Below are 142887 nucleotides of genomic sequence, written 5' to 3' on the forward strand. Positions count from 1 at the left end.
CCTGTCGGGTCTGAGTAACTGTTTTGCAACTAAAGTACAGAGGAAGAGTTCCGACCCGGCTGTGAAGAAAGAAACAGGCAAAGCTATCAAAACAAATGTGGTTATTCTAATGATATGGGAGCTGATAAAACAAGGATGAAGAGAGATTCTAGTACTTACCTCCACTTGCATAATAGACACGCGACTCGTTGGGTCTGCTCCTGTGCATATGCATGTGGCTTCCCGAATGACAAGCTCCACCCAGAGCTCGCCGGCCACCGCCCCCTCCTACGGCTGGTGGGCGGTGGGTGGTAATCTTGTGATGGCAAATAGGCGGTCGTGCCGCGGTCGTGCGGCCATTGTGCGGCAATCGTGCAACCGTCGTGCTGCGGTCGTGCCACGGTCGTGCGGCGATCATGCGACAGTTGTGCCACAGTCATGTCGCGCTCATCCAGCAGTCGGTGGCGAAGATCAGTGGTCGTGCAGCAATCGTGCCGCCGTCGTGCGGCGGTTGTGCCGCGGTCGTGCAGCGATCGTACGACAATCGTGCACCAATCGTGCAACGGTCGTGCCGCAGTCATGCGGCATTCGGCGGCGAAGATCAACGATCGTGCAGCAATCCTTCCGCGGTCATGCAACGGTCATGCAGCAGTCACCGATCGGTGAGTAATTAGAAAATGAATATATAAAAATTTTAAAAATTTATTAAACGCATTTCTATTCTTTTTCTATTCCAAAAATAAAAATTTTATATAATTACCAAATATCTTATTTTACTCAAAAATTATTCTAGGAGTAAAAATGGCAAAAAATTATTTCTAAAAAAAATTGTTTCACGAAATAGAAATGTTGCTATGTGCGTCCAAAGCTTCTGAATTTTGGGAAATTGCACAATTCGCTATCATTAAATCAATCCAAGAATCTTAGACTTAAAAGCCCAAAGGCCCGTCCACACGCATATATAGGTTAAATCGGACGCTGTTGCGGGATTCTATGCATGATCAAGGACTAAGAGCCTTAAAAAGTAACAAGACCATATGTTAAGAATGGAAAGAGAGTCTCAGAAAACTCTTCTTCTTGAAAAATCGCTTCTTTAGGGGCCATTTCCATACCGGGAAGGAGGAGCTAAAAAATTAAATAACGATTAGCTTGTTTTCAAGACCAACAAACCATATAATAAAATTGACAAAAATAGAAATGAAACTTAACAAGAACGAACTATTAAAAAAAGAACCGGACTCTCGAACCAACATTAAAGAAAAAAAAACAAAAACAAAAACAATCTGACTGGATGAAATGTTTGGTCGCAGGTTCCGAACCCTTCTTGCGCGATGGATTTCTGCTTCAATGGAAGCCCGCAAAGTAGCACGGATCGAATCGACGGTTCCTGAGATGATCTTCTGGACCCCATCAGCTACATGACGAGGGAGGTTATTACTTTGCACTCTTGCGGACACGTCCATAATTTGAAACGCAACAGTCAAGAGACTCCTGCGGCTATCTCCTCCGGGCACGGTTGGCTTCTCAGGTAGGATTGCGAAACCCGAAGGCAAGATCACCACCGAACTGGGGTTTCCCCCGCTTAGGAGTGAGGCCACCGCTCCAAGGTCGATTGGGTGTAAACAATATAAGAGCCTGTCAGGTCTGAGTAACTATTTTGCAAGTAAAGGACAGAGGAAGAGTTCGAACCCGGCTATGAAGAAAGAAACAGGCAAAGCTATCAAAACAAATGTGGTTATTCTAATGATATGGGAGCTGATAAAACGAGGATGAAGAGAGATTCTAGTACTTACTTCCAGTTGCATAATAGACACGTGACTCGCTGGGTCTGCTCCTGTGCATATGCAAGTGGCTTCCCGAATGAGAAGCTCCACCCAGAGCTCACCGGCCACCGCCCCCTCCTACGGCTGGTGGGCTGTGGGTGGTAATCTTGTGATGGCAAATAGGTGATCGTGCCGCGGTCGTGCGGCCATTGTGCGGCAGTCGTGCAACCGTCATGCGGCAATCGTGCGACGGTCGTGCCGCGGTCGTGCCACGGTCGTGCGGCGATCATGCGACATTTGTGCCACAGTCATGTCGCGCTCATGCAGCAGTCGGTGGTGAAGATCAGCGGTCGTGCGGCAATCGTGCCGCCGTCGTGCGGCGGTTGTGCCGCGGTCGTGCGGCGATCGTTCGACAGTCGTGCCCCAATCGTGCAACGGTCGTGCCGCAGTCATGCGACAGATAAACGATCGTGCAGCAATCCTGCCGCGGTCATGCCACGGTCATGCAGCAGTCAGCGATCGGTGAGTAATTAGGAAAAGAATATATATAAAAAATTTAAAAATTTATTAAACGCATTTCTATTCTTTTTCTAATCCAAAAATAAAAATTTTATATAATTACCAAATATCTTATTTTACTCAAAAATTGTTCGGGAGTAAAAATAGCAAAAAATTATTTCTAAAAAAAATTGTTTCACGAAATAGAAATGTTGCTATGTGCGTCCAAAGCTTCTGAATTTTGGGAAATTGCACAATTCGCCATCATTAAATCAATCCAAGAATCTTAGACTTAAAAGCCCAAAGGACCGTCCACACGCATATATAGGTTAAATCGGATGGTGTTGCGGGATTCTGTGCATGATCAAGGGCTAAGAGCCTTAAAAATGAACAAGACCATCTCTTAAGAACGGAAAGAGAGTCTCGTAAAACTCTTCTTCTTGAAAAATCGCTTCTTTAGGGGCCATTTCCATACCGGGAAGGAGGAGCTAAAAAAATTAAATGACGATTAGCTTGTTTTCAAGACCAACAAACCATATAATAAAATTGACAAAAATAGAAATGAAACTTAACAAGAACGAACTATTAAAAAAAGAACCGGACTCTCGAAGCAAGATCAAAGAAAAAAAACAAAAACAAAAACAATCTTACTGGATAAAATGTTTGGTCGCAGGTTCCAAACACTTCTTGCGCGAAGGATTTCTGCTTCAATGGAAGCCCGCAAAGTAGCACGGATGGATCGACGGTTGCTGAGATGATCTTCTGGACCCCATCAGCTACATGACGAGGGAGGATATTACTTTGCACTCTTGCGGACACATCCATAATTTGAAATGCAACAGTCAAGAGACTCTTACGGCTATCTCCTCCAGGCACGGTTGGCTTCTCAGGTAGGATCGCGAAACCCGAAGGCAACATCACCACCGAACCGGGGTTTCCCCTGCTTAGGAGTCAGGCCATCGCTCCCAGGTCGATTGGAGCGTAAACAATATAAGAGCCTGTCGAGTCTGAGTAACAGTTTTGCAAGTAAAGGACATAGGAAGAGTTCGGACTCGGCTGTGAAGAAAGAAACAGGCAAACCTATCCAAACAAATGCGGTCATTCTAATGATATGGGATCTGATAAAAAGAGGATGAAGAGAGATTTTAGTACTTACCTCCACTTGCATAAAAGACACGCGACTCGCTGGGACAAGCTCCACCCAGAGCTCACCGGCCACCGCCCCCTCCTACGGTTGGTGGGCTGTGGGTGGTAATCTTGTTATGGCAAATAGGCGGTCGTGCCGCGGTCGTGCGGCCATTGTGCGGCAATCGTGCAACCGTCATGCGGCAATCGTGCGACGGTCGTGCTGCGGTCGTGCCACGGTCGTGCGGCGATCATGCGACAGTTGTGCCACAATCATGTCGCGGTCATGCAGCAGTCGGTGGCGAAGATCAGTGGTCGTGCGGCAATCGTGCCGCCGTCGTGCGGCGGTTGTGCTGCGGTCGTGCGGCGATCGTACGATAGTCGTGCCCCAATCGTGCAACAGTCGTGCCGCAGTCATGCGGCAGTCGGCGGCGAAGATCAACTATCGTGCGGCAATCCTGCTGCGGTCATGCCACGGTCATGCAGCAATCAGCGATCGGTGAGTAATTAGAAAATGAATATATAAAAAATTTTAAAAATTTATTAAACGCATTTCTATTCTTTTTCTATTCCAAAAATAAAAATTTTATATAATTACCAAATATCTTATTTTACTCAAAAATTATTCCGGGAGTAAAAATAGCAAAAAATTATTTCTAAAAAAAAATTGTTTCACGAAATAGAAATGTTGCTATGTGCGTCCAAACCTTCTGAATTTTGGGAAATTGCACAATTCGCCATCATTAAATCAATCCAAGAATCTTAGACTTAGAAGCCCATAGGCCCGTCCACACGCATATAAAGGTTAATTCGGACGGTGTTGCGGGATTCTGTACATGATCAAGGGCCAAGAGCCTTAAAAATGAACAAGACCATCTGTTAAGAATGGAAAGAGAGTCTCAGAAAACTCTTCTTCTTGAAAAATCGCTTCTTTAGGGGCCATTTCCATACTAGGAAGGAGGAGCTAAAAAATTAAATAACGATTAGCTTGTGTTCAAGACCAACAAACCATATAATAAAATTGACAAAAATAGAAATGAAACTTAACAAGAACGAACTATTAAAGAAAGAACCGGAGTCTCGAAGCAAGATTAAAGAAAAAAAAAACAAAAACAAAAACAATCTTACTGGATAAAATGTTTGGTCGCAAGTTCCAAACCCTTCTTGCGTGAAGGATTTCTGCTTCAATGGAAGCCCGCAAAGTAGCACGGATCGAATCGACGGTTGCTGAGATGATCTTCTGGACCCCATCAGCTACATGAGGAGGGAGGATATTACTTTGCACTCTTGCGGACACGTCCATAATTTGAAATGCAACAGTCAAGAGACTCCTATGGCTATCTCCTCCGGGCACGGTTGGCTTCTCAGGTAGGATCGCGAAACCCGAAGGCAACATCACCACCGCACCGAGGTTTCCCCCGCTTAGGAGTAAGGCCATCGGTTCAAGGTCGATTGGAGCATAAACAATATAAGAGCCTGTCGAGTCTGAGTAACTGTTTTACAAGTAAAGGACATTAGGAAGAGTTTGGACTCGGCTGTGAAGAAAGAAACAGGCAAACCTATCAAAACAAATGCGGTTATTCTAATGATATGGGATCTCATAAAACGAGGATGAAGAGAGATTCTACTACTTACCTCCACTTCCATAATGGACACGCGAGTGGCTGGGTCTGCTCCTGTGCATATGCATGTGGCTTCCCGAATGACAAGCTCCACCCAGAGCTCACCGGCCACCGCCCCCTCCTACGGCTAGTGGCCTGGGGGTGGCAATCTTGAGATGGCAAATAGGCGGTCGTGCCGCGGTCGTGCGACCGTTGTGTGGCAATCGTGCAACCGTCATGCGGCAACCGTGTGATGGTCGTGCCGCGATCGTGCCACGGTCGTGCGGCGATCATGCGACAGTTGTGCCACAGTCTTGTCGCGGTCATGCAGCAGTCGGTGGCGAAGATCAGCGGTCATGCGGCAATCATGCCGCCGTCATGCGGCGGTTGTGCCGCTAGTCGTCCGGCGATCGTGCGACAATCATGCCCAAATCGTGCAACGGTCGTGCCGCAGTCATGCGGCACTCGGCGGCAAAGATCAACGATCGTGCGGCAATCGTGCGCGGTCATGCCATGGTCATGCAGCAGTTAGCGATCGGTGAGTAATTAGAAAAAGAATATATAAAAATTTATAAAAATTTGTTAAACGCATTTCTATTCTTTTTCTGTTTCAAAAATAAAAATTGTATATAATTACCAAATATCTTATTTTACTCAAAAATTATTCTGGGAGTAAAAAATAGCAAAAAATTATTTCTAGAAAGAAATTGTTTCACGAAATAGAAATGTTGCTATGTGCGTCCAAAGCTTCTGAATTTTGGGAAATTGCACAATTCGCTATCATTAAATAATTCCAAGAATCTTAGACTTAAAAGCCCAAAGGCCGGTCCACACGCATATATAGGTTAAATCGGACGCTGTTGCGGGATTCTGTGCATGATCAAGGGCTAAGAGCCTTAAAAAGGAACAAGACCATCTGTTAAGAATGGAAAGAGAGTCTCGGAAAGCTCTTCTTCTTGAAAAATCGCTTCTTTAGGGGCCATTTCCATACCAGGAAGGAGGAGCTAAAAAAATTAAATAACGATTAGCTTGTTTTCAAGACCAACAAACCATATAATAAAATTGACAAAAATAGAAATGAAACTTAACAAGAACGAACTATTAAAAAAAGAACCGGACTCTCGAACCAAGATTAAAGAAAAAAAAACAAAAACAATCTTACTGGATAAAATGTTTGGTCGCAGGTTCCAAACCCTTCTTGCGCGAAGGATTTCTGCTTCAATGGAAGCCCGCAAAGTAGCATGGATCAAATCGACGGTTGCTGAGATGATCTTCTGGACCCCATCAGCTACATGACGAGGGAGGATATTACTTGGCACTCTTGCGGACACGTCCATAATTTGAAATGCAACAGTCAAGAGACTCCTACGGCTATCTCCTCCAGGCACGGTTGGCTTCTCAGGTAGGATCGTGAAACCCGAAGGCAACATCACCACCGAACCGAGGTTTCCCCCACTTAGGAGTGAGGCCATCGCTCCAAGGTCGATTGGAGCGTAAACAATATAAGAGCCTGTCGGGTCTGAGTAACTGTTTTGCAGGTAAAGGACATAGGAAGAGTTCGGACTCGGCTGTGAAGAAAGAAACAGGCAAACCTATCAAAACAAATGCGGTTATTCTAATGATATGGGATCTGATAAAACGAGGATGAAGAGAGATTCTAGTACTTACCTCCACTTGCATAATGGAGACGCGAGTCGCTGGGTCTGCTCCTGTGCATATGCATGTGGCTTCTCGAATGACAAGCTCCACCCAGAGCTCACCGGCCACCGCCCCCTCCTACGGCCGGTGCGCTGGGGGTGGCAATCTTGAGATGGCAAATAGGCGGTCGTGCCGCGGTCTTGCGGCCGTTGTGCGGCAATCGTGCAACCGTCATGCGGCAATCGTGCGACGGTCGTGCCGCGGTCATGCCACTGTCGTGCGACGATCATGCGACAGTTGTGCCACAGTCATGTCGCGGACATGCAGTAGTCGGTGGCGAAGATCAGCGCTCGTGCGGCAATCGTGCCGCCATCATGCGGCGGTTGTGCCGCGGTCGTGCGGCGATCGTGCGACAATCGTGCCCAAATCGTGCCACGGTCGTGCCGCAATCATGCGGCAATCGGCGGCGAAGATCAACGATCGTGCGGCAATCGTGCCGGGGTCATGCCATGGTCATGCAGCAGTCAGCGATCGGTGAGTAATTAGAAAAAGAATATATAAAAATTTATTAAACGCATTTCTATTCTTTTTTTTCTGTTCCAAAAATAAAAATTTTATATAATTACCAAATATCTTATTTTACTCAAACATTATTCTGGGAGTAAAAATAGCAAAAAATTATTTCTAAAAAGAAATTGTTTCACGAAATAGAAATCTTGCTATGTGCGTCCAAAGCTTCTAAATTTTGGGAAATTGCACAATTCGCTATCATTAAATCAAGCCAAGAATCTTAGACTTAAAAGCCCAAAGGCCCGTCGACACGCATATATAGGTTAAATCGGACGCTGTTGCGGGATTCTGTGCATGATCAAGGGCTAAGAGCCTTAAAAAGGAACAAGACCATCTGTTAAGAATGGAAAGAGAGTCTCAGAAAACTCTTCTTCTTGAAAAATCGCTTATTTAGGGCCCATTTCCATACCAGGAAGGAGGAGCTAAAAAAATTAAATAACGATTAGCTTGTTTTCAAGACCAACAAACCATATAATAAAATTGACAAAAATAGAAATGAAACTGAACAAGAACGAACTATTAAAAAAAGAACCGAACTCTCGAACCATCATTAAAGAAAAAAAAACAAAAACAAAAACAATCTTACTGGATAAAATATTTGGTCACAGGTTCCAAACCCTTCTTGCGCGAAGGATTTCTGCTTCAATGGAAGCCCGCAAAGTAGCACGGATCGAATCGACGGTTCCTGAGATGATCTTCTAGACAACATCGATACATGACGAGGAAGGATATTACTTTCCACTCTTGTGGACACGTCCATAATTTGAAACGCAACAGTCAAGAGACTCCTGCGGCTATCTCCTCCGGGCACGGTTGGCTTCTCAGGTAGGATCGCGAAACCCGAAGGCAACATCACCACCGAACCGGGGTTTCCCCCGCTTAGGAGTGAGGCCACCGCTCCAAGGTCGATTGGAGCGTAAACAATATAAGAGCCAGTCGGGTCTGAGTAACTGTTTTGCAAGTAAAGGACAGAGGAAGAGTTCGGACCCGGCTGTGAAGAAAGAAACGGGCAAAGCTATCAAAACAAATGTGGTTATTCTATTTATATGGGATCTGATAAAACGAGGATGAAGAGAGATTCTAGTACTTACATCCACTTGCATAATAGACACGCGACTCGCTGGGTCTGCTCCTGTGCATATGCATGTGGCTTCCCGAATGACAAGCTCCACCCAGAGCTCACCGGCCACCGCCCCCTCCTACGGCTGGTGGGCTGTGGGTGGTAATCTTGTGATGGCAAATAGGCGGTCGTGCCGCGGTCGTGCGGCCATTGTGCGGCAATCGTGCAACCGTCATGCGGCAATCGTGCGACGGTCGTGCTGCGGTCGTGCCACGATCGTGTGGCGATCATGCGACAGTTGTGCCACAGTCATGTCGCGGTCATGCAGCAGTCGGTGGCGAAGATCAGCGGTCGTGCGGCAATCGTGCCGCCGTCGTGCGGCGATTTTGCCGCGCTCGGGCGGCGATCGTACGACAGTCGTGCCCCAATCGTGCAACGGTCGTGCCGCAGTCATGCGGTAGTCGGCGACAAAGATCAACGATCGTGCGGCAATCCTGCCGCGGTCATGCCACGGTCATGCAGTAGTCAGCGATCGGTGAGTAATTAGAAAAAGAATATATAAAAAATTTTAAAAATTTATTAAACGCATTTCTATTTTTTTTCTATTCCAAAAATAAAAATTTTATATAATTACCAAATATCTTATTTTACTCAAAAATTATTCCAGGAGTAAAATAGCAAAAATTATTTCTAAAAAAAAATTGTTTCACGAAATAGAAATGTTGCTATGTGCGTCCAAAGCTTCTGAATTTTGGGATATTGCACAATTCGCTATCATTAAATAATTCCAAGAATCTTAGACTTAAAAGCCCAAAGGCCCGTCCACACGCATGTATAGGTTAAATCGGACGGTATTGCGGGATTTTGTGCATGATCGAGGGCTAAGAGCCTTAAAAAGGAACAAGACCATCTGTTAAGAACGGAAAGAGAGTCTCAGAAAACTCTTCTTCTTGAAAAATCGCATCTTTAGGGGCCATTTCCATACCGGGAAGGAGGAGCTAAAAAAATTAAATAACGATTAGCTTGTTTTCAAGACCAACAAACCATATAATAAAATTGACAAAAATAGAAATAAAACTTAACAAGAACGAACTATTAAAAAAAGAACCGGACTCTCGAAGCAAGATCAAAGAAAAAAAAAACAAAAACAAAAACAATCTTACAGGATAAAATGTTTGGTGGCAGGTGCCAAACCCTTCTTGCGCGAAGGATTTCTGCTTCAATGGAAGCCCGCAAAGTAGCACGGATCGAATCGACGGTTCCTGAGATGATCTTCTGGACCCCATCAGCTACATGACGAGGAAGGATATTACTTTCCACTCTTGTGGACACGTCCATAATTTGAAACGTAACAGTCAAGAGACTCCTGCGGCTATCTCCTCCGGGCACGGTTGGCTTCTCAGGTAGGATCGCGAAACCGGAAGGCAACATCACCACCGAACCGGGGTTTCCCCCGCTTAGGAGTGAGGCCACCGCTCCAAGGTCGATTGGAGCGTAAACAATATAAGAGCCTGTCGGGTCTGAGTAACTGTTTTGCAAGTAAAGGACAGAGGAAGAGTTCGGACCCGGCTGTGAAGAAAGAAACAGGCAAAGCTATCAAAACAAATGTGGTTATTCTAATTATATGGGATCTGATAAAACGAGGATGAAGAGACATTCTAGTACTTACCTCCACTTGCATAATGGACACGCGAGTCGCTGGGTCTGCTTTTGTGCATATTCATGTGGCTTCCCGAATGACAAGCTCCACCCAGAGCGCACCGGCCACCGCCCCCTCCTACGGCTAGTGGGCTAGGGGTGGCAATCTTGAGATGGCAAATAGGCGGTCGTGCGGCCATTGTGCGGCAATCGTGCAACCGTCATGCGGCAATCGTGCGACGGTCGTGCTGCGGTCGTGCCACAGTCGTGCGGCGATCATGCGACAGTTGTGCCACAGTCATGTCGCGGTCATGCAGCAGTCGATGGCGAAGATCAGCGGTCGTGCGGCAATCGTGCCGCCGTCCTGCGGCGGTTGTGCCACGGTCGTGCGGCGATCGTGCAACAGTCGTGCCCAAATCGTGCAACGGTCGTACCGCAGTCATGCGGCAGCAGGCGACGAAGATCAACGACCATGCGGCAATCGTGCCGCGGTCATGCCATGGTCATGCAGCAGTCAGCGATCGGTGACTAATTAGAAAAAGAATATAAAAAAATTTATAAAAATTTATTAAACGCATCTATATTCTTTTTTTCTATTCCAAAAATAAAAATTGTATATAATTACCAAATATCTTATTTTACTCAAAAATTATTCCAAGAGTAAAAATAGCAAAAAATTATTTCTAAAAAGAAATTGTTTCACGAAATAGAAATCTTGCTATGTGCGTCCAAAGCTTCTAAATTTTGGGAAATTGCACAATTCGCTATCATTAAATCAATCCAAGAATCTTAGACTTAAAAGCCCAAAGGCCCGTCCACACGCATATATAGGTTAAATCGGACGCCTGTTGTGGGATTCTCGTGCATGATCAAGGGCTAAGAGCCTTAAAAAGGAACAAGACCATCTGTTAAGAATGGAAAGAGAGTCTCGAGAAAACTCTTCTTCTTGAAAATCGCTTCTTTAGGGGCCATTTCCATACCGGGGAAGGAGGAGCTAAAAAAATTAAATAACGATTAGCTTGTTTTCAAGACCAACAAACCATATAATAAAATTGACAAAAATAGAAATGAAACTTAACAAGAACGAACTATTAAAAAAAGAACCGGACTCTCGAACCATCATTAAAGAAAAAAAAAAACAAAAACAAAAACAAGCTTACTGGATAAAATGTTTGGTCGCAGGTTCCCAACCCTTCTTGCGCGAAGGATTTCTGCTTCAATGGAAGCCCGCAAAGTAGCACGGATCGAATCGACGGTTCCTGAGATGATCTTCTCGACAACATCAGCTACATGACGAGGAAGGATATTACTTTGCACTCTTGCGGAAACGTCCATAATTTGAAACGCAACAGTCAAGAGACTCCTGCGGCTATCTCCTCCGGGCACGGTTGGCTTCTCAGGTAGGATCGCGAAACCCGAAGGCAACATCACCACCGAACCGGGGTTTCCCTCGCTTAGGAGTGAGGCCACCGCTCCAAGGTCGATTGGAGCGTAAACAATATAAGAGCCAGTCGGGTCTGAGTAAATCATTTTGCAAGTAAAGGACAGAGGAAGAGTTCGGACCCGGCTGTGAAGAAAGAAACAGGCAAAGCTATCAAAACAAATGTGGTTATTCTAATGATATGGGATCTGATAAAACGAGGATGAAGAGAGATTCTAGTACTTACATCCACTTGCATAATAGACACGCGACTCGCTGGGTCTGCCTGTGCATATGCATGTGGCTTCCCGAATGACAAGCTCCACCCGAGCTCACCGGCCACCGCCCCTCCTATGGCTGGTGGGGTGGGTGGTAATCTTGTGATGGCAAATAGGCGGTCATGCCGCGGTCGTGCGGCCGTTGTACGGCAATCGTGCAACCGTCATGCGGCAATCGTGCGATGGTCGTGCCGCGGTCGTGCCACGGTCGTGCGGCGATCATGCAACAGTTGTGCCACAGTCATGTCGTGGCCATGCAGTAGTTGGTGGCGAAGATCAGCGGTCGTGCGGCATTCGTGCCGCCGTCCTGCGGCGGTTGTGCCGCGGTCGTGTGGCGATCGTGCGACAGTCGTGCCCAAATCGTGCAACGGTCGTGCCGCAGTCATGCGGCAGCAGGCGGCGAAGATCAACGATCGTGCGGCAATCGTGCCGCGGTCATGCCATGGTCATGCAGCAGTCAGCAATCGGTGAGTAATTAGAAAAAGAATATAAAAAAATTTATAAAAATTTATTAAACGCATTTCTATTCCTTTTCTATTCCAAAAATGAAAATTTTATATAATTACCAAATATCTTATTTTACTCAAAAATTATTCCAGGAGTAAAAATAGCAAAAAATTATTTCTAAAAAAAATTGTTTCACGAAATAGAAATGTTGCTATGTGCGTCCAAAGCTTCTGAATTTTGGGAAATTGCACAATTCGCTATCATTAAATCAATCCAAGAATCTTAGACTTAAAATCCCAAAGGCCCGTCCACACGCATATATAGGTTAAATCGAACGCTGTTGCGGGATTCTGTGCATGATCAAGGGCTAAGAGCCTTAAAAAGGAACAAGACCATCTGTTAAGAATGGAAAGAGAGTCTCGGAAAGCTCTTCTTCTTGAAAAATCGCTTCTTTAGGGGCCATTTCCATACCAGGAAGGAGGAGCTAAAAAAATTAAATAACGATTAACTTGTTTTCAAGACCAACAAACCATATAATAAAATTGACAAAAATAGAAATGAAACTTAACAAGAACGAAGTATTAAAAAAAGAACCGGACTCTCGAAGCAAGATTAAAGAAAAAAAAAAACAAAAACAATCTTACTGGATAAAATGTTTGGTCGCAGGTTCCAAACCCTTCTTGCGCGAAGGATGGAAAGAGAGTCTCAGAAAACTCTTCTTCTTGAAAAATCGCTTCTTTAGGGGCCATTTCCATACCAGGAAGGAGTAGCTAAAAAAATTAAATAACGATTAGCTTGTTTTCAAGACCAACAAACCATATCATAAAATTGACAAAAATAGAAATGAAACTTAACAAGAACGAACTATTAAAAAAAGAACCGGACTCTCGAAGCAAGATTAAAGAAAAAAAAAAACAAAAACAAAAACAATCTTCTTGGATAAAATGTTTGGTCGCAGGTTCCAAACCCTTCTTGCGCAAAGGATTTTTGCTTCAATGGAATCCCGCAAAGTAGCACGGATCGAATCGACGAATCCTGAGATGATCTTCTGGACCCCATCAGCTACATCACGAACAAGCATATTACTTTGCACTCTTTCGGACACGTCCATAATTTGAAACGCAACAGTCAAGAGACTCCTGCGGCTATCTCCTCGGGCACGATTGGCTTTTCAGGTAGGATCGCAAAACCCGAAGGCAAGATCACCACCGAACCGGGTTTCCCCGCTTAGGAGTGAGGCCACCGCTCCAAGGTCGATTGGAGTGTAAACAATATAAGAGCCTGTCAGGTCTGAGTAACTATTTTGCAAGTAAAGGATGGAGGAAGAGTTCGGACTCGGCTGTGAAGAAAGAAACAGGCAAACCTATCCAAACAAATGCGGTTATTCTAATGATATGGGATCTCATAAAACGAGGATGAAGAGAGATTCTAGTACTTACCTCCACTTGCATAATGGACACGCGAGTCGCTGGGTCTGCTCCTGTGCATATGTATGTGGCTTCCCGAATGACAAGCTCCACCCAGAGCTCACCGGCCACCGCACCCTCCTACGGCCGGTAGGCTGGGGGTGGCAATCTTGTGATGGCAAATAGGCTGTCGTGCCGCAGTCGTGCGGCCGTTGTGCGGCCATCGTGCAACCGTCATGCGGCAATCGTGCGACGGTCGTGCCGCGTTCGTGCCACGGTCGTGCGGCGATCATGCGACAGTTGTGCCTAAGTCATGTCGCGGTCTTGCAGCAGTCGGTGGCGAAGATCAGCGGTCGTGCGGCAATCGTGCCGCCGTCGTGTGGCGGTTGTGCCGCGGTCGTGCGACGATCGTACGACAGTCGTGCCCCAATCGTGCAACGATCGTGCCGCACTCATGCGGCAGTCGGCGCGAAGATCAACGATCATGCGGCAATCCTGCCGCGGTCATGCCACGGTCATGCAGCAGTCAGCGATCGGTGAGTAATTAGAAAAAGAATATATAAAAAAATTTAAAAATTCATGAAACGTATTTCTATTCTTTTTCTATTCCAAAAATAAAAATTTTATATGATTACCAAATATCTTATTTTACTCAGACATTATTCTGGGAGTAAAAATAGCAAAAAATTATTTCTAAAAAGAAATTGTTTCACGAAATAGAAATGTTGCTATGTGCGTCCAAAGCTTCTAAATTTTGGGAAATTGCACAATTCGCTATCATTAAATCAATCCAAGAATCTTAGACTTAAAAGCCCAAAGGCCCGTCCACACACATATATAGGTTAAATCGGACGCTGTTTGTTGATCAAGGGATTTTGTGCATGATCAAGGGCTAAGAGCCTTAAAAAGGAACAAGACCATCTGTTAAGAATGGAAAGAGAGTCTCGAGAAAACTCTTCTTCTTCAAAAATCGCTTCTTTAGGGGCCATTTCCATACCGGAAGGAGGAGCTAAAAAATTAAATAACGATTAGCTTGTTTTCAAGACCAACAAATCATATAATAAAATTGACAAAAATAGAAATGAAACTTAACAAGAACGAACTATTAAAAAAAGAACCGGACTCTCGAACCAACATTAAAGAAAAAAAAAAACAAAAACAAAAACAATCTTACTCGATGAAATGTTTGGTCGCAGGTTCTGAACCCTTCTTCCGCAATGGATTTCTGCTTCAATGGAAGCCCGCAAAGTAGCACGGATCGAATCGACGGTTCCTGAGATGATCCTCTGGACCCCATCAGCTACATGACGAGGGAGGATATTACTTTGCACTCTTGCGGACACGTCCATAATTTGAAACGCAACAGTCAAGAGACTCCTGCGGCTATCTCCTCCGGGCACGATTGGCTTCTCAGGTAAGATCGCGAAACCCGAAGGCAACATCACCACCGAACCGGGGTTTCCCCTGCTTAGGAATGAGGCCACCGCTCCAAGGTCGATTGGAGCATAAACAATATAAGAGCCTGTCGGGTCTGAGTAACTATTTTGCAAGTAAAGGACAGAGGAAGAGTTCGGACCCGGCTGTGAAGAAAGAAACATGCAAAGCTATCAAAACAAATGTGGTTATTCTAATGATATGGGATCTGATAAAACGAGGATGAAGAGAGATTCTAGTACTTACATCCACTTGCATAATAGGCACTCGACTCGCTGGGTCTGCTCCTTTGCATATGCATGTGGCTTCCCGAATGACAAGCTCCACCCAGAGCTCACCGGCCACCGCCCCCTCCTACGGCTGGTGGGCTGTGGGTGGCAATCTTATGATGGCAAATAGGCGGTCGTGCCGTGGTCGTGCGCCCATTGTGCGGCAATCATGCAACCGTCATGCGGCAATCCTGTGACGGTCATGCCGCGGTCGTGCCACGGTCGTGCGGCGATCATGCGACAGTTGTGCCACAGTTATGTCGCGCTCATGCAGCAGTCGATGGCGAAGATCAGCGGTCGTGCGGCAATCGTGCCGCCGTCATGCGGCGGTTGTGCCGCAGTCGTGCGGCGATCGTACGACAGTCGTGCCCCAATCGTGCAACGGTCGTGCCGCACTCATGCGGCAGTCGGCGACGAAGATCAACGATCGTGCGGCAATCGTGCCGCGGTCATGCCACGGTCATGCAGCAATCAGCGATCGGTGAGTAATTAGAAAAAGAATATATAAAAAATTTATAAAAATTTATTCAACGCATTTCTATTCTTTTTCTATTCCAAAAATAAAAATTTTATATAATTACCAAATATCTTATTTTACTCAAAAATTATTCTAGGAGTAAAAATAGCAAAAAATTATTTCTAAAAAAAATTGTTTCGCGAAATAGAAATGTTGCTATGTGCGTCCAAACCTTCTGAATTTTGGGAAATTGCACAATTCGCTATCATTAAATCAATCCAAGAATCTTAGACTTAAAAGCCCAAAGGCCCGTCCACACGCATATATAGGTTAAATCGGACGCTGTTGCGGGATTCTGTGCATGATCAAGGGCTAAGAGCCTTAAAAAGGAACAAGACCATCTCTTAAGAACGGAAAGAGAGTCTCAGAAAACTCTTCTTCTTGAAAAATCGCTTCTTTAGGGGCCATTTCCATACCAGGAAGGAGGAGCTAAAAAAATTAAATAACGATTAGCTTGTTTTCAAGACCAACAAACCATATAATAAAATTGACAAAAATAGAAATGAAACTTAACAAGAACGAACTATTAAAAAAAGAACCGGACTCTCGAACCATCATGAAAGAAAAAAAAAAAAAACAAAAACAATCTTCTTGGATGCAATGTTTGGTCGCAGGTTCCAAACCCTTCTTGCGCGAAGGATTTCTGCTTCAATGGAAGCCCGCAAAGTAGCACGGATCGTATCGACGGTTCCTGAGATGATCTTCTGGACCCCATCAGCTACATGATGAGGGAGGATATTACTTTGCACTCTTGCGGACACGTCGATAATGTGAAACGCAACAGTCAAGAGACTCCTGTGGCTATCTCCTCCTGGCACTGTTGGCTTCTCAGGTAGGATCGCGAAACCCGAAGGCAACATCACCACCGAACCGAGGTTTCCCCCGCTTTGGCGTGAGGCCATCGCTCCAAGGTCGATTGGAGCGTAAACAATATAAGAGCCTGTCGGGTCTGAGTAACTGTTTTGCAAGTAAAGGACAGAGGAAGAGTTCGGACTCGGCTGTGAAGAAAGAAATTGGCAAACCTATCAAAACAAATGCGGTTATTCTAATGATATGGGATCTCATAAAACGAGGATGAAGAGAGATTCTAGTACTTACCTCCACTTGCATAATGGACACGCGAGTCACTAGGTCTGCTCCTGTGCATATGCATGTGGCTTCCCGAATGACAAGCACCACCCAGAGCTCACCGGCCACTGCCCCCTCCTACGGCCGTTGGGCTGGGGGTGGCAATCTTGTGATGGCAAATAGGCGGTTGTGCAGCGGTCGTGCGGCCGTTGTGCGGCAATCGTGCAACCATCATGCGGCAATCGTGCGACGGTCGTGCCGCGTTCGTGCCACGGTCGTGCGGCGATCATGCGACAGTTGTGCCAAAGTCATGTCGTGGTCTTGCAGCAGTCGGTGGCGAAGATCAGCGGTCGTGCAGCAATCGCGCCACCGTCGTGCGGCGGTTGTGCTGCGGTCGTGCGGCGATCGTACGACAGTCGTGCCCCAATCGTGCAACGGTCGTGCCGCAGTCATGCGGCAGTCGGCGGCAAAGATCAACGATCGTGCGGCAATCCTGCCACGGTCATGCCACGGTCATGCAGCAGTCAGCGATCGATGAGTAATTAGAAAAAGAATATATAAAAAAATTTAAAAATTTATTAAACGCATTTCTATTCTTTTTCTATTCCAAAAATAAAAATTTTATATAATTACCGAATATCTTATTTTACTCAAAAATTATTCTAGGAGTAAAAATAGCAAAAAGTTATTTCTAAAAAAAATTGTTTCACAAAATGGAAATGTTGCTATGTGCGTCCAAAGCTTCTGAATTTTGGGAAATTGCACAATTCGCTATCATTAAATCAATCCACGAATCTTAGACTTAAAAGCCCAAATGCCCGTCCACACGCATATATAGGTTAAATCGAACGCTGTTGCGGGATTCTGTGCATGATCAAGGGCTAAGAGCCTTAAAAAGGAACAAGACCATCTGTTAAGAATGGAAAGAGAGTCTGAGAAAACTCTTCTTCTTCAAAAATCGCTTCTTTAGGGGCCATTTCCATACCAGGAAGGAGGAGCTAAAAAAATTAAATAACGATTAGCTTGTTTTCAAGACCAACAAATCATATAATAAAATTGACAAAAAGAGAAATGAAACTTAACAAGAACGAACTATTAAAAAAAGAACCGGACTCTCGAACCAACATTAAAGAAAAAAAAACAAAAACAAAAACAATCTTACTGGATAAAATGTTTGGTCGCAGGTTCCAAACCCTTCTTGCGCGAAGGATGTCTGCTTCAATGGAAGCCCGCAAAGTAGCACGGATCGAATCGACAATTCCTGAGATGATCTACTGGACCCCATCAGCTACATGACGAGGGAGGATATTACTTTGCACTCTTGCGGACACGTCCATAATGTGAAACGCAACAGTCAAGAGACTCCTGCGGCTATCTCCTCCGGGCACGGTTGGCTTCTCAGGTAGGATCGCGAAACCCGAAGGCAACATCACCACCGAACCGGGGTTTCCCCCGCTTAGGAGTGAGGCTATCGCTCCAAGGTCGATTGGAGCGTAAACAATATAAGAGCCTGTCGGGTCTGAGTAACTATTTTGCAAGTAAAGGACAGAGGAAGAGTTTGGACCCGGCTGTGAAGAAAGAAACAGGCAAAGCTATCAAAACAAATGTGGTTATTCTAATGATATGGAATATGATAAAACGAGGATGAAGAGAGATTCTAGTACTTTCCTCCACTTGCGTAATGGACACGCGAGTCGCTGGGTCTGCTCCTGTGCATATGCATGTGGCTTCCCGAATAACAAGCTCCACCCAGAGCTCACCGGCCACCGCCCCCTCCTACGGCTGGTGGGCTGTGGGTGGAAATCTTGTGATGGTAAATAGGCGGTCGTGCCGCGGTCGTGCGGCCGTTGTGTGGCAATCGTGCAACCGTCATGTGGCAATCGTGCGACGGTCGTGCCACGGTCGTGCGGCGATCATGCGACAGTTGTGCCACAATCATGTCGCGCTCATGCAGCAGTCGGTGGCGAAGATCAGCGGTCGTGCGGCAATCGTGCCGCGGTCGTGCGACGGTTGTGCCGCGGTCGTGCGGCGATTGTGCGACAGTCGTGCCCCAATCGTGCAACGGTCATGCTGCAGTCATGCGGCAGTCGGTGGCGAAGATCAACGATCATGCGACAATCGTGTCGCGGTCATGCAGCAGTCAGCGATCGGTGAGTAATTAGAAAAAAAATATATAAAAATTTATTAACCGCATTTCTATTCTTTTTCTATTCCAAAAATAAAAATTTTATATAATTACCAAATATCTTATTTTACTCAAAAATTAATCTTGGAGTAAAAATAGCAAAAAATTATTTCTAAAAAGAAATTGTTTCACGAAATAGAAATGTTGCTATGTGCGTCCAAAGCTTCTGAATTTTGGGAAATTGCACAATTCGCTATCATTAAATCAATCCAAGAATCTTAGACTTAAAAGCCCAAAGGCCCGTCCACACACATATATAGGTTAAATCGGACGGTGTTGCGGGATTCTGTTCATGATCAAGGGCTAAGAGCCTTAAAAAAGGAACAAGACCATCGGTTAAGAATTGAAAGAGAGTCTCAGAAAACTCTTCTTCTTAAAAATTCGCTTCTTTAGGGGCCATTTCCATACCCGGAAGGAGGAGCTAAAATCAGATGAGGGGTTACGTGGTTCTGCATCATCAGCAACATCAAGGGCGTTGATGATCCGAGAAAGTCCTCGTTTACCTCCAACTGTGGTAGTGTTGCTCGCGGAAGGCATCCGGATTTGTCAAGCCTCAACTGAATCGCACTGCCGGAAGTGGAAACTTGGTCCCCAAGCGGTGAAGATGAAGGATTCAATCTGCTTCCGCATTCACGATACCGAAACATTTTCTCCATTGGAGCTCCTCCTTCCTCCTTCCTCCTCGTCTTCGTGTTATCTCTTCGACAACGAGCTCCAGCCACTCTTCAAATACGTGAGCCCTCTTTATTCCTTTCTCATTCTCCCTTGGGGATGAATGTGTTTCCTTTCTCTTTCTCCCTTGGGGATGAATGTGTTGTTTGAAGCTTTGCCCGATTGAAAAATCGAAACCCTTGGATGGGATTTAGTGGCTCGACACATTCAATTTCGGTATTTTGAATAGATGTAGTAGACTAAGCAGTGGCAAATATGGGAGAGACAGCATACAGCTTTGGACTGCTTATGGTTTAAGACAAGTGTTATTGGGGATTTAGTGGTTGAGTACGTTATTGTTTTAATCGGCTGATATCCAGAGGCGTATTTGTCATTTCGGTATGCTTCTGTCAAGATTCAAAGTATCGGTGCAGTTTCATGTTTTAATAGTGTGGGCAATATCAATTGTTGGGTTTGCTTTTACTGATGTCTATGCAAATGAATAAGCATACGTTGCTAGAGAAGAAAGAAAATGAACACAAAGGAAATGCATTTTCGATATTGATGCGAGATTCGGGATATTCCCTTCTGGACTCACTGATTATTTTTTCTTTGGCGCTCATGTATGAAGCATGTTCTCTTAGATTTGTATAGGTGACCACAAGGGGATCATCTTTTCGAGATCGAGCTCCAGCTACTCTGCAGATACGTAAGCCCTCTTTATCTCTCTCTCTCCCTATGGTTGAGTGTGTTGTTTGAAGCTCAGGGTCTTTACACCCAATGCATCGCCATGCCCAATTGGGCTTGGCTAGGGCTGCGGTTGAGTTGGAATGACTCTCTCCAGTCGAGTTTTGACCGAGTTAGAATTGGTGCAATTGACAAGTTTGGTTGACGCTCCTTGTTCAGCCTTGATATGCATAATCATTGCGAAGTGGAGAATGCATTTTCTGCCTCCTCATTGTCATTGTTGGTGGGAATTGGGATTTCGCGATCTTGTTTATGTCTCTGTTGTTGTTCGATTCAGCTAGTGCTTCATGGTTGCTGAGAAGAGACAGCTGAAGAAACTCTGGCTATTTCGCATTTGGCTGGATTGGGTCTTACAAGTAATCAAAATGTGAATAGTCAAACCCTTGGATAGGATTTCATGGCTAGACACATTCATTTTCTGAATTATGAATAGATATGGGAGACGAGTAGTGGCAAAATGGGAGACATAGCATCCTGCTTTGGACAACTTATGGTTTAGGACATGTGTTATCATTATGGATTTAGTTGTTGGGTGCATTATTGTTTTAATTGGCGGATATTCAGAGGCATATTTGTCATTTCAGTATGCTTATGTCAAGATTCAAAGTATCTTTTCATGGTGCAGTTTCTTGTTTTAATTTTGGGCAATATCAATTGTTGGGCTTGCTTTTACTGATGTCTATGCACACGAATAAGCATGTGTTGCAAGAGAAGAAAGAAAATGAACACGAAGGAACTGCATGACTTTTCAATTTTGATGCGAGATTTGGGATATATCCTTCTGAACTCAGTGATTATTTTGTCCTTGGTGCTCATATATGCAGCATGTTCTCTTACTCTTGTTTAGGTGACTACAAGGACAGCCATTGGAATTCACATCTTGCATATCTTCTTCACCTATTTCAAGTTTTGAAAACCCATCCAAGGTTGGGTTTTTTGTGGGGAGAACACTTGGCCAGTGGGAAAAGGGGGCTCACTTGAGGGAGAGATACAGAGGTATGGATTGTCTCCAAATTTTGGCGGGCCATCGCCCTCGTCCTCCTACAATGAAGAAGATGATGTCGATTATTGTGGGGCTTGCGATGGGGATTATGTTCGTGGTTTGGGTGTCCACTTATTCTCCCAGTCGCACTGCCGCCTGCTTGTCTCCTTCCATCAATTGCCTTCGCAATCCACATTGGCATCCTGCAAGGGAGTACACTGATGAAGAGAGGGCATCACTTGTTGTGACCAAGGAGATACTAAACACAGTTCCCCTTAAATCAAAGAATCAGAAAGTTGCATTTATGTTCTTGAATCCTGGCTCGCTTCCTTTTGAGAAGCTCTGGGATAAGTTTTTCCAGAAGCTCTGGAATAAGTCGCTGCCGAACACCGCCGCAGGACCGCCACCCACAGCTCACCGGCTACCGCCCCCTCCCTCGGCCAATGGGCTGTGGGTGGCAATCTTGTGGCGGCGGTCAGCGGTGACGGTTAGCGGTCGTGCAACGGTCGTGTGGTGGTCGTGCGGTAGTCGTTCAACAATTGTGCGGTGGTCGTGTGATGATCATGCGGCAACGGGCAACGGTTGGCGATCCGTGAGTAAGAAGAAAAAATAAATAAATATAAAAATTTATAAATTTCTACCAAACGCATTTTTATATTTTTTCTATTTCAAAAATAAAAATTTTGTATAATTACCAAACACCTTATTTTACTTAAAAATTGTTCCCGAAGTAAAAATAGAAAAAGACTATTTCTAGAAAAAAAAAATTCCGGAAAAGAAACATTGCCACGAACACCTAAAGTTTTTGAATTTTGGTAAATTGCACAATTTGCCATCATTAAATCAATCCAAGAATCTTAGGCTTAAAAGCCCAAAGGCCCGTCCACACGCATATATATCGGACTTGGCCCACAAACCTAAACAGAGGTTAAATCAGAGGGTGTTGCGGGATTCCGCGGTTCAAGATAAGGCGTCGAGGGTTGCTAGCGAAGAGCCTTAAAAAGGAACAAGAGCATCCGTGAAGAATGGAAAGAGAGAGTCTCAAAAAACTCTTCTTCTTCTTCTTTTTTGAGCAAACAGAAAACTCTTCTTCTTGAAAAATCGCTTCTTTAGGGCCATTTCCATACCAGGAAGGAAGGAGCTAAAATTAGATGGGGGGTTACGAGGTTCTGCATCATCAGCAACATCAAGGGCGTTGATGATCCGAGAAAGTCCTCATTTACTTCCAACTGTGGTAGTGTTTTTCGCGGAAGGCATCCGGATTTGTCAAGCCTCAACTGAATCCCACTGCCGGAAGTGGAAACTCGGTCCCCGAGTGGTGACGATGAAGGATTCAATTTGCTTCCGCATTCGCGATACCGAAACATTTTCTGCATTGGAGCCAAATCTGGCTGCTGCTTGCTTGCTTGCTTTCACACTTTGCTTCTCACGTTGTCGATTTCTTCTTTGACTTGCTTCATCAGCTGGTGTAAACTTGCTGCTCTCATCCGGCTACTTCTTGATGAAGAAAATGTGCTTTTTGCTGAAAATGGATCACCAATTTCCAACACTATACTTGCTGGCATCTCAAGCCTTTGAACCTTCAAAGATTGATAGATTCTTCCTTTTGTGTCTCTAACAATCACTGCTTGCATGCTATTAATCGAATAAGAGATGATGCTTCTTGCAACGATTATCACTATTGTTTCAGTGGATGCATTTAGTTTGTGCATTCTGAAGTCTTTGGAACTCCCATCGGTGGAAAATATATTTCTAAGGGTATGTATAACAACGTTTCTATTCAAGAAAACTATTTCTTTTCAGAAATAGTTTCTTTCTATTTCTACTTGGGAACAATTTCTACAGAAAAATAAGGTGTGTAGTAATTATACAAAATTTATATTCTTGAAATAGAAAAATGATAGAATTGCATTTAGTAAAAATTTATAAATTTTTGTATTTATTTGTTTTTTCTAATTACTCATGGACTGCTGTCGCCCACTGCCGCACGACTGCGACACGACCGTCGCACGACCGTAGCACAACCACGGCACGACCGTCACACAACTGTCGCACGACCGCTGATCGTCGCCACCAACCGCTGTCATAGGATTGTCGCCCATAGCCCACCGGCCGCAGGAGGGCGGTGGCCAGTGAGTTGTGGGTGGTAGTTGACAGCGACGATCAACGGTCGTGCAGCGGCAAGCGACGATCGTGCAACAATTGGCGATGGTAGGCTGCCGACGGACGATGGCAGTCATAGGCCGGTGGGCTGCAAGCGACAACCAATGGGTTGCAGGCAACGCCAACCATCGCCAATGGTCGGCTGCCAACAATGGCCGCGAGCGACAAGAGGTGGCCGACGGTTGATAGGCGGCCGGCAGTGGCCGCAACAAGGAAGAAGAACAAAAGAAAAAAAATAAAAAAAAAAAAAAACTTATTTCTAGAAATTATTCCCGAGAACAAAAAGCTACTTTTATTTTGTTTCTTGTTACTATTCCAAATCTATTCCCCAGCCACTTTTCTATTTCGGGAAATAGAAAAATAAGTTAGCGTTACTAAACAGATTTCTATTCTTTAGATAGTTGGTTTCCTTTTTATCTCTAATTGCCCTTTTTTATTGTCAAAGTTGGCCTATTTATTGATACTTGAATTTTGGTTATCCACTTAATTATTCATTGCATAGAAAATTAAGGACCTAATCCGGCCCCTAAATAAAACTATTAATTAATTTGCATATAATTTTTAGGAGCATTTAGCATATAGGTAAATTTAAATTTAAATGGATTGAAATGAGCCCATGAGAGATGACAATATCGGCCAGCCCATAAGACCACAATGACCGAATGTCATAAAGGAGGAGGAGCCTTGTTAAGCTTAGCTTAGTTGAATCTAATTTAGCCATTAAAGTTTGATTGTTAAAAGGCCTTGTGTCATTAGAGCCCATCACTTTAGTAAGGCCTAAATTAAGGCCGGATAATTAGGAATAAACCTAAGTTTTTCACTATATAAAGACATGAGGTCTCACAATTCAAAGGGTAGGCATTTCTCAACTTGAGAACATAGCATAGAGAAGAAAGCGAGAGAGAACGCGGTCGAGAGGAATCGGCCACAAGAGAAAAAAGAGAGATACACGGAGAGAGCGAGTGAGAAAAACACATTCAGGTTTGACAAGATTTTTCAGAGAACGCTCACAATAAACACAAAGTCGGCAAGAAAATAAAACGGGTTGAGAGCAGGGAAGCATGAGTGCACGAGCGAGCCCCCGCTATCCAGGTCATATCTGCACATTCCTGCCTTACCTCACTTGAGAACGCCCTGGCGGTTCATCATATCGGTCAAGCATAGGGGTGTCAGTTCCCGAACCGAAAACCGAACCGAACCGAACCGAACCGAAAAATTCGGCTTTTTCGGTTCGGTTTCCATTCGGTTCGGTTTTCATTAAAAACCGAAAATTTTCGGTTCGGTTCGGTTTTTATCGGTTAACCGAACCGAACCGAACCAACAAATAAAAATGGAGAAATCTAAGTTTAACAGAAAAAAAAAACAAAAACCGAAACCAAAGGCTAAAAACCGAAAACCGAAAAAACCGAACCGAACCGAACCGAACCGAACCGAAATTTCGGTTCGGTTCGTATTCGGTTCGGTTCGGTTTTTCGGTTCGGTTCGGAAGATTTTCTAACGGTTCGGTTCGGTTCGGTTTTCAAAAAAACCGAACCAAACCGAACCGTTTACACCCCTAGTCAAGCATGTTACTTGTTTGTGATGAAGTTCTACCCGGAAACTTTGGACAATCTATTGCATCTCTTCTCCAATTACACGGCATTCTGAGCAGGATCTCCAATTGTCGTCAAATTTATCCACAACCTTTGGAAGAGATCTTGGAATATCATACATGATTTCTATGAGTCGAGTCTTCAGTTTAGGATCTCCAGTAGTCGTCAAATTTATCTTTGAAAAGTCCACGTTGGCACAATCTGACCAATTGCAGAATTACACTAAGATCCACATCCTTCCTTCTGCAGGCTTTCAAACTTAGCAGAAACTCACCGATAATACAAATTTTTGCGACACTTAAACAAAGCCGCTAAAAACGAAGAATCATATGTTATCATCACAATCATATAGTATAAATTCCAAAAGGAAATTGGTTCTCCGCCTCGGGGATTTGCTTCGAGGAGGAAAAAAGAGAAAGTCCTTTTATCCCAAGCTTGTTAATTTATGCTGATGATGAGATGTGTTTTGACGTTTTGACCATCAATTGGATTGGATACGTTGGTGGTGAATGAATGAAGTTATTCTTACAAATAAAAGAAATATCAAATAGCAATTATAAAATTTAAAATTTCAAACAGTGTTTTGGATGTGTTCAGTTCAATGATGAAGGAAAATAACTAAATCAAGAGCCTAGTTAATGCGTCAAATGATGAGTAGTCATTCAACCTGATTGAATTCAATTAGGATTGTTTCAACATCAACATAAAAAGTGACATAAACAGAAAATATCTGCTCATCTAATATCTTTCAATTAGAAATAGAAAGATCAAATCATATAATCATCAAAAAAAAAATTCAAATGGAATCTCGATATATCAACCGAACTTGATATTAAATCACGCGCACATCAAGATTCCACAATGGTATTAGATTTAGGCTTAGCCTTACAAGTATCAATCATCCGAGAACGGAAGTTGGGCTTGAACCTGGATCTGTCCAGGATAATGGGCTTGACTTGGGTCACTTTTACTCTCATCTGAGCACGGTGGTCTTTGTGTGACTCGCGCGCACTTGTGCAACTGTACATCAAGATTCCACAATGGTGTTGTGTTTGTATCTCGTAGGTTTTCATTTGACAATTATTTAGATGGCGGCTATCATATACCATATGCGCACAAGGGCCCAACGTCTGGTCTAAAGCTTGATTATTGCTCCACCACGTTATGACTACGCGCAAACTGTACACTTTCATAATGCCAATTCCATATGTTTAAGCATCGTTTCTGCATTTCCCTGGAATCATCCTCATCATGTTTTATAGTATAAATCTTATTATATGATGGTCACTTAATATCTGCAATTGTTTATGGTTTTCATTTTAGTAATTGCTTCTTACTAAATACATGAAAAAGTAAGTCTACAAATATGTGAAGATGGATTAACCGACGATGCAGATGATTTTGACTGACTTGGAGCGAAAGGTCTTTATGCTTTCATTCATCCCAATTTCATGATAAATAGGCAATAACTCACTCATCCGATTTTAGTATCGATGAAGCAGTTTATATGACTTCACTTCTCTAGCTGAGGGTTTACTGCTTCTATAGGTACGGAGCATGGATAGACACAAATCTTATACTGCCTCTGGGACCAAGGAAGTGCCGCGTAATATTCGACTATTTTCTGAAAGATTACCTAGGGGTTGTGAATGCCAATAAGTCTCTGTTTTATAAAAAAAAACTGACTGCAACCACTAATCACCTCTTAGCAACTTGTGAATGGTCTTTCAGAATTTTCCAGAATCGATGCAGGGGAAAAAAGGTATAATGCGCACATAGCAAACCCATAATATCTATGAAAAGTAGTAACCTCATCAAACTAGAATATTAATCTCGTACATGAACTCATATCACAGGATACAGCATTTAATATGCATGCCTTAAGCTCTTTGGATGATAGTTATTACCACAGAAGGTTAGCGGCATTCCATATATATGTGTTAGATCATTGAAAGTCAAAGGCAAACACGGCATTGACAATAGCATGAATAACTTCTTTTCAACAAGAAAAATTAACTTTTTAGCGCCTTTTATCTATGAAACACATGGTAATTATGGGAGATTTACAAAAAAAACAAAGTTGCTCTCTAAGAATTTATAACAAAAAAATTTACAAATCATGTTTATAATTGTATAATTAGAGTCTCGTTGTGTTGTACATTATCTTGTAGGTCATATTTCAGCTATTTTGTATTGACTGACAAATTGATGTTTTTTAATGATATAGTATTGCCTAATTTTTTAAATCTTAATCTTTTTAGAGTTTTGAATTTCAAAAGGAAATTCGAACCTAAGGAAAAATCTTATATGCAAACTTCAAATTTGTTCTCAGAATAATCATTATTTGGCTTGTTGGGAAGAAGCAGAAAACTTTATTGTAACTAGGGATATTAAAAATCGAGATATGCATTCGGTCTAATCTATTAATTTGCCAAGGTCAAGTTAAGATTTGTAGCATACAAAATAAGCATTCGAAAGACCCCTTTTTTTGTCTCTACTTTTAAACAAATTCGAAGAACATGTATATGTATTTTTATAAACTCATTTCCTATGTTCAATCGATTCCTATGAATTAGATTCCAGTAGGGGTAGAAGATAATATATAAAAGAAAGACTCGTGGACTTTATACAGTACCAGTCAGCGTGCCCCACAGAGATACCTCAAAAATCGTTAAGAACAACGTGGGGAGTCAATGTGAGTCCCGAATATCCGGCAACCGCACCCAGGAAGCAACCGAAAACGACGTCGATGGCGACGAGGATGCTCGCCATCAAACCCCTCTCCTCTCCAGTCTCCACGCACCCATCATCGATCTGGAGGTGCCAATCGAAGGGGGCCTGACTCCGCCCAGCTCCTGGTACACCGACCCCTTCTTTCCTCGACCTCGCGCTCGATCGCGTCTTCTACTGAGGCTGGCGGGCTGTTGCGGTTCGTCTTCTTCGGTTTCATTTCCTCTCCCTAAAGCTCGACGCTTTCGACTCAATTTTGTTCTAAAGGAAGTGAATTGGCTTTGTCCCTCAGGTTTCTGTCCGACCCAGATCGCGACGAAGATTCTCATGACCCGCCGGATTTAAGTTCTTCTGTTTCCTGACTTTTGGTAATCTCGCTTTGACTTTCTTTTTAATCGTTGGCCTGGATTAAGTGTTTCCTGAGATGTTCTATTTTCACTGGTTCTTGATTGTCAGGATACACGGATCAGGTTAAATCGCCCCAAGACTTCTTCACTGGCAGGTGGTGAGGAGCGTCCGTAAGCAATTACTATCCGCTTGTGGCACAGAGTTACCACTTGACTTAATCATAGTCATAGTGTTGATAATTTTCTTCCTTTTTCCTAGTTATTTATTCTAGGAACAATTTATATATAGTAGTGAGAAACTTAGAAACAGAACCTTTTCTAGTTAAAACGACCGTTTTGTTTCTCTCTTTATGCATGACTTCCTAGGACCCATTTATCGTTTAAATGCTGCAGATTGGGAAATGTAGAATTTGTCGTGTGTCAAGATGATAATGGAAAAATCCTTGCCTTTCATAATGTCTGTCGCCATCATGCTTCTCTTCTTGCATCAGGAAGTGGCAATAAGTCGTGCTTTGTGTGCCCATATCATTAGTTCATTTCCACTTTCATGCTAATGATAAGAAGTCAAGAATTATATGGTTGTTCTTCCATTTTCTTGTAATTTTTGTTCCTTGATGACGCTTAAATGAAGCCGATAGTTTTGCAATCCGATCCACTGCATTCTTAAATGGATAAAGCAAAAGGCTCCTCTCAAGCAAAGCTTTAGTCTATCATGTTTGGAATGCATCCCATTGTGCTGCAACTCATGTGATAAATGCTTACAGAGTAGCATAGTTGAAGATTGCTTCAAATATTTTACAAACTAATAGCACATTAGAATACCGAATTTTCCTATTATGATCTCTATCTTGAGATTTAAAAGCAATATTAAATCATTTTTCATCTTGACTTGATTATTGATGAACACATACTTAGCAATTGAGTTTAAGTGAAAACGTGCTGGGTGAAGGTAATAGATTGAGAAGCAGATTCTTTTCATTATCATACTATTAAAACAATTGGAATGTATTTAAATCTACCCATGAATATAGTATTTAAAGCTTTTGTAGATTGTTTATGCAGATATACTGCGGGAATGCTTCTAAGTTTACGTTGGCACTTAATGTTTCTTGTCGAACCTCTCTTTGAAGTCTGAATTCCTTGCATCGTTCAGGGGACTAACAACTAAATGCAGGCTTTGTGATGGTAAATCTATTTATATCATGCAATATGCACCCCGGCTTATCTTGCTTTTTTCTGCAGGGGCAAACTTATGCACTGAACGGAGCCCTTCTCAGAGCAACTAGATCAAAGGAATCCAGAACTTTGTTGTGAAGGCAGGCAATTGTTACTTCTATCTCATTCCTCTTGTTGTGCAGCATTTTCAAATGATATAATAGTGAGATTTCTTGTGGCTGTATGATGCAGGAGTTTGGGCTCATACCACTAAAAGTAGCTACTGGGGCCCATTTGTTCTTCTCAATTTTGAGAAAGATGTTTCTCCCGATCAGCAAGTTGAAAGTGACATAGCAGCAAATGAATGGACTGGCAGCTGTGTAAATATTATGGGCAATTACTGCATTGATCCATCACTAACTCATCTTTGTAAGACGTGAATACATCCTTGAGTGTGACTGGAAGGTCCGTAGCTCCTTGTTTTGATTTTAATATGCTGCCTCTTATCATGTTTTAATTAGTATCCTTGGCTCTGGTCTTTATAGTGTAATTTTTTTGCTGCTTTTTGCTTCTCTGACTGTCAAATGCTTGAACGAAGATCATATTATCAGCTTTCAAAGTCATTTGATCCTAGATTAAGATTTTCAAATCTTGACAAGAAATTCCCCATCCATGTCTCAATGACAATTCTCAGGCAGCTGATGGAAATAGTTCATTCTCGTAGGTTTTCTGTGACAGTTATTTAGATGGTGGCTATCATGTACCATATGCACACAAGGGCCAAGCGTCTGGTCTAAAGTTTGACTCTACTCCACCAAGGTATGACTGGGCACAAATTTTACATTTTCATAATGCCTATTCCATATAGTCAAGCATTATTTCTGCATTTTCTTGGAATCATCCTCATCATGTTTTACAGAGTAAATCTTATTATATTATTGTTACTTAGTATCTGCAACTGTTTATGGTTTTCATTTTAGTAATTGCTTCTTACTAGATACATGATAAAGTAAATCTATAAATATGCGGAAGGTGGATCAACCAACAATGCTGATGATTTTGACTGACTTGGAGCGAAAGCTCTTTATGTTTTGATTTATCCCAATTTCATGATAAACAAATGATAACTCACTCATCAGATTTTGGTTGACTTCTCTTCTCTAGCTGAGGATTTTCTGTTTTCATAGGTACGGACAATGGATGGGAGCAAATCTTGTACTGCCCCTGGGACCATTTGGAAATGCCACGTAATATTTGACTATTTTCTGAAAGACTCTCTCAAGGTGATCTGAATTCCAGTTAGTTCCTGTAGTATTAAAAACTGATTGCAACCACCAATTACCTATTAGCAGCAGTTTGTGAATGTTCTTTCAAAATTTTCCAGAATTGATGCAAGGAAAGAAAAAAAAAAAAAAGGAATGGCGTGCACATAGCAAACCCAGAATATCCACGGAAAGTAGTAACCTCATCAAACTAAAACATTAATATACGAACTCATATCACAAGATGCAGCATTTAATACACAGGCCTTCAGCCCTTTGGTGATAGTTATTACCCTGGAAGGTTAGCAGCAATAGTGTACGTGATAGTGCAGCATGCCTTTATAAAGTAGAGCTAAGTAGCTAAAGACAAGGATCTGTACATGTTCTAATCCATTCTACTCTCATATCCTGTAAAACAACCAATTTTCACTGTCCTCCAGAACTTCTGTTTTCTTATTTTAGTTCATCCTTCGTCACTTTAGACACTACTCACAACCACACTCGTCCTGTGGGATATGGTTCAAGTCATTGTTCCACACATTTAACGCTTTATCATGATGCTGACTCCTTTGATGGTGTTCTAGTTCATAGGAACTAATCATGTAAGTTTTCTCAACATGGTCGACTTAGATGTCTTTAGATATTCAGGTTCAAGCCTTTTACTCTTTCAAATTACTTATCGTTTGCGGTAATTCATCTAGTCCTCTTCCTTTGATTACAGGATGACAAGATTTTCGTGGAGAGAAGTCTGTAGGATGGTGAAAGACTACAGGTATTAGAAAGTAAAACACATACGTAAGCCGGAGGACCAACAATGGGCACCACGATCCTCACGTATTTGGTTTATTGCAGATGGAAGATATTATTTTGTGTGAAGGTGTTCAGAAAGGCCTCGAATCTCCAGCCTATTGCAGTGGAAGATATGCGCCAACAGTTGAAAATGCCATGTACCATTTCCATGGTTTGCTCTATCACAATCTCAGAGGGTGAACTACAGGTAGAAACCAAGTCCTTGCTTTTCTTACTTTCCATTTCCGGACTATAGAGATATAAACCCCTCCGTGCTTATTGAACCTACCTTGTTTGGCTAACAAAACCCTTAGGCTTTAGAAGTAACTCGTAACCCATGGCCTTCTAATTTTCCTCTATCTCGCAACAAACGTAATTCTAATGGGTCGTCCATAAATCGGTTTAGCTTTGCTCAGGGATAAAAAGATTTAGATAGCGAGATCTCTATCTGGTCCCAAAATGGGAGAAACCCATAGGGCCTTAGAGATGAAAAAAGTGAAATGCTTTCGAAGGAAAAGAATTATAAAGTTGGCGTACATAGTTCATGAGAAAGCCTAATGCCACAAGGCTTGGCTGCGATGAGCTTTGTTTGATATTTATCTGGAGTGACACTTGCTCCTCCGTATGTTCTTGAACAACCCGTCTTCTTCTATGAAAAAGCATGATAACTCGAGCTTCTTAGTCGACAGGCCTTTGTCAAACTGCAAGCACGTAGCAACCTTCATTTGACTTCGACTTTTAATTCAAATCTTGCATTTACAGACTGGTATCGGCGAAACAGACGAGACACAAATTCTGTATGAAAAATAAGTCCTCCCCCATCTCCTCTGCAATTCGCACAAATTGTTGATAGACATTTTCACCGAAACTACCCAAATGCATCCGAAAAACGTCAAAAAGGTTAGTGAACCATCAGGTGTAGAAAAGCTGCGTCTTTTGACCAAAAAAAAAATCTTCGTCAGAAGTGTTCTGTCAAAACGTTCCTGTAAAACTAGACAGCGTAATTCAGATTCATTCAGTTGACCTGCGGGAGGAAAAGGAAAATTAGCTGCGAGGCAACTTAAAATTCTGGGAACTCGGTGGGCACAGAAAAGCAGCAAAGAACTCTTACTTCACGACTTCATCGTCGATGACAGAATACTTTTGCAAAATACACATGAATCGGAGTTTTGGGGACGGGTATTATCTTCCCAACAACAGCCAGAGGCCAACTGTTTTCAAAGACGAGAGTACCATAAAGGAAAGACCATTAGTAAAAATTGACGAATTTAACAAGAAGTGGTAACTGGTGTTACTGCTCTTTCCATAATGGTTTATCATATAATGCACCAACAAAATTTCAAAAAAAATAAAACGATCATAAGAATTATAACGTTTGAAGAAACTCTTCAAAGTCACCATCGATATCACCAGAGATATACAAGCTACAGACCTGATAAAAGCAATAATAATGGAGATGATCCACTGCTTCCAATTAAGTCTCACTGTTGAAGTGAACTTCCCGAGAAACTCAATGATAATGATCTGAAGAGGGGGCAAGATAAAGAATCATCACAAATTTTTACATGATATCTTAATCAAGAAAAAAACTGGAAGGTTCTCACCTGAAGTACAAGAGTCAGTCCTACTATCCCCATGAAGAGACGATTCTTCGTGATTCCCTTGAACACATTAAGCTCATCTGGTTTCCGGGCATTAAATTCATTGAATATCTGAAGATTCAACATTCACATCCTTTGTCAAAATTTTGGGTTAAAAGAAGAAAATGAAAGAATTCTGACTCTACAGGCAAGCCTAAATAGAAATGAAAATCAATTATCAATATACTCCTCAACCTGATGCCAGACACTGTATGAATCAGAATCAGTTGCATTTACAGTTAATAAGAGCACCAGTTATCAAAATATCCAAATATTTAATTGCCAATGAAACAATAAAAAAAGCGAATTCTGGTTCCATGTGATATACAGGCTTTCGAGTGCTCCCCTCCAGGATTTGTAGCTCTGGGGTAGTTGGCTTCCATCTATAGGCAGAAATGTGCTAGTTGGCACACTGCAGGGATCTCTCTCTCTCTCTCCCCACACCACACACTGAGTAGTAGTTTTCCCTATAAGAATCCCAATTATAAATCATTTCTTTCCTTGCCCAAGAAAATAATTCGATGTTGAAGAGTTCCATTTGATCTTCTCCTGATGAAATTATTCAAATTCCAATGACAATTCCAAAACGCATAAGTAATCTCAACAATAGCAGCCCAGAACCATCAATCGTTCTGTCTTCTTTGACTGTAAGGCACCAAACTTACTTGGCAAAAGACAAAAGCGTTGAAGATCAGTGTATTCTTCACTTTGTTAGCATGATCCCTGGCATCATGCCCCAAATTCAGTAAGCTTCGACCTCGGAAGTTGAGGATGAGCAAGACACTCACTTGATAGGCAGCCTAAAGATCAAAACTGTACATTGTTAGGAGCAAAAAGCCAGCTAAAAACTCTTGAAAAAAATGTGTTAGTGGCCATACCTGTATCAATAAATTCCTCCACATGATATTTGTAATAAGAGGTTCTCTGCAATTGAGAAAATCACCCAGTCAGTCCACAGTGAAAGAGTAAAGAACAACAGATTCCAGCAAGTGAAGAAATCGCAATACATATCTAAAGAAACATATCTAAAGAAAAAAAAAAAAAAACACGATCTCCAAGCTTGGGACCAAAATTCTTGAACTATATTGCACCCAATAACAACCACTTCCTCTTACCTCCTACCAACTGGAGGCCTATGCATAAGGTGGTCAGTTGGAGGCTCAGTGGCCAGTGCTAATGCCCCAAGGGTGTCCATGATAAGATTAACCCAGAGAAGCTGCAAGCAAAGAGAAAAATTCAGAACTAGAAAAGGCAAATATCATGTGGAGGTCTGCACCGAAGGGAGGGAGGGAGCAAGAGGGAGAAAAAGTGGGGGGAGGTGGGGGGAGAGGAGAGAGAGAGTACCTGCACTGCATTCAGTGGAACATCACCTGAGGAAACAGCAGCAACAACGTTTATGATCAGAGCTGCAACGTTGACTGTAAGCTGAAACTGGATAAATTTTTGAATATTTGCATACACAGATCTTCCCCACCTGACGACCTACATAGAGATTTCAGAAAGATTTACATATCAGAAAGATATCCAAATGCGCAGGTGAAATTTTAGTATTGACTTGTTTGAGGAATCTAAACCAGGTACCCAAGTGAAGTTGTGCAATACCAATCTAAATCAAGTCAAATAAGTATACATCTTTCCAAAGAAAAATCTCCAGGTAACTAATGTACCCAAGCTCCCCCTAGAACTTAACTGCCATCAGTTGACACCTCTCTTCAGAAAAGTTAAGTCAAATAATGAACTTTGTCATGAACATGCTGAATTCCTCTTTTAATTAAATTCATGCAGAATACCACAAAGACCAGTGTTGATTTACCAACCTTAACAACAGAAGCGAAATTATCATCCAAAATTATAATGTCCGAACTCTCTTTCGCAACTTCTGTCCCTTGAATACCCATTGCGAGGCCAATATCTGCCTGAACTCCAAGATCAAATAGACATCCAAGCAACAAAATTATTGGATGAAAAGAGTTCAAATTCAAGGCACAACATAAGTGGAATGGTATATGCAGACCAAAGAAATAAGTGCTCAAAAGTCAAATAAGTGCTCAAAAGTCATTCATGACGACAAAATTTTTTCTAAAAGCATGGCAACACATTTTTGAACAACTTGCAATCTATCCACCTCATAATAGATACAAGAACAAGCCAACCTCCAGACTCTTGAGTGACTTCAAGACGACAACCAAATTTACCAACAGACTGCACAGCCAGATACTATGAGACATCTAGGGACTTGAAGACTATAAACCAGTTATGTAAAAAGATTTCAAGGCATCTTGGTCGGGTGAATCTGCTGAATCTTTGAGATGCTAGAATGACAAATGTCATGAATCAATGAAAAAGGCAAAAACATCGGTAGGACATCAAAGGAACCCCCAGAAATATGGTGTCCACCTCATGTAGAGCAGGAGCATCATTGGTGCCATCCCCAGTTACAGCAACAACATGTCCTCGCTTTCTCAAAGCTTGAACAAGCAGAAGTTTGTCATTAGGAGATGATCTTCCCATAACCTGATGCAAAAACAGAAAAAAAAAATTATTAGCATACATTCAAAAGAAGCTATGATTGATTACACAAAAAAAAAAAAGAAGAAAAAAGAAGCAACGTCATACTGATATCTTCTCGGCAGCTTCTTCTCTTTGTGCATCAGTTAAGGAACGAAAATCTTTTCCTTCAATAAGGTTTGGTGCAGTAGCATCTGCTTCTGCATCTAGTATCCCACATTCCAAAGCAATTGCCTTGGCAGTTTGGAGATTGTCACCAGTAACCATTCGTACCTATAGCCCAATAAGATGCACATTTAGATAAGTACCTATCCTCAATCTGTCGTGCTGCAGAAGATTGCTATTCAAAATCCAGCATCAATGATTAGCATCCTAAAAAAGAAATCTTCAAAGCACCCTGCACTGAAATGAATAATGACAACATACTTTGATAAACAGAATCTCAACGTCTTAGCCTTCAGAATAACCTCATTATAAAACAGTAAATTATACTCAATCCATTTTCCAATTAAAAGCATTGAACCAACATAAATATCCAATATGACCACCTAAAAGGATGCATATGACGAGAAATTCAAATTTTGAGTTGTGGAAATAATAATAAGTAAAAAGAGAAGCAGAAGGGAGGAAGGATCATATCCCCAAATAACCGATCCTAAAAAATATTCAAAATACAGACTTACCTTGACTCCAGCATTTTGGCATAGTTTCACTGCATCTTTCACTCCAGGACGACAAGGATCCTGCACATTATGAACATGTAAGAGAATGTCATTCCTATTATTGAACTGCACACATATCAAGAGTAAGTATAGCAAATGATTGACGATGCATCTGACCAAATGTAAGAAAATATTTCCAGTCATCACTTGCCAGCCACTTGTACCAAGACAGAGTTCTATGGGATTCCAAAAGATTATTATTTGGATCAACAAGCCGGTGTCAATGAAATAACACGAACGTTAAACTTTTCCTTACGTCCACGACATCAAAGTCATGGAAAAGCACCGGCATGTCCAAACAATTTAAAACATTCCTAAAGTCACATCATCTGGAGGGAACCTTCATGATCATAAATAGGAACAAATAAAAATCAATGTCCTTTTCACTTGATATCGTGCGCACTGCTTGACAAGAATTATACCTTTATGCCTACAATAGCCAGTAAAATAAGCTCATCATCAGGTAATGCCCATTTGGTTAACTGTTCTTCATCTAGAGGAATGTCTTTCATGTCATAGGGTCTATATGCAATGGCAACGCAGCGTAGACTACCAGCAGCCATATCTTCAATAGCCTTTCTAAAGTCCGTGTTCTGCAAAACAAGAAAAAACTCATTTAAAGATCTTCGATCGATACTGTCAATGACTAGTTACAGGCAAGAAAAAAGGAATAAAACAATTTACCAACATACATCCAAGACTATGAAAAAGCCTACTCTCTTTCTTAGAAGATTCAAGAAGTTCAACAATAAGTAAAAACATTACATGAATATAAAAGTAACAACATGAAATATACATGCAAACCAAGGTATTCAAGAATAGTTGTGTTGGAAAGAGTAGTTCGGAGAACTCAATATCTGCCTCCATGGAATGTAATGAGTATCGCATAAAACTTCCAAAACTAGATTGTCAAAATAAGAGCGAGAATATGTCAAGGCAATATCACAAAGAACTTAAGTGCAGTACCAGAGTGTGTGCTATGCCATCACATAAAGAACATTGCAGCAATGAAATGAAATTTCGTCCAAAAGTATTGCAAACTACAGCTCTACTGTAAAAGATGCCGGCAGGAAAAACCATAGCGGCTATTAAATTGCTATAGATAACGATAGTCAATTATTTCCCAAACCTTATCTTCATCCATTGCCAACTTGATCATTGCAGCAATGAAATGAAACAAGAAAAAACTATTTCAGCAGCTCCTTTCCAGTGTATGTGAACTTTAGTACTGTGAAAGATGTCATTGCATCACTATAAATGTAGCATAAAGCAGCATTTAACATTGAATTAACAGCTATAGCATAACAATAGTCAATTATTTCCCTTTAAAACCTTATCTTCAGATCCAAAGATTTGCTAAAGAAAGAGAACTAAATGTTCATCAGTTTGGCATCCATGTACTTTGTACAAGAAGCTAAAACTATTTCAGCAGCTCCTTTCCAGTGTATGTGAACTTTTGAGTCTGGCTGTGCATGGAAGATAAAAAAAAATCATTAATTATGGTTTACATTGCATCACTATACAATTGTAGCATAAATCTACAGGACATTTAACACTGTCACAACTCGGTAACAGCATGCAATTTGGGTATGCATCATAACCAAGCACTAGCCAAGACCAAAAGTAAATTCCCTTTAAACAGCAAATACTTCTGTTCTTCAGACCACCAAAGATTTAGTTAAAGAAAGAGAAATAAATGGTTCATGAACCCAACAGTTAATGGCCTTTACACCACTATCATATAGAAAGGATGCATGGCTTTGCCCCATAGTAATGGCTAGTAAAATCTCAAATCTGATACTAGGATCCATCTACTATAAGGACCGACATCAGATCTTAAGCATAAGAACAGTAGAAATGCCAAATTTTTCTACAGTTTCTGTTAAAAAAAATTTTCACTTATTGAAGTGTCACATTGGAGAAAAATCAATCACTTAAGTGCCAATTCCGGCCAAATGTTTCGTGGAATTTTTTTATTTTTTCTTGATTTTTTGTTTAGATTTGTATTTTTCAGAAATTAAAATTTTTAGCTTTATGAAAAATCAAAACTTCCTTTATTGTTCACTCTCATCATCGCCTCGTCATTGCCTGTCACCCCCACCCACCGCCGGTCAACGGTCACTCGCCACCGGCCCCACGCAGCTGTCGCCCGCCACCGGCCCCAACCATCAACCAAGGCCATCGACCACAGATCTGAGCAAGGGCCACCGGTCACCAAACATCACACTCCGACCACTAAATGCCAGCCATCGCCGCTTCTAGAAATAGAAATTTATTCTCTTATCGAACGAATTTTTACTCTAGAAATAGAAATTCTGAATTGTTATCAAACGCATTTCTTTGCCAAGAAACTCATCCATGGAATAGAAATTGAGGAATCAATTTCTGTTTAAATCTTTTACCAAAAAGAAAATATATTGTTATCAAATATAAAAATTCCAAAAATAGAAATAAAATTAATTTCTAACCAAATTGATCAAATGATCTATTTTTCTAAAATGTTGTTTTGAGCGCCATACGAAAGGACCAATAGACCAATATCCAGATCGTATCATGTTGGCATATTAAGGGGATTTGCATCCTACTTGACAAAATCAGATTATTGTACTATCCAATCTTCTCAACTCAATATCATTTAAATTTGTTCTATTTAGTCTAGTATAGCTATAAATATAGGCTTGAGATATAATCTTTGGAAATTTAAGCTCAGGAAACCTATAATTATTTACTTTAAAATTATAAACACTTTAAAAGTTTCCAGAACTTACTAATTCAGATTCAACTACAATATAGTCCTTCAGACACCCTGACCTGGACCATCCCTAAGTGAAATTGTTATTCAAAGTTTTATTATGCCTCAGAAGTCTGAACTTCATTGTCCTTGAAACCCATTTAAAATAGCAAGCACAACGAAAAGCACCGCACTGATACTGCCTTAAAACTAAATAAAGCTGTTCAAGAGCATACACGACAGTCTCTTCACTGTCTACGAGTTATTATTATGTACACTATCTGTGTGACTAGATCTTTTTATTCTGGCCAATCTGCATGACAAAATTCACAAAGAAATATGATAACAATAAGCTAGTATGATTTATGTTTATTGAAGCAAACGTCCACTTTGGCAGTGCATTCATGATCACTAAAACCAAAGACTGAGAAGTATACCAGCTTTACAGCAACTCCGCCCCGTTTTTTCTCAGAATTGAAAGGGAAAACATGAATTATAGAGGATTTTGACCTAATAGCTTCAAAATCCATCCCCAGCTGCAAATGAGGCATCATGATTGGTTTAACATATTATTTCATCTGAATCAAATAGATGAACTAAAGATAGGAAAGCGATAGAAATCTTAAGCATGAACCTTGATCCCCCACTGTAAAATGGCCTTTTCAGTTGGTGAACCAGATACCTCTACATCTCCCCCAGTCTAAAGAAGTTGAAACACTGGTAAGTTTTTATTGGTCACCATTATCAAACAGCCATTACTGATGCTGTAACCTCACCTCAGGCACATAAACACTGCCGTTTGAATTCTGAGCAATGCCTTCAATCAATAGAGAAATCAGAGAACTTGATAACTGTGAGTTGCTGTCTGAAGGATCGACTTTTCTTCCACAAGCATAAGCCTCAACCACAGTCATCTGTCACAAAATGGACAATTTCTTAACGTTATTAAGGGTCACAAAAGTTTCTTTCGAAAACTATAACTCCTTTAGGTCATTCATAAACAAACTATTAACCTAAAACTAATGCTATCGATAACACCATCATATAATATCTGTGCGCAATCGTGGTTCACTGCTACAATGGCTGTACAGCTCTTAAATAATTCAAATCTACTTGCACTCAGATAAACGGCAATTTAGGAGTCCTTGACACCATGCTTAGATCAGCAAAAACAGCCCGTAACAGCACAATACCTGATTTAAAGTCAAGGTTCCAGTTTTATCACTACAGATAGTAGTGGCAGAGCCCATAGTCTCGCAGGCAGAAAGCCTTCGAACCTGAAATTTTTCAGATTGGTGATCAGGAATTTCTCTTTTTGCCATAAAACATTCAAATGAAAGTCCCATAAGGAGGAGAAAATCATCTCCATACCAAAGCTTTGTCCGCCATCATTTTTCTCATTGAGTAAGCAAGTCTGTTCATTGCATCAAAGGTAAGAAATGAGAGAAACAAAGACTGTAATTTTTCACATAAAGCCATTCAAAGACCACACATATGATTATGCAAATGATATACTATCCAGCTAAATCAAGTTCTACAAAATTCAATGTGATATAAAGCAACAGTAAGAGGGAAAGGACAGCACCAATGTCAATGTTGTATTGAGAAGTCTGTTCATTATAGGGGACAAACTTACGTCAATGTAACAGCTAAAGGAAGCCCTTCAGGTACTGCAACTACCACAATGGTAACCTGGAAGTTTTGAAAGTTATTGAAGATCTAACTGATATTAATTTGCAGAAACTATTCCATGAGAAATGCACTTACTGCTACAGTGATGATTTTGATCGCTCCATCGACAGCATCGCTACCACTAGTTTTCCCAGCCTTAAACTGAACGGTGCCATCTGAATTTTTTGTATGGCCAGTAAAATATCTGCATAAAGCTTGAGTTTGTAAGATCTAGTACAATTTCAATTTAAGGAATTAATGCAACTGCATTTTTATTTTATTTTTTTAACAACAGCAATTACCTTGCCAAAAGAACAACCAAAACAGCAACAGCTACAGACAGTCCAACGATACCAATGAAAGTAGCGACCCCATTCAAGCGAACCTAATATAAGAGCGAAGAAATCAGCATGACTAGCAAAATCCATATCTATCAAAAAAAAATAATATGGAAATGATAAAAACAAGTGTAAAGACACTAACCTGCAGGGGTGTCTCTTCCCCAGTATCTTCTGATATACTAGCCATGAGCAAACCCCACTCAGTATTAACTCCCACACTCGTCACCTGAGGCAAAAATTAGAAATGTGAGGCAGAAAACAGCTGGGATCAAGCCTTGGTTTGTGATAAAGACGGACTTGGAACAGAGTAACCCATCTCAGGAAGCAGCAATGTTGACAAACTAACATTCTGATGACAGAGACAAACATATGCAGTAGGGCTTGAAATCCTTTAGAGACTTGCAGATAGTCATGACAGGCAAAGAGAAGAGCATAAGTGCATGTTCAAAGGGACAGCCGTTCATCAATTCAAATTTGACTTACCTACTCCAAATGTGGCTTCAAGAAAAGAAGGAACCATGTCTTTCAAAATATTTCCAGTACTTTCTTAAAATCTTTTCTTTCATCAGTAAAGTGAGCCTTCCTTTCCATATCAAATTTTCACCTCCCTTTTCCTTCAAGTAACTAAAAGATTACAAACAAATAGGGATTTGCTTATCTAAGAACAAGTACTCCATCATTTTAACAGTCCACCCTCTATTTCAAAACAAAGAGACATGCTCCCCTACCAAATTAGCTCAAGAACTCATGCCTATCAATTTTCCAACCCACATTTCGCAAAGGAGGTAGAGTAGCAATGCGTTGCAAGAAAATTAGCTATATCATGGAGTATGGATCTTCTCTGTGATGCAAAATAAGAGCATTGAGGAGTATGCTGAGGAAAGCAAAGTAGAAGAATGGAAAAAATCTTACAAGCATAGTGCCGTGGCCATCTGCAACTTTGCAACCGGACACTAGAAAGGGATCCCTTGCATCCTTGTGAACCTGATCAAAGCATTAAAATGAAATAAGAAAGACCAGCTTGTTAATTGATTGATTGCCTAGTGAGAGCATAATCTCCACAACACATTACAATTTTGCTCTCTCCAGTCATGCTAGATTCATCAATCGCCAGAGAGTGACCAGAAATCAAGACTCCATCCGCAGGAACCTGGAGAGAAAATTAGTACATCACATACAAGACATCCAGTGTCCACAAGGGCAGGGTCCAAATCAAGAACTGGTTTACGTTACTTACCTGATCACCAATATTAAGGGGCACAACATCACCAACAACGACATCATATATTGATACTTCCACTCTTCTGCCACCTCTGACAACCTATAAGCATGCAACACCTTCATCCATATCCATACAGGAAAGTAAAGAATGTACGACATACATCTCATACAAAGTACCCACCTCCAAATGTATATTTCTTTTCTCCTCGTTTAAGTTTTGAAACTGCAGGGACTGTCTGTAATCACTTATTGCTGCAGACGAAAATCCAACCCCAATTAAGAGACTACTTATGACCAACAATTCCATAGCCATTGCATCTCACAGCAGTCAACAGCATCCATAGTAGAAAAATTAAATTATAAACTGCAACACAACACATTGATTGCTTTTTTCTTATCGAATTATTCTGTAAACTTAACAGAAGAAACTAACAGATGTAGCAGTACAACATATCTCCTGAGTAGACAAATCATGATCTAGTCAATCAGAAGGAAATACGTAGCATGATAACATGATCCTGAGTACACGAGTATCATCTGATCAATCAACAAAAACATTTCCTGCGTCACCATGATGGAATAGCTAAAATTGGCAAAGTAAATAAGTCCCGAATAAAAGATTTAAAATCTTAAAGCATGTGTTAACAAAATTGCATTGCAAACTAGTCTTGGAATCAAACCGAATCCTACCTGTAACAACAATGACGAGAATAACAGCAAAAGCAATGCTCCCACCATCGTACCATCCTTCCTTAATGCCCTAAATAAGCACATGGAATAGACGGCACAGTCAATCTTTGAATAAAAAGTGATTTAAGACTCACAATATCATGCCAAAAAAAAAAGTGCAAAAAAAAAAAAAAACGGAAATCACACGTCAGATAAGGCATAAGCACCGCTTTTCTATTAGGAGATACATGTGTTAACTTGCTTTGATAAAAAAAAAAAAAAAAAAGAGTCAAAATTATTAGATCTAAAAGTGACAAGTGGTACATCTCGATAGGAACATATTTTGTCCCTATGCCAATGGATCTTTGTTCTGGGATACACAGGAAAGTAATGTGAAGACCATTATATGCACTAAGCAATGTTTCAACATCTTTCTGCAAAGTTTTCATATCCTTCTTTTGATGTTAATTATCTTTTGCTGTCAGGTTGGCCAAGGAATGAGAACATATGAAAATAGCAAACAAGATAAAGCAAATAAAAAGAAACTAGGACAAATCACGATATAGCTTCACCGCCACTCATATGCGAGCAGGCCAGTCTCACCTCCGTCTTTATTCCAAGTATCAAAGAAGCCACTGCAGCTATTATCAGTATGATTAAAGTAAGATCTTGCCAGGCTTCCCAAAGGAACATCTACATAATACAAGAGAAAAGATGAAATACTGATAAGAATACAAACAACTAGATGAGAAAAGTAGGTAGTCTACACTCTCATTCAACAAACAAGTTAAATCCTTGAAAATCATGAAATACTGAATGAGGGTACACGTCAAAGAGATTACCCAAAAACTCCTTCCCTTTTTCTGAGGATATGTATTTGATCCATATGTGTTCTTTCGAGCTAATAAATCAGCATCATCTCCATGAATACCCTTATCCAAATTTGTCTTCAACATCTCCGCCAGTCCTTTAACCTAATCATTCAATTGCAAGATTATATCCCAGAAAACAAAAAGATCTCCCAAATCACTTTTTTTTTTTTTTTTTTACTACTCTTTTTGGATGTTCGAACAATCTTAACAATTCTGACTAGAACAGTGGAGCCAAGTTACATGTTGATTTTCAAGCACCAACCTTGGCTGCAGGGTTGCAATATACATTAGTTCTTGGAAAAAGCCACATTTTTCTCAACAGAAAGGGAATAGAACAACATATAGCAATTGTCGGGATGCAACTCATATAACTTAAAATTTCAAGGCAAGATGTCACATTTTTCTCGACAGAAAGCAAGGAGCACACTCTTTTGGCAAAATTACCCCTCCATACTGCCCCAGAGTAGAAATATCACGGTCTCTTGTCATCACAGCAAGTTGCTCTTGACTGATCCCAGAATCACCACTTGGGATGGGCGTTTTTGATATTCCTGTAAAAAAAGAAGGAAAAGAAAAATTTATTTAGGATTCCTACTGCATTGCGTGATCATGTCAAACCACAGAACAAACTACATGTACATGAACATTATCATGCCAAAATTTCACAGAGACATGGTGCAACTTGGTAACATAGAACCTATAAATTTTTTGACAATGAAAGAACGCATTAAGACATGAGGCATCAGTAGGATATGAGGAGAAATTTATACAAAAGAAAGAAACATCAACAAACTGGCACAACAGCAACACTGAAAGGAAACACTGAAGGAGGAGCTAGAAACCGTTGCAAGGGACGAAATTATCAATGTCCTATATATGGCTAAATTGTAGGAGAGCCACAATATGAAACTACTCAATGCATTAGTAATGGATTATTTTACTCCCCATTTTGGCATGCATAGCACTAGCATGTTGCCAGTTCAAAAACATATTTTGGTCAAAGAGAAAAGACACCCTGAATGTATCAAAGCTGGCCCCTAGTGTCAATTAAGCACGAGAAGGGGAAATAAGCACCATTAGCTTGTCGACCATGTACTTGGAAAAGATGCGCAGCCTGATGCAATGAAAAATCCAGTCAGATGTGATAGGTACATATAAGAAGTCGCTCCAAAAAATTAAAACTCCAATATATTTTACTCACACGTATGGCTTGAGCATTAGCTCTAATTTTCTGCAATATCATCTTCATCTGTTCCTCCTTCTTCAAGTCAAGGGTGTATCTAAATCGACGAGAGGCATTCAACACAAGCGCAGCTTGCTGCAAGTATACATAATTAGGTAAATGAGGATTAAAAGAATTCACAACAATCCACATAGTTTATGATCCACAAAGGCAATTCGAGATCATCTGACCTTCGTGTCATGTTTCAATGAATCATAGTTTGTCCAAAATAATATATTAGAGAGATGTCCTCGGGAAAAGGAAATAAATTATAAAAAGCTTATAAATAAGAACGGTAGTGTGGCAATAGAAGTTTATTGAGATCTGTGAGATATGAGGTACAACTTTTAATGGCACCCTCTTTTCAAGTATATGATGCGGAAGAGGACATCCATCGATCAATTGGAAACTCAATTTGGACACTAAAATTTAAAAACCAAAAAGAGACAAAAAAAAAAAAGTGGTTATAAACTTATAAACAGCAACTCGTGAAGAAGAAATCCCTTGCAACATAAAGAGATTCTAAGTTTGACCTTTGAGGTGTCTGGACTGACTTTTATTTTTGTAAAACTACATAACTCGCTTCTTTATCTTTCATTTAAAAGGTAATACTTGAAACCTTTCAAAATATTCAAATGTGATCTTGCAGAATTTCATATAATATTTCCATAGGATACTTGAATTTTTTTTCTTTTTGGTTATTCTATTCTAGAGGAAAATTCATTTATAAACATGAGAGTTGTTGATAAGTGCAAGCAAACAGGCCCAGCACCGCACAACTCTCCTGTACACAATCCCTCGAAACTAAGTCACTTTCATGAGCATCTTAATAAGGAGAATCCAAACATATTTCAGAGACTCTTCTTGTCAAGAATTTAAATCATAAATCTAGCTCCAAGTAGAGAAAAAGAAAATCAAACAGAGTAACTCCCAATGGACCTGTAGTGCTAACAAGAACATTATAATCAAACTTGGGAGAAATATCGTAGATTAATCACCATCTTAAAGTCCTATAGCTCACTAATCATGTTGCACAGACTCTTCTAATCTTAATCTAGAATCTTGCTTCAATTTTACAAATAAGGAAGTCAAACAGACTAAGTTGCATTAGACCTCAGACATCAATATCATAATCCAACTTCAGGAATATATCATGGAGTGGCTATGATCTTGCAATGTCCAACACAACTTGATTTGTGCTATAGACCACTGAAACAGAATATTTTCACGAAAAATTAACAATCATGTCCATATCTTGAGACTCATTGCCCAGTATGATCTGATGGTTTGCCAACTCCCCTCAAAATAAAGGAAACTAGACCTCGAATAACCGAGCATTAAACAATTACATTCACATCATGATCATAAGTTATGGGGGAACTTCAAGAATAACGATGTTTCCTTTCTCTAAGGAAACTCTCCATCATAGTTTCCAATCTGTTCCTTCAACTTGTCCAATTGCACAGAAACATTCTCCTTAAAATTGCATTCATCATTGGTTCATTCTTCACCTCCTTGCAGGACATCCTAATTGAACATTAATCTGCCACATGACCTTATTTTAGATATTAAAAGCATGCATCATTGCATCATTATGCTCTTTGTCAAGCTTGAAAAGTCAAGCATCTTGATATCTCCTCACCACCGAACACATCACATAGCCCGAGTCATCTACACTCAAGCATATCTTTCTCGTTACATCTTAAACAACTCCACAACTCTGCATTGATAAGCAGTGGATGAGTGGTTGACTGACATCTAGGACCTCACTAACTTTTGTTTCCAAGTGCAATGAAAATCTACCTGCCTTTCCAAGAGACTTGCAAGAAACTTCAAACTTTAGGTTTAATTCCTCAATCCTTGTGTGAGAGAGGATGAATGATAGGTTTAATCCGTCACCAGTTACAAAGGGGGAGGAAAAGACCAGACACACCTAGGATCCTTCTGATTGATCTCCCACTAACCTATCAAACCAAGAATTTTTTTTCAGACTTGGAAAAGTGCGAAAACTTGACAGAAGAGGGCATTGTTTTGGGTCCACAGCAATAGCTTAACCCGAGCCTGGATGGTCCAACTCAAACCAACTATACCAAAACCAAAAAATTAGGTCTGATAAGTGGATTTCACATTTTTGGGTTGATATTAATTAGAGACACCTAAGATTATAATATTTGGTGGAATAAATGGAACCTCAAATTCCACTGACTCGATATAGACGATGTATGTAATCAAGTTAAATGCTTAGTCTGATCTCGTCCTCGAGCAACTGAGAAGTTTTTAGACAATTTTAAATGTTAAATCGCCTTCTTCATCTACTCACGGTCCACACCGCAGACCACAAAGATCACAAGATCATTCTCTTCACTTTTGGGAGCGCGCGAATCCAGCGAGAACAAGAAGTCAAACATTTATACATATATAAATCAATGACTCGGCGCGGGTATTACCTTGAGAAGGAGACGGACAGATATGGACAATAGTAGGGCCCGTCCAAATATAAAACGAAGACAAAAAAAGGAAAAGAAAAAAGATAAAGAGGGAGAGAGAAGGAGAAAGCGGAATAGAACAGAACAGATTATTACCCTCCAGCGCCTGAGACGATCCAAGGGGACGTGCTTAGTGCTGGTGATGTCGAAAGGATCATCGGAGGGCTCGTCTGCCCCGGAGCGCCGGCCCCCGGCCTCCAAATCACGCTGGCGACTGGGCGCCTGGTCCATTCTGTACTGTCGCAGGAGGGACGACACCGACGGTCACCCGCTGGACTCCCTTCTCTGCAAATCGCCAACCGACAAGCACCACCCTTCAGTCTCACCACACACACACACACACACTGACGGGACAAGGAAAGCCACAAGTAAAGGAGTAGCTTGAGCGAGGGAGAGGCCAATGGTCGTTTCGTTAGGTAGTTTGTCGCTCTCCGTTACCAAACCTCAAGCCTCAGTGAAGGCTCTCGCCACTCGAACCGTGAGGTAGAAGCGGTTCCTCGCGGTGTCACAAAGCGGTAGGGGTCTCCAAAGTGCCGTCAAATCCCACAAATCGAACACAGCGAACATGGGAACACTAAAAGTCCGGATAAAATACCCACCACTACCTTTCCCGTTTCCAACTTGTCCTCAAAAACGTTCTCGAACTCGCTCGATTACCTTATCCTCTCTCTCTCTCTCTCTCTCTGTCGCTCGCTCGCTCGAGGAGGCCGGTGGTTTCGAAATGATGGAGGTGATGAAAATGCAGCATGAATGAAGGTGAGGGGCAGAAGCAAACGGTTACGAGTAGCGTAGAGCGGTAACGGCATGCAGTTGTATCGCCCTTTCGGTACACAAATGCCAATCTCTCCGTCTCGGCTCTCCAGATGTCGGCCGGTTGGACTGGTTTTTCCCTTTTTACCGAGGCACGCTTGTCTCGCGGGTGCTGCTAGATCTTCCTCAAGCGGAACCCATGGTTTATCAAAAGGTTCACCACCGTGTTCATACGATAATCACGAATCATGAAAAGATAAACAAAAAGATGGATACTGCATCGGAAACGACAACCATTACCCCTTTTGTCCTCACACTCAACAGCCTCGTTATCAATTTTGATAACGCGCCGACCATCTCGATGCACACAAAATTCATTGATATGAAGAGCTTACACGAGAAATCCAAATCCAATGCATCTAGCAATAGCTCGGAAGACTATTTAATGTCATATTACTCTGAATCACAATACGTTAATGAGCATGTGAAAGCATGATATGATTATATTAAAAGTAAATCGAACGGGATCAATGAAAATATATTCCTTACGAGTGGCGTATATAACCTAAATTCCTACAGCCTATGTTCCAATTTGCATCAAAGAGAATTAGCTTAAAGAAATCGAAAAGGCGATTTAGGGGATTCTAAGATGAGATTAAACGTCATGGAATGGGACGAACTTTTTCAAAGACGGGAGATGGCTTGGGCCGCCAGCAACTTGGGTTCGAACCCATGTGATAGGGATGGCAAAGCAAAGGGAACCACGTGGGCTATACATTACTACTATTTTTGCAGACTGGATCCAACACGTAATCCACACTGGGCTCAACCACCACGTTAATGAATAGTGCAAACCTCCGCCCAAAAAGGGCCACGAAAGGTTAAAAAGGTATGTGCTTCTTTGACTGATGATTGAAAAATCCGTGATTTCTCAACTACAAGACTTGACATTTTCTCTTCATCTTCCAAACTAAAGCTCATTCCCACTAAACAATCGATCCACTTGATATCTCAATAAAAGCACTACCGTTCTAAAAAATTTAAACTGTTAAAAGAATGTGTGATTTATTATTTAAATATTCTAATACTCCATTTTATATTTAATTAGGTATTTTACCTCATCGTCTTCCAAACTAAAGCACATTCCTATGAGATTTTGTGAGACTCTAGCCTAAATTGTTGGATGAGAGCGTAATTTATTATTTAAATATTTTAACAATTCCATCCCAACTCAAAAGCTTCGACTGAAAAAATATGCGATGGATTCGACCAATGTCGATTCCCCTAGTATCCATGCATGGGGTGGTATAGTATTCAATCCCAACGTTCATGGCAAGAGAAGCTGAGATTGGCGCGGGGGGGGGGGATAGAACGCCCGTGAAAGCAATAAAGGAGTCGGATTGGATTTCAAGCCGCTCACGCTTTTTCTCGCTTTTCATTAAGTACAGGCGAATCAAGAGACCCTCAATCGTCTCTTTCGATACTGATAGCAAGATAAGATGCAGTTCTATACATGATTATTCTCGAAAGAACGCGAGATGTTTTGCAAATGCTTACCTTGAACGGATGGAGCAAAGATGGTGTCAAGAACTTCGCGGGCGCAGAAGCCACGTGCTCCGGAACAATGCCTGTTGCCGCTGCAGGACGAAGAACCATGGGATGAGCAGAAGAAGAAGAAGAGATCTACAGGCCTTGCGACTCGGAGCGAGTGATACAGGCACAAAATGATCGTAAATCAATCCCAGAAGGCACGCCAGATGGCGTCACATGATTTTGTCCAAGACAGCTCAGGTCCGTGGTTGGTTTGCAGGCCCGCCACGTACCAATAAGAATGGACAGCACCCGCTGGACAGACCAAGAGTTCTCCAGAAGTTTCAAAGAAGAGAAAAAGGCTCATGGGACGTGGCAACACGGTCTGGGTCTTAAATTTTATTTAAAAAGAAGGGGCTCCATATGGGGCAATGCGTGGGCGAGTCACTGTAATCGATTAAAGAATATTTTTTGTCCCCCAAGATTGGCGGGACACATTGCTCCTTCCATCATACGGCAAGCCACGCTCTCCCCGCCAAGACTCGTCCTTCTCCCTCATGAAACCATTCGTTCCTGTTCTCTCTTTTGCCTCTCTGGTGTGTAATCATATAGAGCATATGCTCTAATCAACTCATTGCCGTTGGAGAAAATATTGTCTACCATAATAGTGTCGCGTCAATTTTATTCTGATTCATTCATCCTTTGACACCTGTCGTCGGGGCCACCACCACTGCTCCCTTCTCTCCACCTTCTGCACCTTCTGCTTCTGCTCCTCAACTCAGCGCTTCTTTCTCTCTCCTCTCTCTTCTCACTCTATCCCCTGTTTCCTGACCCGACGAGTCTTCCAAATAACGCTTCGCTGACGGCGACGCTCAAGAAAATACAAAAACTCAGCGGGTAATCACCGGACAATCAGATCCAAAGCCGATTCTGCGCATGGCGAGGGCCGCCTCGTGATTATCAGCAGACGCATTCGAATCGGAGCCGCAGGGGCCCGAGGAATTCGTCGAGAGGTTCGCATCGAGGCCGAGCAGGAGCCGATGCTTCTTCTCGGCGCGCTCCTCGTCGTTGTCGTCGCGGCCGGAGACCCAATCGGAGGGCGGGTAGGGGCCGTCGCGGTCGGGGTTCCGGCGGGCGGAGTGCCGGCTAGGTTTTGGGGCGGGATCGCGGCGGGCGTCGCTGGGCCCCTCCTGGCGGCGGGGTGGGGACGGCGGGGCCGCCTGCAGCTTCTGCTGCTTGAGGAGGCGTTCTTGAATGTCGAGCAGGGGGGGGCGCCCCTTTTTCTTCTTCTTCGCCTCTGACGATGCTTTCCCCATCTTCTTCCTCTCTTTCTCTGTCTCTCTTCTCTCTCTCTGCGCCCCTCTCTCTCTCTCTCTCTCTCTCTCTCTGAGAAAGGTGGAGAGGAGAGAGAAGACGCGGCGGGCCTCGAGGACAGGTGTCGACGCGTGAATGATTTAGAGTAAAATTGACGTAACACTGTTTTTAGGGCATGCAATATTTTCTCCGTTGTGTATGCTCTCCTCTCTATTCTGGGTCCAACTGGGCCCTGTCCATGTTCAGCAAATATGAATGGAAACAGTGCCAGAGTGTGTAATGCTTACCCTTTGGAAAAATTTAGCTTCAGGAAGATGTGGAGGACCTTAGGCGTGCCCACGTCGTGGTATGAGTGTGATCTTTTGACCCGATCGGATCTAATCACTTTTCTGCTGCCGACTGCCATCATAACAGCAAAACACACACCCGCTTCACTAATTGCGGCAGCTCATAATAACATATTGATCGCGAAGAAATATAAGTCAAAGATAAAGATCAAATTGTTTTTCCGTGAAGAAAGAGAAAGGTCGATATCGCGTTAGGCTGCACTTTGGCAACGCGCTACCGTGTTGAAGGATGAAGTCGGCAGGGAGACTCACACGGAAGGATGACCAGAGCTGGGCTCAATGCGACATAGGGGTCATATATGGTTTGAGTTCGTTTTGTAAACTTACCAGAAAACGAATCTATCTCTTTTGTATGCGCAACGGATCAGATTCCGCTTTCCGTTTTTGTATCTTAGCTTACCGCCTTGATACCATATTTCTTCCTCAGATTCCCTTCTTTCAAAGATTAATTTCGCTGAAGAATATCTTTCAGATCCTTAATTCAAGATGAACCCCGAAATTTTATAACTAGAAGATCTTTCCGATTGTCATACGTAAAATTTCAAAGATGTGTATGTTTCCCTTTAAGTTGACACATCTACCTTTTAAAAATCTTTGTAGGATTTCAATCGATGCTTTCGTACGTGGGATACGTGGGATAGAAATCCTTGAATATTGATCCTCGATACTTTTTTCCCATGCTTGAAGAAACGGATGGGTCAAGTTGGATTTGGGTCGGATCGAAAAATGACCCAACCCAAATAGACCCATTTGACCCATTTTGATATATTTCTATTCAACATAAATCTAGTAACCCATACCCAATCCGTAATACCAAAATATCTTTATATTTAACTAAATCTAGCAAAATGCACATAATAAGGCAACAGTGCAGAGTAAGCGCATGTGAGATTGAGTGAAGACGAGAGAGAATGAAGAGAGAGTCATAAAGGCGAGTTGAGTCTAAGTACGTTGTAAGTTCATTTAACATCCATATTAAGTTGAACTCTATCATTCTAAACTCGTTATGACTCATTTAGTAAATATAACTAATCCATGTAACAACTTAACTCATCATATATAAGTCAAGAAATGAGCCTATAGACCGGTCCACTTCTAATTTTGATAATACATGAGCATATGTATCCATCAAAATAATCTTACCTAACAATTATTTATCACGCTTTTTTAACCGGTGGTTCGTTACTATACTTGGGTCATTGGCACTAAACTTGCTACAACACTTTTAATTTGCTAAAGTGCATAATTTGCAGAACCTATAACACCTCGAATCATATGATAAATGTAAGAGGTATTGTGAAGTAATTTATATATAAAGGAACCACTCTCAAAAGAATCATCACCTTGAGTCCTTGTTTTGAGAGCTTGTCCCACGTAAATCAAGCTTGGTTCTTACAATTCCCCCTCTCTATCTTTTACCATTTGATCTTCAAAGTTTAGCTCGTTGTTTTAGCTGAAACAATCGAAGTTCTTTTTCCATCTTATCGCATCGATCATCTTACAGAAACCCCTGGTTGGAAATTGGAAAACAACGGAAAAGGGTGAATGCAATCTGCTCTTAGATTCCCAATATCACAGAAGAAACAACTACCATAAACCATGTCCTATCCTATCACCTCTTGACCTCAACTGATTCCAACCACTGGGACACATAGATGTCGGCAAACGCGTCTGAAACACTTTGAGGCTGCTACCCATGCAAGTGTCATAGAATACTATCTAAACACACGCATATGGCCTCTGTTTTCTGACAGATCCTATGCGGTTTTGCTTTGGCATATTAACACAGCATATAATAATTCACCTTTGCCAAATCATCTAATCTAAAGCTTGAATGATAGTCGCAAAAGAAGGAGCATAAGGGATCTCATTCATCATGCAATAAGAGTCTAACTTTAATTTGATTCCTATCATGGCCAATTGTTTAAAAGCATATATAAGAAAAGTGACTGCACGAACGAAAAGAGAAGATGCGGTATTTAAAGTCAGTTGTAGTTATGTCAATATCCATATTCTGGATTTTCCTTTCCAAAGAACCTTTCAGTTTTATATTTTCGGGCACAAAAGTCATATATATCTGAATGTACATGTATGCGTATGTGTATATTATGTGCTTGTATGTGACGGCAATAAAGAAACGCTATTTAGACATACTCTCTCTTTATCCATTTTCTAATATTTAAAATCAATAAAAGATAAGACGTTTATAGATGACATACGTTAATTATGCCATGTCACAATCACGAAGGCAAAGTGAATTACCATGACAATAGATTCAAGCATTCTTTCACCACCTATTCCATAAAAGGTAATTCTGCAAAAATCTTTTAAATGTCAATTTTCTGTATACAAATGACTGTGTGTATAATAAACTCTAGTGGTGCCGTGATTTCTCCATATGAAAATACGCATTAGTCCTGATCAAGAGATAATCGCACAGAGAAGGGACTAATATGATTATCTAGACAACAATCCAATTGGTTGATTTCCTCTTGTTCTATTATTTTGTTTTTTCAACAATGATATATTATGAGATTATGATGTTATTGTATTTCCTTATATGTTAGTTTTGGTGTGAACTTTACAATCTTGTGCTTAAAGCTAAGACTCCCAGAAATAAAAGTAGTATCTTAGGTGATTTTAAAGTATATATTAGATGATTTGATTTTCCTTTATTATCACTAAAATTTTGGTTTATTTTCGTTTAAGAGTTTAAACTATATACTCAAGATATATGTCCATAATTTTCTAAACTACAGTGGTTAATTTAATAATAAATTTTTCAATTTGACTAATTTAGTCTTCAATTTTTTTGACAATTTTCCAATGTAATCCTTCTAGCCAATTTTGGCCGGAAATTGCCGATATGATTGCTAGTCATTTGACATGACACAAGCTAGAATAGTTGATGTTGATATGAACATTTTTGCAATTTTCTTAAGAGTTTTTTTCTAAAATTTTACAACATTTTTCTTTTCTTTTATTCCACTATTCATCTTGTCATGGGGGCCTTCAGTAGCCAGGGACCCTCATTGGCCATTGGGCAAGGGCGCGAAGACTTCGCGCAACCGTGGGTGAGGATCGAAGAGGACCACGAAGACCCACTTGCAAATGGTGAGGGCTTCCATCGTCGAGGCCTCAATCTCACCAGCCCTTCCAAGAAGATGAATAGTTGAAAAGAAAAGAAAAGAAACGTCCAAAAAATATCTAATGTTTAAGAAAAATTACAAATTACAAAAACTGTTCATGACAACATCAGTCGTACCACTTTGGATGGGTAGTGATTATGTCAGCAATTTTTAATCAAAATTGACCAAAAAGACTATATTGAAAAATAGTAAAAAGATTCAAGACTAAATTGATCAAATAAAATAGTTTATGACTAAATTAGTCACCGTAAAATAGATTTAGGACTTTTGGACTATATTCCTCTATCATTGTGTAGTATTTGTGCCAACAAGGTCTTGGTCTAGATGCCAAGGTAAGTCATTTCTCTCTATTAGATTTAAGCCTTATTGGGTTCACTTCAAAACTAAAATCTTAAACGCACAGCACAATTTTACAGAATGCCCTTAAGATCATATAGATTGATTGAGATGCACGAAAGTTAGAGAGCAAACTCATATTTAAGTTCAATTTCAAACTATTTTGTAGACATACCATGGAAACTCATATGATTAAAACACTATATTGATACGGTAGTTAAAAGTATAAATTCACAAGATAAATGATTCACGACATATATATAATAAAAGATGTTCTCCATATCCATTAAATTAAAAGACCAAATCTTCGAGTTTTTCTCAATATATGCAACTTCCCGTTTATTTCTTTGCACAGCTAGAGTTTTTGCTTTTTCGGAAAAGGGAAAAACTAAACTATATAATATCTACTTATCCATGCTAACATAGAATTGGCTTCCAAATTTTGGAATCTGCTCCCTAAATAGATGAAATTTGAAGAATAAATTTCATGAGTTTCTTACCAAACATGAGGACGAATAATATTGGAAAGTAATGACAATATAATCTGTACAATTGTAATTTCCTTTGAATATTTTATCACTTAACCAATTAAGCAAACGCTTCCTTAATGATTCGCAACTTAAACCAATTAATTAAGCTGTGTTACTAGAGTTTATCAAATGCACTTAATGACATTAATTGTTTGAAATATCAATCTTAATTCTCATTAATTAGATAATAGACATGATGTTATTACTCACACGACGATGCTAAATATCTATCTCGGACCGGGGGTTCTCCTTTGATAAATAGTTGGATTCAAATTCAAAAATAATTCAACCCACTCACATCACATCACCGCCGTTTGACATTTTCTATTGACGCGGGAAAATAGAACTTACACCCGTGTCTCAGAAGATACCCAGCACTGCCCCACTATTCCCATAACTCTAAGCGAGAGAGAGATGGAAAGTAGATATTAACCGTCAGATCGGAGGCAGCTGCAAGTACAATTATCTGTCGGCCCCTACGGCGAACCCTTCATGCCTTATGGTCACATCACAATTCCACAAGTGTCGACAATTTAGGAAAGAAGAGAGAACAGTTGTCCATCTTTGAGGAAGAGAATGCAACAAAGGGAAAGCAAGATGAAGATGTTGAACTATTCGTCTGATGAACTTTGAAGCATTCTTTGCACAAAGTAATGATTGCACAGCTGGAATCTCTCAGAATCTCGTAACGCAAATCACTCAAAGCATGAAAAGTCGAACCAAGATGTTGAACCATTTGTCTGATGAACTTTGAAGCATTCTTTGCACAAAGTAATGATGGCATAGCTGGAATCTATCGCTCAGAATCTCGTAATACAAATCACTCAAAGCTAGAAAAGTCAAATCAGAAGCTTACCAAAGTACAGTCCCCGTACGCGCCCCTCCAAAAGAAACCCAAGCTTGTCCACGAACTTCGAGAGCTCCCAGCTCAGCTCAGCTCAGCTCAGCTGCCAAACGGGAAGAAGGGGAGATGCCCTTTTTATATAATTGTTTTAGACCTAGGAGCCTCACTTAGTCGCGACTCCAACCGGATATGAAGCTTTGACTGTTTATTTTTTATTTTTACCAAAGTACTTACTTCACTTTTTAGACTGTAGGGCCCGCTTTTGGTCTGTTTGTTATTTTTCTCCAGTATTGCTTTAAGATGTGGGAAGGTATCACTTCTTCTTTTGGACAGCTCTAGTAATACTGAAATTTTAATATTAACTGGGCTCGCGTTTTTTTCCATCCCATTGTTGACTCCCAGCACCCTACCACCTTCACTCTTGATTTTAAATTATTTCTTACATTTTTTTTCATCTTTTTTATTTCAATCTTATTAGAAGATAAAGCTACCATTGATACTCTCAAATAACATTCATATATATCAAATGCGGAATCCACTCTTGATTTTTATTATTTCTTACTTTTTTTTTTCTTCTTTTATGGTTTTTTCTTCTTCTTTTTTCCTTCTCCATCTAGGACAAAACTAACATCCTTCTGTTAAAAAAAAAAAAATTATTTAGAAAATAGGTAACTAGTCATTGTGTTATTGAGGTATATATTTCTCGTCTTTTATTTTGTACTAGGAAACTATTATTCTAAAAATACCACAAACACAAGTGAGAGTGAAAAGAATCATTTGCTAGTTTTAGTATGCCTTTCATTTAACTAAACTTTGATACGTGTTTCAACCAAAAAAAAAAAACTTTTAATATGTGTCATTATATTATTGTCTATATATTTCAACTGCTCAACTTGTACTTTATTTAGCTAATCCAATAGTCCAGTTGTATCTATTTGTCATGTCATCATTGCATGATTGAAAAGAATAAAAATATCACAAAGCTAAGTACATTAAAAATCCTAAACATCCACGTTATCAAACAAATGCTAAAGAAATGCTTCCTAAAACATTATTGTTCATGCTCCCTGGACATCCATTGTATGATGGGGATGTAAGAAGTTTTATCTTTCACTAAAATCGAAGCCAAAAGAAAAATGAGAAAAGGAATAAGATTTAATCTTAAATCAAAAGTGAGAACTGTAAGAAAAAAATGTAATCAATTTAAAGTGATGAGGAGGTTTCAAGAATTCAAAACGCGGATGGAAATAGCGCGCTCCTCTCCAAAAATTATATAGATGGCAAGTCCAGCCGCCCATACCCTTATGTCATGCCACTTTCAACCCTTTCACGATCGGCGAGGAAAGAGAGTTGCACTGAGATGTGAGATCTCTCTAATTTTTCTTAAAGTAAAGGACACCTTTGCTTCGTCGTGCCCCGTTGGACCTCTCTATAAGTGCTGTGGAAAAATGAGCTATGGAAAGCTGCTTCTCTGTGAAGTCTTCTGACGCCAGCTGCAATATTTACTTACGCTTGAAGTTTCTGATGGGCCACATGCAAATTTGAACAGAAGGCGCGTACAAAAGTCTCTGGTATCTATTCCAGCACTCGGCACATCTGTCCAAACTCTTCCCGAACTTTTCCCTGATCTCTGCCGTTTTCTTCTCTCTCTCTCTCTCTCTCTCTCTCTCTTTGTTTTTTTTCATTTCAATCGATAACCAAAACTATTTTAAGGTACAGCTGTAATTTGTATTTATGTTATTTCATTTCTGGAATTTATGAGGGAGAAATTAACTAGTGACATGGAAGTTCTCTCCACTAAAATAGACATACGATGAAGTAGGTATTGACACTAAAATAGCAATAGCGAGTAAATAATGTAAGACCGATATACTAAATTAGGTTATTGACTGATGCGGTAGGTTTGATCCGGGAGTTTGACGCGTGGCCATGTTCAACATCGAATGAAGGCCGCACTCATCGGGCAGTGAACCATTACGTTTGAGTAAATTTGTGCAGCATACCGTTCCCTATGGTGATTCGTTTGCACGCTGGCAAAACGACGACAATTGCATAGCAAATGACACAATAAACTACTCTTCTTGGTTGTCTTTTTGGTTTTTTGTCTTCTTTTCCCTTCATATACGGGATAAGCGCGTTGTCCGGGAGACTTTTGCCGTTCTAAGTTTTGTCTAGAGAGCCGAAAGTTACGCTGCGAAGCTTCCGAGGAGAATGACTCACCTTTGTGGCCAAAGCTAGACCGCCGTCGCCCCCCCGGCCGAGCCTGTAAATCAGCGTAAAGCACGAGGAGGCCCTTCAAAAAGCCCCAGAAACCGGCATGTGTCGCCGCGGAACTTTCTCAGAGAAGCATACGTGAGCGCCCGATATACGGAAGGAATTCGAACGGGTGGAAACAAGTTGGGAACGTGGAGGGGGTTGCCTTCGAATGCAGAAAAAGCAGTGAAGATTGGTTTCTTCTCTCTTGGATCAGCTTATGGCTTTACCACGTTGCACGGGAGGGAGTGACGAGACAGCCCACGAACTCTCACGATGAATAAGGGGGTGCATGATAAAAATTATTTCTGTTCCAGAAATGATTTTTCTATTCGAATCAATTCTGGAATGTAAAACTTATTTGATAACGCTTATCAAATTTTCTATTTCTCGGAATAGATTTCTATTCAGAAATAGAAAATAGAGAGAAATCGAAGTAGAAATTTTCTACTTCGATTTCTCCCAACCCTAATTTCACTCTTTTCTCCTCGTACGCCTCTTCTCTGCCTCCTCCTTCTCCGCCTCTCCTCCGCCTCCGCCTCTCCTCCGCCTCTGCAAATGAAAATTCAAAGTACTTCATCTTCCTATTTGAGCTTCAATATAAATAAGTGGTGGTAATTGCAGTCGACAACAATAATAACAAATTAACAACTTTGATATTTCCAATACTTTCATGATAGTTAACAAATTTGAAAAAAAAATCATTTTTTCTTGTATTTACACTGGTTATTTAGCCATTGGTTGAGTCCTCAAAGTAATGTTTTCCCCTGTCCCTAGCTTCAAAAAATTTCCCACAATCATGCCTTTAAGTGATGAATTTTGAAAATGACATCAACAACTTTTACTTTCACCAAGTTTACATGTGGGAAGATGTTTATAAACTGTAAGCCACCAATTAGAAGTGGTTGGTAAAAAATATAACCTTCTTTTTCACAATGAGCCTCAACTTCAGTTTGATTTAATATTAAGGAGAGTTCTCTTTTATACTTGGGCAAGAGGATTTGACAATGTCGATCTTGTTAGGGAGAGACAGAGAGTCGCTGCTCTCGAACCCAACCGAGTAGATTTCACTCATAAAACTAGAAACACCCATCAATATCAACTTGAAAATCTAGGCTAGCTGAAGTGTAAGATACTGCAGTTCTCTCGTGCTGAAACTTTTGTCTAATACCAATTACTTAACTCAGTCACAGTAATCATACCGGTTGCCCAAATTATATGATTTTCATTTAGCATAATTCAAGTGTTATCTTGCGAACTTACCAGCTCACTATTTTTCATCTTTTTGCTGCAGAGCCGAGAATTGAGGTGGGATTGCAGGTCACAACTGCTTCGAAGAAACATAACCGATCACCAAAGATTGGTACAGGGGAAGCGGGTCGAATCGTGAGTTGATGCGCATGCTCCAGAAGGCGATCCACAAGCTTCGAAAAAGAGGCCTCGACCTTCATGTGCTCAACATTACGCAACTCTCAAAGTATCGTAAGGACACGCACTCATCCGTGTACAAAGAGCAAACCAAAAACCTCACATGACATTAAATTGCAAACCTCATCACCTTTGCAGATTGCTTCTGCTGGTGGCTTCCCGGATTGCGTGATGTGTGGAACAAGCTCTTGTATGCCTACATTTTACATAATTAGACTCCCACGCATAAGAATTAGATAAATTAATTAACAGATCATGAAACTATTTTGAACAAGCTCTAGTTGACATTACCCCATTAAGTTGGCTACATCCATTAGGATAATTTTCTTTATTAGACATATTTTGATGATTTTGTTGATTATCCATATCTGTTAAGATTGCATGTATATTGCACGTACTGCATGTACATTGTATGTCTCCTATTATACATATCTTTATCGATATATTATCTTAGAATAACGAATTCAATTAACAATTTGTAAAAATGTTTACGACTTAATTAACAAAATTAAGGGATTTATGACTGAATTTGTAAAAGTGCAATAAGTTTATGATTTTTCGGTAATTTTTCCTCGCATAAGCAGATCAAAGACCGAGGTGTTCTCCATTGGCATGTCTGCAACTCATTAAAAGGCAGACTTCCCTCAAGTAACTAGAAACACACGTCAATATTAACTTGAAAATCTAGGTTAACAAAAGTGTAAGATACTACAGTTCTCTCATGTTGAATTATTCCTCTAATACCAATTATTTAACTCAGTCATTGTAGTCACACCTCTTGCCCAAATTTTAGGAGCATGGTTCAAAAGGTTATCTTCCGAACTTACCAGCTCGTTATTTTTTTATCTCTTTTCTGCAAAGCCGAGAATTGGAGTGGGATTGCGGGTCACAGAACCAATCACCGAAGAAGGCTATAGGGGAAGCCGGTCGAATTGCAAGATGATGTGCGTGCTCAAGAAGGCGATCGACAAGCATTTGGAAAAGAGGCCTCAACGTTAACGTGCTCAACATCACTTGCCCACATACAAAGAGTAAACAAAAACCTCATTCGATATCAAATCGCAAACCCCACCACCTATGCAAAGTGCTTCCAATGGTGCCTTCCCGGACTGCCGGATGTGTGGAACCATCTTTTATATGCCTACATTTAACAGAATTAGATTCCTAAACACAAGATATAGATAAATTAATGAATAAATCATGAAACTATTTTGAGTATGTTCCCAGTCGACATTACTCAACTAACTTGGCTCAATACGACTCTATCCTTGTCACACATTATAATCAAGCTATGTTGTCCCAAATCAGAAGATGTCATGTCCATCCGGTTTTTGAGTATTGTAGATTATGGTTTTTATTATTTATTCGCCCACATGTTTGTCAAGTCCAAAATGAATGAATCAATGGAGTTTACCTTTTAGCGTGAACTTAAAAAAAAAAAAAAAAAAAAGAATTACACAAATTAGTTTCTCAATGTTGTTAACCCAATAACGGGTCTACGACTTGCTCCTTGCGTTCTTTATTTTTATCTCCTTCATCACCAAAATGCGGGCGCCCTAACCCGCTGAGAGACTCTCGATTGACAAGGTCATTTAGAAGAAGAGGTAACGCATATGCCTGTATCTAAACCTATCTTTCAACTCTAATGTTATAGTGCACATTATATATCAGTCGAGGACGAATCTACAGTCCAGTCAACAAAATAAAAATAAAAATCTGGAACAACTTTGATAGTTGGAACATCTCTGAAAGTGCTGGTAAATTTCTAATTCCTACTAGATAAATACCCTAAGGCGACAGAATTTTTTGCCCCAAGCCTTAGGTTACCCAACAGCATATTGTTGAGTTTGTTGGAACACAACACCTAATATAATAATAAGAAGCCAAAGAGAAGTGTGCTGCAGCGTCACTTCGTAAACCGCCGAAGAAGAATTCTTGAAGAAGCCACAAGCTGATTAAAAAAAGAATGGGCACATATTAAAATAATACTTGTTGCTGGAGCCTTCAAGGAGCAAGAAGCAAAGTTCAACTTTGCTAGTACTTGCACGTGAAGGAAACGCAGCCCACAATTGTTGACTCCTTAGCCAAGAAGAAAAGTCCAGGCGGTAGAGTCCAGGCGGCGGAAGATGATTATAAATATGGTAGTACGTGAAGCATTTGAAATCAGGCCAAAGTGCCTCACAAGGAGGGCCTCAAGGTGAAGGAGCAGGAGTAGGCCGAAAGGCCTCAGAGAGGCTTAATAGCCTCAAGTCACCGCGGGCAGAATAGGGAGGCCAGGGAGAGAGACAGTGAGAGAGTGACATTTTAGAGAGTTATAAGCTTAGCAAAGCTTGTGTGTGTACTCCATTAAGCCTTTACAAGGCATATTGTGTAATGTAATCTCTCTTTGTGTGTTTACACTCTCTCCCTCCAAGTCCTTTTGATTCCTACAGAGTTTGTCACGTTAGGATTAATCAAAGACAACAAATTCTTCAGTTTGTTGCCTTAGCTCATATCATAAGGCGACAAATTCAGAGTTTCATTGCCTTCATGTAGACTTAAGCGATAAATTCAGAGTTTCGTTGCCTTCAGTTTCATCTACAGTCTTTGTTGTTTCTGATCTCCTTCATCTCATTGTTTTTTTCTTCATGTTACCTTACTGGATGTGTGGACTCTTACTGGTCCTTGCCCTTTTGGGAACCTTCCGAACTCAATGTCAATCTTTGCCCAAACTTTCATAACTTAGCTTCTCTTGACCTTCCCTATGAGGCTTTTCTTTGCATATTCGCTAAATCTAATGGGGAAATACTTCCAAGGAACATTCTGCTTCCTTTCTTTATTGGCTCTCACAATATGTCTTTTGCCATCCTTCTTCGATTGCCTCTAAAGAATTCATTGATATAGCGTGTGCCCTATCTCAAGGTCTTAATATCGGTCTAGGTAGAATAGCTTTTGCAATGCTTCATAGGGCCTTGTCTTTATGTGCAAACTTCCCCTTTAGTTGGCATCCTAATCTCTTCTTTGGTCCTTTGTGGATGGACATGGCTGTAATTTCTTAGCCTTTTTTTCTGATGAACGGACTCCTCCACCTGGCTAGTCCGAAGTTAGTTCTTATTTCATAAAGGCCAAGTTTGTGCTTTTGAAGTATTGTCACCCACTCAAACCTAATATTGTTGGTTTCTCCCTTTTGAGTGTTTTCTCACTTACTATCTCTGACGGATTCAACTTTTGTTCAATCGGCACCGACGATATAGAAAACAATTTGCTTTTGACATTATCGGCATCGACATACTCTGGAAAAGTGTCTTGCCGTCAGTGGACGTGGGCTTACATTTCTCAAATAGAGGAAAATTCTATCCAGGATTCAAGTTTTATCACCCTAAGTTTTGCGCTCGCTAATTTGGCCTTAACTTCTTACGTTGGTGATCTACTTAATCGAATTTCCTTTTCACACTTATCTTTAAGGAGAAGCTGCTACCTTTTGTGACAATAAGCTAGTTAGCACTATTTTGAGCCCATTCGACCTTACCACCTTCTATGAGGCTCCTAGAGTTACCGATGCTTTTATTGATTGGTTCGAGTATTGAAGTAACAATTGCTAAATTTACCAAATATCTTCCCTCAAGGGCTCATCCGTTTGGCAACAGCCCTTAATATTTTTGAAATTGAACCTCCATCGAATGAAGGTGAACCTGCAAGATGATGTGGCGAGCATACATTGTTGGAAATTTCCCATAATATGAGCTTACATTAATGAATTAATTTTCTATTTTAAATAATCAGGTTAATTGATATTCCAATATTTGTTAAACCCTAGAGTGATCTTATTGAATTGAGTTTTGGCATCTATTAATAACGGGTCTAGTTAAACAGCAAAATGTAATTAATTGTGTTTAACAGAAGTTCGTAATGGGAAGAGCCCAATTGAAATACTGTTAATTAGGGTTTGCTAAGTCCCCTCTCTAGCGTATAAAAAAAAGTAGGTTATACCTATAAGTTGTTTGAATCCCATCGAAAGCTGTTATACTAAAATATGTCATAAAAGGAAGATTGACATTCGATAGATCTACGATTATCAAAGTGATATATTTTTCTTCAAGTGAAGCAATGGCTCTCTCAAACGGGTACACTTTAATTCCATTATGTTTATTGATCTCGTTGTTTTACAATCATATATAGACCGATTCTTCTTGATTAATAAGTTGTTTATGTGAATAATTTTCTACATGTGGTATCAGAGCAAGTCATATATGATTGTAGAACCCAATTTTTCTTTTTTTATGAACAAAATTCGAAATTTTCCTCTTTGAGCTGAATATGGGCATTATTTTTTCGTGTGGATTTTTGCTCGATTGATCCTGAAACCATAGGGCTTTTGTTCTACATGTCAAGATATTTCCAACCATATATAATTTGTATAATTTTGTTGAGAATTGAGTGAGAATTTTAAATTTGAAATTCTAGGTTTATACATGAAAAAGTTCTAAAATTTTCAAATTACTTGCAATTGATTTATGTTCATTGTAAATCATTGCATGGGTATTGTTATATATATGTTTTAGCATCCTTTTTTTTGTATTAAAGTAAGTTTTTAGGGCTTAAATTAAAGGAAACCGAGTTTTGGCCATGGGAGGCTTGGATTCAAAATTTTAAAGCTTATATGTGGAGATTTACTCGTTTTTTCTTCGTTTAATTCATTCTAGTAAATTATATTGATGTTATATGTAACAACCATGGAGAAATTTCATCAAAAATCAATTATTCTATGTGTTTTTTGGAGCTTTGGGTCGAAACCGAGTTGTGTGACCCGGTTTGCAGGAAATTCGAGACCCAGCTGGAGGTTGAAGAAGACCTCCAATCGGCTAGGCCAATGGATGAGCTTAAGCCCATCCTTCTTTTTATTGTTTCAGGTTCCCTGGGCATAGCCCAAACCTTAATATTTCTTCTTTTTTTCTAGGCATGAGCCTAGGCCCATTGGTCAAGCGAGCTTGTAGCCTAGTATCCGTATGTCAAGCCCATGCGAGGAGACAGTCTGGTCTTAGGCCCCGCAGCTCGTGGGTCATGGGCCGCGGGAGTCCGAAATATTATAATAATATTAAAATATTAAAAAATATTTTTAAAAATTGTGGCAAAAATTGTTATTTGATAAATGCAATATGATCTTGTGAAGCACATGTTGTAAAGTGTTTCATATTGTTTGATGAATTTTGGGCATAAATTTTGGAATTTCCTGCTGATATGAATCATCAATCAAATAGATAATTTTTTGAAAGAATTTTTCAAGGAGAAAGGGAACCCTTCTCCCAATATCAGTTGATCCACATACTTCCTCCTCTTGGTCGATCAACTAATCTTATTCTTGGATCTTGTTCATGAGTTGAGAAAATCAATGTATTCATTTCTATTGTGTTAAACTACTCTGCTATTCTATATTTCATATTTTATTACCTTATTCTTTTGTATTCTTTCATTTTCTTTTATTGTCTTTTTTTATTATATTTCATTTTACTTTAGATGAATAGAAAACTCCAGAGTATATCTTTCGTGGTTCGAAGCAAAAAATGCAATTTGAATATTTTTCTATTATTTTCTTTTTTATCTGTCAGAAAACAAAATTAATATATACAATAATTCACCCAAAGAAAGTTATTGTGTATATTAATTTGGAAAATGACATGAAGATTAATTCCCAAAGATGGGGATATATAATTGAAAAATATTTATCTGTCCAAAGGGGATAAATGTTTTGAAAATTATATGTAATTTCCCTCAATATTGATACTATGGAAATGTATGATTTAAAAGATTTGTCTACCCAAAGGATGGATCCTTGACAATTATATGTAATTCTTTTTGTTGTTGCTTTATAAACTTCATGCTGTGGAAATAAAAGTGCATTGTACACTCTGCCCAAATGGGAGTTTATAATGTACTAATTATTTTTGTTGAATTGCTTATTGCCCATAATTGATCTTATTGCATTATGTGTGACAAACAGTTACCTTCGCTGTAAATAACAACAATGCCACAGTTGAAATATTAACTGGATCAAATATTATAATGCTAAAGACTTGGTCAAAAAGGTAGACATTATGATCGAGAATATCAAAATTGAGTCCATGTTAGGCTGATCCTCTAACAAAATGCTTACGACTCATTTTGTTTAAAGAACATGTGAAGAATATGAGTGTTTTAGATTCTTTTGATTTCTTTTGTTAGTGGGAGCTATATAATTTGTATTTTTGGATATTATAGTTATACGTAAATTGATAATACTTTCATGATATCTATTAAAGCATTTATTTTCAATGATCATTATTATTAATTCTATTATTATCATTTCTCCTGTTAACTGAGAAATGGAAGTATAAAATAGTATCTTTAAACAAATTTTAGTTTAAAGATGATTCGATGTCACTGATTATGAGATCTCATGTTAGATTGTGACATAGTCTTGCGATTTCATGTTGTTTAAAAATTGTGCTAATGCAGTTTCATGTCGTCGAGAAATTGCATTGAGGACCGATAAAAAATAATATATATTTTGATCACGTGTTGGCACTATTTCTTACTACACTCCTAGGCCATGATCTATGAAAATATAATACTTGTTATATGTGATTATGGAATGTCACATGTTGTGGTATTTTCTTAACACATTGATTTCCATAGTTCTATATTGAGGTTATATAGGATTGGATTGGTTTTGAGATACCATTATTGGAATATTATTTTTTAAAATTGTGGCCACATAAAACAAAATTTTCAATTATTAACTCGATAGTGTCATTTTCAATATAAAATGTTCTTCAAAATAAAGATAAATTAATTAATGTAGCCCAAATATGGAAGAGTGTTAGAAATTTCCTATAATATGGGCTTATATTAATTAGGGTTAATACGCTGAAAAACCCCAAACTGGTACACTTGTGACAAATTTACCCTAAATTATTTTTTTGACTATGAAAAACTCTAAACTGGTACACCTGTGACAAATTTTTCCCGACTGACCATAAAAAACTCTAAGCGATACATTTATGACAAATTTATCCAAAACTAATTTTTTTGACAGCAAAAAACCCCAAAATTGGTAAATTTGTGACAAATATACCCTATACTAAATTGTAATAATACCACAAAAAAATTACAAAAATTGTAAACAGTGACAAACGGAGCGAAATATCCCAAATTAGTATACTAGTAAATTGTCACGTGTCATTTAATTTAATAATTTAATAAGTAAAATTTAACGAAAACGAACATAGATTAAATTTGTCACAAGTATATCAATTTTGGGTAAATTTGTCAAAGGTATACCACTTTGGGGTTTTTGATGGTCAAAAAAATAGTTTGGAATAAATTTGTCATAGGTATACCAGTTTGGAGTTTTTCAGGGTATTAACCCTATTAATTAATTAATTTTTATTATTTTAAATAATTGGATTAATTGATATTCCAATATTTGTTAAACCATAGAGTGATCTTATTGAATTGGGTTTTGGTATCTATTAATAACGGGTCTAGTTGAACAGTAAAGTGTAGGCAATTGTGTTTAACTGAAACCCGTAATAGAAATGACCCAGTTGACACTCTGTTGATTAGGGTTTGCTAGGTTCCCTCTCTAGCCTATAAAATAGTAGATTATACCTATCGATTGCTTGAATCCCATCAAAAGCTGCTATACTAAAATAGGTCATAGAGAGGAAGATCTAGTATTCTAATAGATCTTTGATATTAGAGTGATCTATTTTTCTTCAAGTGAAGCAATGGCTCAAACAGTACGCTTTAATTCCGCTGTGCTTATTGATCTCAGTGTTTTACAATTATATATGAATTCGATTCTTCTTGATTAATAAGTTGTTTATGTGAATAATTTTCTACATACATGACTTGGCATTTATATGTAAGATGACGTGGCTAAGTTAACATATAAGACAAGATGGCATCATCCAAAATCACTTGGCTAAAATTGCATGTAGAGTGAATGCAAGATAATCGCAAAATGTTTTATGTGTACGATGATGAGGTGTAAATGTGACTACATGGCAATGTGAAGATGATGGGGCAAAAATGACAAAGGTTACAAGGCAAACGTACATGACCACATGGCATTTGCCATTTATGTGTAAGATAACATGGTCACACGCATCATGATGTCACATAAAGATGATGATGCAACATAGACAAGCATGATGGCTTGGAATTGGCATGCATGATCATGTGACAAAGATAACAGGTAAGGTGGTGTAATGATGCTTAATGAATTAAGAAGACTATATGTGCAATGACGTGGCAACAGGAAAGATGACATGGTAGAAAGATGCATGATGACGTGGCATTGACATGCATGATGACCTAGCATAGTCATGTATCCAAAGTATCAAACATTTTTTTGGATTAGTTTTTACATGTCAGTATTCACTAGGCACTATAACACATTTTTTCAATATCCCTTTTTTTTTGTTCAACTCTAACTCTTCTCTCTCTCTCGAGTTTTACTTTGCTTACAGCCGAACCCCATACCTCAAACTGAATGTCTCCACCTCATCTTATTTTTCACATCTTTGAAAATGAATTTTCAAAAATCATTGAAAAACATGATTCCCATGTACCGAACCTGATTCATGTATTGTGTTAAAACATTATGGTCCTAGATCATCTAGCTGCCTTACCATTAGAGAGACCACAATTATTGAACACGATTTCATTGGTTGCATCCTAGAAGGGTACCTAGAAATGGAGGAGGCTTGACAATGCAATTATTAAATAGACGGAATAACGATTAAAGTGACAAATAAATTGCAAGCATTAAATTTAGCATCATGATGATTTAACTACGGTAAGATCTATTTGATGGAAATTCTAGAAAGGCATGCATTTTTGAGTTTTGGTATCAATATTGACGGCCATGCACGGTTAACTAATTGTTCTAATATCTCAATTTCCTAATTTTTATACTTGAATCCCTATCACCTTAGAAGTTATTACCATTAAATTTGTTTTCTAGACTAATTTCGGACATTTTCTTTTTATCAAACCACATATTTAAAACATTTTTTTATCTTTCCCACTCTTGTATACCCGTGGCCAATATCGGAGCTAGGATAAACTTTTAGTGGGGTCCACTGAATTAAGCACAAAATACTTACAACCCTATAATTATAGAATTTCAATGTAAGCGATTGATTTTGCCCCAAAAAGATACCAAATAAATGTGCAAATGTTAGGAACATATTACACAATTTTTTTTGGGAATGAAAGTTTTCCTAGTACAATTGTATATATTAATGACTTTTATACAGGAGTGCGGGTGATAATCTTTGGAAGAATGTGATCAATTGATTTACTTAACCAACACTATGGTATTGTTAAAACACATCAATGCAGTCAATTAATTTTTGTAATATAATTTATTTGATAAAGCGATTGAACTAAAACCTTTTAATATTTCTTTAAAGACAAGGCAATGAATCCTAATCACAATGTGTCATGCCAAAAGCACTGCATGTTATTAAGAATACATAGATTCCACATATAAAGACTGTAGTTGCTTGTGCAGTAATTTGAGCAATTCTGGCTTCCATTTATTTTGCAAAAAATGAATTATTTGGAATTAAAAAAAAAAAAAAAGATCTTCTATTATGCTTGTAATAATTAGTTAAAGAAAAATATTTTCTCTATTGTTAAAAATTTATTTCCAGATATTTTCGTTCAACATCGAAAATATTTAATATTTTTCAAATAATTTATTTTATAGGAAATAAACAAAACCTAAAATAAGAATCTTTTGGTCAGTCGTTTTAAAATGGGTGGGGCTTTTCTTCCCACATTTTTAGCAAAACATACTATTTTTAGTCAACAGACCAAATTCTTATCCAAGGAAATAAAATGTCAACTTCCATTCAAACCGATTCCCTTATAGGAAAACATCTGGTTTACCTTGTGGTTGTTTAGTCACACCCACAAATGATATAACCAATGTTGTCTAATTTAGTTACGTTATAAATTTTCCTTGTGTATTACTTACACGTAGGCAAGAGGAAGTTTTATATATTTAATTGAAAGAGGAAAAAATCCATCAAAGAAGAATTTTCCATTTGTTTGGTAGAAAATGAATAATTTATTTTTCTTTTTTTCAAAAATAATAGAATGAATGAACGAAAAATATTTTATTATCTATGAATATATTTATATTTAAATTATTATCAACAAGGAAAACATTTTCCATTGCATAATTATTTTAAGCTATACAAGTAATTATTTTTAACTTCATTTTAACATTCATTATATTCTTAAAAATATTTATTTTTTGCAAAACAAATTGAGCATCAGTGAAAAATCAAATTCAATATTTAACTTCTTTGGAATTTGGAATCTTAAGAATATCATAACACAATGCAAGATTAAAGAATACTCAAGATTCGGTGCAAATGAGGCGATTCAAAGATGAACAAGACACGTCATTGAAAGCAAGCGGAGATCTTCTCTTTTTCCATTTTTTAGTTCGTGTTCATTGTTTGACTTTGGTTGAATTTATATGCACAACAAATATAGCCAAATAGCCGAAGTCCAAATACGTTAGAGAGGACAGTGATCCAATTTTGAAAGAGTCAAAATCAGGGAAATTGTCAAGAAGGTCTTAAACGTCAATTCAATTTTAAATGTTTTAATTACGTCAATTTAATCTTATATCTTTTAATTAAGTCAACTTGGTCATAAATCTTTTAATGATTTGCTAATTTAGTCCTAAATTTTTACACGATTTACCAATTTAATCATTTCAGCTAATTTTGACCTAAAATCACCGATGTGGATGTTAGTGTTGAATGTGACACAACTTTGTGTTGACATCGAATTTTATGATTTTTTTTTTAATTTTTTTTCTTTTTTTTCTTTTTCTTTCCATCTTCCTCCGTTGGTTGCCAAGCCTTGGCGATGGCTATCTTGAGTCAACCTTGCCTTGCCCAAAGCGAGAGAAGGTCAGTCCTTACTAGTCTTGCTCGTTGCCAATCGCTAGCCATTGCAAGGCGCTAATGACCAACATGGGTAAAAGAGAAGAAAAATGAAAGAAAATAAGGAAAAAGGAATAATTAATACTATGAAAAAAATTCAGAATTTTTTTTAAAAAATATTATCTATGTTAGCTATCTTCGGCCAAAAATTAGCTAGAATGACTAAATTTAAATTGTAAAAAAAATTAGAACTAAATTGGCACAATTAAAAGATTTAAGACTAAATTGGCATATTGTAAAAAAATTTAGGATAAAATTGACACAAATATGTTTAGAACTAAATTAGCCACTGCATAATAGCTTTAGGTTTTTTTTTTTGGACATGGGAAAATTCTCTAAAAACTCTTTAATATGTTACACTTTTGCCAATTCAATTTTAAACTTTTCAATTTTACTAATTGGTTTCTAAACCTTTACCAATTAAGTCTATCTAGTCAATTTTGGCAGAATTCGCTGACATAGATACCAACCATTTTACGTAGTATGTCTGGTGTTGACGTGAATAATTTTTAATAATATCATAATTTTTATTTTTTATTTTTTATTTTCATAAAAAAATTCCTTTCTTGTTCCTCCTTTTGCAATGATCGGCCATCGTCCATGGTCAAGGGGACTGGTATCACTGAGTGAAGATTGCCATCACCTAGCCAAGCAAGGGCGAGTCCCGAGAAGGGCTCCCCTCGCCAAATTTGGTGAGGCAAGGCTCGGTGAGAGTTGGCCTTGCTTAAGCCCAAGTTTGACAAGGTCGACCCTCACCTGGCCAAGCCTTACTTATGGTGGGTAATTGTGACCCGCGCGAGGTTAGCTCACCCAACCATAGTTGGCAATTGGCAAAAAGAGGAAGACAAAAGGAAAAAAGAAAAAAAATTGAAAAAAAATTGAAAAAAAATTGAAAAGATAATAAAATATTATTAAAAATTATCCAAGTCAACGACAGTCGTGCCACGTAAGGTGTGGTTAGCATCCATGTCAACGAATTCTAAGTAAATTTGGCAGGATAAATTCAATTGGTAAAATTAAAAAGGTCTAAGATTAAATGGGTAAAAGTGTAATAGATTTAGAACTTTTTGGACAATTTTCGTTTAAAAAAAAAAATCATATGGTATTGGTTATTCAATGTGGTTTTCGTGGTATTTACATGAGAGAGATTATTAAATATATGAAAGAGATGCTTAATAAATGCTTGATTTGTTTAATATGTAGAGAGTAATTTAGTCAATTGACTTAAATAATATTTTAAGTAAAAGAGTTGTGGAAAGAGCACCAACTTATTTGGGTAGGTAATACAATTGGGGCATAAAATAACTGGTGGTAATGGTAGTCGACAACAATAATGACAAATTCAATTTTCTTATACTCTCGTCATAGTTGACAAATTTGAATAAAGTCCTTTTACTTGTAATTACACCGGTTATTTTACCCATTAATTGAGTCCTGAAAATAATGTTTTCCTCCATCCCTAGTTTGAAAGAATTTCCTGCAACCATGCCTTTAATTGATGAATCACAAAAATGACATCAACCACTTTTACTTTCACCCAAATTTACATGTGGGACGGTAGTTATGATTTGTAAGTCATCAATTAGAAGCGGTTGTTAAAAAATATAACCTTCCTTTTCACAATGAGCGTCGACTTTAGCTTGATTTAATATTATTAATACCTAAATTTTGGTGATCCATTTAATCATTGATTGCATAAAAAATTAGAGATTGACCCTTGACTCATAAATAAAAATATTGATTAAATCGCATATAGATATTTGGAGCATTCACATTAATAATTAATTAAACTCATGCAGGTTCATTTAACTCGGACAAGTAGTCAATGAACTTAACTGATTGGCATTGAATTTAATTGAGCCCCTGGGATGTAATTTTGTTCAAGACCATTGAAAATCTTTATGGCGCATTAAAATGCGAAGTTGGAAAACATTGGTTTATTAAAAGCGAGCTTGGAGGTGGAGGGAATTGATTTGGATATTATTATGATATTATCACAGATTATTGAAGATATCGGAATATCATCTTTTTAAAAAAAAAATTAAAAATAAATATGAGTAAGAAACCTAGACCTACACATATAAATATATCTCAAGGGGGACACATAGAAGGGGAGCCTTCACAGTTTGGGAACCCACGGCCGCAGTACAGCACACCCAAAAATTCAGGAGAGACGGCTTGAACTAGAGAGAAAGAGACGGACAATTTTACAAAAGAGAGAAGGAAGCAAGCTCGTCCAAGCCCAGAAGGCTGGCTTTTTCCCTTACGCCTGCAGCACGTCCTCCTGCCGACTACCTCCGCGAAGCGGTCACGGTTCCCTTCAGCGGCCGAAGCTCCAGCTGTGCCGAGTTCCTCCCCTTTGCCGCCTCCATCTCCCGGTCGAGCCGTGATCTTCTGCAGTCTCGCCCAACGATCCACACTACTGGTTTTGCAGCGATCGTCCCACGAGTTTGCTTGCCGTGTGCGACTCCAGGCCAGCCTAGGCCAGCCACAACTTCCCTTTTGGTCGAGTTCCTGTGGCAGTACATTGACCTTCCCGTGAGGCTCCGGTTTTCTGTTTTTCTGCCAGTTTTCCGGCAAAATATCGAAGCTGCGCGCCACCTTCACGGTTGCTTGTCCCTGCTGCACCACCGAGACGCCACCACCCCAAGTCCTAGCAACGCCAACGAGCTCCCACCCGGCCGCGGCTAATCCGATCACTTGCGATAGCCCGCAAGAATCACGTGCTCATGCTGCCATGCGAGATGCTATGTCCTTCGGTATCTTCTTACTGATGGTCCTTCAATCTGTGGCTTCTTCCTGTGAAATAAAGAAAAATTACTGAGAAACCAATTTTTCCAAGTCGAATGTTGGAGGCCGTGAGCCCAGCATGTGGGTTTTGTCGTTCCTCTTTATATCTCACATCTTGCTAACCGAGGTGAACAATATTCAGACCAAAAACGCCATAGCCGCATGATCTTGAGCGGATAATTCCAAAAAGGAAAGACAATAAAAGGGGACAGGGCAATTGAAGAATTCGGTCGGAAGAGCAAGCAACGGGACATCCACAAACCAAGGAGACGTCCATCACCGATTACTCGTTTCACCCGCGAGGCGCATCAACAGTCATCCATATTCGTATTTGCTGTGACTGTCTTGCTCAGGCCCCACGCAAAGCTCTTCACGACCAGCAGCCCTCCTGCCGTCAATAGCCGAGCACCACCATCCCCCGGCCATACTCTCCCGCACCGATCTTGATCCACCGGTTCAAATTCGGAAATACATATTTCAAGTTAGGTAATAATTCATTCAATTAAATATTCCATTGCCTAATTTGAATGATATTAATATGAATTTGATTTCTTTGATATACTTCCTAATTGGGAATTGCACATGGTATACTTCCTAATTAACAGCGCAAATGATATACTTCCTAATTTCCGTACTATAAGACTTTAAATGAAATTATTGACTCCCAGGTATTTTATATATTGAATTTTAAGACTTAATATCGATTTATCGATTTTATTCACGAAATTTCAAATTGATTTGATATCATTAAGATAATATTTAAGTTGTTTTACATCTAACTTAAAGTAGATAACATCTCATTATAGATAAATTTTAATTTTTATTGATTGCGAATTTTAATGATAAAAAAATCTAAAAGTATCATGTATGTGTCATATACATTAATTGCATTACATCCATGACATATGCCACGTTTTAGGTCATGTAATTAGCGCATGTCATAGACGCACGTCATTTAATTGGATTCCATCAATTAGAGTTAATTAAAGTTAATTATTGCTCATCATCAAATAAGAGAAAACACTAAAAAGATTTGAGTGCGTATAGTTTAGGTCATCTAATGCATGTCATAAACATACGTCATTTAATTGATTCCATCAATTAGAGTTAATTAAAGTTAATTATTGCTCATCATCAAATAAGAGAAAACACTAAAAAGATTTGAGTGGAATTGCGTGTTAATTAAAAATTAAATTTAGATTGATAAATGTGGTTTTCTAACTAACCCTGCAGATACTTACGTTGCTTTAAGACAAGTTCCTTCTTTCCCCTTGTTGCTTCAAGACAAGTAAGTTCCTTCTTTACCCTTGCATTTTATTCATCGCTTTGATTATTGGGTGTCTATTAATGGTTACACACCTATATATTATGTGAGTACATTTAAAATGAATCCAAGTTGCTTGCCAAACATCTTCTTCTTTTTTTTAAATAAAAGAGAATGTACTAAAAGGGCGTCGAAGTAGTTTAGCGTAATCAGATCCCCAAATCTATAATCTTTGATTTGTAGAAGTAAAGCAATCCTCTTAATGTTTTACTTGGGGTTCTAAATGACCCACCAATGATTAGTCAACACGAAGTTGCGTATTGGTAGCTCGAGTTAAGTTTAGACTTAATAATCTATTAGCCGTCTTAGGTGTTGCAGGTAAGGTTGCGACAAATGTTAAGGATAGTATTTCTTTAAACCTTTTGAGGCGAATCAAACTGCATCACTTCACTTGGTTTAGCAATTTGAATCATTTTGTTTAATTTTCGTCCAATTCTGCATGTATATGGGGTTGACAATGTTGTATATGATTCATTTGGACAATACAAGCATGACACGAGATACGAATTACAGAAAAAAAAAAAAAAAACCCAATACAACACGACATGCTAGCTTTATATGTTGATATGAATTGACGCAAATTAACATGCTTTCGTCATAATTTTGTTATCTGACATATATAATCAAAATCAAAATATTTTAGACCGGCACAAATTAACACGAATTACTATGAATTACTAATACGATTATGTCATACCAACGCAATAGCGAGCCCGTGTGCATTAGTACTTGTGCGTTGAACCTTGTTCACAAAAGCTGCACATAATGATAATCCTTTCCTCTTTTATATGAATGAAGTTCATAATGGTATAATTCTAGAAAATAAAGAGGGTGTCTGGGGTCATTTTAACTCAAAGAAGTAGAGGTTCTTTCTTTTTTTTTCCCCAATTTTTGGAAAAGAACAATGCAGAGTCTCCTTCTCCCATTATATAAGAACCGATCACCAGAACTTTCTTTATACGAAAAATAAAATCTTCCCTTAATCTTTTCTTTTCAGTTTTCCCAGCGGAGAACACAAGATGCGCCGGACCATCTTCCCTTCCCTGGGGCTCTGCTTGTCAGCACCGTCATCCTCGCCACCATATACCCCAGGCGATATGGGGAGAACCAGCAATCGATCTTGGCGGAGAGACGCCGAGAGTCGCTCCTCTCGAATCCGACCAACATGGCGCCACCGTCGATGACTACATCGCTGTGCGATGTCTTCTCGGGAAGGTGGGTCTTTGACAACACGTCGCGCCCCTATACAAGGAGGGACAGTGCAGGCACATGGGCACACTGGCTTGCGGGAAGCAGGGGCGGAGGGACTTGAAGTTCCAGCAATGGAGATGGCAACCCCATGGTTGTGACCTTCCCAGGTATTTCCCCCAGCTGAAACAATGCTACACACATTTACGTCTCTCCATAATCTCCCTTTCTTCACTGGAGATTACTTTCATTAGGGTTTTTTGACAGTGTGGATGGCGACATCATCGTAGGTTTGATGCCACGGCACTGCTGGAGAGGCTAAGGAACAAGAGATTGATGTTCGTGGGGGACTCTCTTAATAGAGGTCAATGGGCTTCTCTCGTTTGCATGGTGGAGTCGTCGATCCCCAAGAAGCGAAGATACCTCTCGAACCGTCGTCGTGGCCGCCCTACGATCGTCTTCACTGCCCACGTAAGTCTCTTCTGATTTCTGCCTTCAAATTTTTCCAAAAAAAAAAAAAAATTTATTCACGTTTTCTTATTATATAAAACTACGATTATCCTGATACATGTGAATTAATATGATCGTCTTTAATTTCTTGTCTTGTCTTAATTGAAGTGCGCCTTCACCGCACTACACGAAATTTGCCTATTCTAGGAAGATTGGAAAAAGATAGCCGCTTACATTTTGGGTCAATGATTTGACAACATTTTTCCTGATCTTTTTTCCTCTTGTAGTTTCGAGGATTCGGTACTTATACTTTCCAGAAATACTGTGGCAAACCACATGTGTAGACATATTGAACATGGAGGAAGGGGAATTTTTAGATATACCCTGATATTTTTTCTAATCGAATTTCTATTAGTTTTTCTCTAAAGAGAAATATATGAAGCAAAATTTCGCTAGTGGGACCCGTTGAGTCATGGCGACATTATTGCATATAACATATCTAAAGTTCTATCATTTAGTTTGCCAAAAAAAAAAAAAAAAAAAAAAAGAGCTGATCTAGGAAAAGAAAATAATATGGGACAATGAACGCCAATATTGCAAAGGAGATGCTTACTTAATACCGAGTTATTTCTTCAATTCTAAACTTGCGGAGCTAGATTGATTAACAAAGAATGTCAAATTTTGGATACAAAGCCATGTTTTCAATTGATATTCTAGCAGAAGAAATAAACAATACCAAATGTGTCTTGTCAACTGATAAATTTTGGACACTTCAATAAGGATTCTAAAAAGTAGGAATATTTTTTTATGCACATCAAAACACTTTTAATTGTTCAAATCAAATCCTTTTTTAAGCATGTTGCTACAAAACACAATTTCAAAACCTACGCAATAACCCTTCATCAAGTGTATTGATGGCATTTTTTGACAAGATCTAACCAAATATATATCAAAGCTAAAGATGGTAAACATAAGCATGTGAAATGGTGAAGTTGACCAACTGGACTCTTTTCGGGTGCATTGAAGTGATGTGTGCGCTTGACTTTTGGATGACATTGATTAGGATTACAATGCAACAATTGAATTCTATTGGGCACCCCTGCTTGTGGAGTCCAACTGTGACGATCCAGTGATCCATCGGGTAGACAATCGGATTGTTCGAGTTCAGGCCATTGAAAAGCATGCAAAGCATTGGTCTGGCGTGGACATCCTCGTCTTCGATTCCTATCTTTGGTGGAGGCAAGGACCCAAGATCAAAGTTTCGTAAGTGTGTACATGTTGAGCTTACCCACTATAGTAATTTTTCCTCAATATTTGCATTTCATGCATCTTGGAATTTCTAAAGTTGCCCATTAAACCACCAAATTTTCTAGTAGCTACTTTGCGGAGGGGGAGAGAGGGAACTCTTTAGTTCATTCTCTAAGTTAGCTTACTAGTTAAATTGGGTAAATGACAGCCTAATTGTTAAACTTTTTGCTTAACATTTAATACCGTCGTCACAAGTTAACAACACAGTGTGCAAGTCAGATGATGCCCTTCATTTTTATTTTTTTTAGTGGAAACACTGATTTGGACAATTTTAAAGCTTTGGGTTGATGTCATTCGATGTTTAATAAAAGTTCAAGGACTGTTGATGCAATTATCCTCTTGTTAAATTCATATGCTTGTTGTTGCAATGCTCATTAGCATAAGAGAATTGATTCTTTAGTCTGTCGTCCTGTATGCTATAGCTCAAGAAGATCATCTATACATATTATTTGATAAAATTTGGAAAAATATCTTCCCAAATGTTTTTGGGATATCTATTAACATACCTTTTCCTTAAATGTTGTCAACCAGATGGGGATCATTTGAAAGTCCTGACAGAAAATATGAGCTGATGAAGATGCCTCGAGCATACAAGATGGCTTTAAACACTTGGTCAGATTGGATGCAGGTTCATATGGACAGATCGAAGACGCAGGTGTTCTTCATTGGCATGTCTTCTACTCATGAGAGGTAGACTTCACTCAGAGAAACTTGAGACGCACGTCAATATTGACTTGAAAATCTAGGTTTACTGAACTGTCGATAGTCACAACAAAGGAAACATACTACAGGTCTCCCATGTTGAATTATCCGTCTAATACCAATTACTTAACTCAGTCATTGTGATCACACTTGTTGCGCAAATTTTATGATTTTCATTTAGCATGGCTCAAAGGTTATTATCCGAATTTCCCAGCTCATTATTTTTCATCATTTTGCTGCAGAGCCGAGGATTGGGGTGGGATTGCGGGTCACAATTGCTTCGGAGAAACAGAACCGATCACCAAAGAAGGGTATTGGGGAAGCGGGTCGAATCGCGAGATGATGCGCGTGCTCCAGAAGGCGCTCAACAAGCTATCGAAAAGAGGCCTCAATGTTCAAATGCTTAACATTACGCAGCTCTCGGAATATCGCAAGGACGCACATGTGTCCATATACAAAGGGCAAGCCAAAAACCTCACTCAACATCAAATCGCAAACCCTGCCACCTATGCAGATTGCTTCCATTGGTGCCTTCCCGGACTGCCGGATGTGTGGAACGAACTCTTGTATGCCTACATTTTACAGAATTAGACTCCTAAACACAAGAAATAGATAAATTAATTAACAGATCATGAATTTTTTTTGCTCCCAGCTGACGTTACTCGATTGAATTGGCTTCAGTAGTCTGTATCCATATGACTCTTATCCTTGTCACACACTGTAATCGTGCTATGTTGTCCTATATCAGAAGAATTCATGTGCATCCGGTTTGTGAGCACTGTAGATTATATTTTTTTATTATTTATTCGCCTACATGTTGTCAAGTCCTACATGAATGAATCGATGGGGTTTACATTCTAGCGTGAACTTTCTTTTGAAAAAAAATTGGCAAAATAGCAGAAGAAGCGGTTATATGCCTATATCTAAACCTATCTCTCTTTTTTTTTGGTAAAGGTAAGTATAAACCTATCTTCTACTCTAGCTAATGTATTAATTAGTAACGACATAGTGAACATTATATTTCAGTCAAGGACGAGTTTAGGTCCGGTCAACAAAAAACTCTGGAAAATCTTTGATAGTTGGTACATTTCTGAAAATGCTGGTAAATTTCTAATCCCCTACTAGATAAACACCCTAAGGCAACCGAAATTTTTGCCACAGGCCTTAGGTTACCCGACGACAAATTGCTAGGTTTATCACGCTAGAATCAACCAAGGATGACAAATTCTTTAGTTTGTTGCCTTAGCCCATACAATAAGGGCGACCAATTCAGAGTTTCGTTGCCCTTAGTTAAACTTGAGCAACAAAATTTGTTTCTTTGTATTTGGGACAATTTTGAACCTACAGCAATAAATGTGAAAATTTATCACCTTATGCAAGACCTAAAGCGACAAAATTATGATTTTATCGCCTTGAATCTGATTAAAGTGTCAAATGGTGCATTCAAGAGTATTTTGGCTTTATGTATGACTTTTTCATTCAGACAGGATATTCACTCAATGCATATATCGTTTGGGAACCTTGAAATTTGACTCTTAAGGACTTTGGGCCACCAACGCCACCTCACATTTTTTGTCACCTCACCTGTTGATTAGTGACGAGACCGAAGTACCAAACTAGAGAAACGGGGGAGGATATGAAGATCAAACACTGGATTAATCATGGGAAACAGACAAGATCAAACAGACACTAGCAAGTGAAGAAAGTACACCTCTCCGCTTTAGCTTTTCTCTTCAGTTCCTCTATTCACCGCGAGGTTTTGACTTGTTCAAAACAGATCCAAAGTCAAACTTATACATTGCGTGTATCCCTCCCTCTGTCCACATTGATAGTCGACTCCAGGTTGGAAGGTTGAATCTAGCGTCGGCAAGCTCATACCCAGCCTCACCAGCCTCCAGCGAGGCTCAGAGGTGACGCCAAGCCTTCCTTTGTCCTCAGCTCACTTGAGCCCTTGCCGTCAATCCTCTTGTGCTGCCGTCTTGGTGGTGCGGCTTCCTTGTCGAGGTCCCGTAGCCTCGGGCAAGGCCCCACCGCCGCTCAACCTCGAATTAGGGCTGACCCAAGCCACCAACCTCATATTGATGAAGGTGTGAGGCTGAACGAAGCCTTAAATCTAAGGTTCAGTCAAGCCCTACAGAGTCGAAACTCGCACCTCAACTAGTCACTGTCCCCTCTCGTCCGGTCATCCTCATCAACGGCAACGGTGGTGGCCAAGGAATTTGGTTGAAGAGTGAGCAGAGAAAGAGATGAGATCGAGATGGAAGAGATTGGTAGAGAAGGGAGTGAGCGGGGGAAAGAGAAGGCGCAAAATAAGGGTAAAACATGAATACTTATAAGTGAGGGCAAGATTGGGAAAATAATTTTATTAAACGCCCTTTGAACTTAGCATTCGAAAAACATGAATCGATATTGCTAGTATAAGTACCTAGAGGGGGTGAATAGGTATATAAAAGATTTTTCTTCGATATTTGCACAATACTAGACCGGTTGATGGATTTGAGACAAACGATAATCAAAGTAAGACCGAGAGAAGAGAAAATTGAACACGCGGTTTATAGTGGTTCGGCTTATATCAAGCCTACGTCCACTCTTCTTCACCGACAGCCTATTGGCTGGATTCCACTATGAACAAAAGAGAAGTTACAGCACGGCTTTGCCTTGATTCTACAAAGTGTAGATGTTCTACCACACCTCCTCAAGATTTCTCACAAATATAGACTCTTTTTGTATACAAGTATTCGCTCGAGTAATTGTCTAAACAAAAAAGGAGCTTCGACTTTGGAATTCTTCTATCGCGCACACCTTGAACAACTAAGACCGTCTTCCTTATATACTCCTTTATGCCATCATACCCGTTGGCATTTACCAAAGGAATTCCTCCAATCTACCCGTTGGACGGAATCAATTAGGAAGATTGTTCAAGCTATTAAAGGAACGTGTCGATAGCCCATCAATCATGTTCACCCATACAATCAGGATCTCGGTTTCCATAAGTAGAACCTTCCAATAATATTTAAGCAATCACCGGATCTTCAATTATTGAGTCAATCTTCGATCAATCAAAGGACTCCGTTATGTCTTTTCCAGCCACGAGATCTTCTCCAGTTGATAAGGTTAAATCCTTAACGAAACATCCATTACGGATAACCTTTCTTCAACGGATTAGAGACTATCAATGAGGATAGACTTTGAGTCTTGAGTCTGGTTGTCCAGAGGTCTTCAGACTTTAAATAGCAGAGTCTGCAAGCCTTCAGACTAGACTGATGGAAACGTTTTGTCAGCTTCAAAACACTTCAAGAAGATTTCTCCAACAAATCCAAAATGCTTTGGGAGGAAGGGGGGACTTTACTTGACCTTTGAACACTTTCATGGCTCAAGCTTGTACTGAAGGCCCCTAAAATTATGTCACCAAACGTTGATCTTAAGCTCGGGGGTCTTTGAAGGCCCAAAAACTGCTTGGAAATACACGCAAACGCATTCAAAATTATAATTATGTTGCCCGAGGCTCTAGCTCAAGTGAAAAAAAGTTCAACTCTCTTGCCGTTAAGTATGTAAAATTTCGAACCTATACCAATAAAATAAAGTTTTTTTTTTTTTCTCAGGGTATACCTAAAGCGACCATATAACTTTTTTAACGCTTGAGTATGAGCTTTGGGTATGATCTCGTCCATCGTCTTCGTTCCTCTGTGCTTGATCGCCCACTTGCCCTCCATAAATCACAGTTCATTCATAATGAGATAACGATCAAGACATTGACCTAAGTATAAATCACATAAGGCACAAATCTTCTGCTCCCCCAAGCCAATAGGTCCATACACGTGATGTCGGAACCCTTTGATTGTTGAACTCACAACTTCATTTGTAATATATGGACTCTTAAAAAAAGAAAGAAAGAAAGAAAGAAAGAAAGAAAGAAAGAAAGAAAGAAAAAGAAAAAGAAAGAGTTTGAAAAGTCAAAAAGGAGGCTAAAGAGAATTGTGGAACCTTCGGCTAGGTTATGAAAGAGAGAAAGAGGGAGAGAAAGAGAAGAATACCGGCGGAAGGGGAAAACGCGAAACAAGGGAGAAAAGAGAAAGAAGAGAAAGGAAAAAGGGAAAAAGGGAAAAAATTGGCACGCATGTGGTCTGGATGCCTCATCAAGCCGACTCAAGTGTGTTTTGCAACGTCGGTAAGGAATCGAAGCTTTTAATCACCTAGTTCAAGTAATCGCCGTGATTAGGGCTCAAAATTCGGCTTTCTTTGATATTTGTGTGGCGAAGCTTGATTTTTTGAGTCGTTAAGCTGTATATTTTTTAGAAATGGTACTTTGGGATGTTGTGAAACTATAGCATCTTTCGGATTGTGATTTGAGCTTGCGGTTTGTTCGGAACGGAATTTTGAAGTTGGGGGCGCAATCTGGTACTGTAGCGAACAGTGGCTTCGAGTCTCTTTTTTTGTTGTTTTCGGTACTGTTTTGGGGCGGCTGAGTTGGGGTTGTTGTTGTACATTAAGAGAGCTTTCTAAAGATTATAAGACGGCTTGAAATGGAATTTTGTAGAGGAAGTTATGGCGTGATGAAGTTGGCGCATGGGCCGTGCCTAGCTGAAAATGATGGGTTTCTACTAAATTGTGAGCTTTTGAGGCGCGTAGGTGTCATTTTATCGACTAATAGGCCTAGTATAGGCGAGTCGTTATAAGAATATCCTTTTACTTGGCCTTTTAATATTGTTTTTCCGTTAATTGTTAGGGATCCGAATGTGTTGGTTCGTATGAGCGTCGTAGTTGATTTTTGGATTTTCCAAGGTTAATGACACTATTTCTTCTTTGTATTTTAAATTCATGTTTTGAGAAACATGGTGGATTATATATTCCATGAGTTGATTAAAAAAAAAAAACATATTTTGTTGCATAAAACAGGATCGAGTTATTACGCCATTTTTGTTGTTCGAATGGAGTTATATTCTAACTTCGATTTGAATGGTTGTTTGAAAAATGATTTATGAAATTCTTTGTGAAAAAATCTTGAAATGTTTTGGAGAATGCTTTGATATTTATATATCGAATTTTGAGTTGTGATATGACTTCCTTTTTCCTTTCTGATGTTGGATTACTGGATATTGTGATTGGTGGTTGGTGCTCAACGTCGTTGTGGACCTGAGGGATGTGTAGGTATACGCATACTATTCCAGGATATCCTTGTGGGCCGAGTCACCGGCTAATAATAAGTGGAGACCTTGCCACTTGGTCATCTTGTCACGGGCGTTACGCGTGACCATGGTTAGATATTTGAACATGAATTGATCAATGGAGTGGACCATTGACGTGTGATTTGAGTTTGGTCAATGTAGTGGACCATCGATATGATTTGATGAGATTAATCAATCGAATAGACCATTGATGCATGTTTTACGAGATTAACTAATGGACTCGACCATTGGTATTTTCGGTATTTGAGTTATGATTTGATATTATGATAAAGTGAGTTATGTTTGTGTTTTAAAATGTGCATAGTGATTTCTCGATCCGCTTAGAAGAAGTGTATTACTCATTGAGCTGTGATAGCTCACTCCTCTCATCTACTTGTTTTTCAGGTTCTTCAGCGAGTCGCGAATAGGCATGAGTGTTCGTTCGGGGAGGACTTTTGTTGTGGAAATTTTTGGGTATGACTTGTGCATAGTTAATAGGTTTATAAGTTAGTCTTTGTAGAAGGTTTATGTTTTGATTTTTTTTTTTTTTTTGTGGATTATAGATATACTCTAATATTGTAACCAATTGCCCTTTTTTGTCTATATATATATGTGGTTGTATTATATGTTGATATCGGGTTGAATTTTGGTTACGTTGATGCTTTCGTCCTTTGGTAAAAAGGACGGCCGTGTCATGCCCCTTCTTCTTATGAATCGGGGTGTGACATCATCAATCACGTAGAGACTAAAGGGAGGCCTTGAAACAAATGAATTGTGGTTTAAAATCTCTCTAAGATCAAATTAGAATAGTTTTATTAACCGCATAATACTAGAGCTTTAGCTAAACAGAACCGCATAGAGGAGTTCATTCTAGGCGTCGGGCAACCCGGGAGGCACCGGTGGGTGCAATCCAAGCTCTTGTGTGCTCCACTATACACCGACGGGTGCCGTTCTTCCGATACTAGGAGAGGGCCGTGATGTCGAGCAAATAGACTAGCTTCTTGATCCCACTCAAGACTTTGTTCACATTGGGCCATGACATACGAAGCCCCGCTACAGGCACAGCACTAAAGTACGGTTGCGTTTGGATGGAGCAAGTCCGTGACGAACTCGGAGATATGACACTAATTCGGACATTGCAAAGAAGATGGTACTATGCTTACTCGAGTGGTCTAGGGAAATTCCTTGGAAGAATACCTTTGTTCTTGAAGGATTGACATTAAGGTCCACCCATTGAGCCCACATGGTCATTCCTTTATAATACTCCTTCAGTTAGTTCATGTCCTTGTACAACTTATCGCCTTCTTGAATATAATCCCAATTGCATTGTCATATACCAAGATTTTGGGGAAAATTACCAAAAAGTCCTAAACTTATCATAGTTTTTCTAATTTAGTCATTAACTTCTTCTTTTTTTTTTGGTCAATTCAATTATAAACATTTTGTAATTGTGTCATTTTAGTTCATTCAGTGTTAATGTGGGCGCCGGCCAATACCAGCCGACACCGGCTGACACCAATGGACAATTTTTTAGTAATACTCTCTCTCTCTCTCTCTCTCTCTCTCTCTCTCTCTCTCTCTCTCTCTCTGTGCACGCACGTGCACGCGTGTCTTGCTATTGGCTAGCGACCAGCCCTCCCCTCTAGCAGATGCCAAAAGCAAGGGGAAAAGGAGAGAGAAGGAAAAGAAAAGAGAGAAAAAAAACTAAAAAATAAAAAAGTTAAATATTATTAATAATTGTTCGTCTATGCCGGCCAATGTTCATGTCAACGCTGACCGGCCAAATTTGGCCAAATTGACTAAATTAACATAATTACAAAAAGGTTTATGACTGGATTGGATAAATTATAATAGATTTAGGACTTTTCTAGTAATTTTTCCCAAGATTTTGTCATATGCACGATGTAAATATATAATATTTTACTGACTATGTGCTTCAAAATCATATTGACTTAAAATTTGTGTAATAATGCATAAGATTAGGAACCGTTCATTCATATCATCGGAAAATGGAAATTTCAGCTCAATATGTCACAATTTACTCGGATCATACAGGCATTGCTAAGTATCCCCTTTCATGTTGCAGAAACAGTGAATCTGAATACGGAAGAACTCAGAAATGGTGCGATTTACAAACGGGGTCTTTTGCCAAAGAAATTGAATCAAAACAAGATGGAACTTGCGGCTGACTGCTTCCGGTGTAGGTGGAAAACCAACATGTCCATCCTTCGCCGCTCATTGCCACTATTGATCGAGTCAAGCTTCAGGACCCGTCCCGCCTGCTCTCGCCCGAGATCCACAAGAAATTGCGACCAGTACAGAGATATTTCCACATCATAATCCTGCTCGCAAGATGCAGTTTTGAATATATTTTCATACATGATATGATATGCTAATTTAATAAGGTAAGGTAAATTATATGTGTCCTCTTCAGTGGAAATGCTGGGTGTGTATGTGGGGACAAACCTCATATGTGATTGAAGAAAGGTTTCCTCTCGTGATGGATGAAGTCTTGGCATCGGGCAACTGGGCATGAATCATGGCAAGACAGAGACTTCCAAATGTGCACGCTCAGCGAGTCACCCAGAAACATAGTCTTTTTCCCTCCATCCTTTCAATAGATTCACCGCACTGAACCTGCACAACAATCGGCGCGTTTACATTTACAATCACACCCACAATCCCTTTTCACTAGTAATATAGAAGAAGGCTTGAAGTACACATTTTTATTGACTATAAGGAACGAAGGACACACTTCCATACAGAGAGAAGGGGGTGGGGGGTGGGGGGTTTAAAATTAAAAGCTTGGACCTTGGCAAGTTACAAGAGAAGGGCTGCCATCTGTACTTGAGATACTCTTTATCAGGCCTTCCCGCACTTGATGCAGTTATTTTGTGGATTTATGTGGGGACAGCTTGAGGAGTCATAGAGAGGGTATGAAGTATCATACACCCATTCTCCTTGGAAGAAATTGCAGCCTCCAGCAAGTAGTTTTCATGCACTGATGTTGGCGACGAGACTGTGGCCTGTAAGAATCGGGAAATGTTCTGCTTTTGCATGGTAAAGGAAAAGAAAACAGAGGAAAATGGCTCTGAACAGGAGAAAGCCATCTAAGGTATATTTGAAAAACAACCCTTGATCTGTTTAAGAAAATGGTCTAGGAATAGTTTGGTCTCTAACAAGTGCTTATACATGGCATGTGTGCGACAAGAGGATCAGTATTCGTAGTAATGTCTGATGAAATGAACTATTTTTTTCCTTTTATTTCTGAAATCTTTGAATGGACTCCTTTCAATATTAGCCATGTGGGTTTGGATCCAATCCCTTGTTTTTCGAAAACAATATCGGTAATCATGACGGTCCTGATTCTAAAATAATGAAGACATTTCGCCACCAAGGCGAGATAGCTAGTAATCAGGGGATGCTGCACTTGAAGTTCCTTTACCAGTTGATGATTGCAAGAGTATCTTTCTTTCTTCTTTTTCCCTCTTTTTTTTTTTTTCTTTTTTCTCTTTCTTATATTCTAAATAACTCTTTTTTTTAAATGACATAGATGATGCTCGTAAAGTCACTAAGGCCCTATTTGTTAACGTTCTTTATTTCTGTTTATGAACAAAATTTCTGTTTTTTTATTAGATGAAAAAAAAGAAGAAAATGCGTTTGTTTACATTTTTATTCAAAATTATTTTTTTGTTCACTAGGAACACGTTTGGAAATGCAAAAAAACAAAAACGTATTTCTTTGTTTAAGAACAATTTTTAAGAACAATTTTTCTCTCTCCTCTCTTTTTTTTCTTCTCTTTTTTTCTTCCTTTCTTTTTTTTTTTCTTTGGCGGGTCGCCGACCATGATTTTCTCTCTCCTCTCTTTTTTTCTTCTTTTATTTTTTCTTTTTCTTTGGCCAGGCTGGCCTCGCCCATGGTCTGGCGGCCGGCGACCAAGCTGTCGAGGCTAGCGACCTCGCCGAAGCATCGCCAACCCCTAGCGAGGCTCGGCCACCTGGATCCAACGAGCCCGAGCTCACCGGCCCAAGGCAAGGCTCGGCCTCGTCGGGGCCTACGAGCCTCGCCAGTGGCCGGGCGAGGTCAAACCCTCATCGGCCATAGCCGAGGCCGGCGGCCAAAAGAAGAAAAAAAAGAAAAATAATAAGAAAATAATATAAAATATTAAAAAATTAAAATAAACAAAAAAAAGAACACAAATTTACTAAACGTGTTTTATTCATTTTTTATTCCCGAAACAATTTACCAACGCTTACTGTTCAAAAAAATTGTTGAAGGCGAAATTGTTTTTTCTATTTACATTTTAACAATTTTTTTGAAAATGTTACCAAATGCGCCCTAATACAAATTCTCAATAGTGTCAGAGCGCCTTCCTTTTCCCAATTGAGACAGCATCTGGTCTCCTCTTGCTTACAGCTCTCTTAGGAATTGGATTACTAATAAAAATTTTCGTACCCCAAGATTTTGCATCAACAACAGAACGACAGAAAGTTCATAGGAGTCCTGACTACTGAGTGAAGAATTTTGCATCAAAAACAAAAAGTACAAAAGTTTCAGTCTAGTCCTGAGTGAAGAAACTTGGGTGATGGTCCAAGGAAGCCGAAGTGCAACTGCTCCATAAAATTGGTACATGTCGATACCTTTGTCAGCTTCTGTGTGATTTTTTCATCCAAAATATGATCATTTTAGATTGGACCTGAAGATATACGAGTGGACTTACCTCCCAATTCATATCAAGGAAATCTGAGAAACGAACAAATCAATGTCCCAATGCAAAGCAACCATAAAAGGGAGAAAAAAACATATCAGAAAAGGTTGGCTTTCTTCAGAATTTTCACTTACAGACGCATGGAATTTTGTGAAGTACAATGTAACATTGTAAGTTTCTCAATTCAAGGGCGCATTCTTTTTGCATCTTGGGGCAATCTTCAGCCCCCGAACCAATACAGATAAATACGTGATGTCAGAACCCTTTTATTGTTGCACTTACAATTTCATCAATCATGTAAAGACTAAAGAGAATGCCTAGACCTTGAAACAATGAGTTTCAAACTAAGAATTTCAGTGAGAATAAATTACTAACAGTTTCCTTGCACGCGATATTGGAGCTTCAGCTGAACAGAGCTGCATACAGGAGCTCGTTCCATGTGTCGGGCAACCCCGGGAGGCACCAGTGGCTGCAATCCATGATGCCGCCGTGGTCGCCACTGTAATACGTCGGGTGCCCATCCTTCCGGTACTCTGAGAGGGTTGTGATGTCGAGCAGATAGACGGGCTTCTTGACCCTGCTTAGGACTTTGTTCACAACGGCCCAAGACAATGGAAGCCCGCCGGGGTACCTGTAGCCAAAGTATGGCTGTGTCTGGCCGGAGCAAGATTGTGACGGTGCATTCCAGTCCTTCCCTCTAATAGCCCGGGAAAAACATGCCATGAAAATGAGAAAATTAGCATCGAATTTGTCTCGACGTGCAAAAAGTTGTTCTAGGCAAGACCCAACTCAGAAACAACTATTCGGACACAGCAAAGATGGTACTGTGCTTACTCATAGTGGGTTGGGAAATTCCTTGGAAGAAGACCTTGGTTCTTGAAGGATCGACATTACGGTTCACCCATCGAGCCCACGTGGTCATTCCTTTATAATAGGCCACCAGTCGGTTCATGTCCTTATACAGCTTGTTGCCTTCTTGCATATAATCCCACCTGCATTTCCACGTCCCCCAAGTCTAGTCACATACATGATGTTCATACATGATATCCTGCTGTGTAATTCGGCGAATCTCAACATTATACGGACATGAAAACTATCTCATAACGCATGGAACTAGGGACCACGACCATGTCGGTCACTCGAATCATCGGAAAATGGAAAAGTCAGCTCGACATATATCACAATTTATCAGGGCTGTAACAGGCATTGCCAAATCTGGCCTTTTTACGTTGCAGAAATAGTGAATCTGAATATAACAGAAGCTCAGAAACAGTGTGATTTAGGGGGTCTTTGGTCAAAAGAATTTGAATCAAAACGAAAGATGAATCTTACGGCTGAGTTCTCCCGGTGTGGGTCCACCAGTGCCAGGAGTTAAAGACCAGCACGTCCATGCCTCGCCACGCATTGCCGCCCCTGATCGAGTCGAGCTTCAGCACCAGTCCCGCCGGCTCTCGCACCACATCTACCAGGTACTGCGTCCGGTACAGCATTATTTTCACATCGTAGTCCTGCTCACAACATGGAATTTCAATCAATTACATTAACGTATGAGATATGATCCTGCTGATTCAATAAGGTTCGGTGCACTAGACATTATTCCCGACAGCATGCACTTACAGCTAGTCAAAATGACGTAAGCAATGAGATGATTAATTCAGCAAAAAGGGCGCCAAACAGAAATGGAAAAAGAAAGGTAAAGTTTGACTCTTAAGTTTGAACGGGAAATTTCCCAAAAAGAATTTCACTTATTCAAAAGCAGATCTAACTGTGGGGGCCCATTTAACTTTGATTAGTTAGGACTAATTTTCCTTTTCTAATTAAGTGCGGATCCATGTAATTAGGATAATGTAAAGTGGAATTATCCTTATTTTTAGACCCCCTTTTATACCTGCTTTAATTGCTTTCCCGCCGTAAATTCCCGAACATGGGAATCACTGGCGCACGAGGAGCAAAAGGCGATTGAAAAAGAGAACGAAAAGTGGGTGTATAAAGAGAGATCAATCATCCATTATCCATGTCGGAGACAGCATTTCAATTAAACATAATTAGACAAAGCCACTCCCTAAATTTTCCTAAATAAAAAGATAATAAAATCGCCGAAAATGTGCTTGAATACAAACACGAGCAATCTTGACAAAAAAAAAAATAAAAATAAAAACAGAGAGAGAATTCCCCAGGCTTTTTCATCTACTAATTTAGCTTTGGTATGTTTTATTTGTTTAATTTTGCTATGGTCACCCATCCCAATTTTTCCGCAACAAAATCAACGTGTGGTCACCAGTGAATCCTCACCCACGCCGTCAAAATCCCCACCGTACAAAACAAAATATCTGATGGACGCCCCGTATAAGTCCAATGCCCCCGAGAAAAGTCCAATGCGTGAATTAATTATTTAGCTACAGGACATTAAAATAAAAAAATAAAAAAGAAGAAGGTAATATAGCAAAAGAATTATTTGAAAGTTGTCTAAAATTAAATTCTTCCATGTGAGGATCTGACATCCTAGTCCTAACTTGATGTTGGCGTTCACTACTAAAGCAAGTGAAGGCAGCTTACTGGGGTGGGTTTAACTGAGGAAGTTTAAACAATTTTTTTCACTTTACATTATGTATTTTATTGGAACCGCATAAACACGATTCTACATGGGCAAATCATATTTATGGAAACGACAAAATGGGCTGCTTCCACAGCGGAGGAACGGAAATTTCCTAAAGTTCAGGAAATCGAGAGCAGGAACCTTTGCCAGGAGGGGGAAAAACACGACATGGGTCAATGGAGGTAATGACATCTGGTGTTTTTCAAATGGTTTTTCAAATTGATGTTGGAAGAATGCGTAAAAAAATCATTCCCCGCCTGGATCGGGACTGGAGGTTGATGAAAGAACCGAGGTGATTTTGTTTTGACGTGCTTCGGGGACTTCACCTTTTACAAAACACTAATGATGATTTGACAGAGAGCTGGAGATAAGAAGACCCTGGCAGAAGGGCAAAAGGGCGAAAGGAGAACCGGCGGAATAGGGAAACGAATAAAAGTGGGAGCACCACCACCAATCACGCTCCTCTTTTAATGCTCGTGCTCCAAAAAATCATCCGCAGTTGATTGAGGGCTTCATGTCTCTACTGAGTTCAGTGCTTGAAACAGTACAAGACTTATGAATGATTTTTCAAACCAAGAAAACAGCACATAGAAAGAAAGAGAGAGAGAGAGAGAGAGAGAGGAGAAACAGGGACAACAGCCCACCCAAGAACTGGACTTGAAGAAACAGAAGCTAGTTTCACTTGAATTTTGAAATGAGGAATTTGCCTCCTCGAAAGACATGTCGAAAAAAACGACAAGACATGCATGCACTGCGGGGAGCAATGATTCTTGCTGGATTCCACAAAGGGGTTAAAGAGAAAGAGGAAAGGAGGGAAAGCCAGAGCCAAGCCAGTGACGATTCGAATTGATGTAGAGTGTGAACGGTGGGTTTGTATCTGGGGACTTACCACAAATGTGAGCGAAGCGAGGCCTTCCCCTCTTGAAGAGTACGGTCCTGGCATTGGGCATTTGGGCATGGATCATACAAGACAGAGACTGCCAAATGTTCAAGCTCAGCGAGTCGCCCACGAACATTATCTTCTTCCCCCTCCATTTGTTCAAGAAATTCCACGCGCTGAACCTGCACCGACAATCATCGCATTCATATTTGCATTTACACCGACATTTCTCTTCATCAATAATAAAGAAAAGGCACGACGGACACATTTTTGTGCACTATAAGGAACAAATGACACAACTTTGGGCAGGACAGAGAGAGAGAATGAGAGAGAGAGAGAGAGAAGTTAAAATTAAAAGCTTGGACCTTGGCAAGTTACAAGAGAAGGGCTGCCATCTGTACTTGAGATACTGTCTATCGCGCCTCCCGTACTTGATGCAGTTGAATTGTGGATCTATGAAGGGACAGCTCGAGGAGTCATAGAGAGGGTATGAAGCATCATATACCCATTTTCCATGGAAGAAATTGCAGCGTCCAGCAAGTAATTTTCTTGCACTGAAGTTGGTGGTGATGAGACTCTGGTCAGAGAGACTGGGGAAACTTTCTGCTTTTGTATGATATAGGAAAAAACAGAGGAAGATGGCTCTGGACAGGAAAGCCATCTTGGGGTTTTTGAAAAAAAACCCCTTGATCTGTGCGAAGAGAAATGACTAGGTGTGAGGGGAAAAGTTGGTCTGAAACAAAGTGCTTATATAAGGCATGTGTATGAGTGTGTGTGTGTTGGGTGCTTTCACATGGTATGCGTCACAGGAGGGCTGGTACTAGCAGTAATATCTTGTAAAGTGAAGGGGGTTTTCCTTTTCTTCTTGAAATCTTTAGAAGGATTCCTTTCAAAATTAGGCATGTGGGGTTGGATCCAATCCTTTGGTTTTTGAGAAAAAGAATTCGCGAATCATGATGGTCTTGATTCTAAAATAATGCAGACATATGCCCACTAGACAGCAATATAGTATTCAAAAAATGCTACAGTTAAAGCTCTTTTACCCGGTTGATGGTCCAAGTGTTATCTTTCATTTTCTGTTTTTTTTTTTTCCTCACCCTTTTCTTGTGTGCTAAAGAACCCTGTGAAGTGACATCAGATGTCGTTACTAAAATAATGCATTTGCCCTTGTGCTCTGAATCTGGCAAATTCACTGTAATGTCGGAGACAACTTCCGATTGTCCCAATTGGGACGCCATTCGATGTCCTCTTGCTTCCAGCTCTCTCTCAATTTTTAGCTGCCTCTGGTGGAACAAGAGACTTACATTATGATTGCCTCCGCCTTTCTTGTTGCAGCTTTGTGAAATTTCCAAAGCTAAATGTATATATTTTTAAAGCATGTCCTTTTCTGTAAGCTGAAGCTAACCCTTTTGGCTTTTATACAGCACTGATTGGGGAATTTTGCTTCAGAGAATGGAAAAATGATTGGGCCTTGAGTTCTAGCAACTCTTGAATTAATTAATAGGAACTCTCAACGTGCCTAAAATCGATTTATTAGTTTTTGCATTTGAGCTTAGATGGTTGGATAAGTCCAAGGCGTACGTACGTGGCACAGCTCTTCTTTTTCAACCAAGTGTGGCACCGTCTGGAAAGGAGAATTTTCGACAGCCGATTAGGACGATTAAACATCCCTGTAACTTTCAAAAAGCTAACAAATTGAAAAATAAAAGAGCCGCAAGTAGAGACCGCCAGAAGATAAGATAAGGTAATGCTGTCAATTCGTATTAATGTTGATATAATTAAGTATCCTCCCATCTCTTTCGATCTGCATGAGAAGTATTCTCCATCTCTTTCAATCTACATGAGAATTCGACAGCATATCAATATCAGATTAGTTATGTGTGCTCCCATCAGGAGGAGGAACGAGAGGTGGCTTGAATGCCTGGTGGCGTCACTGCCACTGATCACGACGCTGCCAAATTCCATTAGCCATCCATGTCAAAAAGTACCCCCACATGTAATCATCCTTGATCATAGTCCCATTAATGAATGCTCACCCCAATAAATGTTCCTAGTCCTTGCGTTCAAATGAAGTCAAATACCACTGCTCAATCCGTTCCACCGGGTCTTTCATTCCCTTCATCAGTTCTGTTTGCTGGAGTAGTTGGGAACTGGTTCTCTTGTTCCGTTTTGGGATACAGAGAGGATGTATCCAGCATAAAACTCGATCCCCCCCCCTGAAGTCAATAACAGCTGCAACTTTTAGTTTATTTGATTTCCGGTCAACACGTCCACTCATTCCAATCGCAAATCCTGGAACAATCAACACGCCCCTCTCGATACGTTTGTCCCGTATTTGTGTGGGCATGACGGCAACTTGTTTTCTATGTCCAACTTCAAGCCCGTCACGGTGGCAGCGTCAATGCATCAATGCTCGACCAGCGGCCCCTCCTTAACGTCGTTCTCTTGTTTGAGAGCTTGCGGGGACGACTAGTCGAAGCAGACTCGATTCAAGGACCATCCAACGCGTCGGAAAAGTCTTCGCCCACGAGGACTTGGAAAAGGGAAACCCGTATGAGCCAAGCGCTCTTTGTAGGGTCATCGCAGTAGCTAGCTGTCGGCCACTTTAGTCCGCAGCCTAACTGCTGTCTTTTGCTTTTCGTGCTTTAGGGAGCGAAAGTCACTTTCCACATGAATAATCTCGACGATTTCGACAGAGTTTCTTGTTGAATGATTAAAATAATGTGAAACCTTTGAAATATTTAGTTCGTCAAATGGTTTCCTCCGGCCAGATATCTAAATAGATATAGGCAATGATATTTACCAATTACAAAATGCGTTTCAAACGACACCACCGACAAAAAAAAAAGAAAGTAAACGACACCATTCTAACTTTCTTTTCTTGTTTGGCTTCTTTTTTTTTTTTCCTTTTTTGAATTTCTTAATTAACCTTTCCAAGTGGTCTTTTTTCCTCACGAAATTGCTACATAAATGAATGTCAATGGTTTTTGTCTTATTCTAATCTAAATATACAAAATTCAGCTACAACAATTTTACAGAAGGTCGTTGATCACAAATAAAATTTCAGCACCTAGAGGCTTTGCATCAAAAGTGAAAAATTACAATTACTGCGTCAAAAATAGAAAGAAGTACAGAATTGTCAGTCTAGTTCTGAGTAAAGGAACTGGGGGGTGGCTGAAGGAAGCCCCTACCATGAAATTGAAAAGTCAATGCAATTTGTCAGCTTCTCTATGATTTTTAAATCCAAATAATCTGTACTGTAGATTGGACCTGAATGAGGGCCTAAAAAAAGGGAATTATGTTCTAAAATAATTTGCCCACGGCACAACGATATGTGTTGTACACCGATTCTGGCTTGCATGTGGGTTTATGGTAGGCCCAAATAAGACAAGAGGGAGTTAGGTGCCTCTTTTTGATTCCGTATGCCCAATCCTATATTCTTCTATAGAATGCATCAATGCAATTTCGTCCTTCATTTTCCTCTAATTCACAGATAAAAACAAAGAAATGCGAATCATAATCAATATTAACACATCCCTAACATCTCATTTGCGAAAAAAGTTAACAGTCAAACATCGATAGATTGATCATATGATATTAGAGACTATTTCCACATATAAAGTGTGTAGTGTAAAGGCAACTTCTTTCTTCTTCTTCTTCTTCTTTTTTCTGCTGATAGTGTTAAAGCAATATAATCATATGATAGTGTTTCGTGTTATCCTTTTGGAACTACTTGCTGAGTATAATATAGTGACCCAAAAAACTAGGATAGTTTGTGCTAAATAATTATAAAGCGCGACGAGTTATTCGAAAGGATTAACTTTTAGAATGACAAAATTATAGTTAATAATGCTATCCTCACAAAAAATTTGGACACGAGACTCCTTTGCATTCACATGCTCTATTGCTTAAGACTTAACAAAATTAGTTTTCCATAGATCAAGATATTATCTATTTAGCGAAATCATACTTGACATCTTCAATTTTTTGCGCTTTAAATAGATGATAAATTAGTCACTTCAAAATGAATAGTTGAGATGTGACTTTATCTTTCTTTAGTTTTCCTTTTCTTTTGCTTCTTTGTTTTCCCCTTTCTCCATTTTTGTTCTTCTCCTTCTCCTCTAAGCGTCATTCTATTGTCTTTTTCCATCTCTCTCTCTCTCTCTCTCTCAATGGACTCACTAACATCGACGACCCTTACTAACCTCGAATTGAAGTCATCGAAGGTTGTCTTCGCCCTCGACGACCTTTTACAGTCAAGTAAAATAGCATTTTCAGTGAGACAAATCATCGATGACTTGATGGAGGACTTTTAGAATGGCATTTCCACCGTTGAGGCAAATTATGTGATTCTAATTGCTCTATCCACAAATTATCAACGCAATTTAAGTTTTATCAAAACCTTTTATAATTTTTTTTTTTTTTTTTTTTTACTGAAGCTAGATGTACAAAGTCATAAATTTATTAATCCTAGATCCCATCTCCGGTTCCTAACAAGGGGACAAGCATAGTGGGCACAAAATGAAAGCATCGCGCACTCACCAGTAATTTGTTGGTAAGCAGGATTATTAGCTTGTAATCAGGACAAAACCAGGAAGTCAGATCAAGCGGCTAGCATTGAGGCGGGCCGCCGACAGGATGTGGTTGATGTTTGCTCGTCTGGGAGGTCCTCCATGTGCGGTCAGCTCCACCATATTCTCCCTCTCCTTCCTTTCAAGATCACCCTGCATTCTAAAAGTTTAAGTAGAATTGATTGTTGATCTTTCTGAGTAAAGATCCGTCAATGTTTCGTCAACGAGGTCATTGGTTGAGTAAGTTCTGTTAATTTTGTCATTGATTGAATCTACCATTTCCAATGACACCCAAAATCATATAATTTCTCGAATTATTTTAATAAAAGATGAACTTCAAGACATTATATGTTAAGCTATAATCACATGATGATAAGTTGTCACGGAATTAACCAAAACTCTACAAATTAAGTCATCGCATAAGACAAGATTAAGCAAAATTGTCGCATAGAGAAAGCAGAAGCCAAACTACATATCACTAAGACTAATATATTCAGACTATTAACTACAAGACATTTTCCAAACGTTATCGTGAAGGCTACGTTCAAGAATATGTCCGAAGCCGAACGGCCAAAAGTATTGGCTGTTTTCCTCACCAATAATGCTGTGAAACGAGTTAAGAAAGATCGAGTTCAACAAGGAGAGATACCATGAATAATTCAGAGGATTGTCACTCTCCATTAAGATTTTCAAACCATGGGTCTCAGCATCCATGTGGACGTGCAATGCCTTCACTGGTCTCAATTGTGGATTCTATCCTTTATAAATTATAATTAAATCTCTCTCGAAAAAGAAACATGATAAATAAATAAATAAATAAATAAACAAAATTTTGTTTTATTTAGCAGCTGTCCATGAACAATGCCCCATGAAAATAATGTATAAAACAATCTATCGCCTCGTTACAGCAATGGAGATATTCCATTTTTGGTATTGCCAACGCTGGAATTCAACAATTTCGTTCGTAATAAATATGTTTACGAAGAATATCCATTATATTGCAATAAGGGTCGATTTCTTTAATGACTTCACGGATTTCTATCTTTGCTAATGGGATCAGAATGCAAAGTAATGTCTCCATCTCCACGAGAGCTGACGGAAAAGGAGGTACTTCCATTGCATGGCTGTTGTTAAAAGCTAATTTCCTTTTTCTTCTTCTCTTTTTGTGAAAACCCTTCATTTTCTTTCCCTTTAAAGAGTTACTATCAATGTCGCCTTACATCACATGATTCCTTGCATCAAGATTGGTAGGGCGACCCCAGATTTTGACCCTTCATGTTTAGCGCGCGCATATGAGGCGAGTGCTCACGTGAAGATATTTTATAGCCTAGGTACATGGTACTTATTTATAATAAGAAATGAATATTTATTTTCGTCATTTCATGTTGGTTTGTGCGCACTCCTGCTATGTCATTTTTTTCATTAGAATCAACCACATGTTTGTTTAGCATCCAAACAGATGGTCTCTTTCCAGAGGTCCTTTGATTGATATCAGAAACTTCTCATTTTGGAGAGATTATTTGTTTGATTTATCTCGTGAAGGTCAAATATATGTGGAGTAGGTTTTTCCACACATCCACGAGTAAAAAGAGGTAGTCACTTCCAATCTTGACATTACCCCATTCGCACATGTGACGCGACCCGTTGCCACTTTCGTGGGCTCAACGTGATAGTACAATAATTTGCATCAATTTGGGAGCAAAAACTTAGATGCCTATTTTTGGCCGAAACCTAGTTATACACAACCTAATTGATCAAGATAGATTTTCGTCTCATGACGACTATATACTTGATGCGAAATTTCACAAAAAACTAACTACATGCAAGCTAATTTGATGGTCATGAGGCCATGTCGAGGCTAATGTGGCATCTCGCAACTACTATTCAGAAAATTAGAAATAACAAAGACAAAGGTTAATAGCAAATCCCCATTAAGGGAGCCTCCCTAACCACCAATATATCTACACGAATCTCCTCTATGATTACTCAACATCTTATTCAAGACATGCTTTTTGAATGCAGTTGTTAACGTGATGATAAACGTTGTGCAATGCATAATTAATTGGCACTGAGTGGATGAGTGCACTTTCTCTCTATTTAATACGACAATTTGGCCACCATGTGGCTTTGCTTAGCAACGAAACAAGACCAACTTTATAACGAGTCACTGTCGGCCGTCTCAAGTTGAGGCTATGTGGACCATCCGTGCATCATGTGTATGGACCAGAAAAATGGAAGTTCTTGCCCTAGAAACTCGAAAGTTGCTTGTCAAATAAGGAACTCCCTCTCCTATATCGTATCGTCTTAGCGTAATCTCCTTCGAATTAATCAATACATGTAGCTTTGTCCCCATTCCTAAAGTCTCAATCATACGCATAGTGTGGCGGCCACTCGTGATGTGCATAATTGGCTGAATTTACCTAACTCCGTCGTTATGAAAGGCAAAAGCCATTCATGGGTTCGGTGATCAGATTTGATTATGGATCAGTTGGGGGATTTTATACATGCGAAGCTACACTGAACTCGGGACGATGAGGCTAGAACTATTGAAACTGAGCGGCTATTAATCAGCAAAGTCCGGTGATTGCACATTTTCCGCACCCAATAGTGTTTTTAGAATAGTGTGAGTGCCGATTTGCTCTTGAACTTTGAAGGACGATATAATCTATATTTAGTGTAATGACACGGCGCAAACATGGTGCGCCTGAAATTCATTAAGTGAAGCATATGGTCATGGAGGCAACGCCTGCAAGTATTTATTCTTAGCGGTCAGTTGGTCATCTCATAGCTAGATAGTGCATTTAGATTCTATGCAGCTTACACTACATAGACCATGGCAATCACAGTATATGTGCAGAAGTCAATTCGCTTGCGTTTACTAATTTTAAGGGCGAGTCACATTAATGATGTCAATTTTGTAGTTTTTCTCGCCGCTCTGAATTTAAGAATGAATCCTTTAGCTCATAGCCTATGCTTTATGGGGCTTTGACTTCTGAGGCTCAATTTAACCTGATCACGTATCAAAGTTGTAAAACCTTTACTTTTAATTTGTACCAATCATGAATAACTTCTACCCCACGAAAACCCAGAAAGAAAGTAATGAGCTTTTTAAAGCTTTACGGGAGAGCAAAAATTTAGTAAAGAAGAAAGAAATACTAACTAGAGTATTATGGACCTAATAAATCAATGCAAATTTTGATTTGCTAATTAAATAAAGGGTTAGGTTAGACAATGCATTGTGTTATATAGTGTCATGATGCAGATGATGACGACTTGATCAACAATCATGTAAGTCGCTTCAATTGTCTTGTAAATAATACTTAATTGAAGTGGCCGCTACAAGTATACATATCATTTAGTATAGCAACGTACTTTCAAGGTATTTGATTCAAGACGTGTAGTAAAAGTTTAGCACGTTTCACACCAAAACTTGTAGCTTTACGAAGAACGTAATTAGATTCATAATTTGATTGATTCTAGCTCCAAACTACATGAGAATTAGACTGTGAAAATGACTACCCTCGCGTATTTTTCTGTGCAAGGGTCTTTATTCGAAGCACAAATTCATTCACACCATGTATTTCAAATTTTCTCAAGATGGCCTCTACCGAACAGCTTGGGTTCATCATCGCCTTGGAACACAATGGAATATGGGCCTCGGCCCATATGGTACAACACCGGCTTGAGCCTTACAATCTTAGGGAGCAAGCGTATTTACACGTAGGGTAAATCCGGAAAGCGAAAACACGCGAACCTCGAATAGATGCACAAGCACAATTCATCCAACTTCACCAATCACTAATCCAAACAAGTCGGCTAGGATGAATCCATTGCGATTCCACATAAGCCTTCTTTGGAATCAATGTCTCTCTGCATTCTTATGTACCATCCCTCCCCCCAACTCATTCCCCAAGAGTTAAGTGCCATCCGCGGTGTTACCATAGCCGGCCGCTGTAACACCGTGACCTAAATAGGTCCCGCAGTCTCCCGTCAAGATGCCGGTGGAATGGAACTGGAAATTACGCCCTCCGGCATCAATGGACGCTGACGCCGGTCGATTTGCCACGGCCTTCAAAAGCGTGGCCTCATCGTTGGCAGGCACGACTTCGTAGTCCGTGATTTTAGCCGCGTGGGAGGCTTCTTTTGTGGTCTTACAAGTTCCGTCGGTCCCGTCGTAGGGATAATTAGCCTCGGTAGCGAGGCCTCCGTTGTTTATAATGAATTAGAAACCATCCTCCATGAGACCACCTTCGCAACCTTGATCCTCGCCATTGACGTCGCAACCTACGAGTTAGATTAGGGGCCTGCATGTTTGTGTTTATTTTTTTTGTTCATGAACAGATTTTTTATTTTTTTATTTCCAGAAACAAAAAAAAGAATAAACGTGTTTGTTTGCGTTTTTGTTCAAAACCTATTTTTTTTTGTTGGGGACAAAATTAGAATAGAAATAAGAAACAAATTTTTTTTTTTTTGTTCTAGAAACATTTTTGGAAAAGATAAAAGTTGTTTCTCTCATCTCTTTTCTTCTCTTTTTTTCTTCTTTTTTTCTTCCTTTTCTTTGGCCGGTCGGCCTCGGCCATGGCCGGCGACCAACCGACGAGGGTCGGCAACCTCGCCGGAGGGTCGCCGGCCCCCGGCGAGGCCAAGTGTCGCCGGCCCCTGGCGAGGCTCAGCCTCACCTTGGCTGGGTGAGGCCGCCGGCTCTCGTCGGCCGGTCGCCGGCCATGGCCGAGGCCGGCGACCGGCCAAAAGAAGAAAAAAAGAGAAAAGAAAATTAAAAATTAAAAAATTAAAAGAAATAAAAAAAAAGAATATAAATTTACCAAACGTGTTTCTATTTATTTTTTATTCCCGGAACAAGTTTACCAAATGCGTCTTTCTGGTAAAAAATTGTTCCCCGGAACAGAAATAGTTTTTTTCTATTTATGTTCCCCGGAACAATTTTTGAACGGAAACATAAACAAACGTGTCCTAACTCGCCCGTTTTTAGTTGGTTGATGCCCTCGGTGGCCGCCACGATTGAGAAAAAGCCCAGCAACTTCCTATTTAATTAAGCATGCACAATTAAACATGTCAGAAGAGTTGGATCATTCCAAGGCTCATTTTGTTTTGCAGAAAATTAGTTTCTTTGTCCAGGACTGGCCCTCTAATACCCAGTCCTAGAGGTCTTAAACTCGCTGTTGGTCATGTCGGCGAATGCGTTGGCACTTAGCTTGTAGGTTATCACCGCCTGCATTGAAGGCGTCTACGAACTCCACATCGTCCGTAAAGATCTGCAGCCGCATCTCCTTCTCGGGCGCGTTCCTATAAACCTTCCCGTACTTAGCCATCCACTGCTCGTGCCTTTCCTCCATGGACAGCTCTTGTAGCTTGCGCGAGTAAACTCCGCAAGCAAAAAAGAGCGAGGGTGAAGAAGAAGAGACTTCGAATCATGGCCAAAGAAGCCATATCAAAAATGCGGAGTTGATTATATGATGTTTCGATGATGAACCCAAGATGTTCGGTAGGGGGTTTTGCATGGCAGAGCCGAGGGAAGTCGCGTCCGCGGCAGTCGAAGTGCCGGGGAGTCTCCGAATGACATCGACGCGTGGAAAACATTAAGTTAAGGGGTTGTGCTCTGCTCCGTGCAAGGTGGTGCGCTTGCTACGACGATATGGACTGATAGAAGAAGAGGATGGAATCTTTGGGATCTACACGCGGGAAGTGAGAATGAGACTCGTGTTTTGAAGTTTGGTGTGTGTTGGCTTGTGCTTTGGATGGTCTCTGTTGTTTCGATCGTTGCCGTCGCCATAGAAGCACAGAAAGAGACGACAATTGCTGCTGGCAGGCGATTTTGGATGGTTTACGTTATGCCGCACAAGTACACACGAAGATCGATTCTTGGCATTTATGTGGAGAAAATTATCCAAAAGTCATAAACTTATCCCACTTATACTAATTCGGTTATACATTTTTCAAAATTTTCAATTAAATCCTAAAACTTTTTACTTTTTGCCAATTAAGTCCATCCAGCCACTTTTGATCAGAAATTGATAATGTAAATTCGGCCATCCTACATAGTGCGATTGGCATTACCATGAAAAGCTTTTAATAATATCTTGATATTTTTCGATTTTTATTGGATTTTTTCATTTCCCCCCTTTTTTTGGGAAAATTATACAAAAGGTCCTTAAACCTTAGTAAATTGGTCCATAAATTTTTGAATTGGTCAATGCAATCCCTAAATTTTAGCTCAATGTACAATATCATCTATGAACTTTTAATTTGTTTAATGTGGTTCTTGAACATTTAGTACATGTTCAATTTATTCTCTAGATTATATGAAAATGTTCAATATTATCTCTAAACTTGAATTAATGAAAAAATAACAAAAATGCAACACCATATAGTGCGTGCATCAATATCGACAACTGACTGATTGACCTCAAATCAATAACAAGTTTGCACGACTAATGCTTGTTGCTCATCTACTTGCATTGATTTCCTTCACCTTTGTTCACAAAAGGGACAATGACATGCCAAAATCTTGGCTAGTTCTTGCCGGGTGAGATCTAAATCCGGGGCTTTCTTAGCAAGGATTACGCGATTGAGAAATTGATGCGATCACATAGTTCTATTTTGCCTAGCTTGCTCCGTGTGAATGTGATCATTGGGATTGAATATGTAGTACCACTAACTGATTGACCCCCATAGATATTTGGGGAGATAGTAAGGAATTGTGAAGCAGTGTCGACACTTGAATTATCCCGATTGTTATCTTGATAAGTTTTGTTATTTATGAAAGATAGCAAAGACTCAGTCAATCCAATCGGACTGGGATTAACTAGGCCCATTAGGCCCGGCCGGATAGAGCTCAGTCCAGTTCAACCCTAAGCTGCGCCTCTCTCTAGAGCTGAGTCTGTCAACATGTTCTCCCATCTCGAGCCAAAACGCACCTAAGCTGTTTGAAGAAATGCAGCATCGACGTGATTGCTGAATAGCTCATGATTCTGCGCGAGCCGAGAATGCTGTAATATAGACTACCCACTTTCTTATGCATTTGCTATTACCATCAAATCTGCCCACCTCTTCCTCGGCAGTGTCTTGCTTTGCGTTTTGGCATGTCTCCGTGACAATTAAAGGTAATTGCTGATGAGAGATGTCCGAGGTGATGGTGATAAATCTTTTGCCAGGATGTTAAACTCCACATTTGCCCACGATGGTTTGTTTATCATATCTTGTATGGTCATTGTCGCCTCGGTTTCTGTATGGCTGCGAACGTGAACTTTGAATGGATGTTGCCTGTTGGTTCCGCGGTGGTCGTAGGTGGTGGTCGGATATGAAGTCCGAAGATGGAGTTCGGCCGGGTTTCGTTCCGTCCATGAAGGGATACTGGGCTTAGGTGGGTTTAGCTTAGTTTATGGACCTTGGGCTAAATTTGGTCGCATTAGAAGCTGGGTTAGGGCCTGAATTCATTTTATAGAAATTTTGGGTTCGGCTTGGTATAGATAGACTTTTTTTTTTTTTTTTTGATCTAATGGTATAGATATACTTGGACCGGGCTTGCTTGTTAGTGAGTTAATTTTTTTTTTTTTTCTAACTAGTAGAGGGCTTGATGTAATAAAGCCCATTTTTGGTCATTTTCCCTCGAATGGGGCATTTCTTGATTATTAGATCTCTCTCCTAGGTGGCGAAGTATCTTCGATATTTTAGAATCAAAACCATCATGATTACCGACATAGTTTCCCATAAACAAGAGATTGGATCCAAACCGACGTGCCTAATATTGAAAGGGTCCATCCAAAGATTTCAAGAAAAAAGGGAAAAAAATCATTACATAACTACTAATATTAAACCTCCCGTCACACATGCCATTAAAAACACATGCCTAATATTGAAAGGATCCCATCCAAAGATTTCAATAAGAAAAAGGAAAAGGAAAAAAAAAAACCATTCATTTCATCAGACGTTACGACTAATATTAATCCTCCTGTTACACAAACCATGTATAAACACCCCCACAGACACACAGACACACACCCGAGCCTTATATAAGCACTTGTTTGAGGCCAGACTTTTCTTGACATTCCTTGATCTTTTTTTTTAAAGATCAAGGGTTGTTTTTCAAATAAACCTTAGATGGCTTTCCTGTTCAGAGCCATTTTCCTCTGTTTTTTCCTTTACCATGCAAAAGCAGAACATTTCCCGAGTCTTACTGGCCACAGTCTCATCGCCAACTTCAGTGGGAGAAAACTACTTGCTGGAGGCTGCAATTTCTTCCAAGGTAAATGGGTGTATGATGCTTCATACCCTCTCTATGACTCCTCAAGCTGTCCCTACATAAATCCACAAAATGACTGCATCAAGTACGGGAGGCCTGATAGAGAGTATCTCAAGTACAGATGGCAGCCCTCCTCTTGCAACTTGCCAAGGTCCAAGCTTTTAATTTTAACTCTCTCTCTCTCTCTCTCTCTCTCTATAAAAGTGTCGTTCCTTGTAGTGCACAAAAATGTGTCCTTCGAGCCTTTTTCTATATTACTGATGAAAAGGATTGCGGGTGTGACTGTAAATGTAAATGCCACGATTCTTGTGCAGGTTCAATGCAGTGAATCTCTTGAACGGATGGAGGGGGAAGAAGATTTTGTTTGTGGGTGACTCGCTGAGCGTGAACATTTGGGAGTCTCTGTCTTGTTTGATTCATGCCCAGTTGCCCAATGCCAAGACTTCATCCACCACGAGAGGAAACCTTTCTACGATCACATATGTGGTTTGTCCCCCAATACACACCCACCATTTCCATTGAAGAGGACAGAGATATAATTTGCCTCACCTTATTAAATCAGTAGATCATATCATGTATGAAAATATATTCAAAACTGCATCTTGCGAGCAGGATTATGGTGTGGAAATATCTCTGTACTGGTCGCGATTCCTTGTGGATGTCGTGCAAGAGCAAGCGGGACGGGTCCTGAAGCTTGACTCGATCAAAGGTGGCAATGCGTGGCGAGGGATGGACATATTGATCTTCAACTCCTGGCACTGGTGGCCCTACAATGGAAGCGCTCAGATGTGAGATCCATCTTGTTTTGATTTAAATTCTTTGACAGAAGACCCCTTTTCTCAATCACATTATTTCTGATCTCTTCCATATTCAGATTCACTATTTCTGCAGCGTAAAAGAACAAATTTAGCAATTTAGCATTGCTTATATGATCCGAATAAATTGTGACATATCGAGCTTATATTTTCCCTTTTCTGGTGATGATAGGATTGATTAACGCGGTCACGGTTCATATTCCTATGTAGGATATCATCGTATATTTACATTGGCGTAAAACAAAATTTTAATACATGACCATGCAGTTGGGATTACATTCAACAAGGCGACAAATTGTACAAGAACATGAATCGACTGGAGGCATATCATAAAGGATTGACCACTTGGGCTCGATGGGTGGACGCTAATGTTGATCCTTTGAGAACACAAGTCTTCTTCCAAGGAATTTCCCCAGACCACTATAAGTAAGCATGGTACCATCTTCTTTGTTATGTCTGAATTGGTGTTATATGTCTTGAGTTGGTTCTTGCCTAGGTCAAAATTTTGTACATTGAGACAAATTCAACGCTAGTTCTTTTTTCTGTGCCATTAGTGGGAAAGACTGGAATGAACCGTCACAGACTTGCTCCGGCCAAACGCAGCCGTACCTTGGTACCAAGTACCCCGCCGGGCTTCCGGAGTCTTGGGCCATCGTGAACAAAGTTCTGAGCGGGATCAAGAAGCCAGTCTATCTGCTCGACATCACAACACTCTCGCAGCATCGGAAGGACGGGCACCCGTCGCTGTACAGTGGAACGCGCAGGGGCAAGGGCGTGGATTGCACCCACTGGTGCCTCCCAGGGTTGCCTGACACCTGGAACGAGCTCTTCTATGCAGTTCTGTTTAGCTGAAACTCTAGTAATATGCGGTCAATCCAACTATTCTATTTCGATCTTAGTGAGATTTTAGACCGCAATTGACTTGTTTCAAGGCGTGGTGATTGATAAATTTGTAAGTTCAACAATGAAGAAACGGAGCTTAAAACTTTAATTTTGTTAAAGTAATCATATGAACTCTCAAAGATTCATTCACTTATTGATGGCTTCATGTTTCAGGTCAAGATTAGGTTCTTTATTAAAATTAAAATCGGCTAACACACGTCTTCAGGATAAGATTCTCTAAATTCCCTTAGGTCTGTGAAAATTTATTGGCTCTGGCTAATTACACTTGTACTCAACCATGATGAATGACATCTCTAGTGGCATGATATGCATAGAAATAATCCCTCATTAGACTTCAGGTTCTTCTGGATTGTTGTTTTCGCTTCATCGAGCCGTAGTTAATGTAGATGAATTCTTTAATTCCGTAACCGACCCAAGTAACTGACTTTCCCCATTTTCAATAGGTCATAGTGAGCTTTGATTATTATTCGTGATTTTAAATGAGTTCATACATGTTTAGATTTGTAGAAGCGTGGTCAAAATCGCTGAAACCTGACTTTCAAAATGAAAATCAAGATCTTGCTGCGATGATGCATGTTTATTCTGCGTGACACAAGAAACATTCACGGCGAGACGTGCCTCTTTCATTCTACTTAGATATATTTGTCATCCTTAGATCAATGTCTTGACTGTGATTTCATTAGGAATGTACTGTGATTTGTGGAGGGCACGTGGGCGAGCAAGCATAGACGAATCAAGATGATGGACGAAATCAAACCCAAGGCGTGTCGCCTTAGCTCAAACCCAAGGGTCACGAAAAAAGTGATATGGTCCCTTTAGGTCTACCTTGAGGTGAAGAAAACCAATTTTATTGGTATAGGTTCAAAATTTTCGCTACTCAATGGCAACAGAGTGGGAATTTTTCTCTTGGACCTAAACCTAATACAACGTAAACATGATTTTGAGTGTGTTGGACGTGGTATTTCCAATCAACTTTGGGTCTTGAGAGGCCCTTGAGCCTAAGATTGCTGTTTGGTATCACGATCTTAAGGGCCTTTCGTAAAAGTTGAGCTATGAAAATGCTCAAAAGTCAAGGCAAGCCTCCCATTGCCCCCAAAGAACAAATTCTGTCGATTAAGTTTTAATTTAGGCAACAAAATTCTAAATTTGTCGCCTTATAGTATGAATTGAGGCAATAAGCTAAAAAATTTGTTGTCTTTGGTTGATCTTAATGCGTGTGACTATCTTCACAATTTGTTGTCCCGAGTAACCTAAGGCCTGTGGCAAAAATTTCTATCGCCTTAAGGTGTTTTTTCTGTAGTGATTATAAATTTACCAGCTTGTTATGGGGTCATAAGTCGCAACTAGTCTTTTGCTATTTTGAGAGCAACCATTTTCGAGGATCAAAATGGACATGAGACTTTCGTCACAATCAATAAAGATGCGACACCATATAGTGCATGCATCAATATCAACACCGGCCCTTCGACTTCTATTCAATAACAGGTTTGCTCAACTAATGCTCCATGCTCATCTACTTGTCACCGTCGTCCTCTGCCTTCGACCCAAAGGGACTATGACATGCTCCTTGGCTAACCGAGCAGCATTCGAAAATGGGGGATTTGGCATGTAGTTAGGTCCACTTCGGTCCGCGAGGGCAACATCATTAACATCCCCAAAAGAGATGCATCACAATCCCTCTTTGTCCACGACTCCCACATGCAACCCATAATTCCTGCGGAATTTTTGCCCCTTTTTATGGGAATGTGGGGGCATATTTGTTTTGCCCTGAAAAAAAAGGGGAAAAAATATATCTCTCATTGAGTCCTCCATTTTTAATCGCATAATGAGTTCTCAGATTTTCAAATATCGCTCGACTCAAGCAATTGTTTGAATAGCTAAAAGTTAAGATACTTAATTGTTTGAGTGCCATACAATAGTTATACTAATCACGCGGTAATTTCTTTTGGAGATCGCAAATAGTGTTTTCATGGGTGAATGCTTTTTTCTTTTTTTGGGGGTCTGCTGAAGAAGTGGGTGCCGTTATGGGATGGGCAATCCATCATTTTTCATGCGAATTGCACCCGACGTCAATGGACTGGCCCCGTAATTGGAGTTGTAGATGAAGGTTTCAGATTTGCTTTTGAAATGAAAGAAAAGGAGGAGTCGCGAAGAACAAAGTCTCGGTACTTATGGGCCTGCACGATTGGTCCCTTAATTTGACGAGCTCCCTGTTAGCTTTGCAAGGGCCAGTCAAATTAATAATTGGTCCAGTTCTGGGCTGGTTTTGGGCTGATTCTTGGGCAAATAGAATCAAGTTGGTTCTCAATTCCTTAAAAAAAAAAAAAAAAAAAAAAACTTAAGGATTGGGTTCCGGTAGGACTTTTTTTTTCACCTTTCATTTTTGGGTTCGGACCTGTACATGAGAATCGAATTCAAGCCCATTGCAGGGAAATGGCTCTAAAATCATATTTTCTCTTTGAAATAACGACACCATTGAACTATTCATAAATATTCGATCTAGTCCATAAGATGTCTGTTTGTTTAACCTAATCCCTCGACTTTTCATGACAAAGTCAAAAGTTTTCATAATTACATGCTATCGCCCAAATCTTAGAATATTTTTTTTCTAAATTTTAATCCATTTTCTAGATTGACAAAGAGTATGGCTATCTTTCTATACTCTCATTAGAATTGTATCAAGTTGATGTTCCTGTTATTTTAATTTTGGTAATTTATAGATTTGACAAAATTTAATTAAGAAAATGCAAAACGCAAAAAATTAAAAATCTTATCTATCTAACAGGTTAGGAACAAGATGTTAGGAACAAGATTTAGATTAATATAGATACAAGAAATCTATAGTTCAATTAATATCATTATTAAATATTCTTATGAAAAGCTTATTTTAGGATTAAAAAGGAATATGAAAGTAATATAACTCCGACCGAGGTTATATTTTTACTATTTTAGAGACTATATGTTAAAATATACTTAAATGAAATTATAGTAATATTTATACACACCATAAAGGTAAAACTGTTGATTTAAGATATAATTGAAATGAACAAATATTCTAAAATCTGGGCAATAGTGTAATTATGAAATTTGTGAATAATACTAAATGACTTATTTGACTCTATGATGGAAAGTTGGGCAACTAGATTTTACTGGTCGACGGCCCAACTTCAAACCAAAAAATAAAAAAGAGTAAAAAAAAAAAAAAAGAAAGAAAAGAAAAATATAAATAGCTAATAAAAAAATTGAAAAAAAATGTTAAAATATCATTACAAATTATAGACGTTAATGTCGATCGTGCCACATAAGACGGCTGATATCCACGTCAGTAATTTCCAACCAAAATTACTCAGATGGACTCAGCTGGCAAAATAAAAAAAAATATTTACAACTTAATTGATAAAATTGAAAGGTTGATGATTGAATTGAGAAAAGTATAATAAATTTAGGATTTAGGAGTTTTTGGACAATTTTTCTAGTTGTACAATGTGATGCGTGAGTGATGATTTGTAGCTTCCTGACTAGATAAGCAAGTTGTGAGTCGAGAGCGTTTTTCTAGTGTCCTTTTACTCGATGAGGTGAGGAGAGAGGAGAGGAGGATTTGAAGGTTTTGATGTTCTTGCTTGTTGCTTGTTGTCTGTTAACACTACAATAGAAACAAATCAAAAAAAAAATTAAAATTAAAATGATTAACTCATCGATACTCTAGTTGATATGTTATCTTCATGGTCATTTGTAAAAAATTATGTAATATATACTATCATATATATATGGATGTGTTTTTTGATTTGTATAAATCTAGGTGCTCTTCGATCCCGCACTCATCTCCTTGACCATCCCATGGATCCAGGACTAGCCACAAGCCTCCGACAATCCTTCGATGATTTTTTTTTTTTTTTTTTTTTGTGAGGAAACCCCGAAAGCCGCAGCCGGCGGGAAGAACTGGGGGCTAACGCAAAGTTCGACCACCACACTCACGCCGGCGATTAAATCACCTGCGGACGCACTGGGGATTTGAACCCTCCCCTTCACGAGGGGAGAGGGCCCAAAGCCAGCAACGCCACCCAGGTGGGTGGTATCCTTCAATGATTTTGAGGAGAATTTTAGATTCTGATTTAAACAGTCTGCCGCGTGAGTATTACAATTTCTTTGGCGGTTTTGTTTCTTTTTTTGGGCTCTCATGTACTTTCTTTAATGTCTTCAGCCAATTCGAACGCCAGTACTCTGAAGCAACCGTAACTGCGGCTCGGAATAATCTGAACGAGGTCATTGATATGATCAGGATGCACGAAGTCTTAGTACTGAATACTCTGGAGGAAAAAAGGGTACTCACAGCTCGGAATAATCAGAAACCGTGCGGAGGATGCGCCGCCAAATGCTGGTAAAGGCCGGACCCACGCAGGACAACCAGAGCTTCTTCCACTTCCCGGGCTAGTTTATTTGCCACCAAAAAAATCCAGTTTCTGCAAACACCAATCAATTTTTTGTCACTGCACTTATTTCTTCACAAGTACACATCTTTCTCTTTTTCCCTAGTCGAAACTCAGAACCTTGGCGATGCAGCTGCTACGATCTTTTGTCCATTTACGTACTTTTTTCTGGCTATGACCGAGTTTGATGTGTCTCTCGCCCCTACCCCATTCCCCCCTTGTGCTAGTGCGCCACGGTATCCTATTCTTTTCGAAGAAAACAGAGGTTGGGACTCTTCTTATGCGATTTGCTGTTACACCAGAGCAACACTTTGAATTGCCCATTGAGATAAGTGATAAGATGAAGAGATTCCATACTAATCAATTCAAATCTAAAAGTGAGACTTATATAGGGCTGATCGTATATTCTACTCCAGCAAGTTATTCGTTCAAATAATAAATAAAGTTAAGATATCGTCTTAAAAAAACTACTTGATAAATTATTCAAAATTCGTATCTATTGACAAGGCCATCCATAGAGTTTTAGTAACATCAAAGGGACATTTCGCCATCTTCCTGTGGGATCGGAAGTTGACAATGGAGACTTCCGTCGCAATCAACAAACATGTAACACCATCGCATGCATCAATATCAACAACCGGCCCCGTCGGCCTCTATTAAATAACCGGCTGCACACCTAATGCTCTTTGCTCATTTACTCGCCACCATCATCCTCTCCCTTTGTGCACGAGAGGGATGATGACATGCTCCTTGGCTAACCCAACAGATGTAGTTCTTGCTGGGGCAAGATCTAAATCCAGGGCTTTCTTAACAAGGATTACGCGGTTGAGAAAACGGCATCATCCCATAGTTCTATTTTGCCTAGCTCACTCTGTGTATATATTAGTGTTTGGGATTGGACCTGCGGCACCACTAATTGACTGACCAACATCAGCGTCTTTTACTAACTTCATATTGGAATAGCATGTGAATTATCCTATCACGTCATAGTTGATAGGCATTTGGCGAGACCGTACGAAATTGTGCGGTGGCATTTTAAGCTCGAAGTCAACCATGTGCGTGGAGCTGTCGACTCAGACGTAGAGGAAACTCGCATGTTATTGTCACCGAAAAGGTTGCTGATTGTAGAGGAAACTCGCATGCTATTGACACCGAAAAGGTTGCTGATTTCTAGGTTAGTGTTATCTTGAGAAATGAAAATGCATAAGGTCAAATCAGACATCATGTTTTCAGTCAGTAGGTTGTGCTGCAAAAGTGCAATATGGTCTGACATGGCCTCATGTTATTCACCTTTTCGCTAAAGAACCAGTTCAATATGGTCAAGAGTCGGTAAGTAATGGGTTTAATATTCCATGGGCGGTTGAAAATGAGACCTTCAAAGTGTTTTCGTTATATCTACCACCCAACTAACACCAATGTTATAAATACTGAAGTGAAACTATTAATTATGCTAAACCAAATTGTACCTGCTTCAGTTTATACTGGTTCAAGTGGTACTGAACCATCATCTTGTAAGCCAAGCTTGATTCTTCCATTGATTCTACTGACTTCTGTTCTCACTCTGCAGATAGTTGCTTTTGGGTTTACATTTTGTGCTTAGAGATGGATATTGCCTCGACCAATATCAATAGCAGATGGAGAATTTGCACTGTAGCTAGCTTTCTTGGAGTGGTCTTGTTAGTTTTTCTCCTCGAGCAGCGCCGCGACTCCGTAGATCTCTTGAGCCCACAAAGCTTGGAAGCGTTGGTCACATCCTCCATAGACCTCTTTCCATCATTTACCAATCAATCATCCGGTTCACCCCGCTTCGAGGAAAGCAGAGAGCTGGAACAGGAGGAGCAAAAAGGATGCGACATATTTGATGGAAAATGGATTTATGATCCAAAAGCGAGCCCTCTTTATAGTGGAGCTCAGTGCCCCTTTCTAAGCAACCAGGTGAGTTGCCAAAGGAACGGTAGACCAGACTCCCAGTACGAGAGATGGAGTTGGGAAGCGAACCGATGTGCTATTCCTAGGTAAGCCGAGACATCTTTTAAGTTCATTTGCACGATATAATATTCTAGCACATGTAGCAGAATAGTTTGAATTCGGCTGGTACAAGTGATGGATTTAACCAATGATGGTGCACTTTTCATGTCGACTACCATACAAGACTGAACTTTTGAATTTTGACTAGGAGAGTATATTAGCATATTTTGTGCCATGACCTCTCAGTGAAAGAGTAGAGATGTTCTTTTTTCAGGTTCAACGGAACAGACATGTTAGAGAGTCTAAGAGGGAAGAGAGTGATCATAGTTGGGGACTCACTTAACAGGAACCAGTGGGAATCACTTGCTTGTCTTCTTTACTCATCCATTGCCCCGTCCGATGCCCATGTTGACGTCGAAGGTGGCATGTATAAAGTCTTTCATGCGAAGGTCAGTGAAACAGTTCATCTACACTCACCGTGAATATCTCGCAAATCGTTCTCCTCCATCAGTGTTTTGAGTTTTTGAGAATTATTGTGCGGTTGTCAGTGACGCAAAACGATGGGTAATGTTGCAGAATTACAATTGCTCCGTTGAATTCTACTGGAGCCCGTTTCTAGTTCAACTAGACGTGGACCATGCAAATGGTACCAGCGTTCTCAATCTTGACCGGATCTGCGCCTCAGCCAAGAAATGGAAAGGAGCCAATATCATGATCTTCAACACCGGTCATTGGTGGAAGCATCAGGGGAAATTCAACACGTACGATTCAAACTCCACTTTGTTTTCAGTTTTATATAACGAAGGTAATGGGTTCAATGCACAAGTAGAATCACTTCATATTATAAGGCCTTTAAAAAAGACTTTGAACAATATGTTAATACCAACGGTCATCCTGACGACTTGACTAATCACAGCTAACTGCCTATTGTTACTTAAGAGCTTGGACATGAGCCTGAATTCCTATTCCGCAGTTGGAACTTTGTCCAGTACAGGCAGGAGCTATATCAGAACATGGAGACGGAGATAGCATTGGAGATAGCAATGAAGACTTGGGCGGCTTGGATCGATAAGAATGTCAACGTGACAGAAACAAAAGTCTATTTTCGGAGTATATCGCCAGAACACAAAGGGAAGCAATGGTGTCACAACGAAACCCAGCCTATCATGGATAATTCGGACCGAAAAACATTTCTACACACCATAAAAGAAATCACAGAGAGAACCATCGAGAGAACGAGATTTCCAGTAACTTATCTGAACATCACAAAGCTGTCAGAGTATAGGAGAGATGCTCATCCGACAGTGTACACAAGCAGGGGAGGAAAGTTATTGACAGCAGAAGAGAAAAGACATCCGGAAGTTCATGCCGATTGCAGCCATTGGTGTCTCCCTGGGCTGCCTGATACATGGAACCGGCTTCTGTATGCGTCCTTGGTTTTAGACGGCACCAGAGGCAACTCTAGTTCTTCACATTTGGCAGTATGAGTAATTTGGATAAATCGTTCTATTTCCTTTTTTCCATTTGATTTTGTTCAAAGAACAGTAGAGGCATTAGGAAGAGGAACTAGAAGACGTGTTTCAATTGACATTGCTAGAAAAAAGAGATTTGAGGTATGTTAAATCTCTGTGCCCAGCAAAATTACAGAGTTTACTCTAGCTTCCTTATTGGCCCATTATAGATTATATAGCTACCAGAACGAGCTGTGATTTAGACACCTGACTTCGTTGCCTTGCAAACACTCTTCGATTTGTTGCAGATGCTTCCAATGTATTTTGCATAGGAAGTAAAACGAATACTCTTGCACGCACCATCTTCATTACAAGATAATATCAAACTAATAGGAACACAGGTTTACCCACCACGAGAAGTACATGGACTTCTCCTCCATAGAAGAACATTCTATCTTCATATGCGCAGCTCAGACGCGACCCCACCAATAACACACTCTACAAGAAAAGCGTCTTCGACTTAAATTCTCAGGGCTACCACTCTAGGAGAGACAAAAGGAAAATAAAACGTACATAAATGAAGCAAATCTGAAGAGAGGATGAATGGGATCAGTTGGGTCATCTCCATATTGCTCATATGCATAAACAAAGCCTTGCCCGGCATGATAGAGATTAACACAATAACAAGTTGATTATCCTCTTTATGACACACGTAGAGTACTTTAAATTTCGTAGCAGGAGAAGATTTATCCTGCCAATATAGACATCAGAGATTTTTAGATCGCCTTCAACAAGAATGGAGGCTGCAGAACCTATAGATATCTAATATGTACAGGGTTATTAACATGCTTAGAGCAGCTCCCACTCAGGTTCAGAATAATCATGAGCTTGTGTTTTCTCCTCCCCCTCTAAGTTGAGAGTTGGCCTGGACCTTCTTCTGCAATCTTTTCTGGGTTCTGCGTCACCTCCATGACATAGAGCAAGTTGCTCATACTCGAGTATCCTTGATGACTTCTTTTTTGAAGAAAAGGCATCTCGAACTTTTTTCTGATGGAAATGTCCATTAAGGGAGATTCGAGCACTAAGGGAATTAAGTCATACAAGATTACACACGGATGGAGAGAATACCTTATAAGATCGGTGTTTGCCTTCCCTCTTAGCAACAAATTGAATTTCATCATTATTCACGACAATGCAAGATTCCTCAAGTTTTGCCTCATTGATTTGATTGAAGGTTGAAGCATCTTGTTCAGTGTCAAAATCGCCCTTGCTCGTATTCATATTTGAGCCATTCAAACATCCTACAATATTCGGTTGCTGTTATTCTTTTGCCTCAAAACACAGTTAAGCACCATTTAAAGTAGTCACGCAGAGCAAATGATCATCAGGACTGCTCTAATTTTGAGCAGGTAAATCTAGATTAAGGCAATTTGTGTACTGTAGTTCCAAATCATCTACTCTTAAGGAAAAGAATGCTGCTGCATGAACACAGTTGGCAGTGACATATACACCCGCACACACGCACACAAACACATGCACATGTGTGCACAAGCATGCTCACATTCTCTCAGCATCTCTGGACTTTCTATTGGGACTTGATGACCCCACACGTGTGTGTACACGTGTGTTTTATGTGTTGAGTGCACACATACACACTCATGCTACCAGTCTTGTTTCTTGTGTAAATAACTTTTCTTCTTATCGTCTTTCTTGCCCATTCGAGATCAATTTACAAGGAAAATCATCAGGCCAAAACATGTGTGACTTCGTTACAACAACATAATGGCTAGAGCTTCCAATATTAGTCATGGGAGAAGGAACAAGAGACCAGCAATCCTCAAAGAACAATGTGAAAAGCCATTAAATGAGCTTAAAAGACCAAAACGAAAAAAGGGTCCATCTGGTTTAGTGGAAATGCTTAGACTGGTTTCTTTAGAACCCAGTCAGCATAACGAACTATGGGTTGACACTAATCATGGCATCTGTCTCCAAGAAATCCGTGCCAATCATTAACATAGGTAATGCAGAAGTCCTGAATGCAACTACACTCATTAACTAGTACCTGGAACAGGGAACACGTATCTGCTGCAGATATTTTCACTCATGGTATAAGACTCCACAGAATCCGCCTCGGTATCTGAGAAGTTGACTGAAGCATAATTACACCAGTGGAGGGAGGTAAGTCCAATGTGTTATACTGATAATTGGTTTGATTGAAGTGGAAAAGAAAAGAAAAATTACCATATGACTCGACCAATGGAACACCAGAAGACGAGGGAGTTTTAGTCTCTCTTTCACGGGTTGCCACAGATTGATCTGATAGGAGTTTGTTTAATTGAGGGTCATTACCTGAAAATTCTGGTGCACACCTACTTCTTTCAGTATCATCGATATGACTTTCCACGGTGTCACCACTGTTAATTTCAACAGAAGTGGAATCCACAATTGTGGTTTGATCATGGGCTGATTCATCATTTTCGGTCAAGAAACCTAAAAACTCTGGCTCACCCGGAGCAATAACCGTTGAAGTCTCAGCAGATGGCATACGACTGACACCAGAGTTCTCATTGACAGTGACAGCCGAATCAGGCACAGATTTATTATCAGTACTTCCTGAATGCAGGTCAAGAGAACCCTTTTGCAGGGCAGGAACCTGAAAAGGCATCTGGCAAGTATTATCTGCACAAGAAGTTCCCCGAAAACATGGTGCATGTAGGACATCTTTCTTCACATCACCGAGTAATTTTGAATCCTCACTCAGTTGATGGATAACCTTTGCTGGTTCTCTTTTCCGACATACTTTTGCCTTCTTAGACACCTGGACATCATTGCATTTTACTACAGAAAATTCAGGGGCTGTCACTTTGTCAGGGTCAACAGATGACGGAGGAAGCACATCTTCCACAACTTCCGAGTAGAACTTCTTAACACTAGCACCAACAGTCTGGACTTGATTCTCAACAAATTTAACCGTGTCCTGTCCACAGAAAATATCAACCGGATATAGAACAGCAAATGAAGTTCATTTACAGATTCTGGATCAGAGAGTGAAACTAAAACAGTTCATTCAACCATTGAAGAGACAGACAGATATCAGGCACACCTATAAACGTAACAACAAGAACAGCTAAAAATGGTCTCAGAATGTCAATCACAGTGATAGATATCTGAATTAGTTATGAGAGATTGCAGAAGTGGATCCAGTAACCACCCTCCTCTTTACAGTCCCTCAACAGATCATGATGGTCATAGCTAGGTCAATACATAAACAAGCACACGTTTGCTCAAAAATTAATATGTACCTGGTACATGATTTCTTCCACCTCCAAGCACATAGCTTCAAACTTCTGGTATATGTTTCCAACCCATGTTATGCCTTTTACATCCATTGTTTTATTGCAAGAGATTTGGCCTGAGGTTCAGATAGGTACTTCACCCAGTCTCCTCTAAGTTGAGGCAGTTATAATTCATTCAGCATCTGCTCTGAATGAAATTTGTCGACATAAGAGAAAATTCAGAAATGCTCAAATGAAAAGTCAAATGAAACATATACCCAATTTGATAACCACAACTGCTTAACTGAAAAGTCAAATGCAACATTGACCCAATTTGATAACCATAACATCCAAATTAAGGGCCTAAAGGCATCAAAGAGTGCAACAGAGGGCTGATGCCATGAAGATATACGCATATTGAGAGAAAGTAATCATGAACATGAGCAATGTACCAAACTAGCAACCAGCAACTAGCAACCAATCACCACATGTTTGACGAACCAATCATCCAAAAAGAACAGCTTAAACAGAAAATGTCATAGTCTCATCCAAAGTTTAACAATATGAAATCAGAAACCTGTAACCAAGCACGTGGATACTACATGGATACTACATGAAGTTATGAATATTAATATTCACTGCTCAACATATAATGAATGGCACTATCTTAGATTGTCACCCCTAAGATGCTTGATAGTCCATGAAAACCCAGTATTCTTTGCAGACTCATGTTAACCACAGCTGCAATTTGATTTTTGCACATCCTCCACTTCTACTGACAATAATCAGGGTTAAGCATTTTCACTAAAACAACCTCAACTATATATGAAGGATCAATTTTATCAGAAAACATTGTTCCGGAAACTGCAAAAAGCCATCCTATCAAGCAGATATTTAAGCAAATTAGATGATCCATCAAGTCGTGGACTACCCATAAGATAAAAGAAATAATGCAGGCTAGAAGGCCTTCTTCTTATTTTAAATTCTGTATAAGAATTTAGCATAGTGAACAAAGAGGATCTGAGAATCCCATTCTCATCATCCATTTAAATTTGCGATTAATAAGCATATCATGAAGGCATATCTCTAGATGGCTTAATGCTTCAGGAGTTCCATGTCAAAGATGTAACTTACGTGGATCAACCTAAATTTGAAAGCTGTAATTCTTCAATTTCAACTAAGTTGTTGTTTCAACGATAGCATCTAGATATGCATATGAAACTCACATCCTTTGAAGGAAAATATGGGTCAAAGCTTCGGATGAGAAATTAATGTGCAAGCCCTATAGCTGCTTCTAACAAATCAAACAAGAATTTGTTGTTACAGCATACATAGGAGTTTCTGAACAATCCAAGCTGTTGTGTGTTCGCATAATTCTCAAATTACATTAAATGGCGCGCCAGATGAGCAAAGTGTCGCGAAAATAAAAGGGGCTGCCAGAATAGTTAGCCATGAAAATACACACCATATTCATCTACCCTTTCTTGCTATACACTCAAAACTTCAGCAGTCCAAAGCTAGTACAGCTCCTCCGTAATCATTAACAAATCGCGATAAGCGTTTTTAGAGAATAAACGAAAATTCAAGAAAGGAGAGGTGTCAAAACAACTGCTCCGTGAAGTATATCAAAATCAGTTGTTCTCAACAATCGGGTACTTCGGAAAAGGAACTATCACATGTCATATTGGAAAAAAAAAAAAAAAATACTCCCAGAAACCTCCATCCCAGAAACCTCCATACCCGAACCAAAAACAATCAATTTCTCCGGGGGCATCAGAACCAAGTCTCGCATAACATCACCAAGCTAAGCGACAGACCTATCAGTAAAATTCAATCCATCAACCAGCTCCAAATAAAGCAAAAAAGCGAAGTTTTCTCGAAGCGGGTAAGTCCCTGCACAACAGGTTCTTCCACCGCTAGACTTCAATTCAATCATCAGAACAAAGTCCTCAACACGATCATCCACACGCGACGACAGATGAGAAAAGAGGAAGGAAACATGCATATGCCCAGCGAGCCGCGATGGAAATCGAATCACCCAAGATTGAAAGACTTACGTGCTGCGCGAGACAAAGAAAACCCAGACGCGAGAAGCCCCAGAAATTTGGTATTTCGCTGCAAAAACCCAGCTTTGAGTTTTTGCTTTTATAGCACACGAAAGCATTCAACCAAAGCCCGACCCCAAGGGAAAACGCCGAGCGGAAGAGGGACGCAGGGAGGCGTGCGGACACAGTTCCTTAGGTTTATTTGGGGGGCTTCTAACTGACACGTGGCATCATCGTGATACGAAACATTGGTCAGGATCCGTGATTAGGCTTTGATCTCCTTTTCTTACTTTTCTTAATTGAGCTTTTTCGTATGGCTCTATCTTAATGCGATTTCCTTAACAAATGCCCAAAATCATAAGTTAAAAAACGTATGACTTTTCTCGGTATCTTTAGTGTCCTCATTAACAAAATCCTTCTTAAGATTGTAAAACAAAAATTAAAGGCAATTGATTCTCGGAAGGTTATTTCGACCTAGAACTAAGAAATAATTTTTTTTTTTTAAAAAAAAAAAAACCAAACCGGTGGATTCGGAAACCGCCCAAAGCTTCACAAGATTGTTTTTCCAGTATTGCCATTTGCAAAAGCCGAAGGCAAACTAGAGCCAATACAGAGAGGACACCTGCAAAATAAATGGCAACGATAACAATCATTTAAATATATCGGGTATAGCGATAGTAGCATAATAATCTGTAACGGTGTTTGTGCAGATTATAACATTTAAAAGAAAAATCATTAAAAACTTATATGTTGATGTTTAAATTTTTTACATAGGCGTCGGTTGATGTAATCTATTACCAAGTGAATTGAATGCATCGAGTTCTAATCCATTTAGTTCAATAAACCAAATTCAAAAATAAGAAACTCGCTAATTCAAGCATGAACTCAACTCGAAATCTGATGAGTTAATCTTGGATAACACAAAGTTAAGATCGAGTTACATATCTGAGATAGGTCAAGTCAATTTCGCACCCACTTAATAAGTCTTTGAGTTCATATATATGTAGTACAACAACTTGCTTCTTTGTATTCAAATCGATTAAGTATGATATACGCATATGGTTGAGGTGACTCGCTATTGACTCAGATGAATTGTTTTGCACCCATCATAAATTTAGGTATGATAAGCTTATAAATTCAATCATACACTAAACTTGATCTCTGGAGCCCATGCAAGTTCATTCATCAAGCAACCAAAGTACACTTTTGCTCTCAAGTTTATTTAAAGCATACTTTTTGCGATTCTTGTAAAAGTCTAACAACAACTACCTTATAATTAAGTATGTTCGTGTAAGAATTGTCCAATAAAATAGTTATATTTTACTCGATCCTTAAAAGCAAATCGCTTTTCTGTTCCGTTAGACAAGTACACCAACTTTCATTCAAACTTGACACATTTGTTTATCGAATCGTAAATACTAAAAGCCATTTATCTACAACTCTAGCTTCATTTGCTTTAGTTTCCCCCTACTTGCACAAGCTAAAAACCTTTTATAAGCACAGGAACAAAATTGATCTCCCCAAATTAGCGATGTAAACGTAAAGTCTATATTAAGACATCTTAGATGGTATGGTATTACCATTATGCACGTACTATACTTGATGTTTCTAAGAAATGTCATGACTAATTTAATTGAAGAAGGGTCGCGGTGCTATTGATGGCAACAATTTCCCCGTGGCCTCAGTGCCTTGGACACGTCGGGGAGATCAATGAATTGAGATTGAAGACAAGACATTTTCTGTCGAAGCAGCGACGGAGTAAGTATACCAAATCCCTCAAGGTCAACGTCAAATCGAGTGCTCCTATAAAATGGCCAGAACGGCAGAACGGCCGATCGCGATAGGCACAGGGCAATAAGAAAGTGGCATTGACAAAGGAGGACCGGTGTAGCGTTTCGAATTGCTTCAAGGTGACGATCAAATAAGCCGGTCAAACAATAATAATAATAATAATAATAATAATAATAATAATAATAATAATAAGAAAAGGAGAAGATTGTCTTCCAAAGTCAGAGAAGAGATATTCCTTTCTAAAAGAGAATATGTAATACAGCGGCAGGAATAGATATGGTGGATGCACCGTACGTCAAGTAAGACGCCCTTTGCTTGGATCAAGCTAACATGGCGAACAAATAACTTGCGCCAGCTTCTCAAGTCCGTTGTGCATATGGAGATGGTAGAGGCATGAAGGAGGCTTCATATGTGGGTGGCTTTCTATGTGCTTTTGATAAGAAAAATGGGAAGGTGACATGCATAACCAGAATGCTTCCGCTTTAAGATTGAAAGATGCATAAAAACAGACAAAACCAGAGAGAGAGAGAGAGAGAGAGAGAGCTCCGGCGATGAAAGCACTTCTGAGAACCTTTACTATTTTTGCCAAATGAATGAAATTGCAGCACGCTCAACATAAACTTGAAGATTCCAAACCTTCTCGTTGGTCAAATTATATGAAGAAAAAGGAATGAGATGTCTGGTTGATTCAGTGTACAACACCCTGGAACACGGTAATCCCGTGCACTGGGACACCCCTATACAATGCCATCTCAAGTTGTTTTTACCCTGCTGTTTGAAAATCTCCAAAATCATCATCTGGCACTTCTTGCGCACTCTGGTCATCATTAGAATTTGATTGCCCTAACTCTTCTTTATTTGAGCTGAGAGCCTTATGTTCGGGAAGTTGCCGAGAAGATGAATGTGGAGGCACGTCTTCTGTAGACTCACAACCAGAAGTAACAGGTGAAAGGGGTGCCGGGGGAGGTGGCGGTGGTTTGAGACATACCACGGGCTCTTCCTTATTGGCCTTCTCCAAAGACAAAGAGTTCAGACTTTGCTCCAAATGTTTCGACTTGAGACTACTGCTGCTTTTCTGTCAAGATTAGAGGGCAAATGCTATCAGCTGATGAATGAGCAAAGATCAATTCAGTTTAATTTTTGGATCAATGGATAGGTGCTAGATATCCTACGTTCTTTAATTGGAGTTTAAGAGTCTCCCCTTCTTTCAAACTGAAATCACCCGAAGACTTGTGCTGGTATTGCTGTTCCATCTCTTCTGCAGTTTTCTTTTTGTCCAAATATCTTGATGAATAAGCATAAACATATTTGTAAGATTCGGCCAATAAAATTAATCATTTTAGACAAAACATTCTTCCAAATCTTACAGAAAAGACAACATATGATATTAAGGACTTGAAATTCAGATTTTGTAAAGACAGTTGAGATCTGGGAAGTACTTCATGTGGTCATGCAAGGCTGCTTGGAAATCATAAGCCTCTGTTCTTTCTCGAAAGCCAATGCCAATGAAAGCATGCCGCATACGACCACCTGCATAGCTTTAAGCTGATCAGCATCATAGTTTGTCTAAGGGGCGAAAGGTTGTGAACAGACGCTCCTTCAATCTGATTGCAATGTCTATAAAAGACCAGCCCTTGTTTTGCCTCAGAGTTGCTCATAAAGTAACTTGGAGCTTATGTATTGTCACTAGCAGTAAGAAACCTTTGCACTCTTTAGAACAATAAATAATGCACTATGCTTATCAACAAATGGCAAACTTACCGATATTTTCTTCTATACGAAGAACAAAATATCTGCAAAGCAAGAACGTTCAAATAAATCCCATGAAACATTGACATTGAAGAGAAAAAGAACCTTAATGAAAAATCAGCAAACCAATCAGATTTCACATTATCTGTTCTGCAGCATGTCTTGTAACAATCCATTAATATTCATGTCCAAGTATAGTCAATAGCAAAAAGGGTGTTCAACCTGCTGCTGTCAATTACAGCTTCCACTGGATGCGGCTCTCCATTTCTCAAGAATGCCCGAGCATATAAGTCACCTATTATAAATAGACAACCCAAAGTTAGAAGAAAACCAATATAAGACATGAAGGGACACATCTAATAGCAGCTCAACATTTATGCTAACCAGTAATCTTGTCTTCGAGTTTGATAATGCATTCTTCACCCTTGCTGATTACTTTCAATGCTCCCTCCCAAGCCCACTTGTTCACATCCCATTCATCAGCCCTAGATGAATTTCAGCAGCATGCTTAATCATTTTGGATGTGTTGGAAGACATAAAGCAAACGACAATGCCAACAAGTCTAACAACACCAACCATCTTCTACAGGAATAGTTATCAAACTTATATTGCAAAAAACAACTCAAAACCTAATGTCATGAACTATCAATAGTTGTCATCCATTCATGCATATGAGATGAGTGGCAGCAACATGTTCTTGTTTCTGGAAATATCTGAAAAATCACACCATATTGTTTCTGCATTGAACAAGTCCTGATTTCACTTTTCTGCCTAAGACACGTTGCAGCAACCATTGTGCTTTTGCAACCAAATATGGTCAGTTTACCATAGTTAAAAAAACTCATGATGTTATCAATTAGAAGTCCACAAAGCATTCGCTCCTATCCTTCCATGATTCATATCTAATACAAATTTTGATGGCTGCCGTAAACTTTAACACTAAGTTGGTAGGGATTCTGCATCTGCCATCTTCGAGATAGCTGCAACTTGCAGAGATAGGTTTTGATAGATTTTTCATTGCTTCACCGGTGCAACTGACAAGTTGACTAGAGTAGTCCTGATTATGATTCCAACAATTAACCCTTTTGTCAGTTCAGATCACATAATATTCTGGTCGCAACTGCAGGCTTACTATCAACTTTTCCCTGTGCTGCAAAATAAAAACTGCAGCAGTATTTTTTCCTCAATCGGTCAAGTTTAAGCACCTGTAAGAAGCTGCACTTTTCCTTGGCGGTATCTGCAAAAATTGCACACAAATTTAGCACTGCATACATGAAGAATAGCCCCTTTACAGAATCAACAACTCCAAAATAATTACAAGCACAAAAATCATTAAAAAAAAAATAAAAATGCTCTGCTATCATCTGAAACTACAATCCCAGTGAATTTCATTCTTTAGAAAGTGTTCCTGTATTTGGCCATTGTGTTAACCACAGTTTCTGTCTTCCCCAATAAAATCAATTCTCCATTCAATAAAGCCCCATAATTCTGCCCAACATCCAGTGAAATCTTCCATACACAAGATTGCGCAAAAAAATAAAGTCACAGTTAAAGAAAAAAAAAAAAAAAAAAAAAAAGGCCCCCTTCTCGTGTTTTAAGTTGATCTGAGGTTGATTGACATGGAATTAACCTTTGCCTGTAAAGGGAAATTTGCAATTATTACAATTTTCGAAGTGCGGTTCTCATACAACATCGCCGCGGTTATCTGCTAATTTAAATGTTCGCAACACTGATTCAATCATGAACAAAACAATAATAAATATCGCGAATGGCGAAATCATCGATAACATCTCCATACTGATCTTCTAAGTTCTAAGCGCATAGTGCTCCAATTCACACCGGGATCAACTCAAGCACGGGCGAGAATTCACAAAGTCAGAGCAAAAAAACACGAGAGTTCGAAAATCGGCGCGCAACCCAGCAACCAATTTACACAATTTGATAGATTAAACGGGGAAAGGAATGCCCTTTCTTCCGATGATCAGCGCGTACCAGATAGACGTAACACTCGGAGACTTGGAACAGGACCAGCTCGATCGGTTCTGCCTCGTCGGCGTCCTCGGGGCTCTGCTGATCCTTCGATCTCGACTCCTCCTTTTCCATGGAGAGCGAGATTGATGATGCTCGGATCGGAAGACGAAGTGCGGAAGGTTAACTTCCAGTTGCAGCCGATTTCCAGAAGAAACGCGCAAATGCTCAAGAATTTGGTTGGCGATTGGTGAGCAGCTCTAGTATTATTTTCTTTTTAGGGGTTTCTGTTTTTTGGTTGAAGATCGTGGGATAAACAATTGTTTTTTTTTTTTTCCTTTTTTGGGAAAATTAAAATTGCAGAAGGCAAAGTCCTAAATATTTTAAAAGCTACAGTAATATTACACGGCTGACGAAGCAAGCCTTTGATATAATATGAATGATGAATGATGGATTAAGCCTCTAATCTGTGGTTTGTCTCGAGATAAAAGTGCAAATCATGTATGAGTCCGAAGCATGGGTAAGTCTCTCACACTAGTAATTTAATTTTCATGTTTTGTAGTTGATTTTAAAATCTACCATTAAGAAATCTAAAGTTATAATCCTGATTTTTTTGGGATTAATCAAAAGTAAAAAGTGTGTGTGTGTGTGTGTGTTTTTTTTTTTGTTAAAATTTAAAACGCTATACTAAGTTTGAGAATTCATGAACGTTTAATATGTTAATTTACATGTTGACGGGAAATTTTCAAGTATAAGAAGTTATAGGCAATATAACACCAATAAACACAAGCCACTTGTGTTCTCTGGGGGATGTACGCATTGACTTATTGGAGGAGATGAAAGATAAGCCAGAGTTGGCGGAAAAGGAGAGGGCGCTCTACATGCAATGGGTAGACAATTTTGTGCATTATGGAGACCACGCTTTACTTAAATTCACGACACACTTAGGCCGGAGATATCTCGTATAACTCTTGCATCGATCAATGGATTAGTTTTGATTCATCAAAAAGGTTAAATTGTTCGAATTAGATTTTGTGCCCGTGTGTCGTGAAGATTTTGAAACTAATTGTGACCCTAGTTGCCTGCCATATCTATTAGAGCATGAGATACTTATAAATATTGATGTAGGGTGTTTTTTGTTTTTGGTCTAAAATAGTACTCCTTTGATGCTTCCATCCTCAATGGTTTGTGCATCATCCAAGAAAGTACATTAGCCATCAAAATGAACAAATAAGGAGATATTGGATCCCCTTATCCAATATCTCGCTTAGGTGAGAAATACTCTGTTGGCTCTCCATTGACTTTCACACTAAAAGAGATTGTCGATACACATTGCATGATTAAGTCAACCCATTGATCGCAAAATCCAATCTTTAGCATGCTCATTTGAAGGAAATCCCACCACCTTGTCATGGGTTTTATGCATGTCTAGTTTCAAAATAACCTAGAATTTCTTCTATCTCTTCTTTATCCTCATCTAATGCAATATTTCCTAAATAATAAGAATATTGTCTTGTATTTGTCGGCCTTTGACAAATGCACTTTTTTCGGTGGCAATAATCTCTGGAAACCAAGATTTCGATCTATTGGCCAGCGCCTTTGTAATGATTTTGTAGCTAAAATTATATAAGCTAATTGGTTTAAATTGACATATACTTCCTAGACTTTTAACTTTTGGAATAAGGGAGATATGTGTCTTGTTAAGGAGGGGATCAAGATTACTTGACTCAAAGAAGCTCTAAACCAAATTGCATCACATCCATTTTAATATCTTCCTAGAAATGCTGGTAAAACTGTCCATTTAGTTCATCTGACCCTAGGGCTTTTAGGGAGCTCCCTGTAAAATGGCTTCTTTCACTTCCTTTAAAGATATGGCAGCCATCAAATTCTCATTTGTTTCTATACTAACTAGGCTTTGGCATTGATCTAAGATGGGTAAAAAATCTCTTGGCCCCACCAACTTGTAAAATGACCGGTATAGTCCTTTATGTGTTGCTTAAGCACCTTGGAGTCCCTACTCCAACTCTGTTCATCCACCTTCAATATGGTTATTCTGTTTCGTTGCCTTCTCTATACCATTGTGGCATGGAAATAATTTGTATTTTTATAACCCCCTTAGAGCCAATTTATCCAGGATCTTAAGCCCCAATACATCTCTTCATGTCTCCATAACTAATCAATATTCTTCTTTAACTATTGAATTTCTTCCTTGTTGGACATCTCGGCATTACTGTTGGTGATGTCCATTAGTCTTTTTTTGAGGCCCTTGATTTGGTATGATGCATTAGAAAACTTCTCCCTACCCTATGATGCTAATTCTATCGTAACTTGTTGGATTTTCTGCGAAAAACGTCTATAGCCCTGCTGATCCTCAGCCTATATGCCTATAATAATGTCCCCACATTCTTGTTCTTCCAACCAATATATTTCGAATTTGAAATCTCTTCATCCTTTTTCATGAACTGGGTATAATGAGAGGAGGAGTGGGCTATGATCTGACCCTACTGCTGGTAAAGCCAGAACTTCTGCATTTAGGAAAGTGACTCGCCATTCCATAGTACATATGACCTTATCCACTCTCTTTTTCACCAAGGCTTCTCTTTTCCTGTTGTTGGCCCACACGTATGCGCATCCTTAGCCATCAATATCCATTAAGGAGCAGTTGTTTAGAAAATCCCAAAAGGCAACTATTTTATGGTAGTCTGCTCCCCTTTTTCTTGCCTTCTCCCAACTATACATAATATCATTGAAATCACCCATGCATATCCAAGAGAATTAATTAGCTACGTGAAAGCCACGGAGCTATTGTCATAACTAGGGCCTTTCCTGAAAATTTGTTGAAGGATGAAGAAATGTAATTCTCATATGATTGTCACTAGTGGGATCTTCACAATCCATATCGATGAAATCATTTATATCAAAGAAATTGTTTGAACTTGAGTTCACATTTGCTTGAACCTCTTCACTCCCCATAAGCGCCAAACCCCCGACAATTCCTATTGGTTACACCAAGAACGAATTCTGGTATTTGAGTCTCCTTTGAACCCATTCTACCATCATCTCTTTGTTTTTGGTTTCCATCAGAAAAACCATATTAGGCCTTTCAAGGGCCACTAAAGCTCAAAGCTCCTGAAATGCCCGGGGGTTGCCTAGCCTCTAACAATTCCAACTCAAGATCCTTATGATGTTTCCGGTGGTTTGTTAGGACTAGTCGCCAAAGCTCATTCATTCTCCCTTTTACTAGCTAAATAGGTGTCTCTAACAGCTCCATCTCATCAATCGCTAAAGAACTCGACCCCTGAACCTTCTTTTATTTTTTTGTTCTTTGAAACTTTACCCCTTTCTTGTTGGTTCCTCCTGTTTCCTTTAGCCCTCTAGTAGTTAAGGCTAGTAGATACAACAATTGTTTCCCACTAGGCCTTTACTATTGAGAATGTAATTCCTTCATCCATTTGCTCATTTGAGGAGGGATTTTCCAACTTTTTTTTTTTTTTTTACTTCAAATAAGGGTAGCATTAGTCTCAAGCCCTTTCGACCCCCACGATCTCCATATTAGACAACTAAATTGGGGTTTTAGGTACATATTCCTCTTCCTCTTGATTAGGGACTATTTTCTTATAAAAGACTTCCCAATGAGGGCTCCGTTCCTGCACCTCCACTTTGAGTCAAGGGATATATTTTCCAGTCCTATTATTTGTCCATTTTGTATTTTCATACGGGATTTCTTCACAATATGAAGCATAGTGACCTAACCATGAGTAACAGAAGTGTGGAAGATGTTTGTATTTAAATTCTACCCATAACTTTTTCCCCTATCTTCACTAGTGCCCATGTTTTTAGAGGAGGTGAAAGTTCAACTTCAATCCTCACTTTTCCTATTTTATATGGGCCGTTTCCACTATTTTCTAGTTGAATTTCCTTCACTTTTCCCACTTTTCCAACCACATCAAAATAAACTCCTTTCAATATCCATCAAAGAGGCAAGCCCACCATGTATATCCAGAAATCGTACTGAGAAAATCATAACAATGCTCTGGAATGTCAAGTTCACATTGCTTTGACACCAATAAATTACTTGCAAACGACCATGGGCATGTTTCTAGCACCCTTTCTTTGTCAACTTCAGATTCAAAAACAAATGAGAAAAAACCATGTTCTTTTTGGGAACATTCCACCAATTCTAATTTCCAAGCCTTCTTCATTATATTACAAAATGCTTGGAAATTTACATTTGATTTCAAGAAAAGCTTACCAAAGAGAGTGTGGTTGCATTCCACAAACTTGTTAGAGGAGGCTTCCTTCACGTCATCTTCTAACGATAAGTGCCCTAAACTTTTGCACAGGGCAGCTAACTAATCGAAGCTGGTTCTCCTCCTTACTTTCCATTTAAAATTACTGGTGCAAGTTCATTTCTTGGGATAAGCTAGGGCGCCATATGATTTGGCAAAGATGGAAACTGTTTTAGGCGCCATTTCGAGGAAGCTTTACTAGTTTTAGGGCAGTCACTATGGTTTGATTGAAGGGAGCTCCAGCACCAAGATGAGGGGACTCTGCCACTTTTGGGTAAAATCTAGTGCTTTTGGGCAATGACCAAAATCACCAGAATGGGTGGCTTAGTATTTATGATGGGTGTTGCGAAGATGGTTATGGATTTAGATACAGGTGTTTTGGGGTTTTAAGGCTGTGTGCGGTTGTACTAATGGTATTAAGGTTTCGGAAGAATGAAAATGGGGGTGGGGGTTTAGGGTTTCAGTATGGTGTTCGAGGCTTCCAACAAACAAGCTAATGGAGATTTCAGGAGTAGACATGGGTGGAGTGTGGCTTAAGCAGTCAATTCTAGTGTGTATTGATGCTTGGCAATTAGAATGTGGAGGAGTGTTGGGGCTTTGGGTGATGAGTGCTTGGTTTTCCTAGGAGGCTGGCGAGATGAAATCTCCATTTTGAAGAAGATGAGAGTTGGGGTCTCTGGGATTTAGGGTTTGGTTTTGCTATCACCCTTGGGGGATAGGGAAAGCTCCACCCATGGGAGGGAAAGCTCTACTATTGTAGAGAGAAAATTGCATGACCGACCTTTATTCACAGGGGGTCTTCTGGTCTAATTAATTTTGGCTTGAGCCCTTCTAGCTCTTAGCATGTCAAGTTTAGGTATCTCAAAGAGCTCTCCTTGATTCGAGTTAATTGTGGAGGTAGAACTTATTGAGCAACTACTCGATAATGTCCAATTATAGAGCAATTGGTTTTGAATAGTGTTGGCCAATCACTAAAGCTAAAATACTTGCTTATAAGTTGTCGCTAGAATCTTGAACACATCGAGATTCATGACACAGATCTTGTATTCCTCATTATCATAGGAAAATAAAGTCTATTGTGTTTGAACAAGGTCCCCTGGCCAACTGAGGTATCTTTTAAAGGATTTTTGTTGGATTGTGGGCATGTGAACCTGTCTTAGCTTTCAAGTCATTATTGTTTCAAATTCTCAAACTTAAATTTTTCTCAATCACTCCATGTAAGAGCACTAACAGACTGCATAAGGTTTCCTAAATTATTTCTTTATTATAAACTGTGTTGCCTTTAATTCTCTCTCTAATACGTAGGAAGGTCGATGGATTCATCACTACCTAAATCAACAAGTGTCAAGCAATTAGAATTGAGAATTGCAACAGAAGGAGATGCAAGTCTACTTTTGTTGACTCTCGTGATCGGGGCATGTTCCTGTTAGCAAAGTTTTGTGTTTGAGGTGGATTTTCGAGTCTTGTTCAATTCTTCATCTATTTAGGCATTAGAAAAATGCAATAGGATCGACTATGATAAATGAAGGCACTATTGAATTTAATTCAAGTCTTTGCTTTTGGGGCTTATGGATGAGTTGTTGCTACATCATATGATTAGTATTTGCTCGATGTTACAATCCACACAAACATACTTTATTTTGCAAGTTGGTTCTTGAATGCCTACTGGCATTCTCCAATGCAACGATATCATGTGGTAATTACTAGTATATAAGGTTCTTCTTCTGCCAAAATTAAGGGACTCGATGTGCCTATGTAGGCAAAGAGAATTGAGAAGAGTTGTTAGACTTACACATCAGTACCTAAAGGAGGGTGAATTTAATAATTATTACAGTAAACCTTGTGATCTCAAGTTAGTAAATTACCTTATCAAGAATGCCGTTGCTCTTGAGAAGTAAGTGATAAATCCTTGTAATGAAAAATAATTCTTTCGTAGGTCGGAAAAAGTGAAGAAACCTAGAGAAGTCGATTAATTAATGGAAGCAAAGCCACATTCTCACGACACTTAGAGAGTTGATATGGAATGGCTACTTTTTGCAACTTAATTCACTTCCATTCTTTAAAGTATGTTTGTTGTTCTTTTTTCCCCTTGATCTCATCCTATATCTATTTTACAAGCAACTATGTGTTCTATATATTGTGTACAAGTTGCAAAACTCAGCTATATCACTCATGCGCTCCCACCCCAGCCTTCTCAGGAAGGTAGGGAATCGAACTCCCAACTCCTCTATCCCAAGTAAGAAGAGTGACTACTGAGGAAATCCCCAATTGTTAAAAGTATGTTTATTCAATAATAATTTGTTGTTGTTAATTTTATATTGGATTTACTAGTTTAACTTCCTTTCAAGTTTTCCCCTTCTGTTGGTCACAAGAGTGATAGTAGGAGAGAAAGGATTTATTTGGTTCTTAATTAAGTCAAAGTGTCTTTGGTAACCATTATATTCCCAATAACAATATTTACTTAGAAATAATTTTTTATTCTATTCTCAAGACAAATTTTTGAGCATCTGAAGGTGTTTAATAACCATCTAAAATTTATTCTCGAAATAAAAATGCATTTGTTATGACTTTCAAAAATTTTCGTGGCTTAGAATTTCTTTCAATTTTTTAAATAATTTTATTACCTTTTTTTCTTTTTATTTTTAATTCTCTTCTTCTTCCTATAGTCGATCGTTGACCACAACGATGGTTGGTGACCAGCCAAACAAGAGCTAGTGAGGTTGTTGGCCTTGGGGAAGTCGGAGCCTCACCCAACCTTGGCGAGGGTCTAGCGAGATCGCTGACGATTGGCTAGGGGAAGAAGAAGAAGAGGAGAAAAAGAAAGAAAAGAAGAAAAAAAGTACAAAGATTTGGGCTTGATTATGGAGTTGTTTCTAGAAACATTTTTTTTTTTTTACTTCTTAATTCTGTTCCAAGAACAAATTTGTTGTTGAAACGTAGATCACATCAAGTACAATAGCCATGTGAGTAGTTCTATCGTTTTAAAATTAAGAATACAATACTTGAAACGTAGCACTTGTATCAATTTGATGTCGTTGGCATTGTTAAATATCATTCTTGACATCAGGAAGTTTTGCCCATCCAAAATGCGAGAAAAAAGAAAGTCGTCGACTGTCTGAAGCGAAATAAAAGATTAAAATTATAGTTGTAGATGAAATATACACTACTGTGTTACTAAACAGAGAGCAATTTGATTCAGCATATGCATCCAACACTTAAGTTCCTAGATATATAATCGTATCCAAAGCCATAGCCAAATTATCGTTGGTGAGATATAACTAAGTCAATGGTTATATTAGTCAACACCCCAACGGCAGCTTAAAAAATAACTTCATTGCCGCGGCCCCTGTTAGACACTGCAAAGTAACTGCGAGTTCCCAGAGCATTGCGGCATTTTCACCGCCCGTAGGTGGTTCCAATTCACGATGGTACATGAATTTGATATGTTCAATTACTTCTGTCAAATTTTTGTTGACCTGGGAGAATTACTCTTGCATCAATAATGTTGGTTTCGTTGGGTTTCATGTTAATGATTTCATCTGACATTTGTCGGCACCTTTTACATAAACTTGCTTGGCTTCGATTTCATAGCAGTTTCCATCTGGACTGACGTTTGCATTTGATGTTGGGTGGAAATTTTCATGGCGTAGATTAAATTTTTGGGGCAGTCGTTATGTATTTGCCTGATTGGATTTTCTGTGATTTCATATAGACGTTGTCTAGCGTAGCAGTTCATTAATTTTTTTCTTAAACATTTTGCAGCTATCATGAGACATCCACGGCCGGCTTGATAGCCTCCACTTCGCCGTCATCCTCCTCGGAGCTCTGCTGATCATTTGATCTCCACTCCTCCTTTTCCATAAATGGAGAGACAGAGATTGAAGGTCAGATCGGAAGATGAAGAACTCTTCTACGGGGAACGGAAATTTCAGTTGAAGCTGATTTTTATAGAAAATGCAAATGCTCCAGAATTTGGTAGGCAATTGGTGAACAGCTAGCATGGTTTTTTAGGGGGTTTCCCTTGATTGAAGGTCGTGATATAAACAATCATCTTCTTGGGTTTAATCTATGAACATACCATCGGATCCTAAATTGTTTTCATAAAAAAGTACAATTATATTATATAAATGATGGATTAAGCTTATGATAGGTGGTGTGGCTCGAGACTAAAATGCGATTCATGTGCACAAGTGCAAAACAAATTAAGTAAAAATTTTGTATCTCATACTAACAATTAAATTATCATATTTCATTGTTCAATTTAAAATCTCAGTGTGAAATTTTCAAGTATCTCATATTGCAAAAAAGTCAAAATGGAAAAATAAAAATTGTTCAAGACATGCCATTATCGATAATAAATATCTCACAATATTCTTTATTTTTTTTGTGTAAGATAATTTTCACTATGTTAATCCTTATACATGGTTAAGACACTATGTTAATCCTTATACATGGTTAAGACGAATATTGCTGATTTGGAAATTTCAAAAAGATATCGCATTGAAGGGTATAATTATAGCATATGAATAATGGATTAAGTCTCTGATCTGTGGTGTGGCTCACGATTAAAAGGCAATCCATGTGCACAAGTAAAAAACAAATTAGGTAAAATTTTTGTATCTCATACTAACAATTAAATTATCAATGTGAAATTTTTCATATTGCAAATAGTCAAAGTGGAAAAATAAAAGATATTCAAGACACGCCATTAGCGATAATATATACCTCACAATGTTTTTTTTTTTTTTTTTTGTGTAAGATTATTTTCTCAATGTGAATCATCATATGTGGTTAAAAAGGATATTGCTGATTAGGAATATTGAAAAAGATATCGCATCGGAAGGGTGTTTTTGAATTTCACTTAAAATCTAATATATACTCAAGATGTGATTGGGAAGGCTAAAAGAAGGAGACGAACTGGAAGGTGAACTAATGCCGGCGTCTATGGATTCTCCATCTCCAAAGAGGCTCCGCTCTGATCCTGAAGCCGAATCTGCAGACAAGGTAACGTTTTAGTTTTTGAGGTTGGAACTAGTCGCAAGAAGACACCCCCCCCTCTCTCTCTCTCTCTCCCTCTCTCTCCCTCTCTCTCTCTCTGTGCTCGGTAAGCCAACGTTGCATACACGTGTCTCAGATTACCATGGAGGATTTTCAGTTGAATAAGTTGGCTGATAGAGCAAAAGCCGAATCTGCCGACGAGGTAAAGTTTCGTCTTTGAGGTTGGAACTAGTCGCAAGATTACCCATAGAGGATTTTTCAGTTGAATATATTGGCCAATAGAGCAAAAGCCGTGCCTTTTCTTGTTGTTTCTGACAGGAAGTTTAGTTTTTTCTTATGTTTGTTTGTTTGAATTTTCCTGCTTCCTATTTTCCATCTTACCTTATTTCTGGATTTTTGTTTTCCTTTTGATGAAACTCAACCCAAAGGATCGGATCAGCAGTTTGCCCGAAGACGTTATCGGCTATATATTATCTCTTTTGACATTGAGAGAAGCACAAGCGACTTGTCTTCTTTCCAAAAGATGGAGACAACTGTCTACTCGTCACGTTACCAACCTTGATTACCTTGATTTCGACTGGTCTGACTTATTGAGGGGGATGAAAGCTAATCCCGAGATAGCTGAAAAGGAGAGGGCTAGATATGTGGAATGGGTGGACAATGTAGTGCACTGTCAAAGTGGAAGAGATCACACTTTACATGGATTCACGATATGCTTTGACCTGAATTTCTCATGTAAGTCTCATATTGATCGATGGATTAAGTTTGCATTGGCGAAACGAGTAAAAGTTCTCCATCTAAATTTCGAGCCTGTGTATAAGGAGGACCTGATTGATGGTTGCTTGCCATATCCATTAGGGCATGAGACAATTATGGATGCTGATGTGGGGTGTTTACAACAGTCTTCAGATCTAAGTAAAGTTGGCTTGAGCCCTTCCATACCTTGGCATGTTGGATTTAGGTATCTTGAAGAGCTCCACTTGAAACGAGTAATTGTGGATGGCAAACTCATTGAGCAACTGCTCGCCAATTCTCCGGTTCTAGAGCGATTGACTTTGGACGACGCTCGTACTTTGAATAGGCTTAGAGTTGCTGGCCAATCATTGAAGCTGAAGTACTTGTGCGTAGCATGTTGTTTTGATCTTGAATGCATTGAGATTTGTGACATGGATCTTGTGTCCTTCACTTTCGTGGGACTGTATAGTCTATTGTCTATGGACAAGCTCCCCCAGCTCCATGAGGTGTCTTTGAGTGGATGTATATCGATCTTGCGTAATGATTTGCCTCAGCTTTCAAGTCTTCCGTGTTTGCAGATTCTCGAACTTGAATTTGATTATTCGCATCCAGTAAGAGCACTGACTATTTTCTTAAGGTTTCGTAAGTTAATTCTTTTTTACAATCTTTGTTGTCTTTGATTCTCTCTCTGCTTAATTTGCAGGCTCACTTGGCTATTCCTAGTGAATTACCTAAATTGACAAGTGTCAAGCAATTGAAGCTAAGAGTTGGAGGATCTGGAGATATAAGTTTACTTCCGTTGACTATTGTGATCGAGGCATGCCCCTACTTGCGGAGTTTTGTTTTTGAGGTGGGTTTTCAAGCCTTGTTCAAGTCTTAATCTATTTAGGCATTAGACACATATAGTAGCATCGAATATGATAAACCAAGTCAATGTAAAATCCTACTTGAGTCTCTGCTTATGGGTGAGTTATTGGGTTATCATGTAATTAGTATTTGCTTGATGCGACAATCCGCGTAGAAATGTTTTCTTTCGCAAGTTCTTTCTTCCACTAGCATTTTCCAATGCACAAATATCTTGGGATGATTAATAATATAGGGCATTCTTCTTTTGCCACAGTTGACGAACCCATGGTGGAAACCAAACGAGAAGGGAAGAAAATTGGAAAGAGTTGTTGGCCCTGTCCATCAATACCTAAAGGAAGTTGAATTTTGCAATTATTATGGTCGACCTTGTGATTACGAACTGGTGAATTACCTTGTCGAGAATGCCATTGCTTTAGAGAAGTTAGTGGTGAATCCTTGTGATTTAGGTCTGGAGCCATATGATAAAGGATATTTCTCAGGTAGGATGATTAAAGTGAAGGAACCTAGAGAACGTGCTATGCAACAGCTCAAGGGAAAGTTACCTTCTAGAATTGAGCTAGTGATTACTTAACGAAATAAGAGCATCATTCACGTAGCATCCACAAAGCAATTATGGATGGCTTTGATTCTCTTCCCCTCTTTGAAGTCATTTTTTCGACTATGGATATATGTTTGTTTATTTAATTATTTGTTGCCCCTAATTTGGATTTGGCTTTGATTCTCTTCCCCTCTTTGAAGTCATTTTTTCGACTATGGATATATGTTTGTTTATTTAATTATTTGTTGCCCCTAATTTTGATTTATAAGTTATGTAATGGCTCTAGCATTTTTACGCAATGTGGGAAGGGGCAAGGCCATGAATAATGGATGTCTCTAGTTTTTGGTTTAACTTTGTCTTGTGTTTCCCCCTCTTTGTTGGTGAAAGAATGGATTTATTTAGTTGTGGTCTAGTTAGGCTGCGTTTGACAGTCAGGATAAAATTCAAGATATGATATAATTTATCTTATCTTACGTTTGGTGTTTGCTCATGATAGGATAAAGTTGGATATAAGGAGGATATAAGCCGGATAAAATTATCCCATGGGGGAGATGGGATAAAGATGGATAGTATTTATATTATTTATAATAGGAAAGTTATTTTCTCGAATAACAAACTTATTAAATTAACAAAATTAAAATTATATTTCAATATAAATAATATTTGAATTCTAATTTAAGAAATAAAAAATTATTTTTTAATTTAAATATTATTTTAATTTATATATTCAACTTTAATTCTATCTTATAATAAACATTCAATCTATGAATTATATATTTATATTTATTATATATTTGAGGTATTTTTGTATTTTAGGTATGTTAGTATAATTTACTATGATAAAATTTTATTAAAGAATGATGAAAGGGGAAAAAAGAAATAATAAAGAAAATAATTTTAAAAAGAGGAAAAATAAAATAAAAATGAATTAAGGAATAGTGTCACGAGAGATTTTTACCACATCCATTTATGAACTTTTAGGTTCATTTACAATGATATGATGTTTATATTAAAAAAAAAAAAAAAGCACATGATATAATGCGAATATATCCGACTTTAATACTGTGATTCACCAAATAGTGAATAGAATATAGAAAATCCCAGGATTTCATATCATAATCTATCAAATCATATCCTAGTTAGAAATCCGGACGACCAAATGTAATATTAGTGTCGGCAAAAGCAAATATTGTCGCTTGCACGTCACTTGTTATAAACGTTCACCTGGTCATGATGCAATGCTATGCCTCGATTGACGTGGGAACTCCCTTGGCCATTAAGATCGGCTATAGCGGTTCACAAAAGGAAACAAATGCAAGGGTGTAAATTATTGCCTATCTACATAAAGTATAGTTACGTTTGATTCGATTTTCCCAATGGGCTTTGGGTAAATGCATAGCAATTCAGCTTAAAGGGTTTTTGGAAAATGCAAATAATGTTTGGTAAACTTTGCTTTGGAAAGCAACTTGAAGTGAAAGATCATTTGGTTGAATCACATTTGAAAAGTCCTTTGGCTTATCAATATAAGCTTTTTAAATTGTAATTTGTTTAAAATTAGAAAAAGGGCAATTAATACAAGTTAAATGTAATGTATTAACAAAATTATTAATGTAAGAAAATCACATTACTTTTTTGGTTAAAAAAATCAAATTCGACAAATATAAAGATGTATTACAAAAACTTCACACATTTTAAGGTGGAAAGATGCATTGTGACAATCAATTGTAATTGCTCGATCTTACAGAAAACAATAGTAACTATTAGCAATCTCATGACCCAGTGTTGCGATTTTTTAAATCTTAATTGCAACCAACACACTAACCATGCTCCTTTAAAAGTTTTTTCCATTCTCAAGCCACAAAATCGCTCATATTTCACATCCATCTCATGGTGCATATATGCAATGTTAAAATCAATTCAAAGTTAACACAATAAACATCACTCATTAACTGCAAATAGGAATTGATGCTTAAGCAAATTGACATTTCATTGATTAACATGAACTGATTACATTAAAGGCCAATAAGCATAAATTCTGCAGCTAAAATGATCCTCCCATCTATTATGGAATCCCACAAAAGAGTCTATTGGGCAACTATTTCCTCAGCTTGGCGTGACAGAACTTGAGCCTACAACCAACACTGCAATGAAGTCCATTGTTGCCTTGGCTTCCAACTCCTGAATTGCATGAACGGCGTTAATTGAACTGGCCAAGTGAGTCCTCAGAATACCAACTGCTTCCTTGATCTTTGATTGCTACAGAACACACACATAATTAAAGGCTGGACAAAATATCACATGCTAAGTTCCTGCTACCATTAGTTACTTTGTTAAAAAACAAAGGGCAGGAAAGATTGTACAACGATCCTCGTACAAAGCTAGAGGCAAGGAATGCAGACCTACTACTCATCACAGTCAATTCATAGCATTCAAACAACTAATTCATTCACATTATTCAGTTCAATAAGCTGTTGTTTCACAGTTAGAACATAGATCACTCATCATCACTAACTGAAGTACACACTGACGGAAGCACCTCATTCTCGCTACCACACTTCACACTTACAGAGACCTCTTCTCCACTAATTGGAATTTTATGGGGGGCACACGAAAAGGAAATTCCGGGCAGCGCTGAAGAAGGAGCTGCGAGTAACCATTTATGAACCCAGAAGCACATGGAACGATAAGAGTACCCATTTCAGCAGCTAAAACGAGCGACAATCGATCAAGACGATAAGTTTACCCGCTCCAATCAATCAGAATGACAAGGTATGTTTTGATGAACCCAGGAGCACATGGAACTCTACTCAACACGGACTCAAACTCACGGTCAGCAGCCTCACTACCTTCTCTCTAGCACTCATAAAAATGGGTCTTGTTTTTTTTTTAATACAAACAGACCACGAAAAGCACAGATCTAAGTAATCGAAAGCAAAGCCACCGGATAAAGAGAGAGACTTACCTGCGGAGAGATGCGAATTGAATTTCAGCGAGAGAGCGAGCGATGGATGAGGAATTGAGCGAAAAGGGGAGGCTCGTGCAAAAAAGAGGAAGCAAAAGAACGGCAGTCGAGCGAGGGAAATGAGGACGAGCGGAGGCTCTCGCAACTGAAACGCAGTTGAGCGCTAGGCTAGGGGTAAGCATCGGTCCAGGGACCCTGGACCGGCCCAACCCTGCCGGTCTTGGTCCGATTTCCAGGGAGACTAGGTCAGTCCTTGGTCCTAGAATTCCTGGACTCTGTGCAAGTCGGTCCTCGATTCTGAGAGTTTCGGATCGATCCAAGTCGGACAACCCTAACTATATATGTATACATATATAGATATAAAGCCAGTGAGGTTACCAAACCTTGTCTTTGCCTAGTCGCTAGGAAGAACAAAAGGAAAAAAAAATGACATGATTTTTACTTATTGTTTTTGTTCCAAATCTATACCCCGACGATTAATCTATTTAGGGAAATAGAGTAATTAGCTGATAATACCAAACGTATTCTATTCTTTTTTTTTTCGGAAAAAAAAAAAAGAACAAAAAAATAGGAAGAAGTTGGAGCCTTTATCAAACATGCCCTAAATGGCTTAGGAATATGATGAATGCCCGTCTGGATGATTTGGTCCAATTATAGCAACATTTCTTACGCACTTTCAGATGCTTATAAGTTTGTCCCCATTTCTTTTGGCAGGCCTGCGGAGCACCGGTTGCCTTGGTGAATGATAATGGATTAGAGCGGAGCCTCTTTGGAGATGGAGAATCCATTGACGCCGGCATTAGTTCACCTTCCAGTTCGTCCCCTTCTTTTAGCCTTCCCGATCACATCCTGCGTCTTCAGATTTTAGGCAAAATTCCGTAACCCCCTCCAATACGATATCTTTTACAAAATTCCTAATTAGCCATATCTTTTGTAATAATGCGTAACAATTTTCTTTATCAAAATATATAACAATAAACAATGTGATTGTATTACAAAAAAAGATGTAGATTTATATATTGTGCTTTCATAAATCCTCAAAACTTAATATGACGTTTTAAATTTTAACAAAAGACCTCACTTTTCACTTTTGTTTAATCCCGAAACGAGTCGGGACGATAACAGTGCTTATGCAGCAAAACCCTTATAGACACAAGATCGGAAAGGAAATCTGAATTATGATTCCCTCTTTGGTTTTTCTTCCTCTTCGACGTTGTGCAATTTTTTGCATGGATATGTACTTTCAGGGGAAACAAAATTTGTCTTTGGACCCCATTCCTGAGTGGTTGGTCAAATTATGAATTAATCTTTATTTGCTTAAATGGAAAAAAGAAAAGAATAAGAAGAGAATATGGTGATGTCTTGCCCGGAAGGAACAATTATGGCATGATCACTATATACACAAATTAGAGCGCAATACCTTTCTCACCTTCTATTTGTTCTCTTTCTTCTTCAGTAAGTTTTTAAGTGAAGTTTTATTTATTAGATTGCCCGTCATTAGGGCAAGTTTCTACTATCTTTGAAGTTTCGAAAACATCTCATGCCAACTTCAAGACATTGCGCTAAATATCCAATCACTCTCAAATCCATTTTACGTATATCTATTTAATTCTAAATATTTCTTCTTCTTTTTTATAGTCATGAACATGAACATTTGCACGAGATTGAGAGGGGGAGAGAGCCTATTGCACGATTACTGAGTGAAAGGTTGGTCAAGGCAAAGTCGAACTCGTGCTGGACTAGGAGGCAAAAAACAATCTCCTTCTATCTCTCTCTCTCTCTCTCGCTTTCACGGCGAGCTGCTATATATATTTTTCACGGAATAGCCGGATTGCCGAGAAACCAGCCAACCCCAGGTTATCATTGCCTTCCTGTATGATATAACTCTCCTTATTAAGTTTTCCATAATCTCATCCTGAAAGAATAAAAGGCAAGATATTTCGGACGAGAAAAAACACGACGAGTCGTAGTCAAAACCAAGAAAAAAAAAACACAGTAAAAAAACCAAAAGAGAAGAAAGGTTGTCGTTTTCTAGCGATTTGCAATCGCGGGCAATGAGAGAGAGAGAGATAGAGAGAGAGAAGGGAGGGGGGTTTGGCATGGGGTTTGGTAATGTCAGAAAGAAACCAAGACCATCCACGTCACAAAAATATAACAACAACAAAATTTAATGGATGATGCATGCTGCCAGAATGATCTTTTCTTTGATGTGCTACGATGGTTTACGTGACAAAACATGTTCAAATTAGCACAATTAATCAAAGATTTGGAAATAAGATATGTGAAAAGGGGGTCTTTTCTTTCTAAAATCGTATGAATTTTCAATTGAGTTATTTTATTATAATGATGGCAACTATGTTCTAAAATGACGATCACTTGTCAGCCACCTGCTCCACTACATGAGAATGGGCAACTGACTTGAAGGAAACGTTATTTTTTTATTGCCTACCTTTTACGTTTCCTCATACTTGTTTTTAGCATGTCTAACCCAAAGTAAAATTAACTAGCTCTATTAGGGTGACTTTCATTTTTTTACTATTTTGCTTTTTTCTAAACTTTTACAACATTATCCTTTTGACTTTTATTAACTTGTACAATTACACGTGATTTTTCATAATTCTTTGAAACATAAACATTCTTTTCTTGTTTCAAGAATTTATAGAAAAACTCTAAGTAGAAACTATAAAAAGATTAATTTCTCGCAAACTATATAGGTTACAATAGTTGATCCCCAATAAATTACACTTGGCAACAAACAATTAGGTGACATAGTTACTTGTTTAGATTCGATAATTTATGCAGAGTGATAAAGTTAAAAGTATTTATGCGTATATTAATAAAGAAAAATACCTCTTGTGAATATAATTAAATAGTTTTCTGAAGCTAAATTGAGTTTTGTTTGTTAACTAATATTAAATAATTCCAGCAAAGTTGACGTTTCTGCCCACAAAGAAACGAAACGATTTATCCCCCCTTCCCCGCAGACTCACTCTTTCCTTCCCCTTTTGGGATCCTTCCCTTTTTGGGACTGCTGTGACAGCCTGAATTTTCATAATTTGTTTTCGATTAAATAAATCGGGCCTTTCATCGAAACGCTAATAGTGCTATTCTCTGAGCTGATCACTCACGAGATAACTGGACTATCTGGGGAAACAAGTAGGGAATCTAAATGCAATTGCACTTGAGAATTCGACCAAGAATCGGCGCTCAACCGTGTTGATCCGCAAGGGTCATTACGGCACCATCAGAGATCGATTAGAAATCAGAGATAGGTCGATTCGACTGAGATATGTGA

General features: G+C 39.3%; 10 protein-coding genes and 1 long non-coding RNA gene across 17 annotated transcripts; 6 read left to right on the plus strand and 5 right to left on the minus strand.

The window, feature by feature from the left end:
- Positions 1-19261: 19261 nt before the first annotated feature.
- Positions 19262-21737, plus strand: LOC104435910. 3 transcript variants are annotated; one of them, XR_005551565.1, is made up of 3 exons: positions 19262-19629; positions 20179-20256; positions 21142-21737. XR_005551565.1 is itself a non-coding variant. In XM_018869513.2 (3 exons), the coding sequence occupies exons 1-3, from the start codon at positions 19375-19377 to the stop codon at positions 21273-21275; spliced, it is 444 nt and encodes a 147-aa protein (XP_018725058.2). In that variant the 5' UTR covers positions 19262-19374; the 3' UTR covers positions 21276-21731. The 3 variants fall into 3 exon arrangements, 2 of the variants coding, with proteins under 2 accessions (XP_018725058.2, XP_039169335.1); XM_018869513.2 differs by having other exon boundaries at positions 20202-20256; positions 21142-21731; XM_039313401.1 differs by having other exon boundaries at positions 20192-20256; positions 21142-21730.
- Positions 21738-27679: 5942 nt separating this feature from the next.
- LOC104438735 lies at positions 27680-30547 on the plus strand. 2 transcript variants are annotated; one of them, XR_005551568.1, is made up of 6 exons: positions 27680-27960; positions 28054-28129; positions 28218-28279; positions 29351-29728; positions 29988-30082; positions 30451-30547. It is a non-coding gene; the product is annotated as an uncharacterized LOC104438735 (long non-coding RNA). The 2 variants fall into 2 exon arrangements; XR_005551567.1 differs by having other exon boundaries at positions 28054-28279.
- Positions 30548-32427: 1880 nt separating this feature from the next.
- On the minus strand, positions 32428-49895 carry LOC104435908 (calcium-transporting ATPase 9, plasma membrane-type). The gene is given in 35 exon segments (XM_039313411.1): positions 32428-32525; positions 32747-32838; positions 32919-33026; positions 33620-33754; positions 33833-33878; positions 34070-34170; positions 34299-34436; positions 34772-34870; positions 35352-35468; positions 35571-35735; positions 36146-36205; positions 36607-36808; positions 37491-37507; positions 37576-37650; positions 39353-39451; positions 39550-39615; positions 39692-39829; positions 40109-40192; positions 40287-40329; positions 40552-40607; positions 40683-40791; positions 40889-40971; positions 41070-41153; positions 41840-41911; positions 42000-42077; positions 42165-42248; positions 42330-42400; positions 42839-42908; positions 43421-43510; positions 43660-43791; positions 44134-44240; positions 44764-44803; positions 44891-45007; positions 47494-47682; positions 49705-49895. Coding segments are annotated over 34 exon segments (3204 nt in total). The 5' UTR covers positions 47629-47682; positions 49705-49895; the 3' UTR covers positions 32428-32434.
- A 4445-nt stretch (positions 49896-54340) lies between these two features.
- Positions 54341-79222, plus strand: LOC104457073 (protein trichome birefringence-like 34). The gene is given in 10 exon segments (XM_039299001.1): positions 54341-54452; positions 73145-73317; positions 73439-73628; positions 74013-74140; positions 75981-76218; positions 76221-76341; positions 76462-76642; positions 77685-77884; positions 78461-78619; positions 78874-79222. Coding segments are annotated over 10 exon segments (1851 nt in total).
- A 9594-nt stretch (positions 79223-88816) lies between these two features.
- LOC120286819 (protein trichome birefringence-like 40) lies at positions 88817-92483 on the minus strand. Its single transcript, XM_039299369.1, is given in 6 exon segments — positions 88817-89201; positions 89339-89354; positions 89357-89496; positions 89837-90012; positions 91990-92162; positions 92346-92483. Coding segments are annotated over 5 exon segments (696 nt in total). The 5' UTR covers positions 92059-92162; positions 92346-92483; the 3' UTR covers positions 88817-88906.
- Positions 92484-100467: 7984 nt separating this feature from the next.
- LOC104457093 (vignain) lies at positions 100468-101905 on the minus strand. The gene is made up of 2 exons (XM_039299005.1): positions 101779-101905; positions 100468-100754 (listed from the first exon to the last, which is right to left on the minus strand). The coding sequence occupies exons 1-2, from the start codon at positions 101903-101905 to the stop codon at positions 100468-100470; spliced, it is 414 nt and encodes a 137-aa protein (XP_039154939.1).
- A 2764-nt stretch (positions 101906-104669) lies between these two features.
- LOC104457104 (protein trichome birefringence-like 40) lies at positions 104670-106478 on the plus strand. The gene is made up of 5 exons (XM_010072047.1): positions 104670-104962; positions 105126-105294; positions 105421-105599; positions 105894-106052; positions 106181-106478. Exons 1-5 carry the CDS (start codon positions 104670-104672, stop codon positions 106476-106478), a joined length of 1098 nt encoding a protein of 365 aa, XP_010070349.1.
- A 5673-nt stretch (positions 106479-112151) lies between these two features.
- Positions 112152-114565, plus strand: LOC104441209 (protein trichome birefringence-like 36). Of its 2 annotated transcripts, none has more exons than XM_039313435.1 (5): positions 112152-112285; positions 112524-112971; positions 113199-113373; positions 113501-113685; positions 113898-114565. In XM_039313435.1, exons 2-5 carry the CDS (start codon positions 112559-112561, stop codon positions 114409-114411), a joined length of 1287 nt encoding a protein of 428 aa, XP_039169369.1. In that variant the 5' UTR covers positions 112152-112285; positions 112524-112558; the 3' UTR covers positions 114412-114565. The 2 variants fall into 2 exon arrangements, with proteins under 2 accessions (XP_039169369.1, XP_010052546.2); XM_010054244.3 differs by lacking the exon at positions 112152-112285 and adding an exon at positions 112395-112449.
- Positions 114566-114970: 405 nt separating this feature from the next.
- Positions 114971-119881, minus strand: LOC104441219. 3 transcript variants are annotated; one of them, XM_010054261.3, is made up of 6 exons: positions 119708-119881; positions 117678-117853; positions 116617-117352; positions 116438-116524; positions 115504-115676; positions 114971-115422 (listed from the first exon to the last, which is right to left on the minus strand). In XM_010054261.3, exons 2-6 carry the CDS (start codon positions 117762-117764, stop codon positions 115225-115227), a joined length of 1281 nt encoding a protein of 426 aa, XP_010052563.2. In that variant the 5' UTR covers positions 117765-117853; positions 119708-119881; the 3' UTR covers positions 114971-115224. The 3 variants fall into 3 exon arrangements, with proteins under 3 accessions (XP_010052563.2, XP_010052570.2, XP_010052554.2); XM_010054268.3 differs by having other exon boundaries at positions 116438-116512; positions 117678-117858; positions 119708-119868; XM_010054252.3 differs by having other exon boundaries at positions 117678-117858; positions 119708-119866.
- Positions 119882-122034: 2153 nt separating this feature from the next.
- On the minus strand, positions 122035-125503 carry LOC104441238 (uncharacterized protein At1g03900). Its single transcript, XM_010054280.3, has 8 exons — positions 125228-125503; positions 124441-124472; positions 123620-123720; positions 123458-123530; positions 123248-123279; positions 122926-123016; positions 122659-122770; positions 122035-122561 (listed from the first exon to the last, which is right to left on the minus strand). The coding sequence occupies exons 1-8, from the start codon at positions 125336-125338 to the stop codon at positions 122250-122252; spliced, it is 864 nt and encodes a 287-aa protein (XP_010052582.2). The 5' UTR covers positions 125339-125503; the 3' UTR covers positions 122035-122249.
- Positions 125504-135089: 9586 nt separating this feature from the next.
- LOC104457114 lies at positions 135090-136663 on the plus strand. Its single transcript, XM_010072056.1, has 3 exons — positions 135090-135836; positions 135929-136075; positions 136346-136663. Exons 1-3 carry the CDS (start codon positions 135090-135092, stop codon positions 136661-136663), a joined length of 1212 nt encoding a protein of 403 aa, XP_010070358.1.
- The last annotated feature ends 6224 nt before the right edge of the window (positions 136664-142887 follow it).

The sequence above is a fragment of the Eucalyptus grandis genome, chromosome 1 (assembly GCF_016545825.1).
Source record: "Eucalyptus grandis isolate ANBG69807.140 chromosome 1, ASM1654582v1, whole genome shotgun sequence".
In the NCBI taxonomy this organism is placed as follows: domain Eukaryota; kingdom Viridiplantae; phylum Streptophyta; class Magnoliopsida; order Myrtales; family Myrtaceae; genus Eucalyptus; species Eucalyptus grandis.

What these genes read in the sequence shown, in the direction of transcription:
- LOC104435910 (XM_018869513.2), top strand. Translation starts at nt 19,375, where the DNA reads ATGATCCGAGAAAGTCCTCGTTTACCTCCAACTGTGGTAGTGTTGCTC. An exon ending in TCCAGCCACTCTTCAAATAC is followed by an intron (nt 19,630 to 20,201) that starts GTGAGCCCTCTT and finishes AGATTTGTATAG; the next exon opens with GTGACCACAAGGGGATCATC. An exon ending in TCCAGCTACTCTGCAGATAC is followed by an intron (nt 20,257 to 21,141) that starts GTAAGCCCTCTT and finishes ACTCTTGTTTAG; the next exon opens with GTGACTACAAGGACAGCCAT.
- LOC104457104 (XM_010072047.1), top strand. Translation starts at nt 104,670, where the DNA reads ATGGCTTTCCTGTTCAGAGCCATTTTCCTCTGTTTTTTCCTTTACCAT. An exon ending in ACCTTTCTACGATCACATAT is followed by an intron (nt 105,295 to 105,420) that starts GTGGTTTGTCCC and finishes GCATCTTGCGAG; the next exon opens with CAGGATTATGGTGTGGAAAT. An exon ending in TACAATGGAAGCGCTCAGAT is followed by an intron (nt 105,600 to 105,893) that starts GTGAGATCCATC and finishes ATGACCATGCAG; the next exon opens with TTGGGATTACATTCAACAAG.
- LOC104441219 (XM_010054261.3), bottom strand. Translation starts at nt 117,764, where the DNA reads ATGGATGTAAAAGGCATAACATGGGTTGGAAACATATACCAGAAGTTT. An exon ending in TCCATTGGTCGAGTCATATG is followed by an intron (nt 116,525 to 116,616) that starts GTAATTTTTCTT and finishes ATTATGCTTCAG; the next exon opens with TCAACTTCTCAGATACCGAG. An exon ending in GCAAACACCGATCTTATAAG is followed by an intron (nt 115,423 to 115,503) that starts GTATTCTCTCCA and finishes CATTTCCATCAG; the next exon opens with AAAAAAGTTCGAGATGCCTT.
- LOC104441238 (XM_010054280.3), bottom strand. Translation starts at nt 125,338, where the DNA reads ATGGAAAAGGAGGAGTCGAGATCGAAGGATCAGCAGAGCCCCGAGGAC. An exon ending in CCGAGTGTTACGTCTATCTG is followed by an intron (nt 124,473 to 125,227) that starts GTACGCGCTGAT and finishes CAATTTTTGCAG; the next exon opens with ATACCGCCAAGGAAAAGTGC. An exon ending in ACTCGAAGACAAGATTACTG is followed by an intron (nt 123,531 to 123,619) that starts GTTAGCATAAAT and finishes TATTTATAATAG; the next exon opens with GTGACTTATATGCTCGGGCA.
- LOC104457093 (XM_039299005.1), bottom strand. Translation starts at nt 101,905, where the DNA reads ATGGAGGAAAGGCACGAGCAGTGGATGGCTAAGTACGGGAAGGTTTAT. An exon ending in AGACGCCTTCAATGCAGGCG is followed by an intron (nt 100,755 to 101,778) that starts GTGATAACCTAC and finishes TAAACAACGGAG; the next exon opens with GCCTCGCTACCGAGGCTAAT.
- LOC104441209 (XM_010054244.3), top strand. Translation starts at nt 112,404, where the DNA reads ATGCTAAACCAAATTGTACCTGCTTCAGTTTATACTGGTTCAAGTG. An exon ending in AGTTTATACTGGTTCAAGTG is followed by an intron (nt 112,450 to 112,523) that starts GTACTGAACCAT and finishes CTCACTCTGCAG; the next exon opens with ATAGTTGCTTTTGGGTTTAC. An exon ending in AACCGATGTGCTATTCCTAG is followed by an intron (nt 112,972 to 113,198) that starts GTAAGCCGAGAC and finishes TTCTTTTTTCAG; the next exon opens with GTTCAACGGAACAGACATGT.
- LOC104457114 (XM_010072056.1), top strand. Translation starts at nt 135,090, where the DNA reads ATGAAAGCTAATCCCGAGATAGCTGAAAAGGAGAGGGCTAGATATGTG. An exon ending in AATTTGATTATTCGCATCCA is followed by an intron (nt 135,837 to 135,928) that starts GTAAGAGCACTG and finishes CTTAATTTGCAG; the next exon opens with GCTCACTTGGCTATTCCTAG. An exon ending in TGCGGAGTTTTGTTTTTGAG is followed by an intron (nt 136,076 to 136,345) that starts GTGGGTTTTCAA and finishes CTTTTGCCACAG; the next exon opens with TTGACGAACCCATGGTGGAA.